The 140,073-nt window shown below is 36.3% G+C and overlaps 19 protein-coding genes and 2 non-coding genes across 28 annotated transcripts; 12 read left to right on the top strand and 9 right to left on the bottom strand.

Annotated features, from left to right (window-relative positions):
- The first annotated feature begins 17,613 nt into the window (after positions 1-17,613).
- Positions 17,614-19,033, top strand: LOC149392394 (B-box zinc finger protein 21-like). The gene is made up of 3 exons (XM_089621349.1): positions 17,614-17,933; positions 18,019-18,396; positions 18,482-19,033. Exons 1-3 carry the CDS (start codon positions 17,754-17,756, stop codon positions 18,806-18,808), a joined length of 885 nt encoding a protein of 294 aa, XP_089477475.1. The 5' UTR covers positions 17,614-17,753; the 3' UTR covers positions 18,809-19,033.
- A 2,740-nt stretch (positions 19,034-21,773) lies between these two features.
- On the top strand, positions 21,774-26,592 carry LOC149392395 (uncharacterized). Its single transcript, XM_089620110.1, has 4 exons — positions 21,774-21,851; positions 24,963-25,356; positions 25,475-25,530; positions 25,686-26,592. The coding sequence occupies exons 1-4, from the start codon at positions 21,774-21,776 to the stop codon at positions 25,851-25,853; spliced, it is 696 nt and encodes a 231-aa protein (XP_089476236.1). The 3' UTR covers positions 25,854-26,592.
- Positions 26,593-28,786: 2,194 nt separating this feature from the next.
- LOC149392396 (SH3 domain-containing protein 2-like) lies at positions 28,787-32,494 on the bottom strand. Of its 2 annotated transcripts, none has more exons than XM_089619629.1 (10): positions 32,231-32,494; positions 31,741-31,863; positions 31,586-31,655; positions 31,332-31,483; positions 31,067-31,168; positions 30,589-30,789; positions 30,410-30,472; positions 30,155-30,316; positions 29,967-30,041; positions 28,787-29,177 (listed from the first exon to the last, which is right to left on the bottom strand). In XM_089619629.1, exons 1-10 carry the CDS (start codon positions 32,288-32,290, stop codon positions 29,061-29,063), a joined length of 1,125 nt encoding a protein of 374 aa, XP_089475755.1. In that variant the 5' UTR covers positions 32,291-32,494; the 3' UTR covers positions 28,787-29,060. The 2 variants fall into 2 exon arrangements, with proteins under 2 accessions (XP_089475755.1, XP_089475754.1); XM_089619628.1 differs by having other exon boundaries at positions 28,787-29,180.
- A 2,286-nt stretch (positions 32,495-34,780) lies between these two features.
- On the bottom strand, positions 34,781-35,668 carry LOC149392397 (glycine-rich protein). The gene has a single exon (XM_089621067.1). It carries the CDS (start codon positions 35,612-35,614, stop codon positions 35,072-35,074), a length of 543 nt encoding a protein of 180 aa, XP_089477193.1. The 5' UTR covers positions 35,615-35,668; the 3' UTR covers positions 34,781-35,071.
- A 3,379-nt stretch (positions 35,669-39,047) lies between these two features.
- Positions 39,048-41,733, top strand: LOC149392398 (Low temperature viability protein). Of its 2 annotated transcripts, XM_089620957.1 has the most exons (5): positions 39,048-39,575; positions 39,829-40,260; positions 40,548-41,165; positions 41,256-41,380; positions 41,502-41,733. In XM_089620957.1, the coding sequence occupies exons 1-5, from the start codon at positions 39,168-39,170 to the stop codon at positions 41,503-41,505; spliced, it is 1,587 nt and encodes a 528-aa protein (XP_089477083.1). In that variant the 5' UTR covers positions 39,048-39,167; the 3' UTR covers positions 41,506-41,733. The 2 variants fall into 2 exon arrangements, with proteins under 2 accessions (XP_089477083.1, XP_089477084.1); XM_089620958.1 differs by lacking the exon at positions 41,502-41,733 and having other exon boundaries at positions 41,256-41,384.
- Positions 41,734-42,949: 1,216 nt separating this feature from the next.
- Positions 42,950-43,022, bottom strand: TRNAE-CUC (transfer RNA glutamic acid (anticodon CUC)). Its single transcript has one exon. It is a non-coding gene; the product is annotated as a tRNA-Glu (tRNA).
- A 1,570-nt stretch (positions 43,023-44,592) lies between these two features.
- On the top strand, positions 44,593-47,574 carry LOC149392400 (uncharacterized). Its single transcript, XM_089620111.1, has 5 exons — positions 44,593-45,828; positions 45,903-46,070; positions 46,590-47,387; positions 47,457-47,522; positions 47,569-47,574. Exons 1-5 carry the CDS (start codon positions 44,593-44,595, stop codon positions 47,572-47,574), a joined length of 2,274 nt encoding a protein of 757 aa, XP_089476237.1.
- Positions 47,575-48,379: 805 nt separating this feature from the next.
- LOC149392401 (putative TPR repeat-containing protein At1g05150) lies at positions 48,380-51,394 on the bottom strand. The gene has a single exon (XM_089620156.1). The coding sequence runs from the start codon at positions 51,034-51,036 to the stop codon at positions 48,616-48,618; it is 2,421 nt and encodes an 806-aa protein (XP_089476282.1). The 5' UTR covers positions 51,037-51,394; the 3' UTR covers positions 48,380-48,615.
- Positions 51,395-57,918: 6,524 nt separating this feature from the next.
- LOC149392402 (kinesin-like protein KIN-7E) lies at positions 57,919-61,946 on the top strand. Its single transcript, XM_089618560.1, has 13 exons — positions 57,919-58,038; positions 58,147-58,363; positions 58,458-58,547; positions 58,630-58,730; positions 58,824-58,937; positions 59,025-59,106; positions 59,185-59,252; positions 59,361-59,426; positions 59,537-59,661; positions 59,834-60,170; positions 60,278-61,138; positions 61,270-61,511; positions 61,589-61,946. Exons 2-13 carry the CDS (start codon positions 58,183-58,185, stop codon positions 61,917-61,919), a joined length of 2,598 nt encoding a protein of 865 aa, XP_089474686.1. The 5' UTR covers positions 57,919-58,038; positions 58,147-58,182; the 3' UTR covers positions 61,920-61,946.
- On the bottom strand, positions 61,926-66,250 carry ARC6 (Chaperone DnaJ-domain superfamily protein). The gene is made up of 6 exons (XM_089618561.1): positions 65,654-66,250; positions 65,050-65,274; positions 64,276-64,536; positions 62,732-63,662; positions 62,499-62,632; positions 61,926-62,391 (listed from the first exon to the last, which is right to left on the bottom strand). Exons 1-6 carry the CDS (start codon positions 66,164-66,166, stop codon positions 62,101-62,103), a joined length of 2,355 nt encoding a protein of 784 aa, XP_089474687.1. The 5' UTR covers positions 66,167-66,250; the 3' UTR covers positions 61,926-62,100.
- Positions 66,251-66,329: 79 nt separating this feature from the next.
- Positions 66,330-66,402, top strand: TRNAE-CUC (transfer RNA glutamic acid (anticodon CUC)). Its single transcript has one exon. It is a non-coding gene; the product is annotated as a tRNA-Glu (tRNA).
- A 5,003-nt stretch (positions 66,403-71,405) lies between these two features.
- Positions 71,406-75,396, top strand: LOC149392405 (Leucine-rich receptor-like protein kinase family protein). Its single transcript, XM_089621249.1, has one exon. It carries the CDS (start codon positions 71,711-71,713, stop codon positions 75,083-75,085), a length of 3,375 nt encoding a protein of 1,124 aa, XP_089477375.1. The 5' UTR covers positions 71,406-71,710; the 3' UTR covers positions 75,086-75,396.
- A 2,761-nt stretch (positions 75,397-78,157) lies between these two features.
- On the bottom strand, positions 78,158-81,865 carry LOC149392406 (alpha/beta-Hydrolases superfamily protein). The gene is made up of 9 exons (XM_089621240.1): positions 81,534-81,865; positions 80,947-81,183; positions 80,441-80,487; positions 80,204-80,322; positions 79,954-80,117; positions 79,320-79,429; positions 79,136-79,235; positions 78,653-78,779; positions 78,158-78,562 (listed from the first exon to the last, which is right to left on the bottom strand). The coding sequence occupies exons 1-9, from the start codon at positions 81,728-81,730 to the stop codon at positions 78,434-78,436; spliced, it is 1,230 nt and encodes a 409-aa protein (XP_089477366.1). The 5' UTR covers positions 81,731-81,865; the 3' UTR covers positions 78,158-78,433.
- Positions 81,866-83,299: 1,434 nt separating this feature from the next.
- LOC149392407 (V-type proton ATPase 16 kDa proteolipid subunit) lies at positions 83,300-84,970 on the bottom strand. The gene is made up of 3 exons (XM_089619674.1): positions 84,760-84,970; positions 84,381-84,666; positions 83,300-83,826 (listed from the first exon to the last, which is right to left on the bottom strand). The coding sequence occupies exons 1-3, from the start codon at positions 84,836-84,838 to the stop codon at positions 83,694-83,696; spliced, it is 498 nt and encodes a 165-aa protein (XP_089475800.1). The 5' UTR covers positions 84,839-84,970; the 3' UTR covers positions 83,300-83,693.
- A 5,613-nt stretch (positions 84,971-90,583) lies between these two features.
- On the bottom strand, positions 90,584-104,993 carry LDL3 (LSD1-like 3). 5 transcript variants are annotated; one of them, XM_089620625.1, is made up of 9 exons: positions 104,934-104,993; positions 96,490-98,104; positions 96,223-96,364; positions 93,826-96,090; positions 93,635-93,728; positions 92,824-93,200; positions 91,775-92,491; positions 91,559-91,633; positions 90,584-91,150 (listed from the first exon to the last, which is right to left on the bottom strand). In XM_089620625.1, the coding sequence occupies exons 2-9, from the start codon at positions 98,058-98,060 to the stop codon at positions 91,070-91,072; spliced, it is 5,322 nt and encodes a 1,773-aa protein (XP_089476751.1). In that variant the 5' UTR covers positions 98,061-98,104; positions 104,934-104,993; the 3' UTR covers positions 90,584-91,069. The 5 variants fall into 5 exon arrangements, with proteins under 5 accessions (XP_089476751.1, XP_089476752.1, XP_089476750.1 ...); XM_089620626.1 differs by having other exon boundaries at positions 96,490-98,098; positions 104,934-104,962; XM_089620624.1 differs by lacking the exon at positions 104,934-104,993 and adding an exon at positions 98,657-98,779 and having other exon boundaries at positions 96,490-98,098.
- Positions 102,835-105,035, bottom strand: LOC149392409 (tRNA-splicing endonuclease subunit Sen2-1-like). Of its 2 annotated transcripts, XM_089620628.1 has the most exons (3): positions 104,934-104,997; positions 103,799-103,867; positions 102,835-103,701 (listed from the first exon to the last, which is right to left on the bottom strand). In XM_089620628.1, the coding sequence occupies exon 3, from the start codon at positions 103,686-103,688 to the stop codon at positions 102,960-102,962; it is 729 nt and encodes a 242-aa protein (XP_089476754.1). In that variant the 5' UTR covers positions 103,689-103,701; positions 103,799-103,867; positions 104,934-104,997; the 3' UTR covers positions 102,835-102,959. The 2 variants fall into 2 exon arrangements, with proteins under 2 accessions (XP_089476754.1, XP_089476753.1); XM_089620627.1 differs by lacking the exon at positions 103,799-103,867 and having other exon boundaries at positions 104,934-105,035.
- A 4,859-nt stretch (positions 105,036-109,894) lies between these two features.
- Positions 109,895-113,090, top strand: EMB2757 (Transducin/WD40 repeat-like superfamily protein). The gene is made up of 13 exons (XM_089620252.1): positions 109,895-110,062; positions 110,163-110,225; positions 110,297-110,368; positions 110,461-110,517; positions 110,630-110,829; positions 111,038-111,093; positions 111,188-111,281; positions 111,373-111,439; positions 111,744-111,826; positions 111,959-112,050; positions 112,358-112,464; positions 112,707-112,770; positions 112,870-113,090. Exons 1-13 carry the CDS (start codon positions 109,956-109,958, stop codon positions 112,966-112,968), a joined length of 1,161 nt encoding a protein of 386 aa, XP_089476378.1. The 5' UTR covers positions 109,895-109,955; the 3' UTR covers positions 112,969-113,090.
- Positions 113,091-114,052: 962 nt separating this feature from the next.
- LOC149392411 (uncharacterized) lies at positions 114,053-116,893 on the top strand. Its single transcript, XM_089618798.1, has 6 exons — positions 114,053-114,190; positions 114,685-114,771; positions 114,877-115,194; positions 115,803-115,852; positions 115,928-116,022; positions 116,417-116,893. Exons 2-6 carry the CDS (start codon positions 114,709-114,711, stop codon positions 116,560-116,562), a joined length of 672 nt encoding a protein of 223 aa, XP_089474924.1. The 5' UTR covers positions 114,053-114,190; positions 114,685-114,708; the 3' UTR covers positions 116,563-116,893.
- A 6,594-nt stretch (positions 116,894-123,487) lies between these two features.
- On the top strand, positions 123,488-125,664 carry LOC149392412 (aldehyde oxidase GLOX1-like). The gene is made up of 2 exons (XM_089620709.1): positions 123,488-123,986; positions 124,436-125,664. Exons 1-2 carry the CDS (start codon positions 123,488-123,490, stop codon positions 125,569-125,571), a joined length of 1,635 nt encoding a protein of 544 aa, XP_089476835.1. The 3' UTR covers positions 125,572-125,664.
- Positions 125,665-127,156: 1,492 nt separating this feature from the next.
- On the top strand, positions 127,157-135,941 carry LOC149392413 (aldehyde oxidase GLOX1-like). The gene is made up of 3 exons (XM_089619689.1): positions 127,157-127,263; positions 133,675-133,961; positions 134,800-135,941. The coding sequence occupies exons 1-3, from the start codon at positions 127,157-127,159 to the stop codon at positions 135,939-135,941; spliced, it is 1,536 nt and encodes a 511-aa protein (XP_089475815.1).
- Positions 128,809-129,779, top strand: LOC149392414 (uncharacterized). The gene is made up of 2 exons (XM_089619690.1): positions 128,809-129,564; positions 129,672-129,779. Exons 1-2 carry the CDS (start codon positions 128,844-128,846, stop codon positions 129,698-129,700), a joined length of 750 nt encoding a protein of 249 aa, XP_089475816.1. The 5' UTR covers positions 128,809-128,843; the 3' UTR covers positions 129,701-129,779.
- Positions 135,942-140,073: the final 4,132 nt, after the last annotated feature.

A 140,073-nucleotide genomic window follows, 5' to 3' on the forward strand; every position in this document is an offset into this window, starting at 1 on the left:
TAATTTTAGACTGTATGACATATAACCAAATAATATGGAGTAATTGTACACGACGCTTGTTGAAAGAAATTAAATCTTCAGTACCTTATAACCTCGCATATTGTTAAGGAGAGTTTGCCATCTAGATCAATAAATAAAGCATGTGAGCAACTGGTCGGTAAAAAACCCATCAAAAAGAAATATCTGATTCTAAAACAAGAATAAGAAACCTTATCTCATCTCCAAATCCCATATCGTATCCTATGTTCCTACTTCCATTTTTTATTTCTAGATTGCATGTACCTATGATAATCTATTATAATTCTCTCTCTCTCTCTCTCTCTCTCTCTCTCTCTCTCTCTCTATATATATATATATATATATATATATATATATGTATGTGTATATATATATAAGCGCTGTATATCAATAATAATTAATTATTTAAACTATTCATTATATTTTTTTTGTGACGTTAGATATGACATACAAATTTCTCATATATATATATATATATATAATTTTGAAACGTTAAATAATATAATAACTTTACTTTTAGTTGAAATTACATCAATGAAATATATGTAGTGGTTATTTAAAAACTACTAACAACATGAGAATCAGATTATATGAGTAATATTAGTTGTATTAATACTTAGGTTAATACTTGAATTCGTGTATACTATGCCCTGATATTTGATTAATTAGACTATCTATTTTGATCTAATGCTATTGTATGGTTATTGTCCTTTAGGACTTTTTGTATGAAATAGTCATTTCAAACTTAGAATTTAGCAAAATAGTCAAGGTTTCGCAAGTTGATGCAAAATAGCCACTTATAATGTAAAATTACTAAATACTAATACACCTTTAATTATTTTCAAAAAATTTAATCATGCTTTCAAAAAATATAATCAACTCTTCGATAAACCAAAGGTAGAAGAAGAAGAAGAAGATGTCAAAAAATTTAATCTACTGTGCTATAAATCAGAAGAAGAAAGGAAAGAAGAATAAGATTTCAAAAAAATTAATATTGCTTTCAAAAATTTTAATCCGCTGTGCAATAAATCAGAAGAAAAAGATGCAGAAAAAATTGACGACGATCTCCGACGGCGATCGAACACGAACAGCCTGCTTCGCGGCTGATATGAAGACATTGATAATGATGATGATGATGATGCGACGAGATGGAACGAGATCCCGAGCTATTGACGATGAATACGGTAATTTGTACTCATCGACAAAGACGAAACTACGAAGACGAGGACGGCGATGGCGATGGCGATCGACGAAGACGAGGATAGCGATGATGACGACGACCGACGGAGATGATGACGGCGATGACGACGACGATCTCCGATATTGATCGAGAGCTATTTTTATGGTTTTTTTCATCGATTGTATTGTTTGGGTAAACCTGAGTATTTGGTGTATAAGGATATTTTAAGGGTTTTGTCAATTTTTTGTTATTTTGCCTCAACTTTGAAAAGTTGAGCTATTTTGCCTCAATTTGAAAAATTTGGCTATTTTGTTAAACTCAAACTTTAAAATGGCTAGATAGCCGCATCACCCTTTTTTTATTGCTATTATATGGTTTTTTTAACACTTGAATTGATTTGATATTCTGATCAATTGCTCTTTAGATACAATTTCTTTTTGTTTTACAGGTTGACGTCGATATATATAGACAAAAAAAAACAAAAAAGTGAGGTAGCGGAAGAGTCTTATATCCATAAAAATCTAAAATTGTAGCATGAGAATCCATAAATATCGGAAAATTCTTGTGATAGTTTTATAATTTTGCAGACTAATTTAAAGGATTATTAGCTTTTTGAAAAGGGAAACTAACACATGTATACCATGTGTTTTAGTTAAATGTCAAGTTTAACTTTTGTGTTTTCAAAAATGTCGAGTTCATATAATCTGTTTAACTAAAATGACAAAATTATACCATGAAATTGATAACAGTGTCACAAATCTTCATTTCATTGATATTAACTCTTATATAAGAAAAACTGAATCAACTCCAAACCAGTACCCTAACTTCCAAATTTTCATTTTTGAAATAAAAATAGTCTTAAATTGAAATTAAATAATAAAATTCATATCTTCCATGAGATAACTTCATTCCGTATTCGAATTGCAACTATTAATCTTGGATTCTCTGTTCAAATCTGTGATTTTGATTACTATCAACTGTGATTTTTTTACCCATTTGCCTCTTTCCAAGTTCTTCACGATTAAGAGACTGTTGTTTATTTTTTAGTTTTTAAATAAATTACATACATTGCACGAATGAATAAAGATAATTGGTGTTTAAATATTGTTTATTTCATAGTATAATTTCGGCATTTTTTAAAACCAAAAGTCAAACTCGACATTTCACTAAAACACACATATATATATATATATATATATGTCATTTTCCCATTTGAAAATCATCGTGCTAGTTTTGTAATTATAAATGCTTTGAAGGTTATAAGTTTCAGTGGCAGAAATGTAAATTGTAAAGACTTGAAAGGACAATTTCGTCAAATCATTGTAGAATGAACCGTGAAATCCGACATTTGCTACATAATAATAATAATAATAATAATATGTTTTATGAATCTATGACCTATCTCTCTCACTTTTCGACCCATGCACTAACTCTTCCAAACCGGTCATTTATATTCTGAGACTCAAAGCCAAAATTGTAGTGTTGTCATTTTTATTACATGTCATGGGCATGATGAACAATTCCATTCTCATCACTTGATCTACTTTCATCTCCTTGTTAATACATATAACTTAATACCTAAACACAACATAGATAAACATCAATATATATTGCTGAGACACTGTGACTGTGTGAGCTCGTTATTACGTACTAGAATCCATGGCTCACTCAACTGATTACGCTTTCAAATAATCAATTAGGGTCGTTATATTAACAACAATTTTTTAGGCTGACGTGACAAGTGGAGTTAAATATATTGCACTTAATATACTCTTTTCTTCATCATTTTAATTACAAAAATTTAAAAATCAATTAATTCTTATATGGTAGGATCTTCTAAGTAATTTAAAAAGATCAATTAATTGCTTTCTTTCATTCAAGTCAGGGTACTCTCTCTCTCTCTCTCTCTCTCTCTCTCTCTCTCAAATTGCGAGATTTTCTTGAAGGGACCATCATCGACTGGTCCCGGTACTTGTGCTCGGGATCGAGGACAACCACGGTAAGCACCTTTGTCAGGTTGGGCTTCGCCGAGTGGAATCAATAGTTTATTTGTTTCTATTATTTTCGAGTTTTTTTTTCCTTCAAAATCGTGTATAATTCATCACAGTTAATTATAGTTAGCTATTGTTGATATTTGATCGTCTTTATCTTCTTCTTCACATTTTTTTATGGGTTGATGCACAATTAGTAATCGTTAATTATTATTAATAGGTGGCCGTCTTCATCTTCTTCTTCATAATTTTCATTACATTTTTTTGTTTGTTTTGATGGACACTTATGATTTGTGTGTTTAGGGAAGCAATAACCTAAATTGCGAGAATCTAATTATCACGCTTTTTTTAATTTTTGAAAAATAAATAAAATAAAATAGGCAGCAAACGTTTAAGAGTATTTGGATAAAAGGCTAGCAGCTTATAACATGACACGGGTATTTAACAAAAATTTTTAAAACGTTGATCAAATTAAAATTATAACGTTTCAATACTTTCGGTGGAGCGTCTAATAAAATAATAAGTAAATTATGTATGCATGTGATAGGATTTTGTTAGATCCAAGACTTGTGCACAAAAAAAATTAATATTATCACGAATATTGAACCTATGCCATTAAATATACCAAAATAATAAAATCCGAACACATAATAATGATATTGTGACAATATATTATCAATATAATTGATATACTATTCATAGGTGATCGTTTATTAATTGCGATTGACAGGTGATTCTCTCTCGTTAAGAACTTGCTTGAAATAGGCTATTTCAACTTTCAAATCTATTGAGCTGTATATTATATTCGTATCAATTTAATTATATCAAATGGGCAGACAACAACAATTGTTGGAGTCAATATGTTATTGGTATGTTCATCTCCGGTCAATAATAGCCGTATAATATTCCTGAAAAACATTTACAAATATTTTTTATTCGACGAAAAAAAAGTGTTATTTGTCTTGTAGCGGTAAGCATATCCTCTATTTTAGGTAAAAAGCAATCATCAACTAACCAGTATTAAAAAAATAAGTTAGCTAGGTCATTGATTCTGGCAACATAACAAATGGTAGTGGTAGTTAGTTTAATATTAGGATATGAAACTGATTAATAAAATAAGGCTAACAAGCTTTTAAATGTAGACCGATCGTGGCTATAATTAGCTTTTAAAAAGCCTCGGGGAAATTTTGGATAAAACTTTCAACTTTTATAACTTGTATATGTTTTATAAATTTCCATAAAAAAAAAACACTAAAAGTTGAACTTTAAATTTTTCATTGTAATAATCAAATATATATATATATATATATATATATATATATATATAAACCAAACCATAAAAATTCCATGGACAAAATGAACTAATTTAACGGTAATTACATCCACCTATATATATAAACCAAACCATAAAAATTCCATGGACAAAGTAAGCTAATTTAATGGTAATTGCATCCATTAAGAGTGTATAACAAATTAAAACAGTGTAATTTTGATTATTTTATTATAAGCTTTTGAGTATTTTACTAATTGATTCGTTTTAAACAACTATTTTGCGAAGAAAAAAAATTCTTAACAAAGACTATAAATAATTTATTTCAAAAAACAAAAAAGACCTATATAATTAATTAACTCGTGACAAATAACTATTTTGTGAAAGAAACAAAAAAAAACTTAAAAAACAGCATCGTGAAAACCTTAAACTTATTATATTAATTGTTATGTCGTCATTTTCACAAGATAAAAATGACACCCATGAAGTACAAATAACAAGATTTGGTGAAACTCGCACCAAAACTACAAGCAACATAAAACAATTAAGTCAAAAGACCAAACTATTGGCATTTCAAAGTCTTCTGTAAAGCAAGACTATCGGCGAAGAGAAGAATCCTTGAACTATCGGCGGTCATACCATCAGCGAAGTTCAAGACCAAACTATTGGCGTCCCAAATTTTTTGGCAAAACAAGACTACGGCAAAGATAATAATCCTTGAATTATCGGCGGTCATACTATCGGCGGACAAGACTATCAGCACACAAAACTATCGGCTTTAAGCCTTAGGCAAAATGAACATTATGCATGATGGAACCTTAGGCAAAAAGAATATTAGGCATGAGAAAAACTATTGACGAATATAATGGCCAAGACTATCGGAACAGAAATATCGGAGTGGGACTATAGGCGAATTTCACGGCCGAGACTATCGGCGTGCATACGATCGGCTGGCATATATTATCGGCATGAAACTATCGACGGGCATACTATCGGCAAACCTCCACAACCTTGGCCAAAAACGACTTCCATGGCCTAATGGCCCCAAAAACCCACTCAAACTTCAAAGTGAGATTCTATAAATACACCAATTCCATTCACTCGCAGGGTAAGTTCTATCAACTTGTCAAAACTTTACATAATTGAGATCATGACTCTCTCTCTCTCTCTCTCTAAAAAATATAGAGACAAGACAAATCGTTCACCAAGAATGCAATACAACACGACTAATATTGAGCGTCGGAGCGCGTGCCAGGGAAAACCCTTCCGCGTCCCTCTAGTTCATGTTTATTGTCTTTTCATGCGAAAAATATGATGAACACGATGAATGCGAAGAACCCGAAGATTGCGAGGAACCCGAAGAACACGATGAACTCGAAGGACTCACTGAACATGAAGAATGCGTAGAACCCGAAGAACACGATGAACTCGAAGGACTCGATGAATACGAAGAACGCGAAGAATCCGAAGATCGGAAAGAACCCAAAAAAACACGACGAACCCGAAGAACTCGATGAACGCGAAAAATACAAAGGTAAATTATTGACAAAGTGACGAGAAATCGAAAAGCTCTTTCCAGCGAGGCAAAGACGACGAGAAGAGAAGATTTTACTACACATAATCTACATACAGTCATATGGTCCGGCTCTAGACCGCATCATAAACAATTTATAATTGTTGACTAAAAAACGACGTTAACTTGATTAAATCATATAGTACTCAATCCCTTTTTTGTTTACCGGATCCGGATTGTTATATTTACAGAACTTTGAGTGACAAAATTAACATAGATAATTTGCTTAATTGATTTACACGAATATTAGCTATAAATTATTTATTTAAAAAAAAAAAAAAAAAAACAGGAAGCTTAGTACATGCCCCACAATCCCACATGCATTAGTTGACACGTACCCTGTATTATTATAGAGCACTCATACACTTTGCGACAGGTACACTTTTTGAGGTTTTATTTTATATATATTATATATACATAATTAATACATAGCTCGATATTTAAATATTAAAATAATAAATATTATTGACAACTTTTTTAAAGCCATGCTCTTCGCGCATTCGAGAGAGGCCCATTAACAATTAAATAATCCATAATTGATGTGAGAAAGACACATCACATGCTTAAGTTAATATTAAAATTTTAATTAAGCATTATTGTCCTTTTAACATCGAGATAATAAACTTTATATGATTTAATTAGTGATTACATTATTATTATTATTATTATGATTTATACTTTATAGATTTAAAATTTACAGATTCCTATGTTTTGGTTTGGGACTTGATATCAAAATCCTGCGAGAACTAACAGGGATGGACAAGACAGAGAGAATTGGGTCGCACGGATTTTGTTGCATTTACAACTATTGAATTTTTTTAAATCTAGGTTGTTACGAAAGTGTTAAATGCGTTATTCTCTCACTTTATTTAATATCTGCGTCAAATTACAAATAAAGACACATCAAACATTTAGTGGGTACAAGTCATTGCTTGGATGGCGGTGGCTCCGGCCACTCGACTCCGACGGAGGATAATAAAATAGATCTCATCCTCTTTTGCTGACTCTCTGTTCATAAAAATTATTGATATTTTTTTTAAATCTGTTTTTCTGGTAATTGTTTATTTATTTATTAAAATCTTACGTATTTGTATGCATTTTAAATTGCACGTATATATACTTTTATTTACACAATTATAGTCGTTGATAATCTAACTTGACAATTTATTAATTGATAAAATTACATGTCGCTAGTTAAAATATTGGATTATTATAAAACTTATAAGAGTATGTAAATTTAATTGTTACTAATTATATTTAAAGGTCTTTAGTGATAACAATATTAAATTATCAGAAATTAAAACATAGAGATTATAATTTAAATATTTACTCATTTCTGTGAAATTTTAGTCCATACTTATAAAAAAAAAAAAAAAAAAAAAAAAACGAAACAACACTTTTAGATGCCAATAACCCCTAAAGAGCAAGATTTCAACCAAATTCGCCGACATTATAAATCATAATATATTCTTGGATAAATTACAAGAATACCCCCTGAATTCAAGGGTCGGTAACGAACTGCCCCCTAAACTCGAAATTTCCACAAAAACTGTTCTGAACTATTGTTTTGCTGCGGCGTTGCCCCTTCCGTCAAATTTATTCTAACTCTGTTAAAATTTTGGTGACGTGTATATCAAATGTGATTTAAAACATGTTTAATTATTTGGTTACCCTCAGTTGTTATTATTATTATTATTATTGTTATTATTATTATTATTATTATTATTATTATTATTATTATTATTATTATTATTATTATTATTATCCATTGCTCCTCTTTCTCGATCGTGATGACTTGGAACCTTGCTCGAGGACGAAATCGTCGGCCAGACCCGATACTAGCAGACGAGCTTTGCGTCGCCGGAGATCGGATCGAGATCGAACCACACTCGGCGGATTTGGCCGAGCGGTTGTGACAGGGCGAGAATCTGCAGAGTCGCCGGGTTGAGAACAAAATTTACCTGGCAAAGAGAAATAGTTGAATTCTTGAACACATTGTCGCCGACCAAAACATACATCCAAGAACACCAACCCAATTTCAGAAATGCCAAACCATGTCCAAAAAGAATAATAAACCCCTAATTTCAAATCAAATTTTCGGCTAAAACAAGAAGAGATTTCATAAATCAAACCTAACACACGAATTCACACAAAAACGAGCCAAACCCGAAGCCAAACACCATATGACCACGAAATCAAGCAATCAGAACCAAAATCCCTAAATCAATTTTTGAAAACCGAAACCCTAGAGGATGTAATTCAATTCATTCAGCTCATAAACTACCGCGATGAAGAATCAGAGGAAGAGAACGAAGATACATGGCTTACCGCCGAAGTTTTCTGGCGAGAATCTCTTTCTTTCGGCTGACCCACGGCGCGCGCAACCACAGAGAGCGCGAGTCATCAACTCCTCGTCGGTCTCTTCTTCTTTGTCCCTCTCTCTCTCAGTTGCTCATATCTCCGCGTGTCTCTTCTCCTTGTTGGACACTGTCGAACACCCGCGAAGAACCTTCGGCGAAGCTCTTCTTCCTCGCGTGCGGCTCCAACGAGACCACAAGGGTGAGCTTTCACACCTTTGCTCTGTTTCTTATCAATCTCTTTTTTTCACGATCTCTCACTCATGTTTCTCTTTTTCTCTCTTCTTTTCTTTTTCTCGGTCTTTCTCTCTTTCCTTCTCTCTTGTTTTCTCGGTCGATTTCCTCAAGAGCTCGGGCTGTTTTAAATCACAGTTGATATACACTTGCCAAGCCTATGATTCCATGACATACACTTCTTCTTTTCATTCAGGAATGTCTCCCCAAAGAGGGGTGACTATGCCTTCAAGATTTCCTCAAAGAAACACGGCGGAGATTTCAAGAAACCGACCCAGCCACGGACCGGTCGAAAGATCCACAGAGAAAACGAGGCCTCGAAGCTTCCTCTCGAAGTGATCGGCGGGCACATTCTGGTTACGCTTCCGATAAAGTCCTTGTTGAGGTGTAAGTCTGTGTCGAAGAAGTGGCGATCGCTGATCGAAGAACGCCGGTTCGTCGAGAAGCAGATGAGCCGAGCCGAACCTGGTTTGATCTCGACCCGATCTCCGGCGACGCAAAGCTCGTCTGCGAGTATCGGGTCATGGCCGGCGATTTCGTCCTCGAGCAAGGGTTCCTAGTCCTCATGATCGAGAAAGACGAGCAATTGAGAAGAATTACGAATCGGAGCCAATTTGATATCAATTTGGGTAACTTGATAATAATAATAATAATAATAATAATAATAATAATAATAATAATAATAATAATAATAATAACAACTGAGGGTAACTTGATAATTAAACATGTTTTAAATCACATTTGATATCCACGTCACCAAAATTTTAACAGAGTTAGAATAAATTTGACGGAAGGGGCAACGCCGCAACAAAACAATAGTTCAGGACAGTTTTTGTGGAAATTTCGAGTTCAGGGGGCAGTTCGTTACCGACCCTTGAATTCAGGGGGTATTCTTGTAATTTATCCTATATTCTTATGACATCCATATGTAATTTTATAACTTATAGAAATGTAACATTGTAACACTTTTAGTACGCCTAGTTCTCATCGTAGAATATGTGGTTGAAAGAATCGGTTGGACTTGAAATATTACACACACAAAATTGTACTTTTAAAGTCAAAGTACGGCTAGTTCTCATCTAAATAAAGAGATGACTTTAGCGTCTCAATTGTGTAATATTCGTAATTTTATTTGTACAAAATTCCAGTTCATGTATAAAAAAAATTAACAAAATCAATTATGATTAGACTCCAACAACAAAATTTGTGGGACTCACAGTCACACCTAAAATTTGTCAAAAACTTAATTTAGTGATATTCTTTTTAACATGAACTTAGTATTGCAACCTGAAAATACTGAACACTCTGTGTTTCAAACTTGATATTTTGTCAACAAATTGATGAAATTACGGTAAAAAGCTCATAGGTATTAAAATTTCAAAGTTTAAGGGCTACTATTGATACCAAAAATATATGTAATCTGCCAAAACACATGAAATTCAGACAAGAAGAAAAAAAAAAGGTTATAATTATCGAAGATCTTGTTTTAAAGACAGATTTTATAAGTTGGAGTGACAAGTCTAACTAAACCATCAAAAGCTCTAACTAGCTAGCTACCAACACATACTATTATAAAGTTTTATATTAATTTGGTCCAAAAAAATTAAAACGTACTGCTTAATTAGCATGTTATTTTAACTCCAATATAATTTTATAAAGATTATTCTAAATGTCATATTTGACAGGACAACCGAATAATAAAAGCAAATATAAACAAAACTTTTGAATAGTGAAATAAATAGAAGTAATATTAGTAATACCTACAGCATCATGTATCGTATTAGACACTGTATATGAATATTTTAGTTAGTGTAGTGGTGTGCACAAGCTTGGATATTATTCATATGAATATATACAAATATATTAAAGTACTACTAGGCTACACAAGATTGTTTTAAAAAAAAAAAAAAAAAAAAAAAAAAGCACAAGTTGACTTGGGTATAAATATGAAAAGTGAATTTGATCCTTAGCTAGATCCATAAATTGCTCGAACATGCACACACATACACACACATGTACACACACACACATATATATATATATATATATATATATTTATTACATACTCTATTCATAATATATTACATACATTATATATAAAATGTATGTAATATATTACGAAGAACAGTGCGCTAAATATTGCTGGAGAAAGAAAAATATAGAGAACCCTTCCTTAAGATTTTCAGAGAATAAATAGCAAAAATATAGAGTAAAGAGCACGTATGTGATAGATTCTTAATCAGAAAATGCTTACGACTTTTCATGTCATTGATAGATCAGGTCCATTAGTGCGAGTCTGGCTGGCATGAGATCTAGAACATTGGATAATAAATTATGGTTCTGCATGAATTATTTGATATTTCTTTATTGTTTATATTATTATTATTATTATTATTATTATTATTATTATTATTATTATTATCATCATCGACTATTTTGTTAACTAGTCAAATCAACCTATTAATATTAATAGAATAGTCAAAGTTTCATTTAATTAAGGGAATAGTCAAACTAATCTAAACTACATAAATTACTCTTTCACACAACTCTCTCTCTCTCTCTCTCTCTCTCTCTCTCTCTCTCTCTCTCTCTTCAACATATTCTTCTGCGATGAGAACGCCGAGTCCTTCGGGATGAAGATCGTCACTCCCTCCTCCGTGTCGTTGGCCTGGTTCTGTAGCGATTCGATGACCTTCGTCGAGATCAGGTGGCCGAGGAACGACTTGAACGGTCCGACCACGCTGAGGAGCTCCGTGAGGTTCACAAACTCCTGCGTCGGCGTTGGAGCCGACGTCGGAGTCAGCGACGGAGGAGGCGACGTCTTCTGAGCTGACGACTGAGCGAGGATCGCCATTGAAACGGCGATCAGCGCGAGCTTTCGTGATTCCATTTTTTTTCTCCTCCAAATTTGTAAACAAGACCCAAAGTTAATAGGTTAATTACCAGATTGACTCAGAAATCGACAGGGGGAGAGGAATCGGCGGCGGAGAGGAAATCGGCCTGCGATGGAGGGGATTGAGGAGAGGCACTTTGTAAATTCACGAATCAGTTAATTTAATTAACCTACTGGAGTGAGTTAGGTTAATTAATTAACTGATTCGTGAAAAATTTGAAATTCACAAAAAATTTACAAAAATTATAACTTAAGTCAATTGATATTCAAAGCATTCAACTAATTAACCTAATTCCGAATTCAATCATTTAGTAAATTAACATTACTAAAAAAAAAAATCAGAACCTAAAATAATATTCAATCAATAAGTTAATTAATTAACCTAACTCACTCCAGTAGGTTAATTAAATTAACCTATTCGCGAATTTACCAAGGGTATTATGATCTGAACCGAAAATATGGGCTATTTGCTTAATAAAATGAAACTTGAGCTATTCCCCCAATAAGAATGACAAACTTGACTAGTTACAACAAATTTCACTATTATTATTATTATTATTATTATTATTATTATTATTATTATTATTATTATTATTCTTCCCATAAGCAATCGTGAGATTATTCATGGGAGCTTCAGTAAATTAGCCTATCAGAAACATAAATTTATCAAAATATTAAATATCATATTAATCAGACAAAAATACTCTTAATTAAAATGAAAGGTTACCGAATATAAATTAATTAACAAAAATAAAATAAATAACTGGAAAACATTACAATAAATAACTCTTTCATTAATAGATTACAAAATTCTCTAAAAATATTATGAGATCTTCACCGTCGATCTTCACCGCCGAGTCAACTTGCCATCCATCTCGAACCTTCGATTCTCTGACCAGAGACGCAGAGCCTCCCTCACTTTCACCGCCTCCACCTCGGTCCGCTCTGCCCGAAGCAGTTATTCCATAGAATGCGCAGGCTCTCCGTTTTTTACTTGAGCCACCGATTTTCCGATCGGAAACATAGAGCCTTCCTCACTTTCGCCACCTCCGAATTAACAAGAATTAACACTGAATGAATTAATAAATAAACACAAATAAACCGAAATTAATACGAATAAAACATAAATAAACCGAAATTACATATATATATATATATATATATATAATGATATTAATACACATAAACCTTTAAATCAGGTAGAAATCACAAAAATAAAAAATAAAAAATAAAAAATAAAAATAAACACGACTATAAAATACTCATAAAAATCTAAAATGAATTTCAAAATTAATAAGAGAAATTGCCCAATTTGCCACCAATTTCATAACATTTTCCCATTTTCCACCAAAACACTAATTTTTCCCAAAATGCCACCGAGATGTCAACATTGTTGACACCTATGTCAACAATGTTGACATCTCATAGTGAAGGGAAAAAATTAGATGTCAACATTGTTGACATAGATGGTGGCATTTTGGGAAAAATTAGTGTTTTGGTGGAAAGTGAGAAAATGTTATGAAATTGGTGGCAAATGGGGCAATTTCTCAATTAATAATAAAAAAAGAATCAGTCAAGTACTTAAGAGAATCAAACAAACCTGATTTCATATACAAATCATATCTTCCTTGTTGTGCTGAGTATTATTCAACATCCGCGAGCAGAGCATCCATGTCTTCATCGTGAACCTTATCGTGTCCAAATCGACATCTTCGCGTCTAGTCTTGCACCAATGATTCTTCGACGTCGGCAATAACGCCTAGCCCCACACCAAAAGGCATTTGGCGGCAACGAGCAGAACATCAACAACGTCCTCGCAAACCTCAATGTCTCCAGATCATCCTTGCCACGCCTGGTTCCTACGCCAAAAATTCTTCGAGGATGGTTGTTGTTGTTAGGTTTCTAGCGTCGGAGATGGATTCCTCCGAGATTCACTACGGTGGCGCTAGGGATCCCAAACTCGATGAGCCTTGTTTTGATTTGTGGCGATTCGTTTAGTATCAAGGTTTCATCGTCTTAATCCTTATTTTCATGGAGTATTTTATTTGAATGTACCAGACTTGAAATTCTGATGGAAATTCTATCGCACAAGAGAAATAGAGAGGGGGGAGGGAGAGCAGTTATTGTAGAGATAAATAAGGAATTCAAAGTAAAAGAAAATCAAAAGTAAAGAATATTGGCTGTTGGTTTGTTCTTTTTGTATATTTCTAAAAATAAAACGCAGCAATCTTAGCAGGGTTATTTTCAACCTCAAATATTGGCTGAAACGTCACGTCAGCGAGTCTAGCTATTTCTCAAAACAGTTTTAAACGTTGGCTAGTAAGCAATCTCAACGTTTGAGATTGGCTACCCCATATAATTTTTATTAGTTATTGCATTATATTATATATTACCCAGTATGACAAGAATGGTCCCAATAAGAACCATAACTAGAAAGATAAAATAAGAAATAAAATTGAGCAATAGATCATCTAAAAAGTTTTAGAACAAATAATATTACACCTACGACTAAGTCGTTAAAAGAGTGTCATCGTTACCACAATATTTATAAGGAGCTATATTATCTAGTCGACTAGTCGATGCGAGACATTTAATACATTTTCTCCCACTTGAATGAACATAGTGTGAGTGGTGGCTCAACATTGATGTTGAGTTTGACTCTAATTTTATTAGTGGTAAAGTCTGAATTTTAAATTAATGGACATGGTCAAATAATCTCACTTATAAATTTATAGTGTACGATATTTTCATGATCAGTGATCAAATATGTAAATATATATATATATATATATATGGGTTCCCTAATTCCCCCGCCCCTTGATACCTATCTAGAATTGTGAGAGCTTAACTTACACTCAAAAGTTATCTGGTCACGTATTAAATATGGTTTACTGTGTTTTTTTTATTTCTTTTTAATTTTGCTAGTCAGGTGAACTTTCTCTCAAGTATTATGTACTTTTCCATCAAAGTTTTTTTATGGAACTTCATGCGTGCAGTATTCAAAGAGAAATTTTTTGGGTTGTTTGATGGCCTCTAGCTTTTGACCTCTCACAGCAAACTTTTATTTAATTTGCGGGATCGGGTATGATAAGTTCCTCCTATCGTTGGAGGTTGGAAGCTATACAATGGTTGGTTGTTGTTTGCTTGATCAGATTTTTTGAAGCCCAAAAAACCACGGGACCGCCAAAGCAAAAGCCCAACACCCCTGCCAGCCTGCTTATGCCCTCCATGCGCTTGCCATGCGCTTCCACGCGCTCAACCGCATGACCGCTCGCACCGCACCTCCTCCCCCGTTTGCACGCCACGCGCCCATCTCATTGCTGCTTTTTTTTTTGCCTTCTCCAATTTTGAGCTCGCTTGGAGCCTTCTTTCCTCGTCACTGGGCTGGGACTCACACCTGAATCTAAGTTTGAAGCCATCTCAGCTAGGACTTACCTAAATCTCATATCTCATTCAACTCAACTGCAAAACACTATAAATACCCATTCAATTCACCATTTTCTCTATAAAAAAAACTTAGGTAAACTCATGTCAAATTTATCTTTCACTTCTCTCTCGCGATTCTTCTCCTACAAGAATATTTGAGACCAAATAAACAAAGAGAAAAATCACTCTAGTCATGCAATATTTCACACAAACAAAGGCTAACCAAGTCAAATTATATTCGCTATCTAAAAGTTCAAAGAGCTTGAGAAATCGATTCTCATGTTCTTCACTTAATAATAGGAGTATTTCACCATACACTTCACGTTTTCTCTTTTCTCATGAAACCGCGGTGATAAACTCACTTCCGGCGTGAAGTTGAGCGAAGAACGAATTTGTTCCCATCGTGGAGTCGAGATCGAGAAGAGCAAACTCACTCTCGATGTGGAGTTGAGAGAAGAACCACCACCATCACACTCATAATCTCCCCTTAGAACCGTGGATTGAGTGACGTTTTGGGTCTAGACCCCAAAGTTCTCTCTCTTTTTCGGTTTCAAAAGGAGTTGATTCCCCCCTTAATCGTAATTAAAAGGTATTCCGGAACTCACAATTATTCGAGCTCTCACCCTTATCTCCATTGTACTTCCTGAACTTTAGAAAAATAACTTTGGGCCCACCAAGACAAGACACATGCACGTCCGCCCACGCCACGTGTCCTTGAATGCTAATCGAAAAAAATGCATTAACATTGGTCATGTAATTCTGATTGCGAGATGAAGAAATGTCTCAAAAAATTTTGAGTAAGTTCAATTCTGCGCTTAGATTTCAATGATTCTTTGGCGATATCAAATTCAGCTGGTCTACTGGATTTAGTGATTTTTTATAGTGTTATGAGGACTTTTAATTCTCTTCTATTTTTTTCGTCAGTAGCTTGTCAAGATTAATGACATTTCTTGATGATAATAATAAAAAGAAAGAGTTAACTCAAAAGTGGAGAGAGTTGATCATAGACACTTGTAGAAACTTACAAAAAGCACACTACATTACATGTTATTCGTTGATGTGAGACATTCGATTAAAAATGGGATAGCTCTAGTGAGCATCCTCTACCTAAGTTAGAATTGAAGTCATAAATTTGAATACAAACCGTGACTAAATTTCATATTACGGCCTAATTTATCTGAATTCACATTACATTTATTAACTTGCACTTGGTAGTATATAATATATATTTGTTATAAATGTATATGATGCAGTACTCGTCAAGGGTACTAATGATAAAGTACCTACTTTTGTGTTGTAAAATCTTGTACAAATTTTATTTACCCCTTTACGCTCTTTTTCGTTTCGAAAATAAATATATTGAAAAAAGAAATATATATATATATATATATCGAAAATCTCTTACAGATAACACGAATGATAAATCGGTTGAGCGCCCTTGTTATATGAACTTGGTACTGTTGAGAATAAAGGAATGAATCTACTTTTTCTTTTTTGATATTATATGTGATAGTGGGACTTTTGTAAGAATATTATTTACAAAGATACTCGTTCATTTAAGTTGTTTTTCTTTTCACTTCTAAAAATAATACAAAAAACAAGAAATCGACCGTTGATTTTGAAGATTTGCGAGCTTCATTCTTTTGTATACAAGCAACTTAAAATTTCTAAGATATCGCTTTATAACAGTAGGGTTTTTGCCATTATAAATCATACTGCCTTTCAAATTATGATAAGTTCTTCCAATGTAGTTAGTCAAAAACCTTTCCCCAACTCAAATTAAATTTACGTATAGATATATATATATATATATATATGTATATATCTATCCCCGTCTCTCAGTGATTAATAAACTAGCAAATATAGCACAAGGAAAAAAAAACTAATAACCCAACAGATTTTAAATCACTTGTACGCTTATATATAAATAATCTATATATGTACAATTGCGCTAACATTAGCACACACTAAATCAAGTGCTCTAATGGATGTATTTTTCCATCCACAATTTGTACATAATATAAATACGAATACGAAGAATCTGTCCATATAAGCAAACCGTAGCTACCTAACTAATTTTAAAAACTAAATCAACGTTTCATTTATTTTGATAGATTAACTATTTATCAAAATATAATGTAAAATGCTATTTGATAATGAAGTCAAATCATCAAATCTGATTAGATTATAAACATATATAAAACATTAATTATATTATAAATCCAACGTTTGAAGTAACTGTATTTTTTATAAAACCTACTCGCAGCAATATGAATTTAACAAGGTTTTAGTTGTCCGTACAAACTATTGATCTATAAACTTTTATCTGCGATTACCGGTAAATAGTACATTAATTTATCCTAATAATTTAACAGTTGTTTAATTATTTCTTTTAAACTTATGTTTTTTTTTTCTTCTCATCATAATGTTTATCAGAATTTATATCCTTATTCTTTCAATATTACCAACTCCAAAAATAATACAAACCTTATATATTGCTATTAATGGCCATTCTTATTAATTCAACGAAGAGATGCGTACATTATAAATCATAAACTTGGACATCTATTTTCCACAACATATACACAAATGAAATACTAATAATAATAATAATAATAATAATAATATTTTTTTTTTATATTATATTACCGGTCACTACGACTTAGGCAGCTAGAGACAAGTAGAAGCATAAAAAACCCACTTCCGATGGTTTCCATTTCTCTCTCTTTCCCTCAACTTTATCTTCTTCTAATTTCTCTGCCTCTCTCTCTCTCTCTCTAAAAATAGAAAAGCCAACAATAGCATAATCGGATGAAGATCCAGTGCGACGTATGCAACAAAGCGGAGGCGGCGGTGTTCTGCACGGCGGACGAGGCGGCGCTGTGCGGCGCGTGCGACAAGCGCGTGCACCACGCCAACAAGCTGGCCTCGAAACACCACCGCTTCTCTCTCATCCACCCCACTCAATTCCCTCTTTGCGATATCTGCCAAGTAATTATTCCACTATCTCTCTCTCTCTCTCTCTCTCTCTTTCTCTCAATCGCACTGTTCCTTATTCTTTGTTGGTGTTTCTCAGGAGAAGAGAGCGTTGCTGTTTTGCCAGCAAGACCGAGCGATTCTGTGCCGAGACTGCGATATCCCAATCCACTCAGCCAACGAGCTGACCATGAAGCACACCAGGCTCCTTCTCACCGGCCTCAAGCTCCAAGACCAACCCTCCCTCACCGTCTCATCATCAGATCATAATAATAGTAATAATAATATTAGTAATAATAATAAGAAGAAGAAGAATATTATTCCCAAACAGAATGTTTCAGTCTCCGGCGAAGACCACTCCACTCCCTTCAGCATCTCCGAGTACCTCATCGAGACCCTGCCAGGCTGGCACGTCGAGGATTTGCTCGATACCAACAACAACAACAACAACTCTTCTTCCTCGTTCGGATTCTCCAAGGTCTGTCTGTCTCTCTCTCTCTCTCTCTCGGTATGATTCTTAGGGTAATAATGCTTTTGGAGCTGATTGAGATTATTAATGGCAGATTACGGACGAGGGTGGTATGTTCGAGGATTGTGATCTCGATCAGGCGAGTGATCACTGCTGTGATAACAACAAGGCTGCGAATAATAATAATAATAATAATATGGGTATTTGGGTCCCTGAAGCTCCGAGTGTTCCTCTGGTTTACTCTTCTTCGCAAGAAATGGCTTCCTATCATGATAATTCGAAACCAAGTGACATTTATGGTGGAAATTACAATAATGCCACCGCCAGAAGGTGGAGCGTCGCCGTCGACGATGGCTCTTTCACCGTGCCTCAGATCAGCCTTCCTTCCGTTGGGTCCAAGAGATCAAGGGTATTTTGGTAATAAAAAAAGTATGTTCGGAAAAATCCCTTGTGATATCGCACGGTGGTACTTTCTCAATGCTACTACGTAGTAATTTTTAAATTACTTTTTTGTTTTGTTTTGTTGTTGTGACGTTAAACTGAAACCCGGTTCTTGGGTTCAGGTTTTTGATGCCAATGTATTATCTGAAATCATTATATGTAAAACGGAGATCTGGTCAGGTGTAAATATTAAAATTTTCCCAAATTGAGTTTTATTTATATTTTTTAAATATTAGTAGTTACGGGGGTTGTACTTGGCGTGGATTTGGATAGAAAAAGCATTCATTTCTTTTGTAAAAACTAATTACTAAAAAAGGATTGACCGAATCTGGGAAGCTGTTACGTGGTGCGGTCTGTCTCCAACCTAAAAAAAATAATGGGCAAAAAGAGAAGAAGATAAGAGAGAGAGAAAAGGGTAAAAAAAAAAAAGGTTCTTGGAGACCCAGAGAAGCAAAAAAGGGTAAAAAGGTACTTGGTCATATTTATCTGAACTTCAAAAGAGAATGCTCTTTTTTTTTTTCTTTTTTTTTTTTCTTTTTCTTTTCTGCAATCAAAATAGTGTTCGTGTGTATCGCAAGTGTATGTATGTACAATCATTTTCATTTCGAAAATTCTCTGTTTTAACTTCTAACTTGTTTTTATATCTATCATCACCATCCTCAATGTCTATGCCCACCCTTCTGTCTATGTGTTGTCGCATAGTCCAAATTACTCATTTACTAACATAAGTACAAACTATTTGGCGTGTTAAATATGAAACCCACCCAAAAATAAGATAACATTAATTAATAGAATATGATGTATTTGTTGTTAGTATGTCTCTATCCACAAACTGAGCAATAACTGTATTCCCATTCTTATAATTTTATATCAAGCTTGGACTTTCATTCGCTAAGAATCAATTGATTGATCTCATGTCCTTTATTTTTCACTTAGTATTGCTACCGATGGATACTCTCTACTCTGTTTAATTTCACAGATAAATTATAGAGATATTGACTATCGACTTGTGTATCGGACCAATATTTCAAAATTATTTAGATACGGATATCAACTTTTAAAGATAAAAATTTACCGAATTATTGACACTGTTTAACATTACTTTTTAATCCTAGTATATTACACCTCCAATTCATCTCTATTTTATACTTCCAAGATAAAAATAATCTTTACATCAGCGAATAGTATTTTACACCTCCAATTCATCTCTATTTAACATCTCTTTAAAGAATCTTCCAACTATACTCTTTCTCACTATATTTTTCTTAAAATTATAGTTTTAAACCTTTATTGTTTTTATATTTTACAAATTTACTCTAAACAAACTTATGTTTTCATATTAATCTAAGTATATATGTTATTTTCCAAACCACTTGATTTTTATATAAGTTTGAGTATCATGAAATTAAACTAGAGTTTTATAAGCAACTAGGCCACCTAAAACGTTAGGTTTGGGATCTAGCCTATGTTTGGAGTTTTTTAGGGAAATAGCCAAACGTAATAGGTGGCAAATTATGTTTTACTTTTTTGTCCTCAGTTTTTTAATTAACATATTTTTTTTCCTTTTTTTGTGCGTTAATTGTTAGGCAGTTATTTTTCTTTTGAATTAGTATCCACGTTCAATATCTCTCTCTCTCACTCTCTCTCTCTCCAGCCACTCCACAAAAAAACTCTGGGCGTTTTCTCTCTCTCTCTCTCCAACCCGAGCGTGGCTGCGCCCGGCGAGATCGGCACCGGGTGGCGTCGGCCTAGGAGCGCCAGGGAGAGCCGAGTCGACCGGCGTGGAGGCGTTCTCGGCGAGGCGGGCCCGGGCGAAGGTGCGCCGGCCCTCGTCGGCGCTGTCTGCGCCGGAAGCATCGCTAGAGGAGACCGAGTCGACCGACGTGGAGGCGTGCTCGGCGAGGCGGGCCCGGGCGAAGGTGCGCCGGCCCTCGTCGGCGCTTTCTGCGCCGGAAGCATCGCCATAGGAGACCCAGGCGGCTCTGGAGGCGCGCGCGGCCTGGGTGGAGTCGCGCAGGTCGCGCATCTCAGATCTGGTTTTTTAAAAAATAGTACAGACTGTGTATGATTTATTTACAGTTATTTCCATTTATTTCCATTCAAGAATGAGATAATTTCCAGTAATTTACGTTTATTATCTGTGTTGACAGGTTCTCAACAGTAACGCCAATCTTGGTGAGCCGTTCTAGATTAGCGTGCCACGTATAACAATTTTGAAATTTTCTGTTATTTTATATTATTATTGCCTATTATTTAATAATATATTCATTATTTCCATTTGATTAAGTAAAAGGGCAAATTAGTCTATTAATTATTGACACCTAAGCACGTTGGCTATTTCCCTAAAAGTTATGAAACATAGGCTAAAAACAAAATCTATAGTTTCAAAGTGGCTATTTTGCTACAATGCCCATTAAACTATGACACATGTCTTTAAATTTTTATTTATATTATTTTAAATGTCTTTGTTAATTTTACATTGTGGCTTTATTGTAGTATAGTTTTTTTTTCCTATATGGGTTGTATTTAAATTAATGTATTTTAAGATAAAATATTTAAATCTTTGTATTCATTTAGTAAATTGAGAAATCATATTAAAAATGTATACAAAACATTTAAGTATAAAGTTGTACCAATAAATTAACATTAGAGTCAATTTTAGAATTATTAAAAGCTTAAGTGATTGATAAAAAATATATATATCTCTGTATTTAAATCACCACTATTTCAAAGTGATGCAAATTTGAAGAGTGCATCAAAATTTGCATCTTTCTTTTTAATTTGAATATTTCTCATTAACAATCAGAAATTGGGTTCGACCATACAAAGATCCCAGACAGACAGAGGTCAGTACCTCATTCAACAAAGTATATGTCCTTAATGAAAATAAGATGCAGAAGACGGACAAAGCAAAACAATAGAGGCAAGGGTCTATTATGTTCGGAATGGCGAATCTCGTCCCGAACTCCTTTAAAGAGATCTTCTGCAGTCCTTGGAACGAGCAAGGATACTGCCGAAAACAGGCCAGAGCTCGAATCCTACACGACCCTCGAAAGCTCAAGAGGCCCTATCCTGACAAGCATAAACCTCCTAGCAATATATATATATATATATATATATATATATATATATATATATATATATATATATATTAATCGGAGGGATTTCACTTCAAACCCCAAAACAAGGTACTCAAAAACCACTCATATAGTGGACTTAATCCAAACATAACATCAAAGCTAAAAACTACTAACCAAAGTAGAGACATTTAATCTAACATAAAAAAAGCACTAACACCGCAGACCTTTCGACCAAAGGCTAGTCAATCCTACACTAAGCTCATCCCATTTGGAGAAGAGAAAACATAACAAAATCGAGCCAGCCCCGCCGACACCCCTGGTCTCGATCTTCGACAAGGACAGCGCCATCACCGTAGGCCGAGACCGCCTGAGACAGAGTCAAATATTAACTTTAATTATCTTTATATTCTTTTATCAAATAATTTTTTGATGTCCCAAAAATTTATAATTTATTTTTTACAATCTGTAGAACACTCAATTTAATATTTATTCTTTTATGTAAATAATTATTAATTACAAATATTAATACATACTTTATCAAACAATGAATTTGCTTCTGCTAACAACTACAACAATTTTATAATAGTTTACCAAACGTATATCTGCTTTTGAAAACATCAACGTCTTATAATCTCATAATCTAAAGCATTTTTTTCAAAAGCACAACAACGCCAAATTATCTGACATATATTCTATAAATTATTAGAGAGCCTTTATATTTGATAATTTGTTATACCGAAAAATTAATTTCAACTTGCCAGCGAAATTGTACTGAAAGATACTGCGTGTATGTAAACCCTTGATCAAGAGCTTTTCTAAAGTTGCTCATCCGACCATTATGGTGGTTACATCGAAGGTGTGAATAAGTTTAAATAATATATATAATATAATACTTGATTCCACTATTTTTTTTTTTTTTTACGCAGATTCTGTTATTGTTATTTCCTAGTTTATTTTTTTTTCTTTCAGAAATTATTTTTCTTTTGTATAACTCTTTCAGAAATTATTATTTGCTTGTTAGTTAGCCAACCATAGGTTGTTTGTTTGTTCCTTACTTTGTTGCATGTAACCCACGTCAATAGTTTTATTTATTTTTAAATGGATATATAACTCTACGAAAAAAAAAAAAAAAGAGGATTATGTTATGTTAAAGATGAAACGTCATTGGTGACATCATCCCGTCAAGACACGTCGGATATATGATAAAGAAATCGATGCCGAAATGGAGGGAGCACTAGTACCAGTACTATCAGGGGATCTGTATATGTAAAGTTCTCAATGCAAAAACTTTTAAACGTTTGAACATTGAGGTTCCGATTGAAACCGGGAAATATGAGAGAAATGGAAAATGAAAATCCTTTTTATTTCCCTTAAATTATTTGGATTGAGAAAAATATAGTGGAAATAAAATATGATAGAAAATACGAGGAAAATTGTATAACTAAAATGAGGATTTCATTTTTCTTCGAAAATCAAATGAAAAATGAGAATCTCTCCAAGTTTTTCTATGAATGGATCACATTTGTGAGTCTCGTCCAGTGACCGAACCAGAAAAGCTCAATAAGGGGGCTTATTTGAAAAAAAAAAATTAAGGGGGTTAATTAAAAAAAAATCATGGTAAAAATAATTTTTTTTAAACAAAAATAGGTTAAAATTGTAAATTTTTTAGGGTAAAAAATGTAAAACTTTTTAAAAATGGGCAAAAAATATAAATAAAAAATATTTGAGGGGGGCTAACTAAAAAAAATTCATGGTAAAAATGAATTTTATTTAAAAAAAAGGTCAAAAGTGTACATTTTTTAGGGTAAAAAATGTAAAACCTTTTAAAAATGGGCAAAAAATGTAAATAAAAAAAGTTGAGGGGAGCTAATTAAAAAAATTCATGGTAAAAATGAATTTTTTTTTTTTTAAAAAAAGGTCAAAAGTGTAAATTTATAGGGTAAAATGTAAAACTTCTTAAAAATGGACAAAAAATGTAAATAAAAAATTTGAGGGGGGGACTGGAGTCCACCCTGAACCTTAGCTAACTCAATCCCTGATCTAATCGTTACTTTCCCCTCAATTTTCTCTCATATTTTTCATGACTTCCAAACACAATTAGAATTTTGACTTTTCCTATTGTTTTCTCTCACATTTTCATTTTCTCTATCATTTTCACTCTCTCTCTTATTTTTCGGGTTCCAAACGAAGCCTTAGAGAGTTGATAAAATATGCCAAAGCATAACTAGAAATGGTTAGAAAAAAGCATGGAGAGGATTGTTAATACGTAGGGTCATGAAATGAAAGGGGTCAAACGTCAACGTATAATTTTTTTTTTTTTTTTTCTGAGGACATAAAACTTATTATTTGTGAAAGTCAAACAATCACCGGACCAGTTTAAAAAAAAAACATATTGTTAGTTCCAATGTTCAAAATGTCGGGATCCAATATTCAAAATATCGGGATATATCGGTGATATATCGCCGATATATCGTTTTTTGAAGAGTCTCGATAAAATATCCGTTATAATCGTTATCGTTTTATAAATATCGTTAAAATATCGATGATATATCATTAAAATACCGATATTTTTAGTAGTTAAAAAATCCAAAATATCGTCCAAATTTAAAAATATCGTTTTATTTGTTTTATTTATTTTTTTCTTTATTTTTTATTTATTATTTCTTATTATTTATATCTTTTACTTATTAATTTTAGAGATTTGTAAACAAGTAGCCAATTTAATAAGGTGAGATTAAATTAGTAGCCAAACTATTAATTTATTTAGGAAAATAGCCAAACACTAATAGAGTTCTCCAAAATACCCTTTTTTCCCCGATTTCACTTATCTCCCACGCTTAATATGTCTCACTCTCGCCAAAACCCTCTCTCCGATCTTCTCTTTGATTCTCCGCTCTGACCGTCCGAGCCTCCGACGCCGCCGAAACTACCTCTCGCACGACCACAACCTCTGCGTTGACGACGGCGGATTTCGAATGGCCGCCACCTCGTCATCGTTCTATGAAATCATCGGAATTCCCGCCACTACCACGTGTTAGGGTTTGTTGATGTTAGAATGTATATTGTTCATCAAGGATAAAGACCGCTTACAGAAAGCTCACTAGGGTTTTCCATCTCGACGAGGAGGCAATTGATCAGAAAAGCTCCTCCGCCGACGAGTTTACGAGGATCAACAAAGCTTACTCGACTCTCTCCGATCCGGCCAAGCACGCCGATTATGATGGGAGATTCCTTCGCTGTCGTGCCTTGGTCTTCGTCGTCGGACTTTCTGGATTCTCCGGTGGAGATGATCCACATGATGCACTATCTTTCTACCGTTGCGTCTTATTCTCCTTTGAGCTGTCTCATCCCCTGGTTCTGACCTTCGATCCGAAGACTCGGCTCCGATGGACCGCTTACCTTCATGAGCGCTTCATCGACCCCGTCACTCAGCTTGGCGGCCCTGGAAGTTAGTCATATATTCTTCTCTTTTTACCTATCTCTCAATTTAGGTTTTTTTTTTTTTTTAAATTCATTTATTTTGCTTTTTGGTTTGTATTGTGTGTTCGTTTGGGCGATTAGCTTAGCTGCTGGGAAAGCTCTGATTGGTTGGCTGTCTCAAATTAGTTTAGCAGGGTTTCTGGTGATTATTACTATTTATTCTTATTTTTCTTTAATTCGCACAAATCATATCTTGTTTCCAAAATCAGAATCCCCAAATTCCTTATTTCTCTCAAACAAAGCCCTTATTTTTTTTTTTTCCATCGGTTCCAATTTCCAATCGAGTTTTGATTGAAGGTCTACTGTGGTGGCTATGGCATGTGTGAAGAGAATGAATCGATCAGTGTTGGTGGCGCTTGCGCCGGACGCGCCGTATATGACGATCGGACCGATGGCCGGAGCAGTGGATTTGGCGCTCAGCTCCGTCGCGAGCGTCGAGATCTTCAAGCTCGATTTCAAGTCTGATGATTACAAATTATCGATGGTCGAAGAGTTTCCGAGTCCCAAGCGTTTCAATCGGATATCCTGGGCAAGGTCAACCGATCCCGGGAGCTAGAATTTCGGGCTCGGTCTCATGACTTTCATCGTCGGTGATCAAGTTGATGGAAGTATTTACTTATTGGATCCGTTCCCTTTGATCTGATAAATAGAATTGAATTCTAGTTTTTTTTTCCTTTTTTTTTTGTTCATTTGATTGAATTGAATCATAAAAATCTTGGAATTTTAGTAAATGTGGTGTCATGGATCGCGGACGCGGTCGAACCTCCGGAGGATCTGCGACGGCGAGTTCTGCGGCGGAAGCGAGGGGCTGCGGATCAACTTTCTATTTTCCTCGTCGGAGACGCTCACCGAAGCTCTCGGGACTCGTGGCGATTCTTCTTTCCTCGGCGAGGCGCGCGCGCGGCGATGGAGGCTCGGTGATGGTGCTTCTAGACGGGCGCGGCAAGGAAGAAGAAGAGAAGATGCAAGGAGGGAGAGAACTGATTTTGGAAATAAGATTTACTGTCGTATTTACTGTTAGATTAACTAATAAGTAAATCATATTTACTGTCGTATTTACTGTTTAGATTAACTAATAAGTAAATCATATTTACTATCGTATTTACTGTTAGATTAACTAATAAGTAAATCGTATTTACCGTTAGATTAACTAATTCTTAACTCTGATACTTTTCCTGTTATGGTAAATAAGATTTACTGTCGTTCTTCTTATGGTAAATAAGATTTACTTTTGTTCTTGTTACGGTAAAAAAGATTTACTTTTATTCTTGTTATGGTAAATAATATTTACTATTGTTCTTGTTACGGTAAATAAGATTTATTGTCGTTCTTGTTACAACAAATATTATTTATTTTTGTTATTGTTAATTAGATTTACTAATTTTTTTGTTATGGACGATATTATTTACTATGATAGTTAATAATATTAACCTAATGGTACTATTGGAATATTAGAATGTTGTCATGATAAATTGGCTATTTTCCTAAATATGTTAATAGTTGGGCTATAATTTTAAAGTAGGGGTGTTGTTTTGGCTAGTTGCTTAGCCGGCCCTTAATTTTACTTAGTATAATGATATTATCAATAAATCCTTATTTATATTTTATAATACATATAAATATATGTATGGCAAATAACGTACTATATATATATAATATCTATACTAATAGACTAAATAATTAAATATATAATACTATTCCTTTTTATTATTTTAAATAATATTTTTAATGTAGTAGAAAAATATAATATTTTTTTGAAAAAAATTATTTTAATATTGAGAAAGTAATGTAAATATCAATAATGTATATCTATAAGAAAAAGTTATAGGTATATTTTAAATTTGATTGTTTTATTTAAAATTTAAATATATAAATAGTGGTACATATTATATTATATTTTGTTATAAGATTTTTGTCGATATATCAGTCGATAATCGATATATCACCGATATAATCGGTAGTCGGTATTAAAATTGTTATAGAATATATGTCGATACTCGATATATCCGTAAAATCAAAAACTCGGTATGGGTATCGGTATCGATATTTTAAACCTTGGTTAGCTCAACATGTTGTCATTTTCCAATCAACTTCACGCCCACGTTGAGATGGGTCCGATTAGGTTCAAGTTTATGCGACCTCTTCTACAAGATCATGATTAGAATTCCAGGTCAACCCTGCCTATGATCTATGCAAATTTATGTGATTTCAATAATGTATCGCCACCTAATTGCAGTATGTATGGCCAGAGGAACTTATTACGGACAATGTAGAGGTCCTCGATTTGGCTGGGAGCTTCTAGTCTGATGTTGCCATTGTGATTCTGATAGCGCAAGTTTTATGGAAAGAAGCTACTTTAAAGCCTCTCCTTTTCAATTCCAGGGACCCTTTCGGACACATTATTATTTACCTTTCGCTAGGTATAGTTGAGAGAGAGAGAGAGAGAGAGAGAGAGAGAGATGTCTCAAGTACGTTAAATAAATGAAAAATTACGAAGAAAAAAATCTAAAAGTGGTTAATTTTCCTTGAAAAAGGTACAAGTAGAAGAATTATCTTATACATGTATAAGATAATTATAAAAATAGCCTTTTTTGGTATAAAATAACACCCCAAAAAAGTTGAAAAAAAAATCAATAAAATTTCATTTTCAGTATTTATTTATTTATTTAATTTTTTTTAGGGGGAAATTTTCATTTTCTACTTCCAATACCTTTTGCAAAATTCCAAATTTCCACCGAACCTGCCAAACAGAGTCGAATATAGGGATAGCCTAGAGTTGAATATTTCCAAGTATGCTTATTCTCTCTTTTCCCATTGATAAATATCTCTCCTTTTCCCGTTGCTAAATAACACTTTCTTTTTCTTTTTCTTTTTCTTTTTCTATTCCTTTTGCAAAAACTTCCCCGCAACTGCTAAACAGACAAACATAGGGTTAAATATTTCCTAGCTATGCTAAATATCTCTCTTTTTCCCGTTGGAGATATAGAGAGATACTAATATCTTAAGAGAGATATTTAGCACTTTATCGCGCCAGGGTACATAATCTAAAATATCTAAAATCTAAAGGATATATGACATCATGATGAATAAAGCTAATAAAAAGTACATGTTAGTCTATCCCATTTGTGGTACAAAGAGAATTTGTTCTCTTCGACATACAACAGCCATGGCTCACGATGGGGACATAACATGCATATAGTCCCACACGGTAACAAAATATTCTGGTAAGGAATGCTCTCAAGGGCAGATCACAAAACAAAAAGCAACCCAATAATTCATTCAGTATTAAAAATAAAATAAAAACAAAGCCAGCTATTGATTATTCTAGCCCATGAACGTGCTAACGGTAATGAAGAATCATAAGCCCACACACACACTCTCACACACTCAGAAGAAGAAGTACAAAATAAGTGGTTCTCGTATTGACAAAAATATGAGGGGCTAAATGATGTACAAAAGAATGCAATGATTAATATTAACCACAATTCATCTGTCTGCAAGTATGGCACGGGAAGACTATGAGTGAGCTTTAGTTCGAAAAATATAAGGAACAAAATATAAGAGGATAGATAGTGCAAACATCTCTCAGTTGATTTACAATGCGAACAGAACAAAGCTTACGTGGTTTTCACCGATAGGGAAAAAAGATTTCATTTCCAGGGTGTTTTAGACTCAAAAGACTTCTGAAACCTTGCTGGCTAGGACACGCTCTCGCCTTTCGACATAATTAAATGGAAACCAACCTGCTTTTCCCTTGCATTCACCTTCAGCCCAACCACTGCTTGATACCTGCTAGAGAAGAGGAAAAAAAAAAGAGAGGTAATTACTGTCACGTGCGCAGTGAAGGAGCTAGGGAGGTGAATTAGGTGGTACTAATATGAAAATAAATTTCTAGCAGTGCTTTCGTTATATTATTTAATTTTAACCCTTTTTACTTGTAGTTTTTTTGCCCCCTGAAAGATGGATTGTATTTTAATATGCCCTGTAAGAAGAAAAAGGGAAAAAAAACGTATAACTTGGATAAAAGCATTATATACTTTCTATTAAGTTTACCAATTCTATCTTCAAAAACTATAGAAAAAAAATTATAAGAAACATATAAAAATCAACATAAATGGTATACAATTTGCTAAATTGTGTACATATTTATGGCGATTTGAAGGAGTCAATTTAATCAAAGCTTGATTTGGATAACTGGAAGAAAAACAGTCCCCAAGTAATCAAAGCTATGCTAAAATGTCAAAATCATGATTATATTTTCTTAACGTCCAATGCAACTATTAATTGAATTGATACAAATCATTAAAAATAGAGATCTTTAGAAACTTTTGCATAATTAACGTAAAAACGTCCATGATTTTAATCCATTTGTAGATGGAAAACTTTCAGGGGTAAAAATACAATGAATATTTTTATTCTTTTCATATATCAGGTTTATATTTAATTTTTTTTTTTTTTTTTGTGTGTGTGTGTATTTTATATAAGGTAAAATTAATCAGCAAGCAGATTAAGGAAATTATCAATGTTTTTGTTGATCAAATAATGAAATCACGAGAAAAAGAGCAAGTGAAGGAACACCTTTCGGACAATAACATAATCGCCAATGGCCAAACTCAATTCCACTTCAGTTACAGCCTTAAAGGAATGTAGAACCTGCAACAACGACAACAACAACAACACAAAAAACACAAATTAAGAAAGAGGAGAAGCTTTACAAGTATCAGGTTATCATGGTGCCAAAAAGTATCTGTATGCGAAATAGTTACCTCTCCCAAGAAATAATCCACATTTTCTGCTGAGACATCAAAAGTCTCTGAAGCAAAAACACCACTGACCTCTTCATATGATGGTGGTGGAGGCATATTTACCTCTGGAGTAGAAGATAATGGAGACGATGGTGCTTCGATCCGTTGTCGCTCTGATGACATCTGTGAAACAGACCACGGTTTTATAATATCCACAGGCAGAAGATTAATCCTTCAACCTCAGATTCACTTTTTAAAATACTGATTACTTCATACCTCCCCTTCAAGCTGATCAAGTATCTGAACGACTCTCTGATGATAGTTGCGTTCTGCTTCAACCTGCACAAAATAATCAGTATAGATGTGTTTATATTTAGAAACAATATACTGTTGGCTCTATGAGCTCAAGGTAGGTACTAACGAAAAGGAATTAAAAAAGACGGCAAGTATATTACCATGGCTAGAAGCCGCTGGAGAGTCAGCCGCTGTTGTTGACCTTCCACAGCAGCCATTGCCGCACCGGCCTCTTTTCCTAGTGTAGCCACATTTGACTTTAGTTCTTGAAGTTTGCCTTCAGCTGCTTCTAGTCTCAACATAAAATCGGAACTAGCCGAGGATTCCCTCAACTTCGCTTGGCGTCTCGATACATCAGTAGCCTGTCTGGGTGCAAATTCCAAAGTACAGACAACTTGTAATACTTGTCCACCGAGTTTCCAACTATCAAGCAAACAATAAAATAACTTCCACACAAGATCTCAAAGTTTTTTTTTTTTAAATATGAGCTTCAATTTGTTGATCTCAAGTGCTTCTTGTATAAACGTTTAACTTTGGCCAACTATAGCATATCAACTAGGCAATTTAGTTTAAATGGCCAAAACTAGACGTTGCAAAAGCAGGAGTATTACTTGACAGAATAGTCTCATATATTATTACCTGAGCTTCTGCTTCCTGTCGCATTCTATCGTATCGTTGAGCAAGATGTCTAGCATCTTCTAAGGGAGCTCCCACAACCATTGCTCTTAAAGGCTCTGCAACCTGGACGTTTGTTTTAAGTGTGAAAGAAACCCCATCATGTGTTCGTTGTGTTTGTTTCTGTGTATTCAAACCTTCTGATCCACTACGTTTTTCTACTTCTTTTTTTATTTTATTATTATTATCCAAAAACATCCATTGGATTAAACTTGGGAGTCATTCTAACCTGTGTCCCAAGAGATTTCAGAAGAATTCCATGTTCCTTTTCCATCTGAGCACGAGCTCGTCCGAAACTCAAGGCTGCCCTAGACAAAGTATTACCACTAGTGCATGTATTTTCACTGCCGTACTTCCTGCTATCCTCTGACAACTTTGAACCTGTTTTAAAAAAAAAAAAAAAATGACAAATTATTCATGCAAATCAAAGTGTACATGAAATCCACACCTGAAACGGAGAATATACATATTATAGCAGCTCACCGATCTCAACCTGCTTCGATCCATTAACTATATAACCTTCAACGCCACGAACAATGTCTCTTTGGTAATGCTGAAACCAAAGTCACAACTCATTCATTTCAAGAAGAAAAAAGCTGCATATTCAGAAGACATTCAAATGAGGAACAAAAATCAACCTTGCCAGCACGAGTCGAGATGTATAGCCTCTCCAACTTCTGATGCTGCTGGAGCTCAGATTCATCGGCAAGGAAACTGTCCGAACCTCCATAAATACCACCGCCAAATTGTTTGAAAACGGCCTGAAAAAGTTAACAAAACTTAATGCCTAAATTACTAAGGTGCTACAAGAATCAAGTATATCAATTCTAAAGGCCATTTTCCTATCCTCTTCTTCATTTCGATGTTCAAACAGCTAAAACCTTATCAGTACCCGAATTCCTTCATCTAAAACCACCAATACGGGAATCGATTTATGTATAACGTTCAAATCCACAAATCTCTGAGATCGCCGATCAATATTATACACAAAACCTAGAAATTCTCCATGATTTATTTGATCCTAAATAAGTTCAAGAAACCGATTAGAGCGTTCGATTGAAAGGGAAAATCAGTAGCGAGAGACGAGAAGAGTGATTTAGGGTTGGGAAGAAGGTGAAAGATCGAGACCTGCTGTTGCTTGGCGACCTGGTCTCTGAGCTTCGTCGCCTGCTTTCTGATCGCTTCCATGATCGAACTGTTCGACTACTTTCAGAGCTATCTCTGATTAAGGAAAAATCTAGAAAGACGATTAAATGAATGATTTTCTCCGCTTCCTTTGCAAATCTCTGTCGCTATTTCTCTGGTTTCGAGTCTTTTGACCCTAACACTTCTGGTGCGCTGTACACTATTATTATTTACCTTCTCTTTTTTCAAAACTTGGAATAAACGTTAGCTTTCTTTTATTATCATTATTAACCTTATTTAAATATTTTTCATAATACCACTTCTGGTCACAATCTGGTCCTTTGACAGCTGTTCAAATCGGCCCGTTTATAAGTTTGGGCCAGTCTAATTCTTTCAGGCCCAATACACAATCCGGCTCTCCCGAGCCACTCTTTTTTATCACATAAATTAACGCATCTAATACCATTTCATAACTCATTTCTCATTTTCCACCGAAACTATAATTTGTATAATTCTATTAGTAAGCTAAATGTGCGAATACTTTTTTACCCTCTCTCTATCTTTTTCTTTCTTTCACTCATTTTCATATCTCCTCCATTCTCTTTCCTCGGACGCTACTCTTTCTTCTCATCTCCTTTCTTTTCCTTTCATTTTTATCTCTTGAAGTCTCTCTCTGGTTCTTTTCCTTGTCCAACAACGGCCTCATTCAACGCATACACATAAATAATAACAAGACCTATCTTCTTTGAAATTAATGATTTATAAAAAACTAATCAACAAGACAAAAGAAGAGAATCATGATCGAACAGTTTTAGCAAACTCACGTATCAATAAATCGTGTTTTTTGTTGGCATGTATATCAATAAATGATATCATCTGTTGACGTATATGTCAACAAATCATGTCATTTGTTGATATTTATGTCAACAAACTTCACAGTGTTAGCAAATTGTGTCAAATAGTCAAACAAACCCAGCTTTCTAAAATAAAAATAAAAAATAAAAACTTGATTTATTTACATATGCGAGACTCGAGGAAAAAAATTAAAGAAAAAAAGAGGGTAAAAATTGATAACAAAAATATTATCTTTCCAAGATTTAATAGTAGATTTGTCCAGATTATGATTTTGTTGGGAAAATGGAAAATGTTATAAAATGGTAGCAGATGTGTCAATTTCTCTTTTTATTGTTGATGTCGTTTTACTTTTGAGAAATTGACACATGTACTGTCATTTGATAACTCATTTTTCGACAAAACACTAATTTGGACAATTCTATTAGTAAAAAATATGAGAGGGAATATTTTTTATCTATTTTTATTCTTTTCTTTTTTTTCTTTACTTTTTTTTTATCCGAGTCTCGCATGTGTCAAAAAATCTAAGTTTTTTTTTAACTCTGACTTTGTTTGACGATTTGTTAATATATATATATATATATATATATATATATATATGTCAACAATTGACATCATTCATTTATTGACATATATATGCCAACAAATGACAACATTGAAAAATTTATTGACTTGTTGACCTAAATGTCAACAAATGACATGATTTGTTAACATATATATGTCAACTAAATGATAACACTTAAAAATTGATTGATTTGTTGATATAGATATCAACAAATGACATGATTTGTTGATATAAACGTCAACAAATGACACGATTTGTAAATATGTGGGATCGTAAAAACAATCATTTGATCTAAGCTACATTTGACATTCATAAACATAAATTAAAAAGTTATATTGCTAGCGGTTGAATTCTTGACAAATGGATTAAAACTCATGGGAAAAGAAAAAAAAATATCAGCATGAAAGGTATTTCAAGATGTAAAAAACGTGTGATAATTGCAAGAATATGCATAAGTATATCAATTTCACAAAAAATAAAACGATTTAATTGACCATAGATACACAAAGTGATAATTGCAAGATAAGGATGGGAATAGGTCAACCAATGACAATGAGCACCACCATTCCAGTACTACCGAAACGTCCTATGCTTTCTCTATCAAACAATACCAAAAAAAGTGGGTATTTTTGTATTTACACATTGGCTCTATTAATTAAATTGTAGTTAGCATTTTGATAAAAATAATAAATGGATTATTAAATGTTAGTAGATCCGTCAATTTCTCTTTACTTTTTTTACCCATGTGAGCATTTCAATTTTATGTAAATAATAGAGAGATTTTTTTAAAAATTAATTTGTAATATGTAAAATGATGGTTCTTGAGTTCCTTGTGAAACATCCTAACTCTAATAAATGCTAAGAAAGATAGTGGTGGTCTACAAAATTTTATGCCCGTCTGTAAAAAAATGATTTAACCTTTGCAATTATTCTATAGAAACGTAATTTAAACAAAAAAGACAAATGAATATTTAATGAAGGTCATGTCCAGCCGCGTTGGTAAAGAAACAGATCATGACATTGATCAAGATACGCTTTCAAATATTTAATGAATTCGGAGAGATGATACATATGTTTGATTAGGACCATTACGTAATTCAAAAGCGAATTAGTGTGTGAAGTGTGATGGCAGACAATTATCCCAAGCCAAAACGACATGAATTCCAACCCCTCTAATTAATTCATACAACAATCACATTAAAAAAGACGAAGAAAAAGAAACACCCTAAAACTTTTCTACTCAATTCATCAATCCGAAAACGACAAAAAGGTACAAGCCCCCACCCAAAAAAAACACCATCATCAACCACAGAAAGCTCTACGTTGTAACCGTAACATAACATAACGGTAAGGAAAAAAAAAAAAAAACCCTAATAAACCAAACTTCCCTTGCAAGCAAAGACATATCAACGAATCATTAGTCCTAGTCAACGGGGACGAATACGACAATGAGCTTTGCACATGAAACGACAGTCGTAGTAACAAGCTTGGGGTCCGCAGTGAAGAGGACAGTCCAACCTCAACCCTCTACACCGGTTTCTCTTTGTGCACTGAGCGAACTCTCCGATCAAATAGTCGTCTTTGCTAAACCTACCATTGTCGTTTCTTTCTCTTCCTCTTCTCAGATGTCCGTTATTATTGCACCGCCCCCACTTCCACCACCCTCCTCCGCCGCCGCCGCCGCCCCAACCCCAACCCCACCCGCTTCCCCTTCCGCCGCCGCCTCCACCTCCGCCGCCTCCGCCGCCGCCGCCCCATCCCCAACGGTAACTTCCTCCTCCTCCTCCTCCTCTGTTGTAGATGTTTTTGTCGTTTACGTGGACTTCGTTAGAGGAGGAAGTGTCGTTTGGTTGGAATTTGTTATTAAGGGCCAGAGAAGGGTTCTTCTGATTATCAGTTGCAACGATGATAGCCATAGTAATGTTGATGACGAACAACAACAACAATGGAGCGATATCGAATCTTCCCATATCTTTAGTATTTGCAATTTACATAGATAGGTCTCTTCTTTGAGTACATATATACATATATATAGTAATAATGAGTGTGATCTTATGATGATGATGACTAGAAAATGAAGAAGAAAAGATATTGCTTTTGCTTGGGCTACACTTTTTCATTATCTATAGTTCTATATAGAGATAGAGAGTCACGTGCCCACCACAGTCTTGGATGCTAATAGCTTGTTGAGCACGCGCGCATGTCTTACTGGACCATTTTCTTACAACGAGATCATCGGTTTAAATATTTATATGTATATGTGAAATTGTGAATTAATCCACGATCTCATCTTCGCTTGTTAGTTAGTTGCAATATATGATAAAATAATTGTTCTGGTACTCTAGTTATAGTTACTGTATACCCTACGTACGTGAGTACTATTATTACTACTACTATAATTGTTGTTGTCTTTTTTTTTATATATTATATTTTGTTGCTTAGCCTGCAAGTTTGGGAGTTGAGTGAGGTATGTAACAGCAAACATGGCGTACGTAAAGTAATATGGTGGCCATACAGTTGTGCAATGTATATTATAATCCTTATTTGAGAGAGCTCAAGTAATATCATTTTCTCAGTCATGAAGAGAAAGATCGGAAAGTTTATTCAGACTTGTCTCAGAAGTGACAGTAAAACGAAAGCAAACAACGACGTACGTGATTACACAGTGATGATGCAAAGCTCGTTTTTGTAATATCGGGATTTGGACACAACGTCTTTTTAATGTGGACAAATATTTCATTCAAGACTTTTACTCAAATTACTCATATTATCTTTATTACTCTGCACTTTTAAATATATCAAAATTGTATCTTCAGTTATTTGTATATTGTAAAATTACTCATTATGCTTTATTATTGTATAAAAAATTATTATCCCTAATAAGTGTTTTAAATCGACGTAATTGACTTTTACTTGTAAGTTTATCAAAAGATGGTAAAAGTGTATATTATCATATTAATTAAAAGATTAATTCTTGATCAGTTGGATAATTCCTAATCTATATTTTAATATGATATTAGTAGGCCGATTTGGTTGATTAACTCGCAAAAATCAATTAAGATATAAATTAACTAAAAAGAGGTAATTTTTCAACTTGGCCGAAATCTATCAATTTAAATTCAATAACTAATTTAACTCTAAGCATTAATTTCCAACTTGTCAGAATCACGTTCGCTTTAGACTTTTCTCGAATCTAGACCGGCTTAGGCTCTATTCTCTCTAGTCCGTCCTCATGATCACTAACATTATATTTCTTTTATACAAAATAGTTCAAGAATTTCTATGGCATAACGAGTATAAAATCTAGGACAAACATCTTACATCTCTCTCTTAAAAAAAATAGAATGAGAAGTGTAGTAGCTAATTTGGTATGGTGATAATTTCACACATATTTCGTTTGAGATGTCTTAAGTTCAAGTTCATGGGCTGCATAGATACATGCCCATAAGAATAATCATAAATTATGAATATTGGTCAATAAAGCCACATGCGCTTTTAATATATCATCTAAATTTGGTCAATAATGTGACTTAAAAAAATGAGAACTCAAGATAACAATTATTCAAAATTAAAATCGAATTAAAGCACATTATGTATAAATTTCTGACAAATGGAATATATATAAACCACAATCAAATTTACAATTATTAATGTTTTTTTACTTTGTAGATAAAATTTCGTGGTCATTTATTTCAAATTTACCAAATGTTGATTATATAAAATTTGAGTTTTTATATGATTATATACCTAGAGAGTCTTTTTTGTATGTTCTACAAACATTGACGCTTTTCTGTTTTTTAGGCTCGGCAGGTCATATGGGTGCTATATCTTGGCTATATTGTAATACTAACATCGATATTAATTCGACAACAAATTTGAAATGAGATACATCGCTTAGAAAAGCGGCAAAGGTGTCTAAGACTCTTAATCTAAAGTTTATTACCATCACTAAATAGTCTTTTATATTGTTTTTATTTATTTATTGTTTTCTTTGGTTTACGTTTGCTAAGTAAATAAAATTAAATCATAAAAAGTAACACCACCCTATATATTCCCATTATTATTGCAAATTTATTTATCAAACATCAATTTATTTGAGATTTTAACACAAATATTATCAAATTTATGTCACTTTATTAAAGTAACCAAAACTCTTTTAATAATTTTATTGGTAATGGACATCCGTTTATATAGAAGGTCCAATGACTTAGGCCAATTTTTAAAAGTCCCAAATAAAAATATACCAAAGAAACAAAACAAGCCTAATTCATTTATGATATTGACGATGAACTCGGATAAATGATCACCTCGATACGATTTAAAGATAGAAAAATTAGTCGGATGCCATTTGAAACATTGATATTGCAATATAGTCAACGTTTCACCTAAGTTTCAAATCTAGCCACGGATGATGACGTGACTCTATTATTCATTTAGCAAATTACTAAATTATCCTCTATAAAAAATCGACTTTTGATAGTTTGATTAGTTGATTTGATTTTTTATTTATTTTTTATTTATCAATTTTACTAGTCCATAATATTTTATTTCATTTTTTTACTAGATTAACTATATTATCAATTTTTTCATTTTAAAAAAAAATTACACGTCAACTTTTAATAGTCCATAATAATTTATTTCCTTTTTTATAGTTTAATTAGTTGATTTGAAAAAACGCATTCAAATATGCGTAATCTATAATGTAAGATAAGTTTTCTTTGGTTAATTCAAATTAATTTCCGTTTATTTTACATGCGATAAATTTTGACTGGCTGAGACGTAGTAGTTGGTTTTTTTTTTTGGGTTAATTAATTTAGTTAATTTTCGTTTATTTCACACTCGATAAATTTTGGCTGACTGAAACGTTGGTTAGTAGTTGATTTTTATGATTTATATGTTTCATAGATGTATTTTCGATATTTCTAACTGTTTATTTTTGTAAATGACTAGATTACAAAAATTTATCAAATATTGGTTACATCTTTAAAATCATGTTTGAAATTGACTATGTTGCTATATTACCCTTCCAAATACGAATGATCCACTCAATTGTCAAAAAATTTAATTACAATATCAGAAAATTTGGACAGTATAGTTTTGATTATTATATTGAAAATGTGAAATTTTTATTATTTTATGAATCAATTAGTTTCAAAGAGATAGTTTGTATATTTCTAAAACTTTAGCTATTTTATTAAATCAATAGATATTGAAATAAAATTTAAATCGTCGATTCTCTTATATATAGAACTTACATATATATATTTTGATAAAATGTAGAGCAAAATAACGAGCACAATTTATTTTTCTTTATTTATTATTTTTTTACAAATAACACATTTTCTTTGGAAGGAATTGCAATTCCCCATAATATATATATATATATTTTTTTTCTTTGCTCGAAGTAAAAAATTATTAGGATACGCTATTCTTGAATACTAAACCCTAAATCCCTCGCTTCTCAGCTCTGTGCCTCTCTACATATCTCGGCTGTTCCATCCTTTTTCAGTTGAAGAAGGAATCATGGGAAAAAAGAAATTCATCGACAAGAAGAAATCTGCAACATTCCAACTCATTGCTCGCGACTCTTCCGATCCGCTTTACGACGATTCACCGGGCAACGACCGAGTTTTCGTCCGAGTCGACAACAACCTTTCCTACTCCACTGAAAATTTTAACGGCGGGAACGAGGCCGAAGACGATCATGATTCGATATTCGCCGACGCTCCGGAGGACTGCGACGCCGGAGAACCCGCGAACTCGTCGCGCTCTCTGCCGGAGAAAGTGAGGAAGGAGATTTTGGAGCTAGGGTTTCCAGACGATGGGTACAATTATCTCTCCCACATGAGGGAGATAAAGAATCTCGGTGGTGGTTCGGCTTTTTATAATAATCCCAAAACCAGGCTCGATCAGATTCCCAATGATGTCAAGGTTCGTTTACTGTGGTCGTGCTAGATTTTTATTCATAGTATGATAATCATGTTTATGTAAAGTGTTATTGTAGCATATTTCTGTTTGGGTCGATACGTTGTGTGGATTGATATAGTTTGCTTGTTCGCTATTTATGTTTTTTTTGTCAATTAATTTTGATTTTAGCTTATTGTTCTCTGTTTTGGTGCTTAGTCGTATGAAAGTGGAGAATATACAGAGATAAATTTGTATTGACTTTTTAGTGTTTTATTAGGCTTATGATGCTTCAAGATTGCAAATTTCCACACCAAGTGACGACCGTGACGATAAATACATGTATAACGTGGCTTCCGAGACTGTTGGGGTTAGGGTTCAGAGGGCACTTGATCCTGAAGTAGCTGCGTTGCTCAATGATGACGATCTATCCCGATTCGGTTCTGATGTTGAGGATTTCGAAGAGGATTTCGTCATCCAAGCAAACCTCTTGGAAGACAACGAGAATGTCTCTACTGAGGGGTTGAATTCACACAAGCAAATTGATTCCAAACCCGTGGTTTTCGAAAACAATGACAGGTTCGCGGATCCACAGATAGTGGCCGATTCGAGCTCCCAGGTTGAATTTAAATATCCGGTGACTGAGGAAAAAACCGAGAAAGCTGTTGAAGAGCCACGGGTTCGGCGTCTTTTGGACGAGCAATTTGATATAGTGAGTCGAAATAATCTTTTCGCTTCGTCTGTTTTCTAGTACAATAATTCTCGTAAAAGATAATGGTAAATTATATTTTGGCAAATCAAATGTGTGTCTCAAGTAATTTCTGAATTCATGTAGTTTAGTTCGAGTCATCGACATCGACTTCTATACCTCTCGATATGATGAACATCTTAGCTTCATATAGAGGATTATTAACTTATCTGATCCTAAGAAAGAGAATTTCCATAAGTATTGCCACATACTGTATTCTTTATTTATTTCGTCAAGCTTCGTGTCCACAGCTTGAAAGTCAGGAATACGGATCCGACGATGACGACGGCGATGACTACTGTGACACAGCTGAAGAAGAAATTTCTCTCGCAGAGAAGCTGAAGCGGAAAGTCGATCTTAAATACGATGACACGGATGTCGTAGACCTTGCCGGAAATTACAGAGCTCCGGCGGATCTACTCCGTCCCGACGAGAACCCAAAGAGGGCCGAGCACGCGGATTCAGCCAGGGAGGTTATTCGCCGCTGCGTGGAATACGGCGAGAAGTACGAGAACGTCGATCCAAAGGACGAGGTGGTTATTTTCGAGGAAAGCAGCGACGAATCCGAAGTGTGGGACTGCGAGACCGTCGTTTCGACGTATTCGAATCTCGACAACCACCCCGGCCAAATCCAAGCCCCGGATGGAAGAGCCCAGAAGAAGAAGCTTTTGGAGACAGTTTTCGGCGCCGTGAACTCTACGAACCAGAAGATCGTTCTTAAAGGGAGAGAAAAAATGCCCGTGGATTTCTTGCCCAATGGTAGAAAACCGACGGCTGAGAAGACAAAATCCGAGGAGGGTTTGAAAACGGAAACGCAGAAAAGAAAGCAGCACGGCCTGGAGTCCAAGGAGGAGAAAAAGGAACGAAAGGTAGCCAAAAAAAAAAAAAAAACCCTCTTGAAATTTAACCGAAATTCGAATTTGCGTCTAGATTCATTTATTAATAATTTTTTTTTTCAGGCGGCTGTGAAGGAAGAAAGGCGTGTGGCGAGGCAGATGAAAAAGGAAATGAAGGGACTTTTCAAAGGCGAAGCACTGCACGCTCAGAAAGTTGCTGCCTCGTCTCGCCCGTCCATTCATCTCATGTAAGTTCGCCGAACGTTTTATTATTTATATTGTTTGTTTGATATCTGTGAGTGCTTAAACTGCTAAGATTGGTGCTTGTCCTGAATTTTTCTGGATTTCTTTTTTAATTTTCTTAAACAGGTAAGTTTGCTGAATTGTTGGAACAGCACTGTGGTGGCATATTGGTTTATTTATTGGCCTTTTAATGTAAGATTTGCGAGTCTTTGAGAATGTACTAATTTGAATACACTATTTATATTTGGAAGGAACTCCACAACAATTCATTAGTGATAATGATATATCAATGGATGAACATCCATAAAATTTTGGGACAAGGTCACTTGGAGCGAAATTCTTGATCGGAAGTAGGATTTATAACGTATCTACATTTTTTTTAACTTATAAAAATTATTATGGGTTCGTTCATTTTATGTGGAATGCCAGTAAAATGTCCAAAAATAGTCCCAGTAATCGTATTCTCACAAATACAAGAAAAATAATCGTGTTGAGAAGTATTATAAATTCAATCATTTTGTATTGGATTTTTCGATGGCTGGCTAGAGAAATGAAAAGGGGGTTCTAAGCATAGTGCAACATGCATTCATTTTTTTTTTGAAGGAACATGCATTCATTTTTTTTCCTGTGTTTAAAGTCATTAAATTCTCAACTAAATTTTAAATCAAACCAATTTAAAGAAAATGAAATCCAGATAAATCTTCTTCACCTAAAAAAATACACTATGATCTTGCTTCATGTTTTCTAACTCATTATTTGAATGGAAGAAAATGAGTATAGCGAAATAAGTATATGTTTAACACAGCTGTGTAAAATGAGATTTTGCTAGGATCATTGTTAAGCTGCAAAAAAATATAAATAAAAAATAAAATAAGGTTTACATCAAGAGAATCATGAACTATCAGTATGACCTAAGCCAATAGAAACAAAAGTTTTAAGAATCAAGATCTTCCTCCAGAAGCCATTTCATCATCATCTTCGTCGTTGAATATGCGATGACTGTGAGGGATCGGAGCTCCACGGCCTCTTCGATAGTATGGAGTTGGGTTCCAAACACCATAATCTTCAGAGAAAAGCCCCCGAAAATCACTTCCCTTTTCTCGATCGTCACTCCTTGAAGACGCTCCTCCAGAGACCACCACTGCCACTAGAATCACAACACTAACCATGGCTTTGCTCACAAAGAACATGACTGTTAATAAGCTTGCCAAATACTTATTGATTTAAATTGTAGTATATACTATTGTGATAACATAACTATTAACTAGTCCCGTAACCTTTTTTGTTTATTACTTCACACCAATTGTATGACCTAACATGTTTCTTGCATGTAAGCTTGGTGTCTTAACTAATCGTTTACCCATAGCATATTTGATGATTATAATCTTCCTCACCAAGCAGAGTCTAATTCAATTGTGATGATTTTATAGATTGATATGCATCTTATGAATATTGACTGGCTTACTAATATGTAGTATGTTAGTATGTACATACATCATACATGTACCCTTGATAAATAAATATATATATAAAAATAAAAAAAAAAGATATGGAAAAGGAAAAAGTACAAAATTTTCCGTTGCCGGGACTTGAACCCGGGTCTCTAGGGTGAGAGCCGAGTATCCTGACCAACTAGACTACAACGGATTTGTTGGATTACGACTATATTTTAATTACATTACAATAAGCGTTATTTTTTTTTTCTTTGAGAAAAATGACTGTTTTATGGTTGCTCATTAATTGTTGGGACTTTTTGCTTGCAATAATTTAGCTTTCACCAAAAGTAGTAAAAAGCTTGAATAAAGATACTAGATTTCGTCTTCACATAAAAAGCTCATTCCCTGCTGAAATAAATAGCTTGCTGAGTTAATGCAAATAAATAATGTAACACAGTTTAATTGCAACGAAACAACAACACAATTGGCACGTCTCATCTCATTTACATTGCTCCAAAAAAGTCCATTGCTTATTAATTACAAGAACCCCATTTTCCAGTCTCGTCCTTCTAGGCTGGGGACTAGTTCTTCCACCTCAGGAAAGTCCATTACTTCTTTTAATTCTTTTTTTCTCTTTTTTCTTTGTAATTAAAAGGAACACGAGGCTGATTAGTTTACTACTAATCATCGCTTCTCATTATTCAATTTCGTTTGACAAATGAGAGAATGATTCCAAAGATTATTGGGATAGGGATATGATTAAATCATAGAGTGACTAACATGTTCGAATCATTTAGCAAGCTCTTCTTTTCTTTCTTTTCAAAATCCTTGCACCTTTAAATAAGCTAAATGCTAAATCAAAGCCGGCCTACTTTCCAACACCATTCACGCATTAATATATATATTTATATATTTTGCCTTTTTGAACAAACAAAAAAGTTCGTAAACTAATAACTACTATCAAAGCAAATTAAAAAAAAAATTAAAAGATTGCTAACTACTAACTCAAATTTAACAATCCAGCTCATGGATCAATATAATTTCACAGGGTATTCGAACTGCCCATTCATCTGACTATTATTCTATCAAAGTTATCAATGTAAAGACCTTTCCAAGTAGTGCTGATTCAAGTTACATTAAACAAATCATATATAATATAGGGAAAATATCATATATCTCCCCTGAGTTTAATTGAAATGCGCCCTTTATTCCCTGAATTTCTAGAAATATCATGACAAACCCCTAACATCACTATTAATATCAATTTTATACCCTAAAATTATTTACTGCTTCAAATACCACCCTTTTTCTGATTTTTTGTTGAATTTTAAAAAAAAAAATTGTTTGAAATGGCAAAAATACCCTTACACTTAAAATCAGGTAATCCCTTAATATATAATCTGTTGAATATCCAGCGTATCTTAGACTATCTTATGAATATTCAGTGTATCTTAGACTCTTCATCTTCTCTCTTTTTTTTGTATAAGAGACTCTTCGTGTTCTTGTTTTTTCTTCAACACGTTTGGACCAAGAAAAAAGTTCAAGTGAGTGTGGTTCATCACGTGTATCAGGTGGCAAACAGGTTCAAGAGATTTGACGAAGTGCTGCGTGGGTAAGGTTTTTTCGTTTCTCTTTTGAATCGATTTTACATTTTCTTTGTTCTGGTTCGTTTTCCTTTCACTGGTTTGTTTCTCCTTTTAGTGGATTCGTTTTTAGTTGCTCTAGTTTGTTTCGTTTTGTTTCTCTTTTGTAGTGGTTTTGTTCATTCTCTCGGTGTTGTAATGGGTTGTCACTTGGGTTCGTTTTCTTCGTCTAATGTTTTCAGGTTTGAGATGTTGGTTCACAACGTGCAAATTGTTTGTAACAAGACGCATGAGATGTTGAATATTGTGTATCCCGAAGGTGAAGGGAATGACAGAGATGAAGACAATGAAGGAGTTGAAGGGATTGAGAGTGAAGCCGACAGCGAGAATGATACGAGCTGGACCGAAAAAGAACCGATGAGTGAATTGTTTGTGGAAAATGAAGGTTGTGAAGATGAACGTGGTGAAGATGAAGATGTCGAGTACGATAGTGATGGTTTTAAGCATGAGAGGCCGACCACTCGAACATGGGACGAGCCAAGGCCAGATCCGAATGCTAACATTCCCACTGTAGAAGCTGTCACTGAGGATAGAAGATTGAAGTTAGAGAAGTGGCAAGTCTTCAAGAACCACAAGCATCTTGGTGCCACCCTTGAGGACTACGCAATTCAAGAAGGTTTTGAATTAACAAAGCTAAAATTCGAAAAAACAAGAGTCACAGTGATTTGCAAAGCCGAAGGCTGTCCTTGGAGAATACATGCCTCACCTGCCCCGGATAACTTGTCGTTTCTAATCAAAACGTACAATAATGTTCATACTTGTTCTGCAGTGAGGAGCAACACCCATGCCACCTCGACTTGGATTGCTAAAAAACTGAGTGCTAAGCTTCGCGAGAATCCTGATATTCCGATCCAGTCCATGAGAGCGTGGTTAAAAGATGAGTACGGAGTAGATGTTAGCAATTTGAAATTATGGAGAGCTCGACAAAAAGTTAGAAGCAAATCCGAAGGAGACCACAAAGAATCATTTAAGAAGCTTCGATGCTATGCACAAATGATTTTGAAGACAAATCCAGGTAGCTACGTGGTCATTCAGAGCACTCTTCCAAACGGAGAACACCGAAGTATTGAAGACTCTAATGTAGTCCCAACATTTCAGAGAATATTTGTCTGCTATTCCGGTGTCAAAGAAGGCTTTTTGCTCGGGTGTAGGCCATTTGTAGGTGTCGATGGCTGTCACTTGAAGGGGCAGTTCAAAGGTGTTTTGCTCACGGCGGTTGGTATTGATGCGAATATGCAGTTTTTCCCGTTGGCATTTGCAGTTGCCGAGGCCGAGAACAACGATAGTTGGGCCTGGTTTATGCATCACTTACATCAAGTTATTGGAGATAATCTTCATGGTATTCCGTGGTGTGTAATGAGTGATCGACAAAAGGTACGGATTTTTTATTATTCTGAAATGTTAGTGTGTTTTGTTAATCTAATTTGATTGTTTGGTCTTGTTCGCAGGGAATACTACAGGCTGCCCCTATACTGCCCGGGTCGCTGCACCGATTTTGTTGTTACCACTTGCGCAATAATTTTCAGAAACAGTTTGGTGATGTTGAACTAAGGAACAAATTTTGGGCTGCTGCGGAGGCTGGAAATTCACAACAATTCAAACAGATTATGGACGAGGTTAGACTGGTTTTAAGACAATTTTTAGACTGGTTTTAAGACAATATTTAGATTGGTTCTAAGACAATATTTTGACAGTTTTTAAGCTTTTTTTGTATTGCTTTTAGACTGGTTTTAAGACAATTTTTTGACAGTTTTTATACTTTTTTTTTGGACTGCTTTTAGACTGGTTTTAAGACAGTTTTTATACTTATTTTTGGACTGTTTTAGGCTGGTTTTAAGACAGTTTTTTTTACAGTTTTTATACTTTTTTTTTGGACTGCTTTTAGACTGGTTTTAAGACAGTTTTTATACTTATTTTTGGACTGTTTTAGACTGGTTTAAGACAGTTTTTATACTTATTTTTGGACTGTTTTTAGATGTGTTTTAAGACAGTTTTAATACTTATTTTTGTGCTGTTTTAAGACTGTTTTATAGTTATTTTTGGACTGTTTTAAGACTTTTATTTTTTTACAGTTTTATACTTATTTTTTTTACTGTTTGGTAGACTTATTTGCTGGACTTTATTATTGTTTCCAGATTCGAGTTATGAACACTGATGCACATACGTGGTTGTCTGCCATACCACCGCAACATTGGTCTTTGAGTGGTTTTGACACACGACACCATGTTGAGCATTTGACCAACAACCATACTGAGTCCTTCAATGTGTGGGTTGACAAAGTGAGGTACAAGCCGATCATTTCACTTTTAGAGGGATTGCGTGTCAAGCACTTCTCACTGATGTGGTCTAGGCGCGAAGCAGCTTTAAAAACTGAGGACCAATTAACACCACGAGTTCGTGCGAGATTGACGAAATTGATGAACAGATCTCGTTACGCACGAGTTTACCGTGTTGGTGACCACGAGTTTCAGGTGGACTTTGATGATAAAAGATGTGTGGTGAAGCTTGATGAGAGATACTGCATTTGTGGACAGTGGCAAGTCCGTGGTATACCTTGTATACATGCGTGTGCGTGTATTTCGACAGTTAGAGGTAACGTTGTTGATTACTGCTCTAAATGGTTTACTACCGAATCCTGGAAGAGGTGTTATTCCAGTTCTTGTCACCCTATACCCGATGAATCTATGTGGCCGATATTCGAGAATCTGGAACTAAACCCTCCATTCGTTAAGAAGCAATCTGGAAGACCGAAGAAAGTGAGGATCCGAAGTAGTGACGAACCGAAGAAAGTCACTGGACAATCAGCGACTAAACGGTGCAAAAATTGCTTAATGTTCGGTCATAACGTCCGAACTTGCAAGGTGCCACGAGCCGAAGGCAGTTCATCTTCCCGTGCTACGAAAAGATCACGACGTGGACATCAATCTAAAACTGTAAGTTATGATATCTTCTCATGTGGAAACTTATATTTGAGTTAACTTATAGCTGTGTTTTCTTTGTAGGTCCAGCAAGATGAGATCCCAACAAGTCAAGGTGGCGCATCAGCAACCCAAGACAGTCAAGGAGGGGTATGATATAATCTTGGACTTTTTGTTTGTTTGTTAATATGCACAGATTTGAGCCGTAAGTATTTTTGTGCTCATATTTTGTTATTTTAGAACTATGAAAATGTACTGATATGAGCAATATGTATGGTTGTGCTCATATTTTTCTTATTTTGGAACTGTGTAAATGGATTGATCAGAGCAAATATATGTCTGTGCTCATATTTTGATTATTTTGAAATTGTGTAAATGCACTGATCTACTAGTTTGAAGTTTGAACACTAATATTATAATGCACAATTTATGTTCTCATATTATATTTCCCTTCTACTAATTATATTTTCTTTGAACTAATTTTAAGTGTAGGGGTATTTTGGCCTTTTCAAAAAAATAAGTCATAAAAAGTCAACAAAAATTTAGAAAGAGGGTCGTATTTGAATCAATAAATCATTTTAGGGTATAATATTGATATTAATAGTGATGTTAAGGGTGGGTTATGATATTTCTAAAAATCAAGGGGATAAACTGCGCATTTCAACCAAACTCAAGGGAATCATATGATATTTTCCCTATAATATATGCAGTGCAAAAATTGTTGCAGACTATTTATAATAATCATTAAAGCATTTCATTAATATTATATCTTCGCACGCAAGATCATTAAAAATGTTAAATTCCTCACATCTTCAACTTCACGAGTCTTTTTCTATTATTGTTCTGATGTTCAATCCAACAAAGTTTAAATAAAGGATGTCCATCATTTGTGCACGAACATAAGAATTATGTAATTGCTTTCAAACCAAGTGGTTTTCCATAATGTAGAAATACAAAATCAAAATCAATTCTATCCACTCAAAATCCAGAAGAAGACACAGAAATGATGGTGCACAAACATTACAATAAATTGATTGAAAATTCAATTCACAGAAACAAAGATATTGGAATCCCCGTTTAGACAAATTTATTGTACAAAAGGGGAAAGAAACCCATTAAAAAACACAATTTAATTCAATTCAATTATATAATTCACACTGCACAACTAAAAAAACATGAATGATACTACAGAGGATGAACAAAGAAAAAAATAAAGTACAAAAAAAAAAAAAAAGATTTAGTGTCAAGGATGGTTATTGGAGTGGGAAGTGAAGCAAACGCATTTTTCCTTGATGACTTGGCTCTCACTCCCATACTCTTTGAAGCTGTACTCTTCTAGCTTACACGAAGAAGGCACTTTCCCTTCGCTGTAGCACTGGTTGCAAAGACTGAAATGCCCTTTGGTCTCCTTGAACCGCGACCCGATTATCGGGTACCGACACACCGAGCACACGTGGCGGCCGTGGCGGTTCCGGTCCCCGGCCTCGAGCCTCACCAGAGTCGGCATTATCCCGAAACCCCAATCTCTGTCGTCGAACATGGCCGAGAATTCCGAGAACGACGCCGTTTCGCTCTCGTTCTCTCCTCCGTGGATTTCGAGCATCTCGCTCGAGCCTTGAGTCGCCGGGATGTAAACGGACCGGAGATTCTTGATGTACTTGACCGCGTCGGATTTTCTGATCCGGGACCCGCCTTCCTCGTTCACGGGCCGCCAGAGGAGCGAATCGTACGCGACTCGCTTCCGCTTCTCCGGCGATCCGTTGCAGATCGGGGCTAGAACGGCGTAGAACATTCCCAAGTCCACTCTCCCCGAGCCTTGGTCGTCTAAGACGGAGAGGATTCTCTCGTTCACGGCTTTCACGGCTCCTTGGAAAGTCTCGGGCTTTAGGAAGCCGAGCAATCTGCGGAGGATTTCTTCGAGGTTGGGCTTTCGGATGGAACGTTCCGGAACGCCTCCGCCGGAGTAGGACACGGGGACGTCTTTCTCGTTCATCTCCTTCCTCAGGAGCTCGACGTCGCAGCGGCTCAGCCTCGTGACTCTCTGGAAAGCCCTGATCTCGAGGGCGATCGCCAAGTCCTGCCTCAGCGTCGTCTTTTCCCCGGCCGTCTTGAATTTGGTCGGGTCGACGATCGCGAAACTCGGCTCGCCGTTGCTGGGCTTGACTTTCTTCTTCTGGAGTTGCTTCAGGTGAGATATGGCGTCGTGGAGCTCGACCCGGTTCGTCATCTTCAGCGCTTCCTTCAGAGCCTTCCTTGCTTCCTCGGTCTCGCCGGCTCCGAGCAGAGACACGGCCTTGTTGAGCTGTGCTCGCCAGTGGTTTGGCCAGACCGTGAGAACCCGAGCGTACATCTCCGAGGCTCTCTGGAACCGGCCGAGATCCATGTAAAGCCCGCCGAGATTGTAGAGAGCGTCGACGTGGCCGGGCTTCAAGTCTATGGCTTTCTGAAACACCTCGATCGCGCGCTCGTCCTCGGCCACGGCGTGCAGAGCCGAGGCGAGATCGCAGTGAGCGTCGGCGTAGTCGGGCTTCATGAAGATTGCCTCTTCCAAGGCCTTCACGGCGGCTCTGTACTCTCCCACGCCGAAGAGAGCGCTTCCCAGGAGCTTCAGAGCCCTGAAATGAGTCGGGCACAGAATCGCGGCCTCTCTGTAATACTCGCAGGCGCTCAGAACCATACCTTCGCCTTCGAGCGCGATCCCGAGGTTGACGTAAATCTGAGGGAGCAGATAAGCCCACTGGTTTCCGCCGGTCTCGGCGGCCTCGAGAGCGAGCAAGAACTCGTCTTTCGCTTCCTTGTACTTGGTCAAGGCGTACAAGCAATTCCCGGCCCTGAAATGGGGTCGAACGTCGATCGGTTGAAGCTCACAGGCTCTCTTGAAGCTCGCCAGAGCCTCCTTGAAGAGCTGGTGCTCGTACAGAACCCGCCCGATCGCCATGTGGCCGTCGAAAGCCTCTTCTCTGGACCTCGCCGAGTCGGCTCTGCCTCTCAGAGCCACCAATTCTTTCAGAAACACGCCGTAGTCGTGACCGGACTCTTCCCAGAAGACTCTCTTCTCGGAAATCTCCGCCGACGGTCCCAGCTCCCTCGACCAGCCGGCGTCGGAATAGGCGTCGAAGTTATCGGCTTTGAGCTTCCCGTCCTTGGCCTGCTTCGCTTTGAGCCGTTTGATCATCACCTCCAAATCGTCCACGATCTTCCACGTGTCGTCGAACACGATGCCGTGGTTCGGCGAAACCGCCCACGCCGCCGTGCGCTGCTTCTTCTGCGCCTCCACCGCTCGCTCGTCGATCGCCGACGACGACGAGGCCTCCGAGGCGACGGAGATTCCCTTCGCCGCCATCGCCGCCGCAGAGGATTCTTCGCCGCCGCCGAGCTCTAACCCTAGCGCGTCGAAATCGCGGTCGACGTCGCCGGCTCCGTCGTCGTAGGTCCTGAGAAGACCGTCGTAGGTGAGTCCCTTGTCGCCGTCGATGAACTCGCCGTAGGTTCGGAAGACCTCGTCGAGAATGGCATTGATCTGCTCGTCGCTGAACTTAACCCTAGGGTTCACCGCCACGACCAGAGCGGCCATTTCGTCTCTGTTAAGACCTCCGTCGCGGTTCGCGTCGAATTGCTGGAATATTCTCTTCACCTTCTCCGATCTACTCCCTCTCGCTGCCATTTCTAGGGTTTCCGAAGCACTCTCTCAACTCCGAGAGAGTAAAAAAGAAGATGGATTTTATCGTAATTATTTTAAGCTTCGAATTAAAGCAACAAAAAGAGGAGAACAGAGAAGAAGGTAAACAAGAGAGGCAAAGAAAGAAAGGGAAAGGAAGAAAAAAAAAACTGAATAACGGAAAAACTAATTAGAAAACTTAATGATTTAAATCCATTGATTTGAAGGGCTTAGATTCAAGTGAAGCGAAGAACACGCCGTTTTGGTGTTTTCTCCTCAGTCTTCTTTCATTAGATCTCTGTGGAGAGAGAAAGAGAGCTTTTTTTTTTCCTATTCCGTTTTTTTGTTTGTTAAATATTTTCAATCCTGGTTTTTTACTTTTTAAGTTTAACACTTTAACCCATGTGTTTGGCTTAGTTTTAGATTAGGCATATAGATTATTACAGGCTTTACATTTTTTGTTTTAATTTTAATTGCAAATGCAACTAATTTTATTTTTGGTGCCGTTGGGATTCCAATCCAATTTCACTCCCAACTTTTAGCCAAAAAAAAAAAATTCACTCCCATCTAATCCACATTATTTTCGTTCGTAGTTTGTCGGTCAAATAATAAACATGGGGTAATTAGTCACCTGTTTTTAAAAAAATAATCAAAATTCTATTTATTAAAAAGATCGAAGTAAATTATTTAATTAATTAAATTAATTTAATTTATTCAAGAAAATAATTCATGTCGAAATAAATTAAATTAACTTAAAAAAATTAATTAATTTACTTCGATAGATTATTTTAAAGTTAGAAATTTAAACGTATTTAAAAAAATTGATTTCTTGCAACAAAGTAGAGTAATTAGTTGAATATATAACTACTTTTTAATTTATCAACAGATTTTCGTTTCTATATATAGGAGGAGGAAATTAGGTGAATAATATATTGCTAAGGTGTTAATTTCCTTATAATTTTCATACTGTTGCTAAGCGGATCAAAATATGTTATAATTTCCTTATATGATATACGTTCGACGGTTTGAGATAAAATTGTTTAATTTCTATCAATTAAGAGACCCTTGGGGCAATCGCCAGCTGGTTGGCTGACGTGTCAGTCTTTGGGGAGGCAACTTTGGCTGTCATTCACTCACGCCGTGGCCACTGCCTTTTTCTTTTTTCACAAATTTAAAAACATTAAAATAAAAATGAATAACAACAACGAGAGATCAGCGATCTATAATTTCCTTTTTTATTTTGGAAAGAAGCTTTTGTAAATAATAAAAGTTTACTGAAAATTTTAAATACTCTACAATCATTTTTGTTGTTGTTGGGGGAATTCTCGTTTTTTAGGTGTCAATTGAAGCGAAATTGAGTAAATGAAGGATTAATTGTTGTTAATGATCGAGTCGTGAAACGAAATCTCTACAATTGTTGGTATAGATTAGATTATTGGTCTACTGAAAACCATTGATATATTCAAGGATAGTGTTGTTAGCAATTTTTTAAAATAATTTGCGGATTTCCATAAATACATACTTAAAAGCCGGAAAATCAACAAAAAATCATAACTAAAAAACGTCGAGGTCCGTCTTATCACTCTCTCATTAACATCGAAATCGACTAGCAAAAACCTCAGATGATACAACGATGAAGAAGAGCGTTGTACCATACTATCTGACTTCGACGAACTAAAGCATGAGGCAAAATTGCGTACCACCATAACCAAAGATGGAAAAAAATAGAGAGGAATAAAGAGAATTGTTTTGAAGCATTGTTTTGGAGTTTTCATATGATTTTATCATTAGATTTTTTTATAAAAAAATTAGGTAACTAGCCAATTAACATATTTAAAATTGCTATATAACCAACGTTTCGTAAATTTTAAGTAAATAGTCACAAATATGATGTGACATTCCTGGTTTGACCTTTCGTTGAAATAACATGATGGGGTATTTACATCAATTTACGCGTGTAAATACATGGATATAGTTTTTTTTTTTTTATCTAATATCTACGAAACGTTGGTTGTATAGCAACGTGACACTATAAATATGGCTATATACTTAATGGACCTTCATTTTTCTCATGATTTTAACACACTTTGAACATTACTTTCATGTGATTTTGAAAAATTAATAGTGGATTTTAAAATTTTCGCTACGAGGAATAAAAAGTAATTAAATTCGTATGTGTCGAAGTGTGAGCCTTACTGGAATAAATTTCACAAATTGAGCCAATGGTGATAAAATCATCTTTATTTCAATTTTTCTAATAAGCTGTCTAATTTAAAATAAGCAAGCACTTATTTAAACAAAATTTATTTTATATACAAAAATATCGTCTATTGTGTGATAATAATTTCCAAACAAGTCTACTATCTTTCAACGTCACACTTGTGTGTCCAAAAACGACCAAAAAAAACAAAGCTTTGTGGATGGTATAGCCTTAAAATTTGATTGTTGCAACTTGCAACTCATAGCTCAAATTCGAATGCTTCATGGCCTATCCAAGTAGTCCCATCACATGAGAACCCAAAATAGTGCCTTATTGAAAAATAGAATTCATATGTTTTTCTCTTTGTTTAGAATTCATATGTTTAAATGGTTCTTTATCCAAATAACCCTTGCCGTAATATAATACATCTGGGATAGTTAATCACATTGCACTATTATATATTACGGTTATCTTTTCTTCTTTTTCTTTCAAATATTGGTTTTCGTCGCTGGAGTGAGTTAGAGAAAAGAAATTAGAGAAAAGAAATGCCGGAGAAGAGGAATCGAACGGGAGACCGAGAAGAGAAAGAGAAGATCGTAGTGTCTGTGAGACTAAAGCTAAGTAATCATTTTTTGTTGTGACGTTAAAGCTTCCTAATGTGTCCCCGGCCAAGGAATCACGGCCTCCGTAAATTTGCCAATGGCGAGTTTGAAGAGCTCTCGTTGCCGAGGAACTAGTATTTGCTCATCGGACTTATTTGGATGGTCTGGTTTTGGCTAAAAAAGTTCGGAAGTATGTGAATCGATCCATTTGAGCTACCATCTTATCACAAAATCGCACAGATCATGGGATGTATTCAAGACAGTCATCAAAGGCGATCCAAATCATGAAAAAAAAAAAAAAAAAAAAAATCGACTACTGACGGGCTAGAGAGCTTTTCTTTTTCTCTCTCCCTAATATGAGAAGCTTAATTAAAAGCAGTTTCTAGAGACCAAACGACCATTGACACCAGAATCGAAAGAGGTTACTAATATGACTTGGATTTTGAATACTTGAATTTTCAGAGAAACTTTTCAATGTGATTAACACATAAGCACAAGTAATCAAAGTCATTTCCCGGATGCAGAGGCTGTGGAAACTTGTTCCAAAACTTTATATTCCAATTGACATTCGTTTATTGTTTATTCAATTGACATTGGTCAATAATTTTACGCCCCTCAATCCATTCCTCCCTAATCTAGACACTTATTTACAGGCAGCTTCCAGAGACTAAACGACCATTGAAACCAAAATCAAAAGAGATTACTAACACGACCAAGATTATTAATACTAGAATTTCCACCAAAGGCATAATCTGAATGCAGAGCTGCGGAAACTAAACTTGTTTTGTTTTACACACGAACAAAAGTTCAATTTTTTCGAGAACAAGAATTGTCAATGTGGAAACTTGATATACTAGAATTCTGATATTTACACAAACAAAAAGTTGAATTTCAAGAACAAGTTTTCCACGCGCTAAGAACAAGTAAAGAGGCAAAAGGACAAGTAGGTTAAAAAGGAAAGACACAACGTCAACGAAGCCTATCTGTCTCCTCAGATATAGGTCTCTTCGAAGTAGTAGAGCTCGTTAATGAAACCTCAGATATAGGGCGTGTTTGGCACAGCTTTTTTAAGCCTGTTTTTGCTGTTAGCAAAAAACAAACTGCAATCTTACTGTTTGGTAAAACAGTTTTTAGAAAAAATTTCAAAAACGATTTTAAAAATTGTACATGAGTCACAAAAGTTAAGAATCTTAGCTTTTAGAAAAAGCGTTTTTGTATCTGATATAAAATTACTTTAATATCCTCATGTGATTATCCATAGCACTGTTAAATATTTATTTTATGTCTATTTTAGTCTTTTTACTATAATATATTTATTTTACCAAACGCTAAATCAGTTTTTGTTACCAGCAACAACTGTTTTATAAATAGTTTACCAAATACCTTGTCAGTTTTTTAAAACAACAGTTTTTGAAAACTGAATCTAAAAGCACTTTTTTTAAAAACAAAGCTGTGCCAAACGATGCTAGGATCTGTGCAGAGTATTACTGTTCATCTTCAGTTAGAGTTTTCATGGGTAAATCATTAATTCAAACCACCCATCCATTAATTGATAACAATAACCTTAAGTTAGGATTTTCAGCCCAAAGAAGAAGGAAAAACTCGCCTTCAATTTGTTATATTCCTCTACTGCACTTTTCGCTGCATCAATTGTACCTTCACAATAGTCCGAATCCGAATCCGAATCCGAATCCGATTCAAAGGCAGCGCGATCCGAGTTCATCCGCGTTATCAAACAAACGTCAATGAGCTGAGATGAATCAATTAAATATCTGAATTGCAGAAGAAGTTTTTACATCGTTCTTTTTATCCTCCGTGGAGTCATGCTTTGGAAGAAGCGAATCCGTTTGCCTGACATCAATGGAGCCCAGAAATTAAATCAACAGAAGAATTCAAACAAATAACGAATCATTCTTAACACAGAATCTACCTATATACACAGGACGAGACTGCATGAACATTGGACGATTACAAATCAGATAAAACCATAAAAGCGTTAGAGTTACGTAGACAGTGTTCATCGACGATTTAACAAGAGTAATAGTACAATACAAGGACATGAAAATGAAAACCGAACAACTATCAATGAAAAGGGTCGAATAGGGTTTGATTACGTGAGCCTCAGGAAGCATCGTGAAACAGAGAGATCAAGTGTAACGAGAGAGAATTGAGTTCTAACTTCTATGCCAAAAGGTTTCAGAATTGTGTAAAATAGTTACATACATATCTCCTTGGTTTTCAATAATATCAAGTGTATCCCTTGGATTTAATGTTTATTGTATATTAATCCCCTCAAAATGATTTATGTTACAAAAGTATACCTTATAATATTTACTTTTGACTAAAATATTTTACGGAATTTCTGATTTGCCCTCACTGAAAAACCTTAGAGGGAAAAAGTGTGGTCTCATCAATGGCCATGGACGATTGTAATGAAAACTCGAAGAACGAGGTGATGTTTTCGTTAATGGTGTAAGCCCACATTCCACATAATATCGAGCGGATTTGCTTGGATTTATGGGTTTGTGAAAATTTTCTTCTATATCAACATTCTGTATTTATTTCAATTTATTTTTAAATTCTATTCTGTACTATATTGATATTTTTTTTTATTGATTTTTTCCTCTCTGTGGGACTTGGGCTTGGAGGGACAGACACAGGTCTCGAAAGAGTATTAGTAACAGCTGACGAAGCATTCTGTTACCGTAAAAACTATAGGTAAATGGTTATTTTATCTATATAATGTTCGTTATTGAATTTATTTTTAATTGGTGGCACATACAACCTAAAGTTCTTCATCTCTTAACTTCTGTATAATTTCTTTCTCATCATTGACGTATTAATTAATCTAGCTTGATATTTTCATCAAAGTAAATTGTCTACTCTTCATTTGCAGAGGAACTTGCAGAACTTCTATCAATTGACATGAGCAAAGAAGATCTTTGTGGAAAAAACATCAACACTTAACCGTTCAAGAAGAGTGAACCATCAAGGTTTTATAAGTCATATTTGATAGAAGTTTTGGTTTTTTTTTTTCTTTTTTCCTTTCAATATTATCTGTTACTGTGTTAAGGTGCAAAATGGATTTTGTAGTCATATTTGTTTTCTTAGCATCTTATCATTTTCGTCGGCTCTGCAGTCTTTGTTTTAGTTTTGGTATAGTTTCACCATTGTTATTGATAAAAATTATTTATACAGTTCAACAAATATCCCAGCAGACTTGAGTATTTATCTGAGTTCTTCTCGTCTCTTCGAGTTTTATGAAGTCAATGTCAACTGAACAGGTTTTTGTCACTAAAAATATCAGTAAAACCAAAAAACAGATATCAACTGCCATGCACTTTCTTTTCATAGAAATTCCCCAAAAAAAAAAACACTCTACTATCTTTCAACATTACACTCGTGTGTCCAAAAACAATAAAAATAAACCAATTAATTCAAATAACTTTGTGGACGGTATGGCTATAAAATTTGATTGTTGCAACTTGCTACTCATAGGTTGAATTCGAATACGTGATGGCCTACCGAAGTAGTCCCATCACATGAACCCGAATGAATAATATGTTTATGTTTCAATTTTCTTATTGTTTATTTATTTATCTATTTTTCATTTCATCACGTCGGTCGGTGATGTTTGACGTAACCAACTTTCCAAACTTAGATGACTCGCCATCACGTCGTCAAATTCACTTCAATTGTATTTGGTAACAACACAAAAAATAAATAAAGCGAAGCCTTAATAAAAATTAGAATGCATATGTTTAAATAGTTTGTTTATCCAGGTACCTCAAAAGTCAAAAATAACAAAACAAAAAAGTCAACCAATCTCAAAGAGAAATTGGATGTACAAGAAAACAGAAAATGACAAAAAAAAAAAAAAAAATTAGAACATACATTCATTTGTTCGTTGAGAGAAAGGGAATTCATGCAAATTAAAAAAAGGTATTGTCGGTCGATGAGACCGTTAGTACGCGGGTTAATTGTAAAGCGACGTGGAGGGCAAAATGGTCATAAAAGTTAAAAGATCGTTTTTTTTTGTCAGAGAAACAACTATTAATTCAAAGCTCTTTTAATAACTTGTCTCTCTCTCCCCCTGAGATTCCCGCGATCGTTTTCTTCCTCCGAACAGAAAACCGAGAATCGGTTTGATAAATTGTCTCTCTCATTTCTCTCTTTCATTTTTCTAGCGCGCACACACACATTCATGTATAATATAAGGCCAATTAATCATATTACACTACTACATATTCATATGTCTGCATTTTGAACCGTTGTTTTTATTACAGTTTTTTTTTTTTTTTTTTTTTGAATTAGTGGTTTTCGTCGTTGGAATTAGTTTAAGAAAAAAGAATGATCGGAGAAGAGGAATCGAATGGGAGAGAAGAGAAAGAGAAAATCGTGGTGTCTGTGAGACTAAGGCCATTAAACGACAAAGAGATCGCCACAAACGACGGTTGCGATTGGGAATGTATCGGCGATCACACTATCGCCATCGATACCACCACTCTCCCCAATGCTTATTATACTTTTGGTATATATTACAAAAAAATAAAATTAAAATTCTTTTCTGATCATAATTACCACGACTCTAATAAAACTTCTGGTTTTATGTGCGTATAAAATAGATAGAGTTTTTGGCTTCGAGAGCCAAACAAAGCAGGTTTATGAAGAAGGAGCCAAAGAAGTTATTCTTTCTGTCCTTAGCGGAATCAACTGTCAGTAAAATTTATTTTACAGTTAATTATTCCATGATTTTAAATTTTGATAAGAATTAAAAAAGAAATTGAGAATTTGCAGCGACGATATTCGCGTATGGGCAGACAAGCAGTGGAAAGACATACACCATGAATGGGATCACAGAATATGCAGTCCGAGATATATACGACTATATTCACACGGTAGAGAAAAATAAAATATGTTTATAAAATTTTGACGTACAAATTTTGTAACGCATAATGATCAATTTTTTTTTTTTTTTTTTTAATGTTTAGCGTAAAGGTAGAGAATTTGTTCTTAAATTCTCGGCCATGGAGATCTACAATGAAGCTGTGAGAGACCTCCTCAGCGCCGATAGTTCTCCGCTCAGACTCCTAGATGATCCGGAGGTGAAATAAGTGAATTTATTTTGTATTATTTCTTCTTTTATTTTTTCATTATTCGTCAAAAATTTAACTGCAACGCATGTTGTATAGAAAGGGACTGTCGTTGAGAAACTCACAGAACATAATTTGAGGGATCAGAACCATTTGCTTGAGCTTCTTTCTATATGCGCAGGTAAATATTTATGAAAATATTTATTATTTTTAAGAAGAATAGATTATTGAATTGATACATTGAAATTTATTATTGCAGCCCAAAGAAAAATGGGAGAGACATCTCTTAATGAGACCAGTTCAAGATCTCATCAAATTTTGAGATTGGTAATTGATAATCTGTGTACTATATTTCTATCTTAGATATTTGAATAAGTTGGTTTCTTATTTGTCCTTTTGATTGGATGATAAATTAAATTAATAAACCAATCAAAGACCGTCGAAAGTTCAGCCCGTGAATTCAAAGGAGTTGGATCTTCAAGCACACTCACAGCTACTGTGGTATGCAAGTTTCACTCCTCTCATCTTTGTCTAAAAGAAACTATCATTTCACAAACGAGAAGAAGAATATGAAAATTGACTATAAAACCCCTGAACTGAACTTTCAACAGAATTTCGTCGATCTTGCTGGCAGTGAACGCGCTTCTCAGACTTTGTCGACGGGCGCGAGGTTGAAAGAAGGAAGCCACATCAATCGCAGCCTATTGACTCTCGGAACGGTGATTCGCAAACTAAGGTCTTGACTAACACTAATCTCTCTGTCAACTAGATCTCTTGTATTTTCTCTTCTTTTTTTTCTTTTTTTTTTTTTGTGTTCGTTTGAGTTTTGTGTGCTCTGATACCAACATGGCCGTTATGGTTTTAATGTGGGATCGATACTTATGAACTGTAATTCGACTTCGGCGCAGTAAAGGGAAAAACGGGCACGTGCCTTATAGAGATTCAAAGCTGACGCGAATATTGCAGAACTCATTGGGTGGGAACGCGAGAACAGCCATCGTTTGCACGTTGAGCCCGGCTCGAAGCCAAGTCGAACAATCCCGGAACGCTTTGCTTTTCGCCAGCTGTGCGAAAGAGGTGACCACGGACGCGAAGGTCAACGTGATGGTTTCTGATAAGGCGTTGGTCAGACAGTTGAAGAAGGAACTCGCTAATATGGAACACGAGCTGCGAACCTTGACTTCCAAGCCAGTGACTCTTGATTCTGCTGAGTTGCTGAGAGAGAAAGAGCTTCTTATCGAAAAGGTAATAACACGACCCCAGTTGCAAAAAAAAAAAAAAAAAAAAAAAAAAAAGACGGGTACTATTTTTAGTTTTATGTGATTTATGGATCTGTATGGAAATTTATACAGATGGATAGAGAGATTAAAGTACTGAGAAAGCAACGCGATTTTGCCGAATCTCGAATTGAAACCATGATGCGTTTGGGATCAAAATTAGTCGTTGGTGCTCCTAAGTCTGGAATTGATGAGACAATTACGTTAGACCTCAAGAGAGAAGATTCTTCGGGTTTATCTGACCTAGAAAAGAAACAAGAAAGCGAAGGAGACGGGAATATTGCGAATGGAAGCGGTTATGAAGCTCTGAAGCGGAAGATTCAGGACATGCAAAAGACGATAAACTGTCTTGTTGATCTTCAACCTGAAGAGGAATCTCCTTGTTCCTCCGAGGCAGCCATGTCTGTTGGCTCTAGATGCTCGAAGCTGACGAGAAGTAGAAGTTGCAGGGCTGTTCTCACGACAGCTTTACCTTCGATCTGCCTGAAGGATTACGAGGACGTGTACACCGCAAGGTCTGAGATCGACTCCCCCGGATCGATGCAGAGCTTTTCATGGAAGATTTCTCGATCGGACCGGTGTACCAATATCACCACTTTGTCTAGGAAAGACTCTTGTTCCTCTGCTGTGAGTACTTTGTTTGACATGGACAACAAAGAATTTGACCCAGAGAGTCAGCGGGTTTCAATTCGAAAGTTGCTTAGAAATGATTCTCAGACGGAGACAGAGAGAACGAAAGAGATTGATGATGGTGACACCGCTGAGGACTTCTATGGAGCAGAGAAGGGTCTACGGAGAAAGCTGTTCATAGAAAAATTTGGAGCTAATACAGAAATGTCATCTACAAAAAACAAATACGGCTCCAGAGAGTTTGATTCAGATGACAATTTAAGTGTCACGAGCTTCGTCGCAAAACAGAAGGCCGAACATAAACAAGTAAGAAGAGAAAACCCTTTCGCTCTCTCCATAATTAGGTGTTTCCAGTCTGATTTTAGCTGTAATTTTTTTTTTTATAACGAAAGCTTCTTGATCCATAATATCTGAATCTGCATGGTTGTGCGTGATAGGAACAAGGAGACTTGAGTTGGCAATTCGAATTCGAGAGACGGCGCCAGGAAATAATCGAACTTTGGGACTCTTGCCATGTCCCACTGGTTCACAGAACTTACTTTTTCCTCCTTTTTCAAGGCGAACCTTCCGACTCTGCTTACTACGAAGTCGAGCTGAGAAGGCTCTCCTTTCTCCGTGAATCATTTTCAATCGGAGGCGCTGGGAATAAAGGCAGTCAAATACCAACGCCGGCTTCGAGGTAGCATTTTCGAGCCTATACTCAAAACAGACACTGTTTCTTCCTTCTTCTCTTGTTTCTGACTTGTTAAACACCAGTTTGAAGATTCTAAATCGCGAGAGAGAAATGTTAAGCAAGCTAGTGCACAGAACCTTTACCAGGAAGGAACGTGAGAGTCTATACGAGAAGTGGAGTATCGTGTTGAGCACGAAGCAGAGGAGCTTGCAGTTAGCTCGCCGACTCTGGTCGAACACGAGAGATCTCGAACACTCGCAGGAAAGTGCCTTTCTCGTGGCTAAGTTGGTCGGGTTTGTCGAGGCCGGTCAAGTCCCGAAGGTGACATTTGGACTTAGCTTCACGCCTCTCACGCCCACACACCCCAACAGAAAACCCTTTGCTTGGAAACATACCATGTCTTCGTTGTCATGAGAAAAAAAAAAAAAAAATGATCTGTATTATATGTGATACCACGTTGCTCATTTCTGTTGAATTGCCAAATCAAACACCTGGTTCAAGATTTTTTTTTGGAATTGCACTATGAAAATAATAACACAGTACAGAATCAACATGATATACACACCCACAACATTTGTATTTACGCGTTCTAGTGTTATGATTCGAGAACAGATCCTTCAGTAATCTTCCACCCAGAAGTGGAACAGGACATTTCGTATCTCGTTGTGTAAGTTTTGGTGTTCGAGTCGTCGTGCTCCGGGTTGAGAAAATCGGTTAGCTGTGTCGACTCTTCAATAGTCGCTTCAACCACAGCTCGTTGCCTATCTAGAGAGACAGTCACGCTATCAATTGTCAGGCTCAAGAGAGAGTAATCGTAGAACCAACCGAGTTGTGCAATCTCGGCTGCACGGTCTGTCCATATCTCCAACATGCGACCATCCAAAACCTGAGAACCATTATATCTCAATGATAAAGAGGCTCTGATTACTTCTTTTTTAGCTACGTCAACATCACTTTATTTCCAATTAATACTGACGAAAACATTTTTCTTACCTCGGCTAATTTTCCTATAGAATGATCTGGTCCGAAAGCCTGAGACTTGATATTCTGCCATTTGCGAACCAGACCTTCAGCGATTCTCGCATCCATTTTCGTTAGTTCTTCAGCTTCTTTATCTTCAGAACGTCCTGCAAAGTTAATTCAAGCGAGTAATTAAGAAAGAATGAAGAAAAAAAATTGATTGGACCATTTCTATAATTCTTTTGAAATTGCAAAGATTGTCATACCAGAACCGATTGAATCTGATACCATTATCGTACCAAGCTCTTTGCGAATACTGCTACTCCTAGAGGGCAAAAACCTCAGGCCGACCAAAGTCATTACTCCGATCACAACACCAGCGCACATGATCTTCACGCTCGCATCTTTGATGCTATTAGTAAGCAATGCCACTTCACGTATTTCCTTGGACCCGCTGTCACTCCCAGAAATCTCCACAACATTGACCGAATCGTCCCCATCAGGATTCTCACCCGGGGGAAGAGACTCGCTTGACTCACTGCCCTCTTGAAGTGTCGCGCTCGAGGGAAAGACCTTCTTCAACGCCAGAATCGCACTGGACTTCACGTGATCGAGAACCGCGGTGGCCTCAGCCCCAATCCTAACTATCGCCGCTGCCGCGGCTAACGGGGAACCATTACCTCCGTCAAGCCTTTCTAGATACCTAAGAACCGTAGGGTCATCGTAGTAATCTCCGAGCCTGAACCAAACACCATTGGTGTCCCTGAACCTCGGGAAAACCACCTCCATTAACCAAGTCTCCAAAAGCTTACAGAGTCCAGGAAGATCGCTATCATCGTCGTCTCTCGAGTGTTCCAAGACAAACTCGATAATGGACGCATTTCTGTACGGAGAATTCTCGTTGTCTAAGCCCAGCCACGAACGACAATCATCGAGCTCGCCTACAAGTAAGGAACACAGGCCTCTTTCTAGAGCGAAATCCATCTCGCGGTTCTCTTCGGGTTGCGCGTACGCGTTGAAACCGCTTCCCAGCGAAGTCACTTTAGTCTGTTGAAGTTGTTGGAAGAGATTATCGGCGTCTTTTATCAGATGAGGCTTTTTTCCAACAAAAGCCTTAGCAACAAGTGCGAGTGCCACTCCGTAGACTTCAAAGCTTTCCGCTGGGATATTACCTGGTGTCGCAGCGAAAAGATCAACCTTTCAACCACAAAAATGAAAACCATGGTTATACACAAAAACAGAATTCGCCCAGAAAAAAAAATGATAGATATCGAACATTCGATAGGTTTGTGCACTCCCACTGGGAATCTCTTCCCCCCACTACTCTCTCATACAACTAATCCCTCTTTTTTATCGGCTAACTAACTTTTAAGTATTCTATATTAACCCCTTACTTATCTGCTTATAAGTATAATACTCTTGTATCTAAATTCTAAATGACACACCTTAATGATTTATTTATACTAGGATACAATTAAATAAAATAAAACAAGATTAAATAAACAAAAAATTAGCCAAATAAGCCACCGAAAGTATAAGAATTGCTAGATAGTCAACCTTTTGTAAATTCTTTGTAAATAGCCACCTCAACTTATTCACGGCACTCAAAAAGAAAAAAATACCCAAAAACATTCCCGCCTATTTTGGTTTTTTTTTTTTTTTTGTCTTTTTGAGTGCCGTAAATAAGTTGAGGTGGGTACTCACAAAAAGTTGGCTATTATACAAAACGCTATAAGTCAAATGGCTATATAGCTAAAAGACCCTTAAATAAATGAAATTACTAATTTACACTTCCAAATAAATGATGTACCTGTTCGGCTGCTGTCATGCGCGTGAATGCCTCGTTCATAAAGTTCTCGCGGGTGTATCCCCCGGCAATTGCAGCCGCTCCTCCTCCTCCAACGGCCCACAGAATATTGCGAACGCCACGGAGTCCCTCTTCCCTTCTTGATCGATACCCATCTTCCAGGGGTAAGTCAATAAGCTCTAGAACGCAACGAGGACTAATTTCTTCGAGTGTCTCGTCAATTTGAGCTTGTAGATCAGGGGCGAGATTACTTGCCCCTTCTTCCTACACATTTGAAATTCTATCAGTTGCCATGTTCTAGCCAAGGCTTTTGTCTGTTATAGCACGGAAAAATGGTGTTATTGCTAGATAGCCAATTGAATTTAATGGACAATACCAATGTCCGTTTAAAATTAGTGGAATGGTTAAAATTTACAAAAATATAAAAGTACTAGGTTTCAAAAAAAAAAAAATACATGTGAATACATTTTTACTTTAAAAAACTGCTTGTCCAAACTGTAAAAAAAATAAAAAATAAATCGACAATGTAACTTTGGCTATGTTGCTAATCAATAGATTCGAATGGCTATGTTTCTTTTAATGTCTATGTGCTGGAAGCTATTGGTCAATCACTTTTCAAAGACATTTTTTTGAGAAAAATAAATAGACAGGTTTACATCAATATGAAAAAGAAAATCCCCCCAAATTTCTTCATTAGCTGATGTTACAAGAAAACCGACCAAAATGGGAAAGGAAACAACATTAAGAGTAGGAATATCTTGAGGTACAATCTTTTACCTGCAAAAGCTTCAAAGCCCTCTCAAGCACTTCGCAACCCCGGATGAAATCAGGAGGGTTCAGCGACATGAACTCTCTAGACATGTCAACGTAAGCAAGTGCCATTGCCAAAACAACATCTTGTTTAAACGATTTCGGTAGCCTCTCCTTAAGCAAACTCTCACCGATTTGGAGAACCTCCTCAGTTTCTCCAGCCTCTTGCAATACGCACAAAGCTCCAGGAACCTATAAAAACCACAAAAACATATTCCATATAACCTAGATTCTCCGAGCACATTACAAAATTGTAGTTCAGAATTCAGAAACCTAACAAAGAATAAAAGGTGAGGCCTTTGTACATTCATAAATGAACTTGGAGATGAATGCAATCATAGATCAGTTACATTATAAACCAATTAAACAAAGCAATGAAATAATCCACATTCTCTAAGCACCTTAAAAATAAGATGTGAGACCTTTTCCATTAACAAATGAACTTGGAGTTGAATCAGTTATTAACACCCATATTCTACTTTATAAACTAACTGATCAAATCAATGTAGAGAATAGATATACATACGAGATAACTGAATATATATATGGAGAATGTGAGAGAGAGAGAGACCTTGTCCCAGGGGACTTGAGTGAAAACCGTTCCTTCCTCGTCTTCAACGAGGTTCTGATTGTACTCTCGGCGCGAGCCAGAGGTGACTAGGGTTTCGCAAGCGGCCATGAGAATCTGCCTCCGGCTGAGTAAAGCGTCCTGGCTGAAGCCGTACTGAGGCGGCTTCGAAACCCTAGACTCGTACGCCCTGCGAATTCCGTCACCGAGGAAGTGAGTCTCGGCGCCGAGGACCTGGTAGAAGTCGAGCGGGATCGACACGTGGCGCTCCGTGGGAGGAGCAAGAGACGGCGGCGATGGAGGAGAGAGAGTGGCGGTGGATTGGTATTGATCGGAGGAGGATACATCTCCGGCGAAGTTAAAGTCTCCGAGGAGGCGGTCGGCCCATTTGCTGGCGGAGCAGGTGAAAACTGTGGGGCGGCCATGGCGGCGGGGATTCCGGAGGTTTCTGTGCGAAGGAAAAGGCGCGATCCGAGGAATTGAGTAGCCAATGCCGAGTTGACTCAGAGACTCCATTGTCGGACTGCTTGCGAGTGAGCCCTTAAACCCTTCGCTCGCTTTGCTTTTCTTTCAATTTTTTGTTTTTTTCAGGCCACCAAGTGGGGAAAAAAAAAATCCCTCTCGACCCAATTTTTATGAAACTTTTTATAATAACGAAATCAGTATCGTTAACAACAACTCCGTTGTAGTCTAGTTGGTCAGGATATTCGGCTCTCACCCGAAAGACCCGGGTTCAAGTCCCGGCAACGGAAAAAATTCATTTTTTCAATTGAGAAATGATGTTTATTAGCGTATAAATGCCGTCGATATCATATTTAAACGCTGATGTATATCATTTCTCTTTTTTAATATTTTTAAATTTTATTTGATTTACATTATTGACATTACGTCTAATAGAATTTATTTTTTCAATATGTAGTTGTTTTTTTAGTCTAATAAAAATTATTTTAAACTTCGGAAAGATAAAACTTAAACAAGTAATGCAATAAAAGTGAGTTCCAATTGAACCATCTATCGCTTGCTCACTTTTACTTTCTCTGCCTCTCTTATTTTTCAAGCTCTTCCTTTTTCTCAGCCTCTATATTTTCTTTGGCCATCCTTCTCCAATGTCGGTCCTCAATAGCTATCCTCTTCGAATGTGGCTGACATTATCGACTGGCTCTTAAGACATGAACTAAGGAACTCTTTGTGGCCGACTTAATGTAGTTTTGTGATGGTCTCATTCTATTCGGTGTTCCCGTTGATCTAGTGTTCGTGCTTTTAGTGTGATGAAACTATTTTAACAAATTCCCCCTCCCCCAATTCGTTGGTTTTAAAGTTCATGTATGGTTAATGAAATAAGCATCGTGCATGCGTGAGAAGATGGGTGGATGATTTATTTTTTCTTCAAGTTATAATAATTTAATTGTATGTTGTTTTAGCGTGATGGTGTTCACAAATTGTTATCTTTTTTACTTCATTCCCCACTTTCTTAAGAAAAATATTTACTAGCATTGACAAAACCATATCATTCTCATCGATCAGTTGAGGGAGGAGAAAGCTAGATAGAAAGGACAATCGTGACAGAAATTAAGAACAGGGGTTTGTTATTATTATTATTATTTTGTAATAGAAAGAAAAAAAATAGTAACTTTTAGATTTACAATTTTATCTACTTTTTTTATAAAACCAAAAGAGCAAGTGATTCTTCTTAATAGACGTGGTAAAACATTTACACTCATTTTTCCCTTGTTTAACCGTCTTATTTTATTTCCTATTCTAACAAACAACACATAGTTGTTTTTTCATCCCAACATACATTCTACATTATATAATATAAAAATTAGGAAAATAATCAACTTAAACGTTTGACATTGTTAAATAGTCAATATTTGGTAAATCTTATGTAAATTGCCGTAAATAATGACGTGGCATGATATATGGAAGTGGCTATTCATCTAAGATTTACGTATGTAAATACATGAAAATGACTATTTACCTAAGATTTACCAAACGTTGGCTATCTAGCAATGTCAAACGTTTAAATTGACTCTTTTCCTAATGAACCCTTTTATAATTATACCTTCGCCGATTATTGGTTTATTGATGCCAACAATTTAACAACCCAAATACGATGCCACAAAATATAAATATATTAAAATGAGCATTGGTGTAACTTAGTTCATAAAAATCAAATAAAGTAAACCCACAAGCAAATGTTTGAAATACCATATATCAAAAAATGAAAAGGCTCGGTACAAAAATCTTTATAACCCATTAAATATCGATATATTTTCGCTATTATTTTTTGAATTTTGACTAAATAAATTGCATTTTTACCATGGTCGTGGGTTATGTTTAAAATTATTTATGTATGCACAATTGTATTTAAGCATTTACTTGTATATATGATTTTTTTTTTGTGCGCGTACATAAGCGGCCAAAATTCTTTGTGTATACGATTCTCATTGTGGATACGATTTATATACATATAAATTAGGCAAATAGTCCAATAGCCCACCATTTTTTAAAAATAACCAAATTTTTATTTTATGAAGAAAATAGTTCACTAGGTCGAAGTAAATAAAATTAATTTAATTTTTATTTCGGTCTGGTGGACTATTTTTATTAATAAAATGAAATTTGACTATAATCTTGAAAGAAGATTGAAGATTAGCTAATCACAACAAATTTTTCTGTATATATATTTGTTTATATATATATATATATATATATATGTAAAAATTCATATATCTATATATATTTATTAGACATATTGTATATATTATATACATTTTAAAAAATAAATATACAACATATTTATAATTACTCTTTTATAAGATATTAGTTATAGTATACCTGTCGTTAACCAGTATATCAACGATATACTATCAATATTATCGATAGTCGGTATGTATATTTTTATAATATATCAATTGACATACTGATCGATAGCCGATATATCAGTAAAATCAGAATTTCGGTATCGATATCGATATCGGTATTATAATCCTTACCCACGAGACACAGTGTCCAAACTCCAAACGTGTAGCATGTGTAAGTTTTGCACATACAAATTATCTTACCAACAACATTGTCTTTCTTTTACACTCTACACCAAGATGCCGGGTTTAAATAATTATTTATAAATTATTTGATCACGCATATTTCCATATCCTTATAAGTTTGTTATACCTACCTGAATATATTAAATTCTTAATTTATTTTTTTGCTTGAATATTACAAGTTACGTTCATATTAAATTTTGTTCTCAACCCCCAAGCCAAAGAGCTATATGGCTATGTTATAAAAAAAATCAAGTGGAGGACTAGTTTCACGTGAGAGTTTATAATTAGTTGACTATCATGCTCATGACCCTGGGACTATTTAATTCTATATTCTCATTTATTTCATCGACAAAGAAAAGAACAAGGAAAAACATAAAATAGAAGAAAAAAATAGTTTTGCATGCATGTTGAGAAGCGTGAAAGTATAAAGCGTAGTTTGTAATGTACGGATTAGAGAGAGCTACTTCAGTACCAAGGATTTAAATACCGGGGGAACCGGACGGGAACCGGTCCGGTTCCCCCTTTTTGGAGCTCCCCGGCACCGGAACCACCAAAACCGGAAGTTTCCGGTGGTTCCGGGGAGCTCGCCCAAAAACCGTCGCGACCCACACAAAAACTTCCCACTTCCCGACCGGATCCCGCCGACCCGCCTAGTTCCCGACGCGACGAAGACCATTTCTGCCCAGATCCCGCCGGTCTCCTCATTTCCCGGTCGACGTCCACGGCGGCTCGCGGCACTCGTTCTCTCTCAGCCAAGGCGCGCGGTGATGGCTCGGTGCTGGAGCTGTTGGCCGAGCACGGGTGAGGAAAAAGGAAGAGTGAATGAGGCGCTGGAGTTGTTGTGGTTGTTTATTTTTTTTTATTTTTTTTCTGTTATTCTTTGATGCAGAGGAGAAGAAACGAGAAGAAGGAAAAAGAAAGAAGAAGAAGAAAATAAAATAAGGAAAAAAGAAAAAGAAAAAGAAAATTTCCTTTTAAAATGAAATTAGTATTCCATATTTGCTCATGAAAACCCTCAATTCTCCACCGTTTGTAAACTGACCCCGAGCTCCACATTTTATTTCAACTGAACCCAGAAAAACATTACAACCACGTCCTTGTCACAAAATTTTGTGACTAAAACCGTAACCGATCGAACTTTTAATTAAATGATTTGATGGATTGCGTTGAACTTTATCATTTTTGTTTGTACTATTGAACTTACTTTTTGTTGTGTTTGTAATTTTATATTGTATTGAAACATTCTACACTATTTTTAATTTTATGAATTGTATCCTACATACTTTGTATGTTTTTTTTGTATATTTCTTTTATGAATTCCCCTCGGTAAATACGGTATTTGACGGTATTCCTCTACGGTAACGGTAAGTTCAACGGTACCGGTTTCCTTTTTTTTTCTCGCTTCCCCCGGTATTCCTTTACGGTACGGGGGGTTATCAGTAAATTCGAAGGCTCGGAACGGTAACGGTAACGGTATTTCGATCCTTGTTCAGTACTAATAGTTGCTTAATAATAATGTATCATATCTTTATAATTTAATATTATTATATTTTACTATATATTGTTACATATTACTCGATACTCGATTTAAATGGGTACAGACAACGCGTAAAGAAATTGAGATAATAATTGGTGGTTTGGCGGTTAACTAAAAAAGTTTTTATTTTATATTTTTTAATTTTTGTAGTTGTACTGAAAAATTATTTTGCAGTTGTTTTCAAAAAGCTGTTTGATACAGTTTTCATTTTTGTTTTTGAAAAAATGAAAAGAGAAGATGAGGAGAAAGAGGAGAGAAAGGAAGAATTTTTTTTCCAAAAATATCTTTTTTTTTTTTTTTTTTTTTTTTTTCAGTTTTTTTACTCTTTTACAAAACAACATTTTTCCGAAAAATTAAACCAAACGTATTTCGTTTTTTGTTTCCAATTTTTTTAACTCAAAAACTATTTTTGAGATGAGAACCATGTTCCTTCGCATTTCTATTGACTATAATAAAAGTATTCCAATGTAGTTCATTTTTGTGAACGAAACATAATTTTGGTACTAATTTGGACGGAAGCGGAACGAAACGAAATTCTGATTTGTTTTTGGTTAAACATAAGTTATGTAGTTCATTTCTATTGACCGTAACACTTTTTAAAAAAACTTTGTTATCATCGTTTTTTATTTATACAAAACAAGTTGGTGGGCAATGGCCAATGGCGAGCAAATAATCATGACTTTCTATTTACACTTCATTATTAAGAATTCCATAACTTATAAAGAATTTGAAATATATTTATGATAACTTTCAGGATTTTAATTAATTTTTTATACATTTGATCATTTTGCTTTGAAATTTTATTTATTTTTATTTTAAAGTTTTTTTTTTTTTTTTTAAATTTTGTCTTTCAGTTTCTATTCGATTTCTTAATATTTTTTTTTTCATTAAACTTCGTGTCTGTAACCTTTAGTCCGTTAGTAGTTACTGAATTTCCGTTAAAAAAAATTAATTTAAGGGACGAAATTAAGAGCTCTAAAACCCACATAGCTGTTTAAGAAAAAGTGAAAAAAAAAAAAGACCATTCACATTTCACCACACAGACTTGGTTTTGCACTTCCATTCTATTGTATTAATTTAATTCACAGTGGCACTATATTTTCACCATCTTCGACAACAATAAAAAGGCCTTTCCAATCGCACAGTTCAGTTTTGGGAAAGACATCACAGACACACAAAAGGCCAAAAATCCTCGAGCATTCTTTTTTTCTTCCCTTCATTTCTTCTTCTTCTTCTTCTTCTTCTTCCTCAAAGATCAGCACTGAGAAGTAATGCTAATAACCTCATATTAGTGTTGTAATAATAATTATTAGAATCCAATTTCTCTCCTTCTCTCTCTACCACGCTCCTTCAAAGCACCCACCACAAAACCCCACAAATACTAAAGAAAGAAAAAAAGAGTCTCGAAAACTAAAGAAAACAACAAAACCCAAAAACATATTCACTGTCGCATTTCTGTTCCCTCCCTCTTCCTCCATGGCACCGCCGATAACGGCTACTTTATATCTCCTGTCATTATTCTTCTTCTTCTTCACGGCATTTTCACGGAGAGACTCGGAGGTCAAAGCACTGACGGCCTTCAAGTTCGCCCTCCACGACCCCCTCGGACACCTGGACGGCTGGGATCCTTCCACGTCATCAGCCCCCTGCGACTGGAACGGCGTCGTATGCTCCGGCGGCAGAGTCCGCGAGCTCAGACTGCCTCGCCTCCAACTCGGCGGCCGACTCACCGATTCTCTCTCCGAGTTGCACGAACTCAGGAAACTCAGTCTCCACTCGAACAGCCTCAACGGTTCTATTCCTCGATCTCTCTCCCAATGCTCTCTTCTCCGAGCGGTTTACCTAAACGACAACTCTCTCTCCGGCCAATTACCGTCGTTTTTGCTCAACCTCACCAATCTCCAGGTTCTCAACCTCGCTCGAAACTTCCTTTCCGGCGAAATAACGTCCGCCGAAATCTCGCCGAATCTCCGGTACATTGACGTATCGTCGAACGCCTTCTCCGGCGCGATTCCGGCAGAATTCTCTTCTTCCTCTCAGCTTCGGCTCCTAAATCTCTCCTTCAACCTATTCTCCGGCGGAGTCCCGGCTGCGATCGGAGCTCTTCAGCGGCTGGAGCATCTGTGGCTTGACTCGAACCGGCTCTACGGAACTCTTCCGTCGGCGATTTCGAACTGCTCGTCGCTGGTTCATCTTAGCGCTGAGGATAACGGTCTCCGAGGACTAATTCCGGCGACGATAGGACGTTTGCCGAAGCTTCAGGTTCTCTCTCTGTCGAGAAACGAATTCTCCGGCCCGGTTCCGATTTCTCTGCTTTGCGGTTTCCCTAATTCGCTGAGGATTGTGGATATTGGATTCAATGCGGTCACGAGCATCGTAGAGCCGCCAGACGGAGGGAAATGCACGAGCCTTTTGGAGGTTCTGGACTTGAGAGCCAATCACATTCGAGGCGTGTTTCCTCATTGGTTGACCGACGTAAAGTCTTTGACCGCGTTGGATCTTTCTGGAAACTTCTTATCCGGTTCGCTGCCGGTCCAGATTCGGAATCTCGCTCGGTTGGAAGAGCTAAGGCTGTCTAACAACTCGCTCTCCGGCGAAATCCCCGTCGAGATCGGACTATGCAGTTCGTTGAAGGTCTTAGACCTCGAAACCAACCGTTTCTCCGGCCAAATTCCTTCACAGTTCGGAAGCTTGAAGGGCTTGAAGACGTTGACCTTGGGTCAAAACTCGCTCTCCGGTCCGGTCCCGGCGAGTCTCGGAGCGCTCTCTGAGCTCGAGACGTTGAGCCTCCGAAGCAATAATCTCACCGGAGAAGTTCCCGAAGAGCTCATGAATCTAAGCAACTTGACCGAGCTGGACCTCGGCGACAACGAGCTCTCCGGCGGAGACGACCTTCTGAGCAAAGTCGGCGAGCTGAGAAGCTTGCAGGTCTTGAATCTCAGCAAATGCGGTCTCTCCGGAAGATTCCCTACGAATTTCGGCAACTTGATGAAGCTCTCGTCGCTGGATTTGAGCAGGCAGAGACTCTCCGGCGAGTTGCCGATGGAGATCTTCGGTTTGCCGAGCCTGAAGACAGTCGCTCTGCAACAGAATCGTCTCTCCGGCGACGTCCCCGAAGGATTCAGCAGCTTGGTTGGCCTCCGATACCTGAACCTTTCTTCCAACGAATTCACCGGCCACATCCCAACCACGTTCGGGTTCCTCGGCTCCCTCGCCGTCCTGTCTCTGTCGAGGAACAGAGTCTCCGGCGAAATCCCAGTCGCGATCGGAAACTGCTCCGCTCTCGAATCCCTCGAGCTCCGCTCGAACCGCCTCACTGGCCAAATCCCCGGCGAGATCTCCCGCCTATCTAGTCTCAAAACCCTAGACCTCGGAAGGAACAAGCTCGCCGGAGAAATCCCCGAAGAAATCTCCGAATGCTCGTCCATGACTACGCTCTCCCTGGACTCGAACCAGCTCTCCGGCCCAATCCCGGCCTCGCTGTCGAACCTCTCTAACCTCGCCGGCCTAAACCTCTCCCACAACAAGCTCACCGGAGTCATACCAGAGACGATCTCGCTCCTCGTACCAACCCTAGCTTCCATCGACCTATCCCACAACGAGCTCGAAGGAGAGATCCCGAAGCCGCTGGGCCGTAGATTCCCCGACCAAGAACACTTCAAAGCCAATCCAAACCTCTGCGGATCGCCCCTCGAGAACCAATGCCCGAGCATCAACGATCACAAGAAGAGCCAGAGAAGGAAAAGAAGAAAAAAAATACTGATCGTGATCGGAGTCGCAGCCGCCGGAGCGTCCCTCGTGGCTCTCTGCTGCTGCGGATACCTCTACAGCCTCCTCCGGTGGCGGAGCAGAATCAGAGCCGGCGTCTCCGCTCCTCCCAAGAAACGACGAAGCCCCGCCAGAGGAAGCACCACCACCACGAGCTCCGGGAACAACAACGGAGGTCCGAAGCTAGTCATGTTCGACGCGAAGATCACTCTCTCAGAGGCTCTCGAGGCCACGCGAAACTTCGACGAGGACAACGTGCTGAGCCGAGGCCGCCGCGGCCTCGTCTTCAAGGCCTCCTTCCCCGACGGCACCGTCCTCTCGATCCGCCGCCTCGTCAGCACCGCCTCCGACGAGGCGGAGTTCCGGCGAGAAGCGGAGGCTCTGGGGAAAATCCGGCACCGGAATCTCACCGTCCTGAGAGGCTACTACTCCGGCTCGGAGACCCGCCTCCACGTGTTCGACTACATGCCGAACGGAAACCTCGCGACTCTGCTCCAAGAAGCCGGGCCCCACCTAGACGGCCACGCGCTGAACTGGCCGATGCGCCACCTCATCGCGCTCGGGGTGGCCCGCGGCCTCGCGTACCTCCACTCCCTCTCGTTGGTCCACGGCGACGTGAGGCCGGCGAACGTGCTGTTCGACGCCGACTTCGAGCCCCACTTGTCGGAGTTCGGGCTCGAGCCATGGTCCACGTCATCGCCGCCGCCGTGCGGCTACGCGGGGCCCGAGGGGGGAGGAGGGGGACAGGTGGCGGGCGACGTGTACGGGTTCGGGGTGGTGGTTTTGGAGATTCTGACGGGGAAGAAGGCGGCGGTGAGGGAAGGGGAGGAGGGCATCGTGGCGTGGGTGAAGAGGATGGTGCAGAGCGGGATGGTCTCCGAGCTCATGGAGCCGGGATTGCTCGAGATAGATCCGGAATGTTCCGAGTGGGAGGAGTTTTTGCTTGGAGTCAAGGTTGGGCTTCTTTGTACTGCGCCGGACCCGCTCGACCGTCCTTCCATGTCCGATGTCGTCTTCATGCTTGAAGGTTGCCGCGTCGCTCCTTCCTCCGCGGATCCCACTTCCGTGCCCTCGCCCGCCTGATTATTAAGGAATTAATCTTTTTCTTCTTGTTATTGCTTGATTTGATTAGTAATAGTGATTAAGTAATTTTTGTTTTTTTTTTTTGAGAAGTTTTGTTCATGTTGTAAGCTTTGGTGCTAAGTCTAAAAATGGAATGGAATATACTTTGTTCTTCTTGTTGTTTTTTTTATTAGTGATTTACTATTTTTTTTTTCTTCTTAGCTTCGTTGGGTTGTATGGTGTTTTTTTTGTTGTTTCTTTTTTTAGAAGAAAAGAGTAAATTTGGCGCTAAATGTAAAAAAGGAATCTACTTTCTTCTTGTTGTGAACTTTTGGGATGATATTTGTAAATAATTATTATTGGTGTTGTTGTTTTCTGTTTAGGATAGGTATGGTTGATTTGATTAGTGATAGTGATCAAATAATTTTTTTTAGCCTCAATGTCATCACCATTGTGTTATATTGTTGCTATTTAAAGAAGAAAAGATTAGTTTTGTTTTGGAAGTACTGAAAAATGTAAAAAGAAAATTGGAATCAGCTTTGATGTTTAAGTGTTGGATTTGTGGGTGGGTCTCTATCATCAACATCCCTTTCATTCATTCCTAAAATTCGCCTTCGTTTTTTTTCGCAGAAAGAAATCTATGATGACCCAACGGCACCGTTTAAGGAGGCTTTTTCTCATCTTCTATGGGACCACCGCACTCCGGTTGGAAATTGTAGCTGCTAAAAATAAAATAAAATAAAAATCCTTCTGCACAATATTATGGTCTCGGAAAAATATTGTCACATATTAAAATGCTATTCTAGAATAAAGTTAATTAATTCGTAAGTTAAGAATTGTTCTTTTTACTTTGTGTAAATAACATTCCGAGAGCAAAAAACGACACATTATGAGAACGACAAATGTAACGAATGCGAGAAGCACAAAAGAGATTTATTGACGAGATGAAAATGGCGAGAAGGAAAGAATTTCACCACACCTGATTTACGTGCGGTCATAGGGTCCGACCCTGTATCGAAATACAGACGGTTAATCTAAAAACGCAATTAACAAATATTATTTACAAATTAAAAACTTATGGACTAGTGATATTTGTAAATTTTGTTTACATAACATTTTTAATTTTAGAATAAATAAAAATTAGTTTTACAATTTATTAATTTTATTCGGCTATTTAATTTAATTTTTTTTATTTTATGAAGTTTGGCTATTTAATTAGAACCCCCTATTTCTTACTATTTAATGAGTCAATTAAATTAGTGCTGACCCAAATGAATATTGTCGTTTCTGTTTCTATTTCCGGCCGGTGAGACTGTAATGAGTAGGATGACCCAAATGAATAAATGGGTTTAGTTATTCGTCCCGCCAAATAAGAAAGACAAAGACAATGAATAAGGCGAGGCCACGTGGAGGGTCATTGAGAGCAGAGAAAAGTAGCCGTTAATGAGTGCAAGCTTCTTTCTTTTGGGGAAAAAGCGAATAACTTTAGGATACGTGAACACTGTCGGACTCTTAATTAAATAATAATAATAATAAATTAGAGTCTCACTCTCTCACCTGCACTAAATGCCACGTAGGATTTGACCAGCAAATGGTCCGTGACAGTCCCTCTCGTTCGTTTCTACTAAATTATTAATAATACATAAAAATAAAAATAAAAATATTGTTGCTCTGTTTTGTGAAGCAATAATATGGTTGCACGGAAGGTGTGAGCTTCTGGTGGGTCCCACACACAGTTGCATCTTATTTTGTGTATTATTTTTTGGTGTGTATATAATTATAATATAATGCTCTCTTCCCAGAACACACAGTGATAATTGGAGTTGCAGACAGAGATTATAGATTCTGATATTTACTGCATGTATTATATATATCACGTGGCAGTGCAGGGATAAAAGAGTACGTTGACGTGTATGTAGTATATATATAGAATCCAATTTAATGGCATTAGTGGGACCCGCCCGGTAAAACCCAAGACACTCATTTCTTATTATTATTTAGTTCAAACTGTTTGACGTGAAGTAACAACTGCAAAAGCAACGTCCTTTTATTGTTTTTGAGCTTTCGCTTCAGCCCTCTCTCTCTCTCTCCTTGTTGTCTCTTGCTTCATTTAATTTCACATTCCACCAGTATTTGTATTTTTTTACTTTTATTTACCCACCTCCTTTCAATTCAGCAAGAGAATGGGGAGTTCATACAGTAATGAGGGACCTATCACCTATGTGATGCTTTGTCTGATTCTCTTTTCCCTTCACGAGTTTCAAGAAAATTGATTTAACTCTTCTTGTTTTTTATTGCAAGATAGTACGGCATAGATTATCAGTTTTCGAGTTAAGTTTTGTCAAATAAGGCAATAAGTTGGTACCGTCAGCTAAATTACAATTTCATGTTTTTGGCTCAAAACATCCGTTCGTAGCACTAGGGCGTAGCACACATTAATGATATGATATTCTGATAAATAAATAAAATTATATATATATGATATCATATTTATCATTTATAGAGTTTATATCATCATTGCATATGACGAAAAAAAAAACTGTCGTCGTTTTGGCCCCCGAATTATTGTGGGTGTGTCAAGTGATACCCAAAAATTATAATATCTTTTCAGTTAGGTCCTTCAAGAGAGATGGATCATTTTTTACTTGGATAAAGCAAAACAGATGAACTGGTTTGCCAAAAAGAGGACCACATTTTCATTCTCTTGTTCATAATGAAACTCATGTTTTTAGCTTCACGCTCTAAATTTTTGAACGTCGTGACTCATGATAGAGTTGCACATGCTACATCTTAGAGCTTAAATGTATAATTAAGCATCAAATAAGTAAAGCAAACTTTCAAGAAAAAATTAACTTTTAAAAATATATAAAGAAATAAATGTTTCATTCTCTTATTCATAATGTACATGTGACACCTAACACGCTAACCCTATATGTATAGCCTTTTGCAATTCATGTTACCTACTCATACTTAAGTTTCACTTTGTTAACTAAATAAACCCCATGCATGCTAATAAATGGATAAAATTGACACTATCTAACACGAGCTAAAAATCAAACATTGAAAAGAAAAGCAAGATTCCAAGAGGAAAAAAGAAGCAACAAATAAAATATTGTTTCCTACTTGATAATAAGTGAATGTACATAGCAACAAAGTAAACTAACAAAAGCTTTCACCATCTTATCTGGATCATACAACATCACTGGGCTACAATTGAAATTTACTAAAGGAGACAAATTAAAAATTATTGGAGCGATTCCATGAATGAGATATCTTATATAGTCTGTGTGTGACTAAATATGATATACTGTACACATACCAGTTGGAAAAAAAATGGGAACGAAACACATTAATTAAGATGGAGCTGTGTCAAGCGAACTTGAAATCCTCTGTAAGAGAATCGTCGACAGGCCGGTCGGGTGAAAGAAATCTCCGACAAGAAAAAAAAACAGCCGAATGGAAACCAGTAGGGTTGTCTATGAACACAAAGTGCCCAGCCTGCAATTAAATTTCAGAAAACATGTAGACGATCCATATCAGCAAATGGCCAACCAACCAATGGAGAGAGAGAGAGAGAGAGAGAGAGACCTGAGGAACTCTGATGATCTCACAAGGGACATTATTCATCAGCTTGCGAGCTTCTTGAGCTCCTTGATAGTCCATCCAATCCTCATAACCATATATAAAGGTAGTAGGTACCTTCCACTCCGGCGCGCTGTTCGTGAAAATAAAAAAAATAAAAAATAAATATTGGTCTTTAAGCCGTTAACACAATGGAAGTTCTTAGTTTCTAGGATAACAATGTGGCAAAACAAATCAAGAGAGGTAATATTATGGAATACATGAATGAGATCCAGTTGCTGTGTTATCATTGAAGACAAACTTTCAGAAGTAAAAATGTCTTTATAGAAATAAAAAAGGGACTTCTTCAATCCGCAAAATAACCACAACGATCTATTATAAACAATGCAGGCTTGACTGTTTAGTAGATTGTACATGTGTATTTATTATAATATGTATCATGTGTGTGTAATTGCAAAAACTTCAAAGAGAGTAGTGGGATTATCAAACCTATGTACAAGGGGCTTCCTTGCAAATGCTCCAAAGGCAAAAATATATTTTAAGCACAACTCGCCACTTCCTTTAGCCACTAAAGTATGATACGCATAATCTGGAATTGAAAAAAGAGACCATTAGAGACATTGTTCATAAATCACAGCTTATGGAATGGAATATGATCATAATTTATAGCAACCTGTCAGCAGTTTAGATTCGTCTTCAGTCAACACGCTCCCAATTGAATACGAGCCAAATCTAGCAGTTGTATATCTCTGAACAATATTTGGGCCAAATGGACCTAAACCCCTGTAAGAGGACCAAATATTAAACGATGAGGTAATCACATTATTCTCCATAGTCCCAATTTCAGCATAGATTATACCTCTGGTATATACTGTTAAGATTTCAATATATGGGGTACTTGGTAATAATAAATAGTATGGGGTTAGCATGGGTATAAAAAGACATTTTGTAATAGTGTAAATAGAAGGGAATCGGGGGAGAAAAGGGATCGAATCATTTGTATTGAGAATTCTTATTAAAGAATCGGGGAAGTATAAAGAACCGGAATTCGATCAACACTATCGAATTCACATCATATACTAAAAGAACAAACTTTAACGAAAAAAAAAAAAAAAAACCGTTGTTTTAAGTGAGAAACCCCCTGATGTAGGGAAAATACAGATAAAAACGTGCATGCATTTTCTTTTCGGGTAATGTGTAAGACTAAAGGATCATAATCAACAGCACATATCGTCCGACTCTGAAAGAAAAACATTCGAAATGCAGACTTAATTGTTTAAATAAAGAAAGAAAGACAAAAATTGGACCTGATGATCTTTTGAGGAGTAAAATTAGACTCCCACAAATGGTTTAGAAGTGCTCCTTTCCAAGTGGCTCTGAACTTGGTAAGGAACTCAGACTTGGCAGCATCGGCCTCTGATGAAAAGCCAGCTGGCCCTACTAACACCAAGTGCTTGACATGCTCTGGATGCTGTGCCGTGAAGATAAAATAAAATGAGAGACAAGAGCAAAACACACTTCCCACAAAATTCACAGTTGGAAACGTAACGTTATTACCTTAAGAGCATACTTTGATGCGACATACCCTCCAAATGAGTGTCCCAGTAGTATAAAGTTGCTGAGGTTCTTGGCTTTACGCCATTCTTCAAAAGAATCAACAAACCACGACTCGGTTTCTGCGTTTAAATCACACGACAACAATATGAGTATGAAGATCTTACATCACGGCTAAGCATCTCATTCACAGACATTGATAAGGAAATATTATTATAACTAATGGATTAGAAGAATTACCCTCGGTGCTTTTGCAGGTAAAGTCGGGCCTGCTTGATCCACCCCAACTGCAAGACATTACAACCGGAACTAAGCCAAAGAAGATATATGAAAAAAGCAACTGTTTATCTTAATACTACATTGCTATTTCTATTACCACTGAAAGACCAAATAATCAAACAGGAAATTCCACGGTTTGCCGTCTTCACACTAAAGAGGTTTACACAAAAATAGAAAGAAAGGAAACGTAAACCTCACAGCAACAGATTCATCAAGTTCTATTTTTTTTTTTTGTTCAGAAGAACTAAGCCAAATGAAAAATATGAAAATAAAGCAACTATTTATCTTTCTACTACTTAGACATTCCTCGCAGCAAGGGATTCAAAACCTCAGAGGCAACGAAATAAAGCGAGAATTAGAAAGGAAAAAAAAAAGAATCTACCACCAGTTGCAAAGAAAGAAAACAATTAAACACGATCGATCCCCTAGTAAAGTCCTCTGTTTATCCAAACACTGATCAAGCTTACCCAAGCTGGTCAATAGCAATGACTCTGAAGCGACTAGCAAGAGCATCAAAGTTCCTGAAGAAGAAGCCCTGTGAAGCACCATAGCCGTGGACCATTACAAGAGTGGGTGCGTCGGCCTTGCTGTCAAAAGTTACTGTGTTGATAAATCTCGGCTCGCTGCTTTCAGATCGAAACCACCTGTATTTTGATCCTGGTGGACCTGAACCTATATTAACCTGTTCTTGAACATAGGGGGTCCTATAATTCAAGCAAATCAAACCATATCCAAATAAGACACCGTCACAAGCATCAACCCTAAGAAAAAAAAATATTGAATTTCAACACTATAATTGAACCAATACAATCAGTTTTCTGAGACAGGCACGAAATGCGATAACCCTCAAAGGTCAAAAGGCCAAAAAATGAGAATTTTGTACCCTCTGATGAACCCGATTTTTCGATTGCACGAAGAGAGAATAGAAAAAAATAGGATTCTAACAACTGAATTCCATCGTAGTGTCGGCAAGCATGATTAGGGTTTCGAAAAGGGAAAATCCAGACCCTTCCGTTTCAATCAAATTAGGGCTTTGGTCAGAGAAGAAAATTACTTGACGATAGAAAGAAGACGCTTCTCAGCGGCTATGATATGATCGGTGGAAGTCGGAATCCACCGGAGGACGGAAGGCCAAAGCGATCTCGGGGCCGCCGGAAATGAGGTCGAAGCCGATTTCACGTCGGCAGATTTGGTGAATTCCTCAGCCATTGAAGAGGAAAGCCGAGACCAGCGTAGACCACGAAAGGTCATGCAATAGCGTGATCGTCACGAAACGGATTGTAGAGAGAAGAAGATCTTTGAGGTCTTCGTATTTTCTTTTACTTTTTTTAACTGAAGATTATTTTAGCGTCTTTGTATGGCGGTAATATATGCCACGGACAAACTGTTTTGTTCGTCTCTACAATATGCGCGGTTTTTATAGTTGGCTCTGAAAAAGAAACAAGAAAAAAGAAAAAAAAAATAATTAAAAGGCTTTGTGGCGCGTGCGAATACGTGCTGATTAGGGGAGTAAGGCTTTGGTCCTTGACGCTCAAGGAAACAGCTCTGGCGCGTTTGACCACGCGTGTCTTGTAGAAGTTTGCGTAAGCAATGACTATCAATGATTTGTGTTAGGCGTTGGACATGACGATTGAATGAGACGACGTGCGTTTAAGGAAACGACAATTGCGAAAAGATGCAATCACGTAAAAACTAGTAAACTACCAATTTTTAAAAGACTATTTGTCAATTGAAGGGTTATGAACATAAATACTCTCTCTTGTTTGTAGTGGCTGATGAAAATAGTTATTGATTTTTTTCTTTTTTTAGGGTGGTGGATTAATGTTACAATCCACTATGAGTTTGTTGCTAAAAAATACTTAAATATAGTGAGTAAACTGAATTAATAAATTATTCATCCACTTGTTGCCCCTTAATGAGCTTGGAAGTTAGCTTGTAAATTAAGCTAAGGCGAATGTAACAAAGGGTGAATTAGAACAAAACTTGAGGCGAGTAAAAAAAAAAAACTTATACTTGAAAAATAAAAAGAAAAGTCAAGAAATATCATTTTCTCCAAATGGAATGAAAATAAGAGAGGGATTTTGGATGTACTTGCCTCGTCTTTGAAGTGATAGTTCACTTTTAATCTTTTACAAAACCAATACTCGGATAGATTAATCATATAAAATTATAGGAGGCAGTGAGGCACGTGGTTGGTAACATTTTCTGAAAATAAAAGAACTGTTAAGTAACATGCAGCGATGAAACCATAAATATTCCTACATAAAAATGACATGACATTTGATTAACTCCTTCTTACTTTATATTGATTATCACTCAGTCTGTCTGTAAATATGAATGAAAAAAATTATTGGACTTGGTTGTAAAAAAACTACAAAACTTATTGCCTTGAACATAAAGTCCTAATGAACTATTTTCAAGACTATTATCTACAGTAATTGTTATATCACTCGACCCTATGTTTCTACCTCTGCGTATGGGCTCTCAGAGAAATGTGAGTCGGTCTAAAACAGAATTAAAATCCGCATCTTCCTAAACAGCAAACTTTTATCTCTGATCCTCCAGAAACGAACATTAAACCAAGTGTACATGATTCGACGACATAGATATATGACATGAGTCTTCAAATTTTGAAGCACACCTATGACTTGAAGATGAAGTGATTTAAACCAAATGGAGGAGAGTCTTAGAGAAGAAGATGAACTTGTCCACAATCTTCCCCTTAACAAGCTACAGTAATTCTCGCACATTTCTAAACGGCAACTAAACAAGAGACCAGAAGGAAGAATACTAAAACACAATTAAAAAAAAAAAATGGTATAAACGAGAATGAGAATGTGGCACTTTATCATTACGACGCAAGAAAATATAAATATGGTAGCAATAATACTGAATCCAGATTTCAGATCTCAGCTGACTGGTAACAAAAAAAATACAAGAATGAGTGCATAAACCCAACTTTAATTCTCAATTACAGAGTTTTTGGAACTAAACACAATCCCCATTTATTCATTGGTAAAATTTAGTTCCTCATTCTACAGCCTACCAGCACGCAAAACTCGACTTTAGATTATAATTACACCAGGAAAAAAAAAAAAAAAACACATTTATAAGAATACTTCCTCAACGCAAAGCACTTCTTCAAGGAATGTCAAAATGGTTCTGAACTCACAGCACTCAGCATCAATGCAATCACCTTATATGAGAACAGTTCTCATTCAGCTCTTGACTGGCCCGCTCGGGAAGAGAGAATGATACCAACGATGAGACCGTACAGAGCAAGAGCTTCGGCGAAAATGAGAATGAGGATCATTCCAACGAAAAGCTTCGGTTGTTGAGCATTAGCCCTAAACAGAAAAAGAGAGGGGGAACAAAAATCTTTAGAGGAAGCTCCCAATGAAAAGAGATCATACAGAAACTCATGCACAATACCAAACACAATAGATCACAGCCCATAAACTACTGTACAACACGGTCCTGGCAAACTAGACCACTTTGTTATACTTCGGATAAGAACAATACATGGCTCGACTAAACTATTCTCAGGATTTCTCGAAAGATAAAAGGCATGAGCAACTGAGGAATCTAAATCAATCACCCATAAAGCCGGCGCTCAGGCAAAGTGCCACAGTCAAATATCATCATATATTGATCAGACCAAAAAACAATGTCAAGTATTAACTTAACCTTCGTCTCTAACAAATTTTACTTGAAGCGACAAAGTTTATTATGTCAGTTATAATGCGATCATACAATTATATCTATTATGACCTGTGTTATTATTATCATGAAAATACCAAGGGAAAGCATAAATTAATATATTGACAAATTCACCTTCTTAGAATCCAAATTAAACGACGTGACATATCTCGGTCACTAAATAAAGATAAAGTGTATGTACCTAACACCAGCATCGCCGACGATTCCAATAGCCATGCCTGCGGAGAGACCAGCGAGTCCACAGGAGAGACCCGAAGAGAGATGAGCATAGCCATCGAAGAGGTAGTAAGATTTAGCCTTGGGGTTAATTCCCGTACTGATGATGACGGCGATGATGAGGCCGTAAATACCAAGCACACCAGCCATAACCACCGGAACGATCGACTTCATCACCAGCTCCGGCCTCATCACCCCCATCGACGCCACTCCCACGCCGCTCTTAGCCGTCCCGTACGCCGCTCCCATACCTGAAAAAAAAAACCGACGAAATCCGAATCAGATAAACCCTAGATCCGTACAATACCGGTGAAACCCTAGATCTCCGGCGAAATCGCACGTACAGGAGAAGATGAGCGCCGCGGCGGCGCCGAGGAAGCCGAAAAACGGAGCAGTTTCGTCACCGCTGAAAGTCGACGACATCGTTTCTTCTTCTTCCTCTTCTCCGGTGAGATTGTATGATTATTGGCAACGACGATCGATCGGATCTGAGCGAGTTTCTTTGAGAGGAGGACGATAATTGCGTGTGTATATTTATGGATATTTACTTAAATCTTTTTTTTTTTTAATGGCGTTATGCAATTTTTCTCAGCCAAGGGAATAAGATTACGGAAATACCCCTTCATGTAGTGGTGTCAGAGTCGTGCCAAATTGGGCCTATTTGTCGTTTCCTCAGTTCTGGGCTTCGCCTGATGATGAGTTGGGCTAAGCAACTGGCCCACTAGCGTAATGTCCCCTGCAGAGTGCAGAGTGAAATTTAAAGGTAAAGCTATAGGGACATTTTAGATTAAATTAATAGATGATTAATTGATTAAAGAAAGTCTTGATCAAGTAAGATATTTAGTCATATTTCCAAACAAAAATTATATCAAAATATCTTTTATTAGTCTTCATGATTGAGGTTTTCCTTTCACTTGACTTGTACCAACCAAGTATTGCCATGTTTAGTCACGTTGACTCTCACGATAAACTATATATAAAAGGCACGTGTTACGATTCGATTGTTCTCTATTTTTTTTTAATACAGGACCGATAGGCATTTTCATCAGCAAGTAGATTAGATTATTTGACGAAAAGATTAGATACCAACACAAATATTTGTTTTAAAATTTGGATTAAATCTTTAAAAAGAAGTAGAAAATGGACTAATTACAACAAATACTTGTTATAAAAATATTACCAACACAAATAACATTAAGTCATACGGTCAACCTTACTTTTAGAAGTCTTGAATTTGTTTCCTCTTTTGTTTTGTTTCTCCATTCCCTATTGTTGGCCGCCCATACCAATTTCTTTTTAGAGGAAATTTGTTTCTTTTTTTTTCTTTTGACAAGTATCTCCATACATTAATGCACAAAATAATCTCTATTTCTCTCTTATGCTATGGACGAAATTAAGGGCTCTACTTGAAAATTCTTAATGGGTTTTTTTTATGTTGTCATGAACAAATGAAGAAACATCTAGAATAGATGTTTCTTCATTTGTTCATGACAACATAAAAAAAGCCCATTAAAAATTTTCAAGTAAAATTCCATGAAATGAAATTAATCCTCAAGGCCCAAATTCATGAACTTGGCCGTGTGAATCAACTCATTGTCATCATATGACAATTTCAAAAATTTATTGACATTCATTTCATCTCATGTCCAAAAAGACAAAAATACCCTTTAGACAATTTTCGTAAAACTTGTCTAGTTCTTATTTTGACTTAGCCTCTAGTTTAACTAATCCTACTCGATATGACTTGTGAAAGTGACATCATGGATCCAAATGAACAAAACTTGAGCTTACATACCTAGACTCAAAAGTTCACAAACATTTCCCAAATTTAGCTTAATGCCAACTGACTCCACTAAAGAGTTGACACTGAGAATCTCTCGGTTCAAATGAATTTATTTTCTACTCAAGAATTCAACTTAATTGTGATGAGTGGATCCACTGAATATTATCTATGTTTACCCTTCATGAATATCATCAGCTAGTCGGGATTACAAAATTACAATTTTATCCTTCTAGCTGTTATTTCCTCAAACTCATTTGTCGCTTGTGAATAAGTTAGAAACAACATATTGACGAGGAGCTAAAAAGTCACATTGATTCATCCAAAAGATTCGGGACTCAATTTGGACACTGGCCAGATCATTTATTCGCAATCTAAGGATCAAATGACTATTGATCTCAATACGATTGTTAGGAGAATCTATGATGTCTGGTTATGGGACATTGAGAGTTGGAGACTCTATAGTTCTTCTAGGTATCTTCTGAAGGTACTGAATTGACCAGTGCACTTCTAGAGACAGAATAAGAACAAACCATTTAACCTCTTATGTCTCGAAGTCACTACGTATGAATTGCATCATGTTTACCTCAATCCTGAAATAAGACATGTCATTTCATAGCTTACGTATTCTCATTTGAGAAAGTCAGAGTTTGGATTCACTATATGATTCTGAACAGGACCTATTGGTGAAGTACTAAGTTATGAAGATGTCATGAGTAACTTTGTGAAGATCTCATAGATATGGAATTCACATGGACATGATCCCCTATGCCTCGGCAATTGGAAGTTTGATGTACGCAATGGTGTGTACGAGGTCGGGCATTGTTCATGCAGTGGGAGTTGTGAGCAGATTTAGGAGTAACCCAGAGAGAGAGCACTGGGAGGCTGTGAAGTGGATACAGCAGGAAGAGCACGTCCGGATACGTCTACATGTTCGGAGGGACGGCTATCTGTTGGATGTCGAGGTTACAGAAGATTGTTGCGTTGTCGAGCTGTGAGACGGAGTACGTGGCCATCACCGAGGCCACGAAGGAGATGACATGACCGCAGACATTTCTGCGCAAGCTGGATCAAGACCAATACGGGAGTGTGCTGTACAGTGACAGCCAGAGTGCATTCAATTTGCGAAGAACCCGGTGTATCATGCTAGGACGAAGTATATACAGTTGAGATACCACTTCATCAGATCGACGTTAGAAGATGTAGTGTTGGTGCTTGAGAAGATCGCGGGAAGTCAGAATCCAACTGACATGTTGACAAAGTCAGTGTCATACGATAAACTGAGGTTATGCTCGACCTCAATTGGACTCCCCGCCTGATGAATTGAGTCGTCGCTGCAGAATGGATACACGTGATGAGATTAGTCTCCAAGTGGGAGATTGTTAGAAGATGTTGAGCCTAAAATACTAGAAGTGAAAAAAAAAGTCCCACATGGGAAAGAGAGAATAACTTTGTGAACTCTAAGAGTATATAAATAGGGGTCCACAGTGTGTATTCTATTCATCCCAAAAATAAGAAACACTTTATACTGTAAACACCTCACTTATAGTGATTTTGCAGCGACAAAGTGGATGTAACTAGGGGTCCATAGCGTGTCTTCCACAATTGCAATACTGTCATTAAAGAATATAACTTTAAGATATTGAAGGCGAATCCAAATTATTTCGCTATAATGGGTTAAAGATCTTACCTTTCTGAGACAACCCCGTTATCACCACTAGTCACCTTTCTTTATTTCTTTCTTCTTTCGCTCTATACCCACTCATTTCTCTCTTCTGTCTTTCTTTCTTTCTTTCATTCGAAATCAGAAAGTGACAAAATCTGTTGATACTGTGAGAGTGGTGACTGATTAAATAGTGTGCCCTCGGCGTTCACGCAAAAAAAGACAAAAATTGTAAAGTGACGTGGCATCTTACGTAGCAAGTCACCTACTTTTTGTAATATGCAAACCGTAAATAAATTCTTAATCAAACTCAATCTTAAAGGCCACATGTACGTGGTAAAACGACACCTCATCAAAACTCGGATGAATGTGTAGCTAGGGCTTTCCTCCAATCTAAGAAGATTTATAGCTAGGGTTTGGCAATGGTCTCCATCAATACGATATCCTGAGCCCGAGCTTGAAAAAGTTTGAAATATTTTTTCATGATTAATTTAATTTAACTTTTATGAAGATATTTTTTACAATTTATTTATCATTATCATAAAAAAAAAAATTATCGTCGGTCACCCTCATTTTTAGTTCCTGGTTCTGCACCTGCTTTTATATGACACATTCTCAGATTTGTGTCATTTGCTATAATTCTCAATGAACCTGGTGAAACTTTATTGATCGATAAAAAAAACGTGGAAACATTTAAAAAACAAAGACTCTGCAGAGATTCCACGTCACGAATCCTGATGTGTAATAATACACCATACGTCATAGCTCAAATATTCCCAACACCATATATAACAACTTGTTTGTCAATAACAAAAACCGCCAATCTCTAGTAACAACATAGATATTTATGTTCTAGATTTTACTAGACGGATTTGAAACAGACAGAATGAAAATTTTGTGTAAAATCCTTCCGAGTCTAACCTTAAATTTATTGATGTCAAATTGTAATAGTTGAAAACTTTTTTTTCCCTTGTAAATAGACTTCCGATTTCCAGCAAGAGAGAGTGATAAATAGACAACGATATCAATAAATCTTCAACGATATTCCAGATTTTCAGAAATTTTTTACAGACTTTTTCAGACTTCTAAGAATTGTTCTCGAGCATGAAATCACGAGAAAAATGTCTTCTTAGTTGAGCACAAGGAGAGAGAGAGAGAGAGAGAGAGAGAGAGAGAGAAAAATAAAATGAAAATAAAAATAAAAGAATGTTTTATTGAGAGTATTTTTATACGAAAAAAATACAAATTAGTCATAATTTTGAATTAAATTAGACATATTAGATTTTTGGTCATAAACTAGCATGGATGTCATGGTTTAAAAATAACCCTTTAAATTAACTAACTCTTTTTAAAATGAAGTAATTAAACTAGTGGCCCAATAATCCACTATTCTTTTGAAAAATAGTTCAAGTTTCATTTTTTTTTATAAATATAGTCAATTAGGCCGAAATTAATTAATTAATGAAATATTTAATTTAATTAACTCCACTCTTAATAAAAGAAAGCAATGAAAAAATCTCCTTTTTGCTAGGTCGATATATGTTCCACGTGTAAACATCTTCGAGCGTTAACCTGCCTGAATTGAGCACATCGTTCCATAATATCACCTGGAAAGTAACAAAATTTAATGCTGTACACCAGAAATCTCTGATCAGGGCACAAATACAAAGTGGGTTTCCTGTAATTTCCTTTGTCAATTTACATGGCTTTTTAAAAAAAAAAAAAAATCAGGCCTCCGTAAAGCCTCTCCGTCATATGAAAATTACATGGCATTTGAAAGCTGTGGAATATGGATTATACATGGAACTATGAGACAATGAGCTCGTGAAAAAAAATAGATAAACACTCTTGTTATCATCTGATCGCCAGCTATAACAGCTAGGATTATCGACTTATTTATGTTAAAATAAAATTAAAAAAGGTAAGACAAACTCTTACCATCAATAATGCCTATCAGCGTTACAATCCAGTGTCATATATATAGAAAAGCAGAAGGTAAAGACAAATTGCCTAATTTGTGAACGTTACAACAATCCAGTGTCATATATACTCAAATTATGAAAATATAAAAAACACATACCTATTCTGACGATGCTCACATTTGTTACCATCCAGTATTATAAATCACTGAATTGTAAGATATATAAAGCACATAACACGTTAATAGCTAGTGAAGTAAATAAAGAGGATACACATCTATTCTGGCGATGCTCATGACTGTTACTATCCATCAAAAAGTGAAAAATATAGTATAAAGACTAAATAAACATATTTAAATGGTAATGTTTGCTACTGTAAATAACATGCCAATTAGAGGCGTTACAATATATGGTTAAACAATGAAAAATATAAACATACCTCTTGGCAACGCTTGCTAAGGATCAACATGGCTGAGGACGAAAAAAATACGAGCGAAATTTGATCATCTCAGCACAAACTCAGCTCCACAACCATAACTGAAACTTGAAACGAAACAACAGTTGTAATAAAAAGACATGATCCAGCTTCATGTACAACGATTACTTACCTTTTACGTTGCAGAATTGATGAGAAGAAATAGAATACTGTCTTACCTTTTACGTTGCAGGATTGACGAGATGAAATAGAACAATGTTACATGTCTCACATTATTCTGAGACTTGGGATATAGCAAAAACAGCTTAACAAAAGATAATCATACTCATCGACACTTAAACAGACAAGTAATGCTAAATGCAAATGAAAATTTTGCAAGGCTTTCGTTAATAAAAGTTAAAGTTAACCTTGAAAAATCTGGGAAAAAAAAAAGTACTCTAGACAATGAATGGAAAATATTCTGTATGCCTGTCTGTCACTAAAGCAATCCTACGCTGTACAGATTGGGTAAAAAAAGAAAAAAAAGCCTGAGAACAATTAGTATCTCGACTTTGGGTCTATGAAAAGGCAGGGTCTTTTCTACCCTTGAAGCACAACCTTGATAAATGAAAGCGCTAGTGGTAAAAAAAGCACTTGTTGTCTTTGTCCATGCGTACAAAACAACTTGCACCGAGCCAATCTGCGATTGCTTGTAGTTCAAGTTTACTCCAGAACACAGTCCAGCCAACTCCAACTGCGTCTTGACGGTTGTGAAATGCCATGCATGATTTCGCAGGCAATAACTCATTATTGACTTGCATTTTTGTGTCCCTTGGATTACCAATATGTTGTTGAAGATCCTCCGGGTGTGAAATGCTCAATGATCGGGGCCGTTGCGATTTACAGTCGGCTTCGCTGCCATGTGCCTCTCAATCAATTTATCCACAAAAGCACGGATCTGCATGGGAAACGCAAAGTTAAATAACAAATTGACAGAAGCTAAAGCATGCTTCGTATGTGCTCATAAATCTTCTATCAATGGCAAAAAATTTCAAAATACAAGGGTGATATAGCCTCACTCCGCGAACTCCCTGTTTTTTTTTTCTTTTTAACCAGGCAAACTAAAAAGGACTCTGTAATCTCATAAACAACATGTCCCACATGGATTCAATTTTAAAATCTCTTTTTTATAGCTGTGAGCTTCCACAACAAGGATAGTGCCACATAGGGCATTCGACCTTACCATTAGACCAACCTTTGGGGCTAGACCAACCATTGGGAGTTTAATTTGACAAAACAAATTTCGGAAAGGAAAATTCAACACCTAAATTCGAGATCAAAGGTTTATCAGCAAAAAGAAATGCACCTTATTCTTGCGCTTGAAATCAAGAAACTGGGACACAGCCATAGCTTTCTCAGCATCTGTAGCTTGCTCCATCACCTGGAAGTGTGATAATACATGTATCAAATAATGTATAAAAGAGATCTACATTTATGTTTTCAAACAAAACAAAAAATACCCACTAATATACAGACAAAAGAGGAAGGATGAGTCGAGGTAGAGAGATGAAAGGAAACCGACCTTGGTTGCGGTTTTCTTCATGATTGACTTGTACCCATCCTTGTCTATTTTCTTAGCTTTGTAAAGGGGCATAAGCAACGACGTGACGTAGTCTACAACAGCTTGTTTAATGCGATCCGAACCTCGATGATGACCTCTCGCCGATTCCTTGTTCACCGTGACATGTGAAACAGAGCTATCGTTTGCACGTCCATCGTACTTCCACGTAGGTTGTCTTGAACTCGCATTTGAATCCTCCTCGTCCCTCGTATTCTCGGCCGGATAACAGAAACCGGAATCCGCCGCCGCTGCTGCTTGAGACTGCCACCTCTCGATGGCGTGATGGTCTTTTATCCCCTCACTGCCAGCCGAGTCAACCCAAGCCTTCGTGTAAAGGCTGCTATCAGCCGCAGCGCTCTCTCCCGAGTGCTCTCTCAAGTTCACATGACCGGCGACATCATTCGAGTGGCTTCTCTGAGAAAGGTTATCGGCGGGATTTCTAGAGTCGTCGAGGTTGATACAAGTGGCTGAGAAATCAACCGACCAATCCCTTACTCTACAATTCCTAGAGTCTATCTCTGACACGCAATCTGGCTTTCCAAAAGCAGAACCGGGCCATTTCTTGCCATGGTCATACTCCTCCGGCTGAACATGCTCGCGTCTGACAAATTTGTGAAATGAGGGAATCTTAGGAAGCTGCAATAAAGTGGTGATTTTCGCCTCTGAAGACGCGTATGCCTGCAACGCACAATAACTAGTCATTTTACCCGGGAAGACCATAAAACAGTCGCAAAGAGTACCTAGTAGAATCTTAATAATTTGCAGCTAACGAAAAATCTACCAACTTTTATAAACATTAATGGAGCGCCACAGCCCGATGCTTAACTTTATCACGAGAAAACAATCAGTAATAGCGAAAACATAAATGACATAAAAAAAATAAAAACAGATCACCGGTCGAAATTATTGAAAGTTAATAAAATGCTGTATTCATAAAATGACTAGTAATGATGACATGGCTCTATAGAACTGACATTCAATAACTAAGAAGATTATGAGGGTTTACAAACCTCAGCGGCAGCCACAGCCGCAGCATGGGCAGCTTCTGCAGCAGCAATGGCAGCTTTTTCTTCTTCAGTCATAGCATCTTCCACATCCAACGCTGGCTTTACTACTTTACCATTTGATGCAGAAACTGGAAGACTTCCTCGGTTCTCCAGACCTCCGTGATTGGTGTGTAAAGGTGGCTTTCCTGAAGTTGAATCTTTCAAATATTTTCTCTTCGATGACTCTACTGACGCTGATTGCCTTGAAAGCTTCAATGAACCATTAGAAGCTTTTTCCTTCCGAAAAACTTCTAGCCATACGTTAACAAGTTGACTTGCTATAGCACGTATGTCACGACTAGTATGTACACACACCTTTTCTTTTACTGTCTTTCCAATGCCTGCACGCATATGAATCATAGCAGGTAATAAGTACCAAACACAAATGCATTTGTTTGATCACCATGTACCTAATATATGGTGTTTATGCAGTGAAACTTTATATCCTCAACCCGCTGTAAACTCACTCGACAAAAAATTATTCTGACAAGACCTACTTCTTCTGTGTGGAATATTTTTTTTTATAAACCGTGTTTAATAATAAATAAAGTAGGTTAAAAAATTACTGAGTAAAAAAAATAAAAAATAAAAAAATAAAAATAAAAAAGCAACTTGGACTTTACTTAATTATTAAAACTTGTATATTTTCTGTAATAAGAATCCTCAAATAGACTTTATCGATTTAACCCATTAAGGGCCTGACTGCTCGACCAACAGCTCTCAGGTCAACCCCATGTAAATAAAGATGCTATAAAACTCTGAATAAAGAACATACCAGATACGCGCACAGCAAGCAAATCTTTTGAAACAAGGACCAAAAGACGAACACAATGCCGCAAGAGTTGGGTACCATCCTTCCCCATGGAATCCTGTTTATGTTGTGAAGAGATTGTTCACTTAGCAACTCATATATAGAATCAACATTAAAACATATTGACACAATCATTAATTAAGAGAAGCAAGTACCAATATCCATGAGTTGAGAGTGCTTAACCCTTCTTTGGTTCCAGCAAAGGACTTGAGGGTTTCAGTAGGAAGGTGCAACAACTCCTTCACCAGATGCAACCGACCAGCATTGGTTTTCGCATTAAAGAACAATTCCTGAAGAAGGGCTTCCATGGACAAAATCTTGGTCCCGTCCAAAGAGTTCTTGTTAAAGACATTGGAATATTCAACTGCGTCGAGTCTCCTAGCTATGTCTCTAACTTCATCCCTTTCGGATTCCGAATGTCTCTGCACAGCCTCCAAGGCCTCTACTTCTGCTGTGTAATCGTTTCCAGTCGTCAAAATGTCGATTATGCGAACCGCTTCTCGAAGCCCACTCATCATGGCACCGCCGACGGTGTCGGGATGCTCTTTGCAGGTAGCTTCGCCGGCGAAAAATAAGCAGTTCTCAACGGGCCTGCCTAATATGTCGTAATCTTCTCCGGAAGCCCCAACAGCGACATATGAATATGCACCGTAGCTGAAAGGGTCTCTACCCCAATCTGTCACAACTGATGCAACTGGGTCGGGCACCGATTCCTCTCCGAACAATTTACGAAGCCCAACCAGTGCATGGTTTACATGGTCAGAGGAGCTCTTAATTTGACCATCGATCGCCGCCTTGCCGACCAACAGTGCTATAAGAACAGGAGCGCCCACTGTTTTCTTGAGATTCCAGAACATAAAGCACTGCCCTCTCAGGTCTGTTTCCTCTGCTGTAGCTCCAAAGTAATCCACAGAATCATCCCAAAACACACTAGGAAACTCCATAACTACCTTGTTAAGAACCCCAAATCCAAGCCTCTGGACAGAAGACTGTTTCCACTGGGGCAGTGGAGGAGAAAACTTGATCGTTTCAGCCTTCAAGCAACCAAGCGGCACCGTAACCAAAACAGCTTCACCAAGAAACTCGCCACCATTGGACGTGGTAATGCTGACTTTATTTGACTGACCATCACCGGAGACCTTTGTGTTATACGACACATCGGTAACGACATGATTCAAGTGGACGCAAAGTCCTTCTTCGAGAGATTCCACGACAGCACTGTACCCTCCTTTGATCATACAGTGAGCCCCTCCAAATCCACCGTAAACATCATCTTGGTTCCAGTAAGGAAGAGACACTTCTTTAAGTAGAGCAGCACAACCGTATTCCAAGTTGGCGAAATGCCAATCCATAACCCTTCTCTCGAGAGGACTCATAAGCTCCTCAGTTGAACGATAATCTACAATAACATCATCGGCGCTGCTATCTTTCTTCTCTTCAGCTTTCACTCCTAACCGTGCTCGGCGGCGCTTTTCCAGGGCATACTCTAAACCCTCTTCGAGCGACATTTTCATAGCATGGTCTCCCTTCTGTGCAACAAGCAATATCATATCATCAAGAAGACTATTGTACTCAGCCTCCAAAGCTTCATCCAAATCTGAAGGAACTTTTTGAGCTGTTACGGTGTCGTAGAGAGGACAATCACTTTTTAATATTGTCAACTCTAGCCCCAATTGAGCACAAATCAATGAGGAAGGATCTGGTCTTCTTTCAGTGTCCATGTCAGCCTCAACGCCGGTAATAATGCTAGCACCAAGATCAACAGGAACCGACAACGATGACCGATCTGTATAAACACGCCCTCCGATTCTATCTCTAGCTTCTAATACAGTCACGGAAAAACCTTGTCGCTGCAAGTGTCGCGCGGCAGTCAACCCAGCAGGACCAGCTCCAATAACGATGATTTTCTTTCGAACATCTGTATCACATTGCAGATGATCACTCACCATACCATCTTCATTAATCGTAGACTGAACATGACACGGTTCCTCTTTTATTTCTGGAGGAACGGTAGGAACTTGACCAACTTCCAATATCTTCAAAGAAGGCTCGGTACTGCCAACATCTAAACTCGCCAATCTGTCGGATAACTTAGCATCTATACTACAATTTTCTGCATCAGCATAGCTTCTTTCAGGTTCCGCTGCGTTGTTTGGTTCTGCAGACACAATTGCAACACATTCGCTGTCTTTCACAGCTTCCTGTGTCTGGCTTTCAACGTTTGAAATCACATCATCCTTTGCCTCATCAGTGGCTTTAGTCCTATTAATCTGACCAGTAATAAAGGAAACTCCATCCTCCGAGTCAGCAACCGAGACGCCAGAACCTTCTGCAAAAATCTTTTCCCTAAGTTTATAGTGTTGCTTAGAGCCGTATTGTGCTTCATCCTTTTCTGAAGCAATTCCAAAATTAATATAACCCTGTTCAGAAGTATATAAATGTTAGACTTCAGTCACAATCTTAAGCCTAATACAAAAAATATAGATAAATAACACTAAAAGAATAGTGTGAACATCAATGTTTAAAAGAAAGAACGATGATAACAAACTTACACTCTGATCAAGAAATGCATAGATCTCCCTAATCAAAGAGGAATGCGTCGATTCATAGACCGATGCGGACTCTGTGACCCCGCAGTCAGAAAGGGGCAAAATCCGACTGACGTCTTTATTCCAGAGACCTAAAATGTGGTTCCTGCATCACACCAAGAATGGAAAGAAAAGCTAAAGACAAAACGGTAATAGTAACTCAGCAGAATAGTAAAGTTGATCCAAATTTTACGGGTTAATGACTCAATGATATCAATAGACGATGCTAACCTGCATTCTAGATAATCCTGAAGCCCACCTCTGCGCTTCAAGACCTCCTTGAATTTAATCCTCTCAACCGGCCCAACTGCCCGAGCCTTAAGGCCTGCAGATACTGCTGCTAACTCGCCGCCTTCAGACTCGAACTTCACTCTGGCTCCGACTAGGCGATCACTGTCCAAAGCCCGTTGCCTATCTTGAAAAGCCTGGTCATGTATCAGCTTCTCCCAGTCAGCATCGCCCTCGTAAGCCATGTCTCTGTGCCTGCGTTTTTTGGGCTTGCGCGTTTCCCGGCTAGCAGATGCCCGATTTTCTCTGTTTCCAGAATCGGGCATAGATACTGTATCTTCTAGGTTACCTTCATCTTCTTCCGGAGACCCTGATCGAGGAGAGTCTCCACGAGTTTCTTCGCCACCCGAAATACAATCCCGACCTTGCGCACTAGTTGATTTCTGGGCAGAATGATTGTTATCTAGATCAACACCCAATGGCTCGGGTGCTACGGGACCCGAAGCAAGATCTAGCCTTCCCACATCGGTGTTTAGGCCATCACAGTCCGTGCAACTTTCTCCAATCTTCTGCGAGTAGGAAGAGCACGAAACAAACGGTTGACCATGATGAGCAACTTTCGAACATTCATCGGAACCAACCTCCTTAGATATTCTTTGAAATTCGTTCTGCAAATCAACGTCGTGAATAGGTGTCGGAGTTTGTTCGGGATGTTGTTTCGGTCCGTCCTTTGAAATGCAATTTTTCAAGGCAACCTTTTGATCCGGTGATAGTCTGATTTCTACACGCTGATAACTGGTACATGGCTTGCCTTCTGTTTCGTACACTTTTCCAGAGCTACTTGGGTCCGTATCAAGTCCCGCCTGAAGAGTCGAACGCTGCTGTGACAGCCGATTCTGTTCTTCACCGTTTTCATGCGTACTCTCAGCAGATGTATGACGCCCGAGACCCTTCTCGTGATCCTCTCCCACACCTGGCTTGGCACGAGACTTCTTTGCTAAACCAGATTGTGCCTTACGGAAAAGCAACGACAAGGAATCTTCAAAACGATCGCCGGACGAGTGACGCCGGGAATCTCGATCTTCCACAACCACGATCCCCGAATCATCGTTGTCCTTCACAAGAAAAACCCCCGATCCCGTAGAATCCAAACCAGCGCCGCTCAACTTTACATTTGAGTTACTCTTGGGCCTTCTCTTCTTTCCTTTGGGTTTGATTTCTACCCCGATTTCTGTCGTCGCGTCAGATCCACCGTTACGAAATTCTGGGTCTTTCTCTACACCCCTCGAACCTAATTTCCCATCTGAATCAACAATTCCTGAGACAAAATCCTTTTTCGAAACCTTTAATTTCTTCCATAGACTCGCTAATGTGTCATCCATTCCACCGAAACCCTCATCTTCAGCCTCGGCCTTCTTTCCCTTCTCCAACCCCGCCGCCTTTCCCTTTTTGGGATTCCGAGGTTTCTTCAACTTCAACAACGATCCAATCGGCTCATCGTCGTCTGAATCGAGACCAACGCCGATTTGCTTCGGACGTTTTTTCGAACCAAACTTTCTCTCACCGCCATCCATCTTCTCGTCGCTACCTCTCCAGGTCTCAACTTTTTCCCCTGATCCTAAACCAGATTCAATGCCCAAATCAACAAGCATCGATCTCCGAAATAAATCTTCACCCGAGGTTTTAAAAACGTTAAAAACATTCGTACTGAGGAGTGGAAACAGTAAAACGCCTCAGTAACGTACGTTTTAGGTCTGGAAAATGAGGCGTACGCCTAGCTAGGATTTTTTTTTTACGTGAATGACCTTGCTTGAACACCACTTTGCAGATTTTCACTTACTTTTACTCAGTTTCAACTAAAAAAGACGCAACCCTAAACTTCTAAGTCAAAACCCAGGACAAAATCCCCTAAAATCCAAATACACGAACAAAAACCATCATCTAAGCCCTAAAATCAGGGACTCTGGAATGCTCTACCTAGTATATCTTGATTAGACTTTGCCAGAAACGGAATTTGAATTTTAGACGATTTCAAATTACATAAACTAAAAACAACAAAAAATTACTGAGTAAAAAACACATCGATTATTTTCGAAATTAAGTACGGAATTCAAGCAATACTAATCAGAAAAATAAAATAAAAAACTGAAACTAAAAGTTTGAACATCACCTGATAGTCGCAACGATGAGCCGGTGCGATACGGTGGGAGAAGGCGAGACGGTGCGATACAGGTTTTTATATTTAAGAACTATATTTTTTTTCTTTTTCTATTTAGTTATATTCGTTAGTAGTAGATATAGATCAAGCTTTGTATATTTTTTTCATGATATTCGATTTGTTGTTTTCAATGAAAAATCGACAAAAACAGAAGAAAAAAAAAAAGTGACAATATATAATTAAAATATATAGATATAATATATATACATTGTATTATATTTTTTAATTTTTAAATATATATATAAAAAAAATATTCTGTATATAACTTTTTTTTATAGAAAATTGTATATATAAAATTTTGTAAATGTACTAAAAAATGTAAATATATATATATATATATACGTAAATATTATATCATTTTTATTTTTATACATTTATAAAATCAATTTTTATTTTTTGTCTTAAATAGAATAGCATGCACATAATAAATAATAAAAAAAAAACATAAACCAACATAAACACAACATACATCAAGTGACGATAGCACTCCAAACTTGGAGCAGCGTGTCTCGTGTTTATATCTTGGAGACAGGATATAATTTTTTTTAAGCAAATAAATTAAAAAAAAAAACTAAAAAAATGACAACAAAATAGTAAATAATAAACGAAAAATGACGACGAAACGAAAATAATGTGGAGTTCATTTTTATTGATTCAGCGAGGTGATGCATATATTAAAAGAGATCTCATTTTTTTAGTATAAATATTTATAAATAATGTTAAATTATGTGTATGTGATACTAATTTCATAATCAAGTTTTTTTTCTTCTCTATTAAGCGAGGTTATCATAATCAAGTATGTATTATACTTTCGATGATTTAAAATATAAGAATAAATAAGTAATCAAACCAGTTTCGATTTTGGGTACAAAATTAGCTCGACAAGCCATACGCACTAACACGGGTAAATAAGCTCATAATTATTTAAGTCGAAAGCAACTTTTCACTAGTTATAATTGTTGGTGTTGGACTTTGTTCTTCATCAAGAATAACTGTTTGGGCCTATGAAGAACATCAAGTTTAGGCCCAGAGGGTGACATTGAGGTGTGGTTCACACGGCTCAAGATATCTGGTGACGAGCTAAGCCGTTTTTGGCTTAGCCCGTCACAAGAGATATGACGAGCTAAGCCAATTTTTAGTTTAGCCCGTTGTAAGATGCGTGACGAGCTAAGTCATTGCATGTTTTGCCTGTCACGAGCAAGTTAACGAGCCATATAAGACAGGACAAATAAAGAATCATTTTTTTTATATTTATTATGGACAATTTTACTTATATTATTTTAAAAAATTCAATAACAATACAAAGAAGGAATGCATGATATTCTTACAATCATGAAAAAATTATATCAAATTGGTAAATGACTATTGTCATATAAAATTATAATATAATTATTTAAATACTAGGGGGCTTGAGTATACTAGGTAATTTGAAACATAAATTTGTCAAAATAGTCAATGTTTAGTTTATTTTGCGAAATAGTTAATAAACCACATTAACCCATTTGTTTATACAAAAATATCCTTCATCAAAATAAAGGATTACCAAATATAAATTAATTAACAAAAATAAAATAAATAAATAAAAAACATTGCAATAAATAACTTTTCCATTAATAGATTAAAAAAAATTCTCTAAGAATATTACGAGATCTTCACCGTCGATCTTCACCACCGAGTCAACTTGTTATCCGTCTCGAGCTGTCAATTCTCCAACCGGAGACACATAAGTTGTGTCTGGTAGTTAACTCAAAAAGTTTTTGTTTTCTGTTTTCTAATTTTTGTAGTTGTAATGAAAAACTGTTTTGTGGTTGTTTTCAAAAAGCTGTTTGGTACAGTTTTCATTTTTGTTTTTGAGAAAGTGAAAAAACTAAAAAAAGTGTTTGGTATAGTTTTTATTTTTGTTTTTGAAAGAGTGAAAAGAGAAGATGAGGAGAAAGAGGAGAGAAGAGAAGAATTTTTTTTTCAAAAACACATTTTATTTGTTTTCAGTTTTCTTTACTTTTTTCCAAAACAACTTCAAAAATTTTTGAAATTTTTTTCCAAAAACTTAAACCAAACATGTTTTCAATTTTTGTTTTCAATTTTTTCAACTCAAAAACTAAAAAATTGTTTTTGAGAGGAATACCAAACACTACCATAGTTTCCCTCGCTTTCACAGCCTCCACCTCGGCCCGTTTTGTCTGAAGCAGTGACTCCATAGAATGCTTAGACTCGCCATTTTCGACTTGAGCCACCGATTTTCGGACCAGAAACGCAAAGCCACCTTTGCTTTCGCCGCCTCCGACTCTGCCCGAAGCATCCACTCCGAATGAAAGAATTAACACTTAACGAATTAACAAATTAACCAAAATCAATACGAATAAATCAAATATATGTAATGATATTAACACAAATAAATTTGATTTACCAAAAAATAACATAAATAAAAACAGCTATAAAATACTCATAAACACTTAAAATGAATTTCAAAATGAATAGAAAAAGAAGAAGAATCAGTCAGCAATTAAGAGAATCAAACAAACCTAATTCCATAAAACAAAGCATATCTTCCTTGTCATTTTAAAGAACTCCAAAGAAAAATAATCAAAGCGCATCAAGACGTTAAAGAACGATTGTCCTTTCACTAACTCGCAGAGTAGCGAAGAAAAGAGAAATCAATGGCGTCGAAAGACAAGAAGGCTTCGAAGGGATCAAGCAATTGCGTTGGCGGAAATCGTCACTCCGCCAATCACTTGCTCTAGCACTGCCAATCATCCTCCCCGAAACCGGTTCATATATTTCACATAGAGAAGATAAAAACTTGGCTATACGGTCAAGATCTTTGGTGAGTTACTTATTGACACAAGAACATGAAGCACGTTGGATATACAGGGTTAATGAGTGAGAGATTTGATATCCACCACTAGCTATGGCTGAGTAGAGAATCCATATGCGACTCTTGCTTTCTTATTTCATGCACATGGCTTATAGGGAGAAAACATATTTGAACAATTTGTCCTATGGTCACACCCACTTGAACCTATTATTCAAGTGAGATTTTAGTTTGGTGTTGCCATTTTGGACGAAGTAGCAGGGACTAGGTTTAGATGTGTTAAGTAGCTTTAGGACATGGTTCATAACATCGTGCCATTGTTTCTCGAGTCGAACTTTGGACAAGACTTCACGGATAGATGCGAGAGGTTTGCGGTTGAGAATTCTAGCCTTGACTTCATTGAGACCTCCTTGGAATTCAACTACCTCGCTATAACCAGAGAATTCTCTGAATTTTTGTGTGTTGCTTTATCTGGATCTGGTGTCGATGGCTAGCTTCATAGTTTGTGACCATTCCAAGCAATTACGACCATTAAGCGATGCATGGTAATTTGCATCGAAGATAATGACTCGTGTCACTAGGACGATGGCCTTTTTGGAATCGATCGCAAATCAAAACCCATGGAAATATATTAGAAGCATTTTTTTTTAAGGAAAATGGTAGACTCTGATACCATAAAGGTCTGAATTAACATGAGAAGCTTGACTTTCATTAATCAACCATAAAGACTGTATACATTAAATAAATTAAATATGTTTACTATAAACATACCATGTTGACGTAGACTGGGACCGCTTCAATGGTTTTGTGCGGAGAACGGCTTCAATGGGTGTTGTACGACAAAAACCGTCGATTGCGGGTGAGGGCGACAACAGGCAAGTTCAAACTGAGAAGATAAGACATGTGGAGAGGGATCGAAAGTTTTGACATTTTTTTTGTCGAAGTACAAATGGAAAAAGCATAATTTTAGGGCAAAAATGTTGAGGGTAGGTTTTCATGTCAGTAGGTGTAGGGTTGTATAGATTATACAATATCATATAGTGTATTGTCATTTGAAAGCTTGTTTTCTATGTTTTCTAAGTACCCATTTCAAATGTATCTTGAATGATTCGGAGTATGGCCTAGATATTATATAAAAGAAATTACTCAAACCTATATTCTTGATTCAATAGAGTGGTAGACTAATAAGTAGATAAATGACATCACTAATCAAACAATTCATAACAAATTTTTTAAATTTAAGATATCGAAAGCACAAGTATACTGTCAATAACTTATGTCAATATAAATTAAATTTAAAAAAAAAAAAAAAAAAAAAAAAAAAAAAACTCATAAGCTCAATCAAATTATTACTTCCCTCATTCACAAAACATTGAACAAGAAAAACCTGTACTCTTGATGTTACCCTCTATCAATTCCCATCAGATCTTTTTGTTGTTTTTTTCATATCGTCTCTCTAACTGGGCCACGATCTTCACGGCATTGTTCGGGAAGCCACCTCGAGATGGTCCGTTCCGCAACGCTATACCCTTCCAAACACAGAGGCGAACTATCTCCACTGCCATTCTCAGCGACATCGAGAACCAACAAGGTCTTGGCTACTCCGCCACATAGGCGGCCCGCGCAGTGTACGTCGGACCACACCACAAGCCTCGAGTTTCTGCTTCCTTCCGAGAGAACGAGCACGGCAAACTCGGAGTGAACGAGGCCCGGGTGGTGCCTATACGCAACAAAGTCCGTGCCGTACCTTACCCCGGACGTGACGACCCAATTCTTCAGCCGGAGATGAGAGTAGGCCTTATAAAGACGAGGGAAAAACTCCTTCTCCGATTTCATGTGTCGCCACAGAGCTTTGTCGTCGTACGCCGCGCTGCTCTTCTCTCTGTCGACGATGGCGAGGCATTTCAGGGCACTGGAGAGGTAAAACGCCTCTTCCGCGCCCAGCTGGAACCACTGCTTGGCTCTATCGGAAGTTGTGACCGGAACGCCGAAGCAGGCGCGGTTGAGCAAATCGGCATCTTGTAGGTCCAGGAAAACCAGGACGTTGGACCCGGAAAGCATTCCGTGAGCCTGAGATTGGATCAGAGAAGATTGAAGCTGTGAGACTATCTGGGACATGGGTTCGCTTTGAGCTTTTGCTTCCGCTCCCTTTCCTTTCCACCTGGGTCCCATCGCTTGAGATGTCCTGTAATGCAAAGAACACTTCTAAAAGAAATCGAATCGAAGTTCAACATGCAACAACTTCTTTGCGTATCCCAATCGTAACTGTAGAATCCACTTACCTGGTTCATAATCAAACAATGGACTATGATACAGGACTACACGAATCTTCCAACATTTAACAAGTGTTCCTACATCACCAACGAACCGAAATTGTTCAAGTTTATATATTACTCTGTAACTTCATTATTAAGCTCTCAAACAGTTCTGACATGGCTCTAGTTCATAAATCAACGAGGAAGGATCTGGTCTTCTTTCAGTGTCCATGTCAGCCTCAACGCCGGTAATAATGCTAGCACCGAGATCAACAGGAACCGACAACGATGACCGATCTGTATAAACACGCCCTCCGATTCTATCTCTAGCTTCTAATACAGTCACGGAAAAACCTTGTCGCTGCAAGTCCAGCTCCAATAACGATGATTTTCTTTCGGACATCTGTATCAAATTGCAGATGATCACTCACCATACCATCTTCATTAATCGCAGACTGAACATGACACGGTTCCTCTTTTATTTCTGGAGGAACGGTAGGAACTTGACCAACTTCCAATATCTTCAAAGAAGGCTCGGTACTGCCAACATCTAAACTCGCCAATCTGTCGGATAACTTAGCATCTACGCTACAATTTTCTGCATCAGCATAGCTTCTTTCAGGTTCCGCCGCGTTGTTTGGTTCTGCCGACACAACTGCAACACATTCGCTGTCTTTCACAGTTTCCTGTGTCTGGCTTTCAACGTTTGAAATCACATCATCCTTTGCCTCATCAGTGGCTTTAGTACTATTAATCTGACCAGTAATAAAGGAAACTCCATCCTCCGAGTCAGCAACAGAGACGCCAGAACCTTCTGCAAAAATCTTTTCCCTAAGTTTATAGTGTTGATTAGAGCCGAATTGTGCTTCGTCCTTTTCTGAAGCAATTCCAAAATTAATATAACCCTGTACAGAAACCATCATCTAAGCCCTAAAATCAGGGACCCCTGGAATGCTCTACCTGGTATATCTTGATTACACTTCGCCAGAAACGGAATTTGAATTTTAGACGATTTCAAATTACATAAACTAAAAAAAAAAAAAAAACAAAAAAATTACGGAGTAAAAAACACATCGATTATTTTCGAAATTTAGTAGGGAATTCAAGCAATACTAATCAGAAAAATAAAATAAAAAACTGAAACTAAAAGTTTGAACATCACCTGATAGTCCCAACGATGAGCCGGTGCGATACGGTGGGAGAAGGCGAGACGGTGCGATACAGGTTTTTATATTTAAGAACTATATTTTTTTTTCTTTTTATATTTAGTTATATTCGTTAGTAGATATAGATCAAGGTTTGTATATTTTTTTTCATTGTTGTTTAGATGAAAATCGACGAGTACATGAAAAATTGAACGAAAAAATATATGAAAAAAAAAATATTCGATTTGTTATTTTCAATGAAAAATCGACAAAAACAGAACGAAAAAAAAAAGTGACAATATATAATTAAAATATATAGATATAATATATATACATTGTATTATATTTTTAATTTTTAAACATATATATAAAAAAATATTCTGTATATAACTTTTTTTTATAGAAAATTGTATATATAAAATTTTATAAATGTGCTAAAAATGTAAATATATATATATATATAGACACATGTAAATATTGTATCATTTTCATTTTTATACATTTATAAAATCAATTTTTATTTTTTGTCTTAAATAGAATAGCATGCATATAATAATAAAAAATAAAATAAAAAATAAAAAAACAAACCTAAACCAACAAAAGCACAACATGGATCAAGTTGATGATAGCACTCCAAACTTGGAGCAGCATGTCTCGCTTTATATCTTAGAGATCGGATATAATTTATTTTTTAAGCGAATAAACCAAAAAAAGACAACAAAATATCATGTAATCCTGGCCGATAGTATCACTTGCGCTTTGCACTGCTAATATATCATCTAATCATGATCAATAGTACCCCTACTAAAAAAAATGACAACAAAATAGTAAATAACAAATGAAAAATGACGACGAAACGAAAATAATGTGGAGTTTATTTTTCTTGATTGAGTGAGGTGATTCATATATTAAAAGAGATCTCATTTTTTATTATAAATATTTATAAATAATGATGAATTATGTGTATGTTATACTGATTTCATAATTAATTTTTTTTTTCTCTATTAAGTGAGGTGATCATATACATGACAAGTCATACGCACTAATCTCGGGTAAACGAGCTCATAATTATTTAAGTTCAAAGCAACCTTTCACTAGTTATAATTATTGGTGTTGGACTTCGTTCTTCATCAAAAATAATTGTTTGGGCATGTGATGAACATCAAGTTTAGGTCCAAATGGTAACATTGAGATGTGATTCACATGGCTCAATATATCTGGTGACGAGCTAAGCCGTTTTTTGCTTAACCCGTCACAATAGATATGACGAACTAAGCCATTTTTGGTTTAGTCCGTTGCAAGATGCGTGACGAGCTAAGTCATTGCAGACTTTGCCTGTCACGAGCAAGTTAGCGAGCCAAATAAGACAACACGAATAAAGAATAATTTTTTTTTATATTTATTATGGACAATTTTACTTATATTATTTTAAAAACTTCAATAACAGTACAAATAATAAATGCATGATATTCTTACAATCATGAAAAAAAATTATATCAAATTGCTAAATGACTATTGTCATATAAAATTATAATATAATTATTTAAATACTAGGGAGCTTGAGTATACTAGGCAATATGAAACATACATTTTTCAAAATAGCAAATGTTTAGTTTATTTTGCGAAATAGCCAATAAATCACATTAACTGATAGATGTGTTTATTACGCGTAAAACTCATATTTACCGGACTAAAAACTAACGAGTCTTCAAGTATTTTTGATAGTTTTGTGTGTTTATGAGTGATTTTCAGGTTTAAGAGGTCAATTGGGTCTTGATGAGGTTATTAGCGCAACATGTGACGATTCCGAACAATTTCAAGGAGAGTCGTAGACATTAGGACAACTTGGAGCGAAACAAGGAACACGACGTCTTCTTCTGCAGGATTCTGGGATTTTTAAATGATGATTTTGGATGATCCATTTCCAGAACTGGATAGAGCTCTCTCTTAGTTTTCCAACGCATGTTTATTTGCAAAAATCGGACGTCGGAGCTAGGAGTTACGACCGTTTAAAAAACGGTGTGCAGCAAGTAGGAAACGCGCGGAAAAAAACGCACGCCGCGCGGACAAAAATTTCGCCGTTTTCGCCTCCAGAGTCATACGCGCGGACCGCGCGAAGCCGAAAAAATGGACTGCACGCCGCGCGGTCCCGAAATCAGCATTTTCGAATGTTGCATTTCTGAACGGATTTTGGTCATTGGATCAACATGAAAGGTCCATATGGCTCCGAAAATATCCTCATTCAGCCTTAAAAACACAAATACAATCAGACTAAGGCATGCAAAGGCTTGAGAGATCTCATCTCATCTCATGTGATAGAGAACTTTTCTTTTCTCTTCATTTTTCCTTAGAGTTTCTCTTGGTTTTGCTTTGGAGAAGAAGGAGATCGGAGTGTCATCTCACCGGAATTCGTCCAGCCACCACCACCATAGTTTAATCCTCTTCCTCTATCTCTTGAACTCCATTTATTTATAAAGATTATGTTGGTTTCATTGTTCTTAGTTTATGTTTGCTTTGTTCTTCGTATCACCATGAACTAAGCCTTCATAGGGCTATGGTGTAGCGAGTTCTTGACGGTTATTGATCCCTAATGCTAGATTGATTTTATTGTTGTTGTTCTTGTCATGTTGCTTAGTTCAAATCCATGTTTAATGCCTCGTATGAGATTAACTACCTTATGCATGTTATGTGATCTATCTAATGCTAGAGAAAGATTAGATAGTTGTGCTTTTTATTTGGATTACTAAAATACATTGTTAGGCTAGAGATAGCTAGGTTGTTTTAGGCTCGTGTGTGTACTCTTGTTGTTAATGCTTGCCGTGCTTTTTAGGAGTTGAAATCGAGAGATAAAACTCCAGTATTGGGTTTAGGTTGTTAGATGCTCGAGAGAGATTTAGTGATACGATTAGCGTGAGTACGAGTAGTAATATATGAACAACAATAATCGCGCGTAATTTCCGTGAATCTGAATCGTAGATTGAACTTGTGAAACCATAGTACTCCGTCTTCATAATCGTAAAACCGTTCGTTAGTTTTGTTATTTATTTTATTTACTTGTTAGATAATTTTGTGACAAACCATTTATCATTATTTTTGGGTTCTCATTCAAACTTGTGAATCTTGAATCTTCAATTTAGCTAGTGCTCGTGGGATCGACTCGCACTTGCGAATTATTACTATTGCGACCACGTGCACTTGCGTGTACGAGAATTTTCGCAACATTAACTCACTTGTTCAGATAAAAATATCCTTTATCAAAATAAACGATTTCCAAATATAAATTAATTAACAAAAAGAAAAGAAATAAATGAAAAACATTGCAATAAATAACTTTTCCATCAATAGATTAAAAAAATTATCTAAAAATATTACGAGATCTTCACTGTCTATCTTCACCGCCGAGTCAACTTGCCATCCGTCTCGAGCCGCCAATTCTCCAATCAGAGACACGTAGCTTCCCTCACTTTCACCGCCTCAACCTCGGCCCACTTTGTATGAAGCAGTGACTCCATAGAACGCGTAGACTCGCCATTTCCGACTTGAGCCACCGATTTTCGGACCAAAAACGCAGAGCCACCCTCGCTTTCGCCGCCTCTGACTCTGCCCGAAGTATCCACTCCGAATGAAAGAATTAACACTAAACGAATTGACAAATTAACCAAAATCAATACAAATAAATCGAAATTATATATATATATATATATATATATATATATATATATAATGATGTTAACACAAATAAATTTGATTTACCAAAAAAGTAACAGAAATAAAAACAGCTATAAAATACTCGTAAACACTTCAAATGAATTTCAAAATGAATAGAAGAAGAATCAATCACTAGATAAGAGAATCAAACAAAGCAAATTCCATAAAATAAAGCCTATATTCCTTGTCATTTTAAAGAACTCCAAAGAAAAAAAAATGAAAGCGCATCAAGCAGCCGCGTTGGCAGAATCCGCACACTCGCAGATCTCAATAAACACGGCGCCGATTCCGACGACGATTCTGAAAGTCCTCTGGAATAAGATCATTTTTTATTAAAGATGAGGATCGCTTTTGTTTTTTTTTTGTTTTTTTTTTTGGGCTTTGAACCGCTTGAAATCTATCCATGTCTGTACTAAAACTCATCATATCCATGAATAACAAGTTGCATATGAAAAACATATCTTATGCCGAATATAGAGCATTAACAACAGATTGAAACGAATATCTAATAAAAGTCAAATTATATATGAAGGAATGGATATGCAACAAACAAATAAATAAAAAAAGATATCACAATAGAACATTAATGGTGGGAAATATACTCAATGTTTAAACACTAATTATATATTAATTTTTTTTATTTGGCAAAAATACAACATATTACTATTTAATAGCGCTGTAACTTGCACCGTTAAATTCAGACATAAATTTTAACGGCAGAAATATTTACGCGTAGTTAAATTTGTAATATGAGGTATTTTTGTCAAAAAAAAGAAGAAAATGAGTATATAAATATTGATTAGAGCAAACTTTAAGTATTTTTGCTGTTATTTCCATATAATTAACGTTGGCTTTTTATGAATTAGAAAGTTTTTTAAACAATTTTTTGTATACATAATCAATATATATAAAATCGGTAATAGAAAAAAATAGATTAATTGTCACGTCATTGATTTGGCTAATTTATAAAAGATATTAAAACATTGATTAATTTACAAAACTCTTGATTAAATTGTAATTTCAACCTTTAAAATTGGCTATTTCAGATAATTTTTCTAAATATTAAGACTATCCAGTTACGCTTACACTGTCCAAAATTTTAACGTAAATGATCTAAAACGATTATATGTCTAACTTTCTCATATGATAAATTACATTTAAATTGATTAGAACGGTTTAATTAAAATTAAACATGAAATATTTGGTACTAGAAATAATAATAATAATAGTTTAGTCTAATGAGTGTATTTCATAATTAGGCCCACAGCCCTCTAATACGGTATCGCTAATACGGTCCTTGGTTTTGGCGGCAGAGTTGGAGAGAAGAGAGAATGAGCAAGAAGAGTCCACCGCCGGACCCCACGGCGGTGCTGAGAGGTCACCGCGCCTCTGTAATGGATCTCTGTTTCCACTATTCCAAACCTCTCTTATTCACTGGGTAATCACTTTCCACAATATCATTTCTTTCATTCCTTCTCTTTGCTTCGCTTTCGCTTTCAATCAGATATAATTTGTCCTCTCTCTATGACTATACCTAGTTCCGCAGACGGCGAGTTGCGGATTTGGGACACCTTACATCATCGAACCGTATCATCGGCTTGGTATAATCATTACCGTAATTCGATTCAATCAAATATAATAATATGTTGAGTTAATTGAGAGTCGATTACAGGGTTCACAGTGCAGCTCACGGAGTTATTTCCGTTGCTACTAGTCCTTCCATTGGAACAGATAAAGTTCTCAGGTTTATACATATGGTATTGTTTAATGTCATATGGATTGTTTAAGGGTTTAATTGGTGAATTTTTTTTTAATTTTATTTTATTATATATACAGTCAGGGTAGAGATGGAACAGTCAAGTGTTGGAATATAGAAGAAGGCGGTCTATCCAGGTATTCAACTGAATTTTTGTTTTCTCTCAAATTATCTTTAAGAAAATAATGATTAAATTTAGGGTTTAAGTTTTTGTTGTGTTTCCAATCCTGAAATGGCGTGCTTTTATAGGAATCCCTTGGTTACAATCAAGACAAATGCGTATCATTTTTGCAAGCTTTCGTTGGTGAAGAAGCCCTGCTCTTTTCGGGTTCCAGTGCCGAGGAATGATCTTGGATCGGAGACTAGAGAAGCTGATGAATTGGGGATTCTAGGTGACACTGAAGGACGGGATCAAGGAAATAGCACGGAGCATTCTGGTGATTTTAAAGGTTTGTTAATGGTGGATTAGCTTGGAGATTGTTGTTTAGAATTCGCCTTTATGTTCTAGAAAGGGCGTAGATTTGTTTCTTATTTTTTTTTATAGTACTATGTACTGTTATGATAATAGTAGAGCCCACAGGTGATACATTAGTCGAGTGGGATTTTTCGCTTCTATTTATCTAAAGTAAAAAAATCTTAAGTCCGTTGATTACTCAGGAAACTTGCACGAAGAACATACATGCGTGGCTGTAGCAGGAGAGCAGCCTTCTGAGGTCAATTTATAACCCTTTTTTTCGTCATAATTTAAATTTTGTTTGATAGGTTGTATAGAGTTGTTGCTTATTTTTCACGGGTTGATACACGAAGGTTGAAATTTGGGATCTCAGTTCTGAAAAAAGAATTGTACGGCTACCTCAAATTTGCCCTGGTAGTTCACCAAATAGCTCTACAAATGAGAGAGGTAATTTCAGATCTATGCATGGCAAGAACCTGGACTTGTACATTTTATATATTTTCTTTTTTGGTTGAGACACGAATGACATTACTTGCAGGAATGTGCATGGCTGTTCAAGCATTTCTTCCATCCAATGCTCAGGGATTTATAAATGTCTTGGCCGGGTACATTATTTTTCTCGTTTATTTAACATTTTTGTGAACTTGTAGCAGAGTGCCTAATTTACTGCTGTTAATCGATTGTGACCATATTAAATGCCTTTCGTAAGTTGAGACTGCTCAAATTATGCCTCTTGGTGTCCGATTTCCACGTGTTTTGCTACTGAATTTGATTACTTGGATCATAAACATGGAAGAAAGATTTAGATGCTTCCGGAAAAAAAATATCAACTCCAACTTGTGGAGTGATTATTCCAATTCGGTTTTAATTACCGAGAGCTTTCTGTGTTTTGTTATTTGCACATTGTAGTTACGAGGATGGTTCGATGCTTTGGTGGGATATAAGGAATCCCGGTGTACCGGTGACTTCTGTCAAGTTCCACTCAGAGCCAGGTGTGGGATATCATATAATGATAGCTAACGAATACATAATGCATTGGTCATGGAAATGTGGGAAGTGGTAATCTGATGATGAAATAACGAGAATGAAGCGCAATAACGATTGGTGTTTGTTTTCTCATGCAGTTCTAAGTCTAAGCCTTGACGGTTCGTGCAGCGGTGGTCTCTCGGGATCCGCAGATGACAAAATTGTGATCTATGGTTTGGATCATTCAATGGTAACTCTTTGCCACTGTATACCGAAAGCTTTTATTGTATAGAATTCTATCATGCCGATCTTGTCATCGAATATTTTTACTTGTTACCTAGAAGATTAAGTTTTCATCTATAGAATTTCTTAAGAGGGGCTGAATTTTGCGCTCAGATTTGGAGATGAATTGGAATATGCCACTCTGCCTTTACAAGAAAAGATCGATTTCATGATCTTGGGTTTAAACATAGCATGACGGGAATAGAATAAATACGCTATTTTTTCTGTGATATTTACTTCTTGAGCTCATTCTGTATTGTATATCATATGGCCAGGGTACTTGCGTAATCAAGAAGGAAATTAGTTTGGAACGGCCGGGCATATCAGGCACTTCAATTCGACCAGATGGGAAAATCGCAGCAACTTCTGGCTGGGACCACCGGTAAGGAAATTTTTTCTTTGGAACGATCTGTAGTTTGCTTTGTTTCTCAAGTTATCGAAATATCGCTGTCGCATTCTATGTATTCCAAGAAGAGCAAGAAAATGTCGTATCTAGTTTGGAGGAAATCAGATTTTAGAAATCAATTTAAGCGTACATAATTTTCTGTACTTTATCTGACTGATACAAGTGTATGTGAAGATTAAGGATTCATTATTAACAACTGGGTAATTCCTGTTGGGCAGGATTCGGATATATAATTACCGCAAAGGAAATCCTCTGGCCATATTGAAGTATCACCATGCAACGGTAGATGACTATTGGCTTCACTTTGTGCTACAAAAATACACGATAGTATTTCATGTTATTTTACTAATATTCACATTTTTTTTTCGGTGCGTCTTCAAGTGCAATGCTGTGTCATTCTCTACCGACTCCAAATTCATGGCGTCGGCATCGCAAGACACAACCGTGGCTCTTTGGGAGCTTTATCCTCCTCAAACATGAAACCCGGTTATTGAGCTCTATTTTAGTGGCTCACCCACGACATATACGAAAAAAATTCCCTTGGAGAATAGTTATTGAAGAAAACCATTGACAACTCCTAATTTGATTCCAAATAAAATCTGGAGAATTCACTCCTCCTATTATTGTGCCATCTCAAACTTAATTATTCAATTAAGAATGAACCTTTATTGTTTTTAAATAACTAGCCAAAACATGTTTTCTTATGCAGTTTTTTTTATGTTCAAATTTACTATTTTTAGACAATCATTCATTTGTTTAGCCAATTATCCACGTTTATAGATTCCTTTATATATAACTGCAATTAGGTGTTTGTTAGACATGAAAGATTTGTTGGGGGTGCAAAGCAATTGATTTTCGTTTAACATTTTATTACCTAGTCATTTCGGAATTTTCAAATTTAACTTAATTTTTTTTTTAGGGTCAAATATATTAAAATGAAGAGTGCAATAATTAAGGGTATAATTAACAATAAAAACAGTTTCAATGACTCAAAGCTAAAATTTGATAACTTACAATACATTGGATATTATGCTAGTGTCAAAACTTATAATGACTAATATGCTACATCGCCCTAACTTTAAATACATTATATTGTTATAAATAACTATGCATAAGAAATGTAATATTGTGATTTTCACGATCTTTGTCTCGTAACTATTTAAGAATAATTGAAGATGTTTTTAGAAGCGAGTCTTTATATGCTGCAAAAAATATGTATCTCAATAGGGCAAGAATGAGATTTTAAAATATTCAAGGTCAAAATAAAATTTTAGAATATATTTCTAAAAAGTTGAGTTCATCTCTTTAAGTTTAATTAACAAACAAAAATTTCAGTAAATTGTTGATAAATAATGAAGGTTCTTCTAAGCGAATACATTTTTTTTAAACACCTTAAATATATTTTCGATGAAGTGAATTAAATTAGAAAATTATTAAAGTATTTTCCATTTTTTTTAAAAGGAAAAAGGGTAATGTTTAAGTTGAAAATGACAAAATTGCAACAATGTATAGATTTCGTGGTAGAAAGTCGGAGGGAGAAAATAAGTAGAGACTTATTAGCAAAGTAATTGACACTTCATCATCTTCACTGTTCGAAATCAAAAGAGGGAAAATAAATTTAGGGTTACGTTTGGTTTCTTGGTTGAGGTCGCCGAAGAAGTAGCGGAGGGAAGGATTCTCCATCGATTTAACATCAACCAAGGTAATCTTCGGGCATGATCGAAACCCACAGAGGGTTAAGTTAGGTTTGTTTTAAATCCGAATTGAGGTTCGTATGTGCTGGAATTCGTTGATTGAGGATACAATCGGATGTTTAAATGGATTTCCCTATCAATTTTAAGTATCGGAGTTCGAAATTGATGCTGATAAATTTGGGGGGTTTTATGGAATTAGAGTTTTGGTTTGAGTTCAAAAGTTGATGGTTGTTTGTCTGAGAGATAGTACTGATGTTTCTGCTTTTAGTCACGTTCTCAAGCCCGGATTTTGGAGCCGAGGTATTCTTTGTTTAGGGTTTCCGATTTCTGTTTGTGTAATTGATGTGTGTGCTGTAATTTAAGTGTTTATTGAGTTTTTGTGTGTTCTGTTTGTTTCCGAGGGATTCAAAGGTAAAAATAAAAATAAAATAAAAAATTCATTAAGAGATTTCTAGTCGCATATTGCCATTTCTATTGCTAGTAATACGAGTAATGTAAACAGGCTCTCTTGCCGACCACCACCATAATGTCTTCGAGGTCAGCCGAAAGGCTTATTAGAAGGAACCTGAAGGTTCTCAGAGGAGATAATGTAAGCCTTACAATTGATATCTTCAACTGATTTATCATATTCCGTGTATCTATTTATATTTGTTTTTTTAATTAAACATCTTTTGTTTTTCCCCGATCCGTGCAGATTTCAGCCATTCGGAACCGCCGCAACGAAACGGCTTCAGGGCCTCAAAACGAGAAGCTGGTAGGAGATACGAAGTTGTCTAATTTCTTGTCGCGCAAGAAGTCTCGCCAGAACAGCCCCGAGGCGGGTCTTCTTCTGAGAAAGGCCATCCCTGCAAATAGCTGTCAGTCCCTGAACTATCTAGTCATGCAATACCTGTTCCATAAAAAGAACAAGGTCTCTTTCGATCCCGTTTCGGCTCTGTCTCATTTCATTGTGCCTCGCTCGGCTGAGGCTGAGGCTGAGGCTGAGACGTCAAGCTCCGAAGAGCCTATCGCGGTAGGTACACTTTTTCATATATTTTAAATGGATTCATTTGTATTTTTCAGCACGAAGTTTATACTTGAGTTTAGTAAATTTCGATTTTGTTCATTTGTCGTTCATGTCCGTATTGAAACTCCGAATGCTACACTGCCAATTTAGTCATTAGTGTTATGTGAGATAAAAAAAATTTATTCTTTATTCTTTGTTATTTATTTATTTTTTGTTTGTTTGTTTGTTTATGGAATAGTGCTTTTTAGAATAATGAACAATTGGTAAGTAAAGATTGACTGGTTGGATGTTTTCTTGTTTGTACGAAATCTGCCTCTTTGTTTTCTTAGATAGACTATAGAGTTTGTTCTGAAGTAATGATTTTGTTAACTGTCCCGTGGTGTTATTTGATATCATCGGTAAAGAAACTTCAAATTGTACACCGCCAGCTCGTTGTGTGAAGTTCTCTCGTGGTATTTTATGAAAAAAATGGCACAGTATTCAATGCGAATGTCTGAGATATGCATAGGTCAGAAATGTGGTTGGTTGCTTTTTGATTGCTTGACTCGGTGACTCTGCTATCTTTTTTCGTCCAGATGATATATGTAACGAGCCTGTGCTTTGATTCATAATAGGTCGAGGGACACAACGAAGAAGGACAAGGAGGCGATGAGAAATATGGAGGGTATGCGAACCAGCCTTGTATTTCCTAGTTCCAAATTTAAGGTTAATATTTTTATTTTATTTTATCATTTTTCAGGGAAGTTACAGTATCTAGAGGCAGTGGTCGATCTGGACTCGCTAGTTATCGCCTTGAGATGTTGAAGATGAAGGCTGCGCGAAGACCGTCCGATGGTACGTATCCAATTCCTTACCATGACTCACTACATGCCTCGGTTTTAGCCAACTAAGATGTGAATAAGGCTTGCTTAGAGAAGAATTGATTTTTGCTGGGGATTTTTTTTTTTATAGATATATGATAACCCGGCTTAGGTGTTGACATAAACATTAGATGCATTGAAATCAAACTAACGGGATAATCTCAAACTATAGTGACATGTACTGATAGTGTATAGAGACTCTAATGACATACAAGCAATCTCTGGCGTCTGAAGAACTACGGTTTTGAATAGCTGTGTCTCATTGTAATGACGTAATATAATTGCAGAAGCCAAATCCAAAACACTGTACAAACTTACCATCTCTGACTCTGACAATGCTGATAAGATTTTGTGAACTTTGGTCGCAGTTGTTTCCAAGGACGCTCCACAGCCCGTACAAGAGCAAGAACAAGAACAAGATCAGGAACAAGTTGTTTCAGAGGACGCTCCACAACACAAACAAGTTGTTTCCGAGGATGCTCCACGGACCAAGCCGGGATCGCCGGATCCTTGAAATGCCTGTTTTCACATTCAATTTTATTCATCAGAATAAGCATGTGAAAAATGCCAACTCTGTTTTCCGTGGTTTGGGGAGGAAATGAAAAGTTTAGCAAGATTTAACTCCAATAAGGAATTTTCTAGTTTGGGGTTTATACACTTCTTGCCAACTACATGAAAGTAACTCGTCTCTGCTACATCCGGGTTCATTTTTTGCCTGTTCTTCATTTTCGCTTGTTATTCATTTGATCTTGATCGTTATCCTCCGCTTGGCGTTGTTAGTTTTCTTTCGATTTTTAACTTTCTCGATTAACTTAATAGAATTTACTAATAATTCTTTCAGGATTTGAGAGATTGGACTTTTTTAATATAATAATTTTATGTTATTTTTAATGAAATTTTATTGAATTAAATTTAATAATTTTTTTTATAAATTGTGAAATTTATATGAACTATACTACAATATTTTTTACATGTATATTTTTTTTGTCCATTGAGAAAGAAAAAGTTATATGAATCAGATTCGTTTATAAACTAATAAATATTGGTAAAAAGACTAGTCTTATTAAAAAAAAAAAAAAAACCCTTTGTTTTTGTAAACAAAATTCTTATTCTATATCATATTTGTTTCTTTATAAACATATTGCAACTTTATTAAATGTTCTAAATGACTAAACAATTAGGGCTGTTTATCAAATAAATAATAAGCTGCATTTTACAACATGTTTGCGAACAAACAAACAACGAACTCCATAGATTTTCAACAATTTTTATATCGCGTCACTTGGTTACCTATTTTTACTTTTTACTACGCATATAGTTATCATCCTAATATACATTATCTTTACTACACATGTAGTTAGCATCCAAATATATTATCTTTAGTTATATTATTATTTTATATTTTAGTCCAAATTTATATTACTATTTCGTGTTTATGTCCTTCCTTATTCTTTTATTAGCATTTCCCCCATCATGTGATAGTTATAACTTATTTATTTTTCTTCATTTAAAAGTAATAATTTATCGTGTGGAATTATTGTTTTGAATGCTCTATCAAAGATGCACAACAGCTTACAAACAAAATAGACTTTCTATGAAAAGAAAGAAAATGGCATTATCGGCCATCTAAAATAATAGATGTGGAAATCATGATTATTATTAGACTTTTTTTAATCAATTATTAAAAAACTTACCAACATATTAGGCTATTGAATTTAGGGTAATATAGCTAAATAGCCTCCTATAAATATGGAGTTTTGGATATGGCCAACATTTTGTTAATTTCGGGTAAATGACCAGCCCAATTTATTTACACACACAAATGTACCATAATGTCCTCACTGCAGCAGTTTCTCTATATAAACCAATCCCGCCCAAAAAGCCTACAAAAATATATTAATTAATTCAATATTAAAGGCTAATAACTACCTCATTTATTTAGGCCATTTAACGCTCTGTAAATTCATTTGCACAATATTGACATTCATTTTTTTTTTGTTTTTTTCTCTTTGAAACTGAGTGCGCAGAATAAAAGCCACCACCGCCCACACCCACGCCTCCGCGGCCGATCCTCCATTTCCGGCGGCGGAGACGAGATCGAGCACTCGACGTCGGTGCCAGTCCCGACGCACTCCACGGCCGAGGGTTTCTGCTCGTTCTCGGCGACGAAAACGCGGACGTGGCGACGGAGATTCCGGCGAGTGATCATAGGAGGAGAAGAAGAGAGTGTTTTGAGGATTCGCTGCGGGTTGAGGATCGGGATCGGCGGCGCGAGACGGTGGCAGGACAAGGAAGCCGTCGCGGCCGCCATTTTTGGACTCCAAACAAACTGTCACTCACCTCACCGGTGTGGTGTGTTGAAGAATATTTTCATTTTTATTTTTAATTTTTTTTTCTTAATAGTGACTGAGTGTGTCGATGTGCACAACTATTCGCCACATATATTTTTACCTTCACGCGCCTGAGAAGGAGATGAGTGGCTGGCGACGCACGCACAAGATCGCTGCTCTCGCTCCGCTCATCCTCGCGATGTATATTGTAAACTAATTCTTTAGATGTAAATTGATGTTAATGGACAATAAATATAAAATTTATTTACAGGTTATTTGTATTGTAAATAAGCTGACAAATCAATTAACGTGAAAATTTCCATTTACACGTCCAGAATTTCAGGGAATCATTACCATTAATGCCGATATACACAGACCAAAACACACGTCCAACATAACTAAAATGCAATAACTGCTTTCCAAAAAAAGTTTATTCCGAAAATAAAAACCAATTCGGAACATTTCAAATTTCAAATTAAAACTGCCTCAATTTAAAAATGAATGCGCAATTAATAAGGGCAATTCAGTAACAAAAAAGCAGTTAATTTCCTGCCACGTAGGCACAATGGCCATTTACAAAAAATTAACCAAACGTTGGCTAAAACACAATTGCCACTGTTTTTAAGGCTTATCTGGCCAATTTTTTGTTGAATTTAATGCGTTATGGCAGCGCAATCCCATATTTTTCTTCTTAGCACTAGTAATCCACCCGTGATCCCTTTGTTAAAAATGAGTATTTTTTATTTTTACATAATGCGAGTATTTTACCTTATTTTAAAGGTAAAATAGAGCAGTTTATGTATTAAAGAAAAAAAAAAAGCACATCTCAAATATGTGACCCACAAATATAATTGTTAAAATTTGAATTAATATAGTTGATTTAGTGATGATTTGAATAACATGACAAAGGGCCAAGGTGATACATTTCAAATTTAAGGACTACCATTGCAAAGACAAAAATACACGAGTTATGTCAAAATGCATAAAATTCAGAAACTACGTGTACAAATAAACCTTATTGTCATTTAGAACGAGCGGGAAAAAGATATTATCGCTGTCCTTTTTTTATGGACGAGCTCAAAGAATTTAAAAAATAAAAAATACGTTTCCCTCTTTTATTAGATAGATAGACTATAAGAAATAAGAATTTATTATTTCTTACATTAAATACGGAAGACGTGCTACTGTTTCTTTGATTTGCACGTCAAAAGAGTCCCATCGTAATGTTATATAAAACTGAAAACAAAGATTAATTATCAAGAATAAAGAGTACAAATATAATTAAATCAAGTATTTGGAAGAAAATATATTTTGCCTGAACTACCATGTCAAAGAATTCTCAATTGAGACTCGAACACGTTAGGAATTTCAGTATTAAAAAAAGTGCCAAAAAAAAAGGAAGGGGACATCTATATTAAAATTCATAATAACATAATAAATAAATTAAAATGAAAAGGTCAAAGGGCTAAGAATCATGCGTTGGCCTTCAAAATTCCATAGACGTATATGTAGCAAGTATATCTTCCTTGTCCTTGGTTTTTAATTATTTGTATTCTTTTTTCTTTTCTTTACAGTTTGGCACAATTAGAGGCACCGAAAGAGAGGATAAAATGCTAGCCAGCTTTTTTAGGTTGCATTATATTTATATGCACTACAAATCCATGATGAGAATACATGGTATTGTATCATTCAATAATTCCTTCATTGAAGATGTCAAAATGGAAGTAAATCACACGTAAAATGCTGAATTTCTAATTAACAAATATATCGGGTGTCATCTAAATCCTAATAAATATTATTTTTTATACATGATAATTATGATCCATCATTTTTATAGATAATTAATCATATTGCTATCAGTTATATAAATTGCTTCAATATTGCTTCATAGTACAAATATAACACTGTATTACGCAAGACTTTTTTATAGCAATTTTATGATAATGTTTAAAAAAGAAAAAACCAACTTTTCTTCTTTCTATCAAACAAAAAAAATTACTTGACTCTCTTTTTATCCGTAGTCAGTAATGCACTGTAGTAAATAACGTTGACTCTCTAAACATGGCTTACAATAAAATTCTTTAACCATTGAATATATGTAGTTAGTGATGATTGATAGTTTTTTCATATGTTCAATGAGTCAAGCGATGTCATTTGATGTGAAAAAAAAAATTAAGATAAAAGAAATATGGAAGGAAAATCTATACGTGCTCCTTCTTTCATAAGACTGAGGATTCCTTAATTCAATATCTTAAATGAGTTTCAATGACATACACTAAACAGTAACGTACAAATGATAGAACAAGTTGGCTTGAGAATGAGCTAGGACATATAAAAAAAACAGATAATATTATATATATATTGCGTTATTATAATATAAGGTATAACACTAACTAGCTAACTCCAAAAACCTTCTCATTATATACAAACACCAACAATACCCTTTTTAAACGTCAAAAACTAGAGAGAACACTAATAATAATAATTTATTTTAACCTTTTATGTTAAAATTTTAATCTAATTGTCTAATATTTAAAAAAGATAGTTCAAGTAAAACAACACATACTATGCATTCTACCTATATAACTAACTGAAACTAATGAATTTATAAATACATTGGTCTAAAATTAACGAAATAACTAAAATTTGTAAAAAATAAACAACATAGCCAAACTTTAAAAAAATTCTCAAGTTTTAGGGGTTAATTAATAATTTTTTTTATCATGTATATAAATTCACATACGCATAAAGATCTTATAAACACCTGTCAAAAAATTTATTTACACCATCAAATTTTGACTAATTTGTTAAAACAATTTACAACTACTATTTTATTACCAATTTATAATTGACTAGTTTACAAATCAATTGAATGTTCTGTATAAGTTTTATTTTATTTTTATCATAGTATAGAAAATATGTGGTGTAAACCAATTCAACAAGGCAATGGATATCTTCAAGGCATCGATTGAAATTTGAGAACACCTTTTTTTGTCGTTATCCACCGTAACTATTTTTTTTTTTAACGAGTTATATATGTGACGTTGATTGTCGTTGGGAACCATATACTATGTTACTTCTAGCAGTTTGTAGCATATAGCATTTCGTCATACTTTTCAATCATTATTATATTTTATTTAGTGTTAATACATTATCATGTACCAACACAAATAATATTGGCCCCACGAATAGGAATAAAATAACACGCGTTTTTATTCTCTTTAGTATAGAATAAATATCTGTGTGGATCGTCACCCACCTGAAAGATGAACTAAGGTTCCCAAAACTTGTTCATTAAGAATTAATTTTAAAAAATGATCATCACATGAAAATATTCTAATCAATCCTGTCATTAACAACATTGGCTAAAAGTTTAAAAGTAGCCAAAGATACTGTCGAAAACTAATCATCAGTGATTTATTTTATTTTTAGAAAGATCTACCCACATATACGAAATTAAAACAATCCAATTATGAAACATCTTCTGTAAAATTTATAAACTAATATATTATGTTCACGCATTATTGACCAGAAAGAATTGCATACAGACACATAATAGAAAAAAGAAAAAAAAAAAAAAAAAAAAACTCAGATTTATTTATGTTTATTTAGGGCAAAACGGAAAAACATGGTTCTCTCGTCTCTATAGAGCCACTTTCTTGCACGAGTTGTTCATTTGTAGATTTGGGAAACCGTTAGCAATGACCAAGTTCCACAAAAAAAAAAAAAAAAAAAAAAAGAATATGATAAATGATGAAATATGTAAATTGTCATATAATGGACGTTGTTTACCTCCGTTTTCTTTTTCTGTAAGGTTTTCTAGTTTTTTTAATCAAACCATCTTTTTACTCAAAGACACTTTATCGGATGTAACATGTTGTTAAAAAAAAAAAAAAAAAAAAAAAAAAAAAAAAAAAAACCCTTGTACATTTCCCCTTACGCGCCTTTGTATTCAATAAGTATACTATTACTAGCTAGTGGAAAAAAAAGAAGAAAAAAAAACTGCTTATTACTATATTTTCGATCAAGTAGAAATATATATAAACGTTAATATAATTTTGCATATAGAAAGAATAATATTATTAAGGAAAAATGGTATGAAGTAGTCTATTCAAACCATGACTTTTGCAAAATACTTATAGTTTCATTAGGTATAGCAAAATAACCAATTAAGAGTACTACGACTTTTAATCCTGTCTCGATTAATTTTAATCCTGTCTCGATTAATTTTAATCCAGGCTTCATAAAACTTACATTCTGTCTTTATAGTTCATTGAGATTAAATTTAATCCAATCTAGATTAATCTTACTTGGGCTAATTTGCTTATAGTTGACAAACTATGACTATTTTATAAAAGGTTAAGTTCTATTGAGCTATATAGTCGCTGGACCCTATTATTAAAGCTCAGTAGTTCCCATTCTCTCGTTCTTTTAAATAAATAATTACACTAACAGCTAGCAATATGCATTTCCGAGTGTATATTTTATTAATATGGAACGTCAATTAATTAAAAATAATGATAATATTAATAGGAAAAATAATACCAAAGTTGCATTGTCAATTTTTGGTCCTTGCATATTTTTCTAAATTTTAACTATTTAATAAATTTAGACTATACTCTGTAAATCCTTTTATTTCAATTTATTTAGATATAACACCTTTTTTTTACTTTTAAAACTTCAATATTTGTAGTTGTACAATATAGAGCGATAATTATCATGACATATATGATATCCCACTACGTACTTATATATATATGCTTTGTATATAATATATGATTATTATTGTTGATCGAATTATGACTAATTCAATAGTATTAAAAACAAATGATAAGAATACAGCCTTTAAAAAACTCTTAAACAACTCTAAAAAAACACTAAAACAAACCTTCCTCGCATGGCCATTTGACTTACCTATATATATAAAAACCTTCGTACAAAGTGGGAAACACATCTCTCGCACATACACACACACACATACACACTATTCAATATCTCAACACAACACGCTTTAAGACGTTACAATCATCACTAAACCAATATAACCTATAAGAATCGAAGAATTAGAATATAATTATAATAACAATATATAGTACTTGTATCGCAGCTATGCTAACGATCAATATCATTCTCATCACTCTCATCTCATCGTTACTCCGATCTCCGGCGGCGGAGGCGGCCGGCGGGAAATGGCAGCTCCTCCGGAAAAACATCGGCGTGTCAGCCATGCACATGCAGCTCTTATACAACGACCGTCTCGTCTTCTTTGACCGGACCGACTTCGGGCAGTCAAACCTCTCTCTCCCCACCGGAAAATGCCGCAGAATCGCCGGAGGAAAGTTGGACTGCACTGCCCACTCCGCCGAGTACGACACGGCCTCCGACGCTCTCCGGCCTTTGACGGTCAGCACCGACGTGTGGTGCTCCTCCGGCGCGGTGATGCCGGACGGGACTCTCACTCAGACCGGCGGTTTCAACGACGGCGATCGGGTGGTCCGCCGCTTCTCGCCGTGCTCCGGCGCCGCCGCCAATTGCGACTGGAGAGAGGTCAGACTAGGGCTTTCGGCCAAACGGTGGTACGCGACCAATCATATCCTGCCAGATGGCAGTGGCGGAGGTAGATGGAGCCTTGGCGGGGCATATATGCCGCTTAATTTTTTTTTTTTAGTATTTTAATTTTATGTTGTTATTTAGTCCATGGTGATATGATTTTTTTTTCAAATATACTCCCCTCTCGTAAATATGAAATTATTTTTGTTGCCCTAATGTTTAATATTTATGTCTTTATTTTAAGCTCCTCAAGTCAAATCCTAGGGAGCAATGAATATCAAATTTTAGAAAATTCAAGGGTGAATTTTTTTGGGGGATATAAAAAAAATCATATTATTTTTATACTACGAATTAGAAAGAAAAAAAAAATAGTAAAAGTAGGGGTAAACTTTTTTTTTTTTTTTTAATCTTTTCTTAGAATCTAAAAAATTTGAAATTATGCTCATTGCTTTAATTAATATTTTTTGGTCCTGCCTGCTAATAAACTAGCTACTCCACCGTTGCCAGGTGGCAGGCAGATCATCATCGGAGGCCGGGATCAGTTCAATTACGAATTCTTCCCAAAACGAAGGAACGAAGCCTTGTTCCAGTTGTCGTTTTTGGCCGAGACAAACGACAAGAAAATAGAGAACAATCTATACCCTTTCGTGTTCCTCTTACCGGACGGGAATCTATTCGTCTTCGCCAACAACCGAGCCGTCCTTCTCGACTACGCCCAAAACAGGGTCGTACGGACGTACCCGACAATCCCGGGCGGCGATCCGAGATCGTACCCGAGCACCGGATCCGCGGTTCTCTTGCCGTTAAACCTAACCAACACGGTCGTCAAAGCCGAGGTTTTAGTCTGCGGCGGAGCTCCGAAGGGCTCGTACGTTCAAGCCTTAAATGGGACGAGGTTCGTGAAGGCTCTCAAGACCTGTGCCCGGATCCGAGCCTCCGACCCGAGACCGAAATGGGCCGTCGAGACCATGCCGATGGGCCGGACCATGGGCGACATGGTCACTCTCCCAAACGGACACGTGTTGATCATCAACGGAGCCGGGTCGGGTACAGCCGGGTGGGAATCGGCACGTGACCCGATTTTCAACCCCGTCTTGTACCGACCTGACGGGAAAATCGGGTCGAGGTTCGAGGTTCAGAACCCGACGGGGACGCCGAGAATGTACCATTCCTCGGCGGTTCTGTTAAGAGACGGAAGGGTTGTCGTTGGAGGGAGTAACCCTAATTCTAGGTACAATTTCACGGCGTTATATCCGACGGAGTTGAGCTTGGAGGCTTTTCGGCCCGATTACTTGGACGCCAAGTTCGGTGGCGTGCGTCCCAAGATTGTCTTGCCCTTGTCGCAAGCTAGGTTCAAGTACGCGCAAAAAGTAGCCGTTAGGTTTAGGATTGGAGGGAGAGTCGTCGCGGCGGAGTCCGTTAAAGTGACGATGGTTTTTCCGTCTTTTGCGACACACTCTTTCTCTATGAACCAAAGGCTTTTGGTTCTTCCGATGAGTAAAGTTAGGGATTTGGGGAAGATGACGTCACAGGTTGACGTCACTATGCCTGGCTCGCCGAATCTGGCTCCGTCCGGGTATTACATGCTTTTTGTGGTTCATCAAGATATTCCGAGCCATGGTGTTTGGGTTCACATTAGTTAACTGTGTACCGTACTTGTTACTATATATATTGAATGCTTAATACATTGGTTTATAGTTGTGTATACACTTCATTTATATACAATACATACATATATACCCTAAAAAAATGTGAATTTACGTATAGAGTCTTGGCCTTGAAGGTTATATTTGTCCATAGGTACGGTCATTTTTTGGTTTATAATACTTTTTGTGGATATAACCTAGTGTAAATATTGGAAGCCATATAATATTGACGAGAAAGGATCACATAAACCAAGTGTAAATTGGAAGCGCCATAATACTTTCTTTAAATTAAGTAGCTTTTTAAAAAAGGATCAATCAAAAGGCTCTATGTTAGCCAAAAATTGATATCACAAAATCAACGTCGTTAACCGTTTTTTGACGCTCTGCCGCCAAAAATTTGGTTATCACGTCGCTTAAGATCAAACGACGTGGAAAAGAGTTAAGTGTTGAATTGAGCTTTGACCACTGAAATTGTTTAGAAGTGATCTTTTAATGTCTCTTAATAAATAAATATAAAATCAACGCTAAACCCCAGCTATAAAAAATAAAAATAAAAAACTAAAAGGAAAGTTTATTTTTAAAACCCGAAGTCCCTAACTATAGTCTGCATTTTTTTCTTTGTCTCTTTCTTCATCAACGAAGTGCTAAATCTTTTCGCCCGATTTCTTAAAAAGCAAGCAACGTGAAAAGTCATTCGCGTCACTCTTTATAGGACACTAAGCATTTAACAATATTCTAGCAGTGTTATGTCTAAAATTAGCAAAATATTATAACAATATTTTTCCTGTTTGTAAATTATTAACAATATTAAAGTTGGTCTATTGCTAGTACTTGATGTAAATTATTTATTTCCGTATGTATATGATAATTTTTATACGAAGGTATCTGCCAAGATATATAATTTATATATAGGGGTAAATATTTTTAGTATGAACAATTAGAAACAGTCTAGGTTCCCTCGATTAAAAGTACACTATTCACATATTAAAAGAGAGAAGAAACTGTTTGAAATACCTCAATGACACTACAATAAATTAAAATTGTGGTTCAATTATTCACATATTAAAAATAAAGCCCAATTTATGGTCTAATTCTCTAATAATATCATGCATTACATCTTGTCTTTAATTTAACCTATTTTCTTAATCATTAGATAATTAGTTAGAAATTTAACATAAAAGGTCCAAATGAATCTCATATATCTGATAATTAGATTAAAACTTTCTCGTGTATGGTTTGGATCAGACGTCTCACTCTCCACAACATCGATATTTATATGCAATATCAATTTTTTCTATCTAGCTAATAGAATAAATATAAAAATATAAACTTAATTAAACTTGGGTGTTTCTATTTCCCATGTTTCGATCTAGCCATATACAAATACAACATCACTGCAAAAAAAACAAAACCAAGAAACTATAAAACATAGCTCTCGGAGACAAAAGAATTAGGATAATATTAACAATAACCTATAGCAGGTATGCTAGTTAATATCATTATCATTAGTCTCGTTTCGTCGCTGGTCCGATCTCCGGCGGCGGAGGGCGGCGGAGGTCAGTGGGAGCTCCTCCGGAAAAGCATGGGCGTGTCGGCCATGCACATGCAGCTCCTAAACAACGACCGTCTCGTCGTCTTCGACCGGACCGACGCCGGGCCGTCAAACCTCTCTCTCCCGTCCGCCGGAAAGTGCCTCATGTTAGAATAATTTTGGGACTACTAATGTCATTAAATAAATGTGTTGGGTCATTATTAATTAAGTCAAAATTGATGTGGTCTAATTTAGAATAAAGTTTGTGACTTAAGGACATATTTGTCATGAAGTTATTATGTGGCTACCATAAGTGCTAATCTAATTTGATGAGGGGCCAAATTAGAAATAAGCAATAGTTATTAGTAACTGCCTGACAGTTATTAATAACAGGGTAGGTCCCTGATTGCAGAACGTACGATTATTTTCTTGTATCCCCATCAACAAGAATACTCCAGACTATCAGGCAAACTGCAATCAGAAGATCATCCCAATTCTTGGTGTTTGTAATCCATGGATTCAGGTACGCTTCCGCTATTAAGATCTATAGTTTGATTTCTCTTGAATTGAATTAGGATTTCTTTTAGGGATTTAAAATCCTAACAATTGGTATCAGAGCAACCTAATTTTAATTTTTGAGAATCTGCTTGTTTTCATCGGCAACGATGGTACAGATAATAAAAGTTTTATTTTTGGGATCTTTAGTCGTTGTCGTATTTGGATGTCGAGCATACTGTATTGCGATTTTACTTCATTCTCGTTGATCAGTCAAAGTCGGTTATGCAATACTTTGCTTTTGCGATTCTGCTGTTTGGCAATTTTTTTTTTCTTTTGTCGCAACATCTGAAGGCAACATCTGAAGGACTTGACTTTTATACAGTTTTTTTTAATATGGAAAACTCTTGCCATGTGGTCATACGTAGCAATTAATATATATGTAGCATATTTATGAAATATTGTGCATATAGACTTTGGTTTTCTCTTCGGTGATTATGGATTCAGCGTGGCTTTTGCTTTATTTAGCATGTCAGCCTATGACTTTTGTTCAGCCTATTCAATAGATTTAATTCTATAATTTTGTTAGGCTTTTCTACATCATGATTCTTACACGTATGTATCATTATATTCATTCATGTTTATATTAAAGTTTCAAAAGCTACAGAATGTTATATACACATATTTAAAACTTTTGGTAATTCAAATATATGGTTATTATAAATAGTTCTTGGTCTATTATTCCTAATAAAGAGTCGAAACAAAAATGTCGCCAAAGTGAGCTCTTTTGTCTAGATTATTTATGAAGAATTTTAGATGTTGTGTATATGTTAATTTATGCGGATACTAGTCGGCCCAAATGAAGATTAGTGACTGGCCAAATTACATATACATATTTGTGATGATAAACATGTAACAATTGTAAAGTTTTACTTGTGAATAATTGATCGATCCAAAGATAGATTCATTATTTGACAAGCCTTATTGTTAATGTTTGATCATTACAACAAGAATACCGTTAGCAGTTAATATTATTGTCCAAAGACTTGATATTAATGTTGCATTAGGTATCTTGAGATGGGATTTACCATTATTTGAATTTTATTGCTTATTAAGGTTAAATTTTTGTGTATATATGTTTATGTGATTGTATTGTTCTATTTCAGCTGTTGCTACTGTATCTGCTAATCTCAATTCGGTTCCGATCCTTAATGGTAACAACTTTAAGGATTGGAAGGAGAACATGATGATTGTTCTTGGCTGCATGGATCTTGACTTATCGCTTAGAATGGATAAGCCGGCTTCTCTTACGGATGCTAGTTCCGCCGATGATAGGCGGATCTATGAGAAGTTGGACCGTTCTAACCGAATGAGTCTTATGATCATCAAGCGCGGCATACCTGAAGCTTTCAGGGGTGCGGTGTCTGAACAGATCACCAATGCCAAAGATTTTCTTGCCGAAATCGAAAAGCGCTTTGAAAAGAGCGATAAGGCTGAAACGAGCACTCTTTTAAAGAAGCTTATTTCAATGAAGTTCAAGGGCAATGAAAACATAAGGGAGTACATTATGGAAATGTCTCATGTTGCTTCAAAGCTGAAAGGACTCAAACTTGAGTTATCGGATGACTTGCTTGTCCATTTGGTCCTTATATCTCTCCCTCCTAAATTCAGTCAATTTCAGGTCAGTTATAACTGCCAGAAAGAGAAATGGTCTCTTAACGAGCTCATTTCATTTTGTGTTCAAGAGGAGGAAAGATTGAAGCAAGATAAGACTGAGAGTGCTCATTTGGCAAGTACCTCTAAAAGTAAGAATCTCAAGAGGAAAAATGAGGCTGCTAAAGATAAAGGTCCGGCACTAAAGAAACAAGCCCAACAGGAGCTTCCAGAGGGTTGTTTCTTTTGCAAGAAGCTTGGACACGAGAAGAAGGAATGTCATAAGTATCGCATATGGCGTCAGAAGAAAGGTACATTCCTTGCTTTAGTCTGTTCTGAGGTTAATTTGGCTTCAGTACCTAGAAACACTTGGTGGTTAGATTCCGGTGCTACTTCTAACATAAGTGTTTCAATGCAGGGTTGCCTGAGCTACCGAAGGCCAAGTGATGCCGAAAGACGCATCTATGTTGGTGATGGCAAGTCGGTAGATGTGGAAGCAATTGGGCATTTTAGATTGTTATTAAGTACTGGTTATTATTTGGATTTAATAGGTACTTTTGTTGTACCGTCGTTTAGACGGAATTTGGTTTCTGTTTCTTATTTGGACAAATTAGGATATTGTTGTTCATTTGAAGACAGTAAGTTCAGTTTATCTATTAATTCTAAAGTTGTTGGGACCGGTTCACTTCTTATTTATGACAATCTTTATATGCTTGAAACTGTTGCTTCTTATAATGAAACCTTGAATGTGGAATCACGTGGTACTAAGCGCAAATTAAGCAATGAGAATTCAAGTTCTTTATGGCACAAGCGATTAGGTCACATTTCTAGAAATAGAATTGAAAGGCTTGTTTCCGAAGGAATTTTGGATCAAATTGATTTTTCGGACTTTGATGTATGTGTTGCATGTATCAAAGGAAAACAGACTATAAAGAAGAAAATAGGTGCATTAAGGGAAACAGACGTCTTAGAGTTGATACATACAGACATTTGTGGACCATTTCCTACTCCTTCATGGAATGGTCAACAATATTTTGTATCATTCATAGACGACCATTCAAGATATGCATACATTTTTCTTATTCATGAAAAGTCCCAAGTATTGGGCGTGTTCAAATCATTTAAAGCCGAAGTTGAAAACCAACTCAACAAAAGGATAAAGAAAGTCAAATCTGACCGTGGTGGTGAGTACTATGGTAGATATGACGGCTCAGGTGAACAACGTCCGGGACCCTTTGCCAGATACCTAGATGAGTGTGGTATCGTCCCACAGTACACTATGCCTGGGTCGCCCAGAATGAATGGTGTTGCTGAAAGACGAAACCGGACTCTTATGGATATGGTAAGGAGTATGATTAGTCATTCAACCTTACCAGAATCACTCTGGGGAGAGGCACTCAAGACCGCAGCCTACATTTTAAATAGGGTACCAACTAAAGCCGCTGTCAAAACACCTTATGAGCTTTGGACCGGGCGAAAGCCTAGTTTAAAGCATTTTCATATTTGGGGTTGTCCTGCTGAAGCAAGGCCTTATAGGCCGAGTGAAAAGAAATTGGATACCAAAACAGTAAGCAGCTACTTTATTGGGTACCCTGAGCGATCAAGGGGGTATAAGTTTTATGATCCTAAAGTTAAGACAATCTTTGAGACGGGAACTGCAACGTTCTTTGAGGATATTGAGTTTGGTGGGAGAAATAAAGAAAAAGACTTTGTCTTTCAGGAGGATTCGGACTCAACAATTAATATCGAGGAAAGTTTGATTCATATTCCAGTTACTTTTGATAATGTTCAGGATTCTGTTCCTGTCATCAATCAAGAGCAACAAGACATTGTCATTCAACCACCTGAGGTTCAAACTCAACAACCTCAAGATCAAGTGCCTTTGCGGCGATCCACTAGAGAAAGGAGAAATGCTATACCAGATGATTACATAGTTTTTCTTCTCGAAAATGAGGATGGTTGTGGTGTGATGGAAGATGACCCTGTCAACTTCCAAAATGCCATGAATGATACAAACTCTGTAAAGTGGATTGAAGCGATGAATGAAGAGTATAAGTCTATGCAAGACAATAAAGTTTGGGAACTTGTTCCATTGCCTGAAGGAAAGAAACCTATTGGTTGCAAATGGATTTTTAAAACCAAAAGGGATTCGAAAGGTAATGTGGAGAGGTATAAGGCTCGTCTTGTAGCAAAAGGTTATACTCAAAAGGAAGGGATTGACTTTAAAGAGACTTTTTCTCCGGTTTCATCAAAGGACTCTTTTCGGACAATCATGGCACTTGTTGGACATTTTGATATGGAACTCCATCAAATGGATGTCAAGACGGCGTTTCTCAATGGAGACATTGAAGAAACAATCTATATGGTGCAACCTGAAAACTTTGTGTTGGGAGACCCAAAGAAGATGGTTTGCAAATTGACAAAATCCATTTATGGACTAAAGCAAGCTTCCGTCAATGGTACCACAAATTTCATCAAGTGATTCTCTCGTATGGTTTTGAGAGCAATGTTGTTGATGATTGTGTGTATCACAAGTTCAATGGAACTAAACATATGTTCCTGGTTTTATATGTCGATGACATACTACTTGCCACTAACGATAAATGCATGTTGCATGAAACCAAGAAATTTCTATCGACTCATTTTGAGATGAAAGATCTTGGTGATGCCTCTTTTGTATTAGGAATCCAGATTTACCGAGACCGTTCTCGAGGTTTACTTGGATTATCACAAAAGAGCTACATCGATAAAGTGCTCAAAAGATTTGGCATGTATGATTGTAAACCAGGAGACACCCCTGTCGCTAAAGGAGACAAATTCAGTCTCGATCAATGCCCAAAAGGAAATCTTGAGATTCAAGCAATGGAAAAGATTCCCTATGCTTCGGCAATTGAGAGTCTTATGTATGCTCAGGTTTGTACGCGTCCGGATATTGCGTATGTTGTTGGAGTTTTAGGCAGATACTTAAGCAATCCAGGTATGGATCATTGGAAAGCAGCCAAACGAGTCATGAGGTACTTGAAAAGAACAAAAGATCACATGCTCACATATAGGAGGTCAGACCATTTGGAGATCATTGGTTATTCTGACTCCGATTTTGCGGGATGCCAAGATAGTAGGAGATCCACATCAGGCTATGTCTATTTGTTGGGTGGTGGAGCTATATCATGGAAGAGTGCAAAACAGACTCTTATAACTTCATCCACCATGGCAGCAGAATTCGTAGCATGTTATGAGGCATCCAACCACGGTATATGGCTGAGGAATTTTGTCACGGGGCTGCGTATTGTGGAAGGAATTGAAAGGCCGCTTAAGTTATATTGTGACAATAAATCAGCCGTAATGTATTCCAACAACAACAGGAGCTCGACGAAGTCGAAACATATCGACATCAAGTTCTTAGTTGTTAAGGAAAGAGTGCAAAGTGGACATATTTACATAGAGCATTTAGGAACAAACTCCATGATAGCGGACCCTCTTACAAAGGGTCTACCACCGAAGGTCTTTCACGAACACACTTCTCATATGGGTGTTGTAGAGCTTCAGGATATCTAGATTCGGTGGGAGTTTGTTTATTTGTTTTATTTATGTTGTGTGCTTTATGTTTGCTTGTGTTGTTTGTAAACACACATATTTATTGTTTCTGATCAGATTTATGGTATTAGTTTATTACATTTTGCATATTCAAGATAAAGTTTGATCTCTTTAAAGTAGGATCGGATAAAATTGATATGAATAGATCACCTTGCATATAATTTTATCTACCACATATTCATGATTGATCTATGTCATTTGATTATATTGATGTATGTGACCATTGACGTGTTTAGTTGTGATTGTACAACGAAAACAACTTTGATCCTATATTGATGTAATTGATGGACGAGATTGTAATATGTCACATCATAATAATGACAATTTTATGCGCGCTAAGGTTGACACATTTATTTTGTACATGCGTAGTCCAGTGGGAGATTGTTAGAATAATTTTGGGACTACTAATGTCATTAAATAAATGTGTTGGGTCATTATTAATTAAGTCAAAATTGATGTGGTCTAATTTAGAATAAAGTTTGTGACTTAAGGACATATTTGTCATGAAGTTATTATGTGGCTACCATAAGTGCTAATCTAATTTGATGAGGGGCCAAATTAGAAATAAGCAATAGTTATTAGTAACTGCCTGACAGTTATTAATAACAGGGTAGGTCCCTGATTGCAGAACGTACGATTATTTTCTTGTATCCCCATCAACAAGAATACTCCAGACTCTCAGGCAAACTGCAATCAGAAGATCATCCCAATTCTTGGTGTTTGTAATCCATGGATTCAGGTACGCTTCCGCTATTAAGATCTATAGTTTGGTTTCTCTTGAATTGAATTAGGATTTCTTTTAGGGATTTAAAATCCTAACACCTCAGAGTCGCCGGAGGAGACAGCGACTGCACCGCCCACTCCGCCGAGTACGACACCGCCTCCGACACTCTCCGGCCTCTGACAGTGCTGACCGACGTGTGGTGCTCCTCCGGCGCCGTGATGCCTGACGGGACTCTCACTCAGACCGGCGGCTTCGGCGACGGAGATCGAGTGGTCCGACACTTCACGCCGTGCTCCGGCGCCGCCGCCTGCGATTGGACGGAGGTCGGGTTAGGGCTGTCGGCGACGAGGTGGTACGCCACCAATCATATCCTGCCATACAAGGACGGAGGTACGTAGGTGGAGTCTATTCATTTTTTATTTTTACTTCTTCTATTTTCTCAATGTTTACATGATTTTCTTTTCTACATATACGCCCCTCTCAAAACTTTGATATACTGTGTTTTGTTACCCAATTTATGTCCTTAGTTAATATACGCACCCACTCAAGTTTTGATATTTTAATATTTTGATTAATGAGACTCACTAACAGACTAAATTGCTTCAGAAATTAAGAAAATTTATTATTTTTTTTTTAAACTTATTTTTTGTATCAAAATACATTTAACTTCAATTGAAAATATTTTTTTTATTATTATCTCCATTTCTTTTATCTATCTTATTTTATCTTTCACATATATCACTAAAAGCCCAATAATAACATTTGAAATTCAAGTTTAAATAAAAAAAATTTGATTATTTTTTAATACATTATAACTGAATTTTACAATGCATACTGAACAACGCATTTATGAAATTAGCATCGGAATCCGGCATACTCCAAAAAAGTATTTGTTAAAAAATTACGGATGGATTCCGATGAAATTTAAAGGTCTTAAATAATAAACACATTTGTTAAATAATATCCCAACATATGAAGAAGAAAAAAATTAATCGAAATTTTGGAAGTGAAAAAGAGATAGATAAAAGAATTGAGATGATTATAAATAAAGTTTAAAATGAAAATTTTAAAATTTCAGGCTACTTCGATCTGAAAATATGTCAAAAGTTTAATTTTATGGGTAAGTGGGTCAAATTACTCAAATTTGTGCGTTAAATTTTGTGCTATTATATACTCTTTTTTTTCATTCTATTTAGTCCATTTTTTGCTTTTACGCACAAGCTCGCAGGTAGCAGGCAGATCATAATCGGAGGCCGGGATCAGTTCAATTACGAATTCTTCCCAAAACGAAGGAACGAAGCCTTGTTCCAGTTGTCGTTTTTGGCCGAGACAAACGACAAGAAAATAGAGAACAATCTATACCCTTTCGTGTTCCTCTTACCGGACGGGAATCTATTCGTCTTCGCCAACAACCGAGCCGTCCTTCTCGACTACGCCCAAAACCGGGTCGTACGGACGTACCCGAAAATCCCGGGCGGCGATCCGAGATCGTACCCGAGCACCGGCTCCGCGGTTCTCTTGCCGCTAAACCTAAATATCATCAACACGGCCGTCGTCGAGGCCGAGGTTTTAGTCTGTGGCGGAGCTCCGAAGAGCTCGTTTCTTCGGGTGGTAAGAGAGGATAAGTTCGTCGAGGCTCTCAAGACCTGTGCCCGGATCCGAGCCTCAGACCCGAAACCGAAATGGCTCGTCGAGACCATGCCGATGGGACGGACCATGGGAGATATGGTCAATCTCCCAAACGGACACGTGTTGATCATCAACGGAGCCGGGTCGGGGACCGCTGGGTGGGGAATGGCTAGAGACCCGATTCTCGCCCCGGTTCTGTATAGACCGGAACGGGAAATCGGGTCGAGATTCGAGGTTCAGAATCCGACGGCGACGCCGAGGTTATACCATTCCACGGCGGTCCTGCTGAGAGACGGAAGGGTGGTTGTCGGAGGGAGTAACCCTAACCCCGGGTACGATTTCACGGCGGAGTTTCCGACGGAGTTGAGCTTGGAGGCTTTTCGGCCCGAGTATTTGGACGTCAAGTTCGGTGACGTGCGTCCCAAGATTGTCTTGCCCATATCGCAAGCCAGGTTCAAGTACGCTCAGAGACTAGCCGTTAGGTTTAGGATTGGAGGGAGAGTCGCGGCGGAGTCCGTTAAAGTGACGATGGTTTTTCCGTCTTTTGCGACACACTCTTTCTCTATGAACCAAAGGCTTTTGGTTCTTCCGATGAGTGAAGTTAGGGATTTGGGGAAGATGACGTCACAGGTTGACGTCACTATGCCTGGCTCGCCGAATCTGGCTCCGTCCGGGTATTACATGCTTTTTGTGGTTCATCAAGATATTCCGAGCCATGGTGTTTGGGTCCACATTAGTTAACTGTGCATGTACGTCTAGAGAACTTAATGAGATCTGGTGTGACGTTTATACGGAAATTATTATTATTATTATTATATATCAAATAATTAGGTAACTATGATATTTATATTTTCACATTGCTATATAGCAACATTTCCGTAAATAGTAGATAAATGGCCATAAACATGATGTGAGTACGTGACATTGCTAATTTTCTCTTTCATTGAAATAAATAAAAAATGAGGTATTTACGTCAATTTACGCGTGTAAAGACATGGACATGATCATTCACCTAACATTTACGAAATGTTAGATATATAGCGACGTGAAAGTGTAAATACAGTGATGTCTAAAGTTGCAAATATAATGAATAAAATGGAGAATATTCTCCATCTTCAATCCAAAAATTTTATAAATGTAGTTTTTTGCATTTCGAAATACATTTTATGTTACTTCAAATAAACAATATTTCATCTCAAACTTGACACTCCATTTTTAACACCAAAAAAGTATATTCCATATTTTCTCTAATATTTTAAAAATTTTAACTTTCTATTTATTACACTATATGCATAAATATTTCATTTGTAATTTTTGTATCCAATTATACTATATAACTTCTTACATATTACATAAATTTAAAATGATTATGTGACTCTTCAATATATAAAAATTAATATTTTTTATGATATAAACACATATTACATATAACATTTAAATACTTGGAAAACAATTATAGAGTGAAGTGCATCATACTAAAATACTAATTAGAACTTTACATATATATAAAAAGACATAAACTATAAATAACTAAAATACAAAAACATAAACAATTTATTGTTTAGTATTATTCATTAATATACTTTTTTCATACATGATATATCAATATATTCGCACTTAACTTTGTAATGTAGTGTGTCATTATTTAAATTTTAAAGGAAATGTGGATATCAGCCTACATCCCTTTCATCTAAATAACTTTCAATGCCCGTGAGTATTCAAATCTTACACGTCATGTCCATTTGATTTCCCAAAGTAAATTATCACGTACCCAAAAAAAATTACTCGAGCAAGAAAAAACAGGAAAGTTGAAAAAGACATGTAAAAGCAGTATAAATATGTAAATTCCCATTTCCCATTGCTTTTTTCTCTGCTCACGTCCCTATGGCTACATGGTTTTCATATGTCCTTGAAAAGTTGAAAGCAGCATAAGAACAACCACTTTAGTCGTATATGTAGCTGTTAATTTCTAATGTTTGAGATTAGATAACTATTTTTATTGTCCATACATATTAATTACAATTCAAAACAAACTAAAACAAATGACCTTACAATATGAACAAGTTTTCATGCTTTGGAACCATTGTATAGCTAGAAATTTCGTTTTCATGCCATGGTATAAAAATACAATGTAAAACAAGTAGATTCAACAATTTATTTGGGTTTTAACCTCTCTCTCTCTCTCTCTCTCTCTCTCTCTCTCTCTCTCTCTCTCTCTCTCTCTCTCTCTCTCTCTCTCTCTCTCTCTCTCTCTCTCTTATACTAGGTAATCTAGTATCCTTATGCATGAAGATAATAAATTCGGTCATCACGGTCGGACTCTATTATGGATTTCTGACCACATTCTCCATAGGTCCCTCTTATCTCCTCTCTCTCAACTTCAGCAACGACAACGCCATCGAATTAATCAGATGTATAGGATGTCCATGGAAGGGAAGGTCGGTTGTTGGACGACGTCGTGGTGTTGAAATCAACGGCGGAGCAGAGCCATATCATGATGGAATTCAAATCTGTTTAAATTTGTGTTCTCCATTTTTATGTGTTTTTATGTTCGTAATGCATATTAATGATTATCAACAACTATTAACTACCATATGATATGGATGATATAATAGTAAATAACATTTAATATGAAATACAAACGAATAATTATTACACAGAATAACCATGTTAATAGCTGTTAATAGTTGGTAATAGCATATACAAACAAAAAATACTTATGAAACTGAAAGGAAAAAAACGTTGAAAGAAAATCAGAAGGAATTAAATATATATATATATATATATATATAAAAGAACAATCTACGAAATTGTTGTCGCTTGTTCTATGACAACAATTTAGAGACATGAACGGTCCGACCCAAGGCTAAACCAAGTGTTCGCGTTCGAGCCTAGCTGTCTTGAACTCGGTATCCCGAGTTTGTTCGCGATGATGATGTGGCCTTTGCGTTCTTCTAGGTGACCTAAAAGTGAAAAAGAAAAGAAGAACTATCAAAGGGAAACAGAGGCATGTCCATTGGGCGTGTGGCCGAGAGGCTGAGAGGGCTTTGTGGCCTGGAGGGCGAGAGGCTGGGCGGCCTAGGGACCGAAGGGACCGCCCCTAGGCCATCGGCCGGCCGGGTCATGCCATCCTGCACGGATCGACAGCCGGTCTGCCGAGAGGCCAGTGGTTGGCGCCTGATCGGCCGCAGGTTGTCCGGAGGCCCAATAACCCATCCATGTTGCGTGGGCTGATCTTTGGGCCGGGCCCAGAGACTTTCTGGTGATCTGTCGCATCGTTCCAAGGGCTCGAAACGAACAAATAACATAAATAATGAGAGAATAAATTATTCTTATTCATTTGGAAAATAATCAACTAATTTATAATTAATTTAATCAATCAAAAATATTAAATTGAAATACGAATTTTTAAATAGGATATTAAATTGGGACAAAGAAGTCAATTACTATTTGTTAATAAACGTTGGTGAATATTTACCGAATATTAATGAAATCCTGGTTAATATACAATTCTCACATTTTGTTATGGCTTATAGCTAGCCTGTCCTAACTCCTAAATACAAAATATCCTATAATTTAAAATTTAGAGATTACAAGTGTGGACAAAAAGATTAAAATTTATTATCGCTCATATAAAAGGGTTCATATACTGGCCATACAGATGGTACCTTATGCTTCTTAGCAAGCTAAGCTTTCAAATCAAAAGAAATAGAAATGTAAAACATTTTCATATCACCCAATATACTAACCTAAAACGAATTAGAGCCAAAATATATCGTACTAAAGAAATTCAAATGAAACTACCCTCTAACGTCTCAAATCTTAATTAGAAAACAAAAGAAAAAATTAATTCGCCTTCATCCATTCTACTTCCGTGTCAAATTATGTAATTTCCCAAACTATGAATTAAAATCAGAATAAATTACCTTCTGTATTGACTTCTTAACTAATTTTAAGAATATTGTTATAACCATTATACTTTCAAATATACAATTATTCATGGTATATTTATCTATAGGAATTATTTTTAAAAAAATATGATTATTTGATAGTCTTTTTTATTATTTAACATGAATCATTTTTTTTAAAAATATGACAACAAATAATATGAAAAAGATGCATTTGATGGGAAAATGTCATGAAAATACTACATGCTCATACTATAAAATGGAATAATACCAATAAATAACTCATACTATAAAATGGAATAATACCAAATGGTCATACTTTTAAAATAATCCCTTTATCTATTTATCTATAATTTTAATAGTTCATCTAATTTATCACTCTTTCTTCTTCACATCTTCCTTGACGCCATCATGTTATCTAGAGTTTGATTGAGTTTGTCAATAAATTTGAGGACAGAATATAATTATATAGAAAAGATTTGATTTTGAAATCTATATTTATACCATTTTGTCAAGGAGGACGGCATTTTCAACCACATTTAACTATTGATTCTCGTTATAAATCCGGAAGTTTTTATGGGGCCCATATAGTCCTGGGCATAGTTCATCCTGGCTTGTCGGTACGGAAGGACGGTTTCCGAAACTACCTGCGCGCCTGACGGAAATTCAAAGTTCCGTTTAGTACGGAATTGGCGACTTGATTTCCGTGGATCGACGGAAGTGACGTTGGGGTTCGAAGGAAGACGACGAAAGGCTGCTGGGTATGTGCGCACATGTTTGTTTGTTGTTTTTTTTTTTTTTTAATCTGGGCCGTTGGATGTAAAATCCAACGGCCAAGACTTGTTCTGTCGTTAAAGACAGAATAAGAGCTTGGAAGCTCTTATTTCCGTCAAGCTTTAATTCGGGCGACGAAAATTCCATTGCCGATAGCATGGAACTGCCGTCCTGAAGCCCCGGAAATTTTC

The sequence above is a fragment of the Urtica dioica genome, chromosome 7 (genome assembly GCF_054948205.1).
Source record: "Urtica dioica subsp. dioica isolate 48M chromosome 7, U.dioica_male_clone48M_v1_H2, whole genome shotgun sequence".
NCBI lineage: Eukaryota > Viridiplantae > Streptophyta > Magnoliopsida > Rosales > Urticaceae > Urtica > Urtica dioica.

Bases quoted from the DNA above. Each gene is read 5' to 3' on its own strand.
- LOC149392394 (XM_089621349.1), top strand. From the start codon at position 17,754: ATGAAGATCCAGTGCGACGTATGCAACAAAGCGGAGGCGGCGGTGTTC. The intron at 17,934-18,018 runs GTAATTATTCCA...GGTGTTTCTCAG, and splicing joins CTCTTTGCGATATCTGCCAA to GAGAAGAGAGCGTTGCTGTT. The intron at 18,397-18,481 runs GTCTGTCTGTCT...TATTAATGGCAG, and splicing joins CCTCGTTCGGATTCTCCAAG to ATTACGGACGAGGGTGGTAT.
- LOC149392395 (XM_089620110.1), top strand. From the start codon at position 21,774: ATGGCGAATCTCGTCCCGAACTCCTTTAAAGAGATCTTCTGCAGTCCT. The intron at 21,852-24,962 runs GCCAGAGCTCGA...TGTTGATGTTAG, and splicing joins AAGGATACTGCCGAAAACAG to AATGTATATTGTTCATCAAG. The intron at 25,357-25,474 runs GTTAGTCATATA...CGATTAGCTTAG, and splicing joins TCAGCTTGGCGGCCCTGGAA to CTGCTGGGAAAGCTCTGATT.
- LOC149392396 (XM_089619628.1), bottom strand. From the start codon at position 32,290: ATGGAAGCGATCAGAAAGCAGGCGACGAAGCTCAGAGACCAGGTCGCC. The intron at 30,473-30,588 runs GTAATATACTTG...TATTTTGTGCAG, and splicing joins TCCAGCGGCTTCTAGCCATG to GTTGAAGCAGAACGCAACTA. The intron at 29,181-29,966 runs GTGTTCCTTCAC...CCTCTTCTCTAG, and splicing joins ATTATGTTATTGTCCGAAAG to CAGGTATCAAGCAGTGGTTG.
- LOC149392397 (XM_089621067.1), bottom strand. From the start codon at position 35,614: ATGGGAAGATTCGATATCGCTCCATTGTTGTTGTTGTTCGTCATCAAC.
- LOC149392398 (XM_089620957.1), top strand. From the start codon at position 39,168: ATGGGAAAAAAGAAATTCATCGACAAGAAGAAATCTGCAACATTCCAA. The intron at 39,576-39,828 runs GTTCGTTTACTG...GTGTTTTATTAG, and splicing joins AGATTCCCAATGATGTCAAG to GCTTATGATGCTTCAAGATT. The intron at 41,166-41,255 runs GTAGCCAAAAAA...TTTTTTTTTCAG, and splicing joins AGGAGAAAAAGGAACGAAAG to GCGGCTGTGAAGGAAGAAAG.
- LOC149392400 (XM_089620111.1), top strand. From the start codon at position 44,593: ATGGGTTGTCACTTGGGTTCGTTTTCTTCGTCTAATGTTTTCAGGTTT. The intron at 45,829-45,902 runs GTACGGATTTTT...TCTTGTTCGCAG, and splicing joins TAATGAGTGATCGACAAAAG to GGAATACTACAGGCTGCCCC. The intron at 46,071-46,589 runs GTTAGACTGGTT...TATTGTTTCCAG, and splicing joins TCAAACAGATTATGGACGAG to ATTCGAGTTATGAACACTGA.
- LOC149392401 (XM_089620156.1), bottom strand. From the start codon at position 51,036: ATGGCAGCGAGAGGGAGTAGATCGGAGAAGGTGAAGAGAATATTCCAG.
- LOC149392402 (XM_089618560.1), top strand. From the start codon at position 58,183: ATGATCGGAGAAGAGGAATCGAATGGGAGAGAAGAGAAAGAGAAAATC. The intron at 59,427-59,536 runs GTATGCAAGTTT...AACTTTCAACAG, and splicing joins GCACACTCACAGCTACTGTG to AATTTCGTCGATCTTGCTGG. The intron at 61,512-61,588 runs GTAGCATTTTCG...GTTAAACACCAG, and splicing joins ATACCAACGCCGGCTTCGAG to TTTGAAGATTCTAAATCGCG.
- ARC6 (XM_089618561.1), bottom strand. From the start codon at position 66,166: ATGGAGTCTCTGAGTCAACTCGGCATTGGCTACTCAATTCCTCGGATC. The intron at 63,663-64,275 runs GTACATCATTTA...TGTGGTTGAAAG, and splicing joins GCATGACAGCAGCCGAACAG to GTTGATCTTTTCGCTGCGAC. The intron at 62,633-62,731 runs GTATGACAATCT...TTAACTTTGCAG, and splicing joins ATCAGATTCAATCGGTTCTG to GACGTTCTGAAGATAAAGAA.
- LOC149392405 (XM_089621249.1), top strand. From the start codon at position 71,711: ATGGCACCGCCGATAACGGCTACTTTATATCTCCTGTCATTATTCTTC.
- LOC149392406 (XM_089621240.1), bottom strand. From the start codon at position 81,730: ATGACCTTTCGTGGTCTACGCTGGTCTCGGCTTTCCTCTTCAATGGCT. The intron at 79,430-79,953 runs GTCCAATTTTTG...GTCCTCTTACAG, and splicing joins ACTCCTCAAAAGATCATCAG to GGGTTTAGGTCCATTTGGCC. The intron at 79,236-79,319 runs GTTGCTATAAAT...TTTCAATTCCAG, and splicing joins CGAATCTAAACTGCTGACAG to ATTATGCGTATCATACTTTA.
- LOC149392407 (XM_089619674.1), bottom strand. From the start codon at position 84,838: ATGTCGTCGACTTTCAGCGGTGACGAAACTGCTCCGTTTTTCGGCTTC. The intron at 84,667-84,759 runs GTACGTGCGATT...TTTTTTTTTCAG, and splicing joins CGCGGCGCTCATCTTCTCCT to GTATGGGAGCGGCGTACGGG. The intron at 83,827-84,380 runs GTACATACACTT...TTTTCTGTTTAG, and splicing joins GTCGGCGATGCTGGTGTTAG to GGCTAATGCTCAACAACCGA.
- LDL3 (XM_089620622.1), bottom strand. From the start codon at position 98,138: ATGCTTGTTGATTTGGGCATTGAATCTGGTTTAGGATCAGGGGAAAAA. The intron at 96,365-96,489 runs GTTAGCATCGTC...GGTGTGATGCAG, and splicing joins CAGGATTATCTAGAATGCAG to GAACCACATTTTAGGTCTCT. The intron at 91,634-91,774 runs GTCGGTTTCCTT...TCACACTTCCAG, and splicing joins TGAAGAAAACCGCAACCAAG to GTGATGGAGCAAGCTACAGA.
- LOC149392409 (XM_089620627.1), bottom strand. From the start codon at position 103,688: ATGGGACCCAGGTGGAAAGGAAAGGGAGCGGAAGCAAAAGCTCAAAGC.
- EMB2757 (XM_089620252.1), top strand. From the start codon at position 109,956: ATGAGCAAGAAGAGTCCACCGCCGGACCCCACGGCGGTGCTGAGAGGT. The intron at 111,827-111,958 runs GTGTGGGATATC...TTTCTCATGCAG, and splicing joins CAAGTTCCACTCAGAGCCAG to TTCTAAGTCTAAGCCTTGAC. The intron at 112,051-112,357 runs GTAACTCTTTGC...TCATATGGCCAG, and splicing joins ATGGTTTGGATCATTCAATG to GGTACTTGCGTAATCAAGAA.
- LOC149392411 (XM_089618798.1), top strand. From the start codon at position 114,709: ATGTCTTCGAGGTCAGCCGAAAGGCTTATTAGAAGGAACCTGAAGGTT. The intron at 115,195-115,802 runs GTAGGTACACTT...GATTCATAATAG, and splicing joins GCTCCGAAGAGCCTATCGCG to GTCGAGGGACACAACGAAGA. The intron at 116,023-116,416 runs GTACGTATCCAA...CTTTGGTCGCAG, and splicing joins TGCGCGAAGACCGTCCGATG to TTGTTTCCAAGGACGCTCCA.
- LOC149392412 (XM_089620709.1), top strand. From the start codon at position 123,488: ATGCTAACGATCAATATCATTCTCATCACTCTCATCTCATCGTTACTC. The intron at 123,987-124,435 runs GTGGCGGAGGTA...CACCGTTGCCAG, and splicing joins TCATATCCTGCCAGATGGCA to GTGGCAGGCAGATCATCATC.
- LOC149392413 (XM_089619689.1), top strand. From the start codon at position 127,157: ATGGGCGTGTCGGCCATGCACATGCAGCTCCTAAACAACGACCGTCTC. The intron at 127,264-133,674 runs GTGCCTCATGTT...CTAACACCTCAG, and splicing joins TCTCTCCCGTCCGCCGGAAA to AGTCGCCGGAGGAGACAGCG. The intron at 133,962-134,799 runs GTACGTAGGTGG...ACAAGCTCGCAG, and splicing joins CCTGCCATACAAGGACGGAG to GTAGCAGGCAGATCATAATC.
- LOC149392414 (XM_089619690.1), top strand. From the start codon at position 128,844: ATGATGATTGTTCTTGGCTGCATGGATCTTGACTTATCGCTTAGAATG. The intron at 129,565-129,671 runs GTACATTCCTTG...GTTTCAATGCAG, and splicing joins CATATGGCGTCAGAAGAAAG to GGTTGCCTGAGCTACCGAAG.